This window comes from Musa acuminata, chromosome BXJ1-10 (genome assembly GCF_036884655.1).
Source record: "Musa acuminata AAA Group cultivar baxijiao chromosome BXJ1-10, Cavendish_Baxijiao_AAA, whole genome shotgun sequence".
Classification (NCBI taxonomy): domain Eukaryota; kingdom Viridiplantae; phylum Streptophyta; class Magnoliopsida; order Zingiberales; family Musaceae; genus Musa; species Musa acuminata.
The window spans coordinates 18,925,665-19,037,767 of NC_088336.1; the positions used below are offsets into that span (position 1 = coordinate 18,925,665).

The window sequence follows — 112,103 nt, forward strand, 5'->3', positions numbered from 1 at the left end:
CCTTGGCACAATACCCGCTCTTCTTGGCCCGATGCCCGAGTCCACAGCCCGAAGCCTTCTGTCGATACGTCGACCGATCCACCGGCCCGACGTCCAATCTTCTGACATGTTCCTTCGGCACAACATGATTTTCCTGCTTTAATTGTCTCATCATGATCAAAGCATCCTGCGTCACTCAAAACGCAGATTAAATCATAAACATATATCAAGTAGTTTCATCATCAAAATACGAGATTCAACAATATTTACATGATTTAACTCAAAATAAAGATGCTAGTGAAAGATCGTATTTCTTAATTATCGAGTGTGCTAGGGGGTAATACACCTATCAAATTCGGAGCATAGAGTCATGAGATATCTTAACTAAGAATCATATATCTTAAATTATTATTTTTAATAATTCATAATGATAATTCATTTGATAAAATTTCTCATAAAATAAACTATACTTAACCTAAAAATTTATCTAGATTTCACCATAAATATTTTTAATAATTCATACTATAATCAAAGAAACTAGTTAGTATCAATTAAACCATCATATAATTTTTCTTATTCTAGCTAACTAAACAATCTTGAATTATCATGAAACTTCATAGAAAATTAAGAGACATATAAAACTAAAAACACACCAAATTTTAGCTTAGAACAAAATTATTTGGAGATTAAAGTATTCTCCTAATTCAACTATCAACACCTATTCTAATTCTAAATCTCACAGGAAATATTTTAAAATATATAAAAGAAAAGAGTTTAATCATATCTATTGAATTTTATATTTTGATGATGAAACCACTTGATATATGTATATAATTTAATCTGCGTTTTGAGTGACGTAGGATGCTTCGACCAGGATGAGATAATTAAATCAGGAAAAATCATGTTGGGTCGGAGGAACATGTCAGAAGATTGGACGTCGGGCCGATGGATCGGTCGACGTATCGACAGAAGGCTTCGGGCCGTAGACTCGGGCATCGAGCCAAGAAGAGCGGGTATTGTGCCAAGGATATCGGAGTTGCGGAGTCAACTGGCCGATTGGGCAATAGGCCGCAGGAGAGGACGATGCGCCGAAGAATCAGAATAAGCGTCGAGGGACCAATGACATGCCGGATAACTTGGTTAATTGCTTAGGATTAATTGTCTCGATCGAAGTTTTGTTTTACATATGTATGATTAACTACAATGGAAGTAAGATATGCAGCAGGAGTTACGCCGGAGTCAAGACTATGGTCACGTTGGGGGTTCGAGAGTTCGACGGAAGTTCGTACGGTCGTTAGAGGTTCTACGGGAACAAATCCGAGAAGTCCAAGAGCTTGCCAAAGAAGCTCATCGGAAATTGCCAAGTGGATCATCGCAAGTCCAAGAGTTTGCCGGAAGTCCACTGGAGCATCGCCAAATGTTCGTCGGATGTTCGCCGGAAAAAGCGATTGACGCACCGGAGCAAGTTGTAGTAAATGTCTTAAGAAATATCGTAGTTAGCATGTAAATTAAGTTAAGAATGGGAGTTGATTCCATTAACTTAATATGGGGGCAATTGGGCCCTTGATGGACCCAGATTGGGCCAAATGGATCAGCCCATTCGGACCCAGATTTCTTGGCCAACGGTGGCACCGCCTAGGAGCTCGGTCTCCGAGCTCTTCCAGGTGGTTGAACCGCCCCAGTCAAGCAGTGGCACCGCCTGAGCTCGGTCTCCAAGCTCTTCCAGGAGGTGCAACCGCCCCTGACAAGAGGTGGCACCGCCTAGGAGCTCGGTCTCTGAGCTCTGCCAGGTGGTTGAATCGCCCTAGTTAGGCGGTGGCACTGCTTGAGCTCGATCTCCGAGCTCTGCCAGGAGGTGCAACCGCCCCTGACAAGAGGTGGCACCGCCCAAAGACTCAGTCTTCGAGCTCTGCTAGGCGATGCAACCGCCCCAGTCAGGCAGTGGAACCGCCAGACCCCGAAATTTCGGGAAATGATAGTTTTGAGCTCGGAATTCAAACTGGATTGGGGCCTATAAATACCCCACCCTTTCAGCAATGAAAGGGTACCGAAAATCCAATTTTACTCTGTGATTTTTAGAGCTCAAAAGTATTGTAAAGGCTAGAAGTTCTCCTCCGTCTTTTCTTCCAAGTTTTGATCTTTCAAAAGAGGAGAAAAAAGTTTGTAAGGGTTGTCTCCTAAGCCCATCAAAAGAAGTGAAACTATAAAAGAGTGGTTGGCCTACGCCTATTGAAGGAAGGCATCTAGTGGACGTTAGTGACCTCATCGAAGGAGGAAGCCAAAAGTGGATGTAGTTCAAGATTGACCGAACCACTCTAAATCTCGATTTGTATTTATTTTCTATTCTCTATCTTAACTGCAAACTACCTCCATAGCTTTATTTTAACTGCACTTCGCCTAATATAAGTTAAAGCAACTTCCGAATCGGCTTTCATACCAAAATCACTTTTATCGTACGAACGTCATATTTCGGTTTGTAATTATATTCTGTTTTCTATCTTAACTGTAAACTACCTCTATATCTTTACTTTAACCACATCTCGCTTGATTACAACTTAAAGTGATTTTCCGAATCGACTTTCTTACCGAAATCGTTTTTATCGTACGAACGTCGTTTTAAATCGTCGAAAGTTTTTCGCTGCACTAATTCACCCCCCTCCCCTCTTTTAGTGCTCTTGATCCTAACAATATATATAAGGGATCAATTTAGCTCGAATAGAATCCCTTCTCAAAAAATAAAAAATTTTAAGTACCTTAGATTAGGATAGAAATAACTTTATGTACTAATCTTAGATTAAAGTCATAATAGAGGATTTATAATCATAAAAAATTCATATAAAGCATATCAAAAAATGAAAGATAAATTCAAAGTTTAGGTTAATCAAAAGTAACTAAAAAAAATTTGCCTATAATGTATAAAACTAAAAATCAAGGTATAGTAACAGAAGAATTAAAATTTTTTTACCTCAATCTTTCTTAAGAGCTTAGGTTTCCTTGCTTCATGAGAAAACCTAATAAAATAACTAAAAATAAAGTTGGTAAAGAGAATGATTTTAAAATAAAATATAGGTGCTCAAGAGGTTAAATGTTCAATCTCATGAGGCCTCATTTTAAGTTTTCTTTTTCTTTTAATTTTTTTTCTTCTTTTACTAATATAATTTTAATATTATGAGTTTAATTAAATTTAACAAAAATGATATTTTTAGTCCCATATATCTCAACATTTAGTATAACACTTTTTTTTAATTTATATTTTAATTTAGTTTTTTATTACACCATCCATGCCTAGTTAGCTTATGATCCTTCATATATATATATAATATTTAAAATTCATAGTTTCTTATGTTAATCATGATCAAACTCATTAGATTCACTTGAGGTTGATTAAAATTTAATTGTCACTTCCGGATACTATATGTATATTTATTATCATAACTAAACCTCATATACAAATCCGTTAGTATATTTTAGTCTGTGGTGTTGAAGAACCATACTTTTTATGCATGCTCAACCAATATTTTATAGAACATTTTGGAAAGCATGCATTTCAATCTTAAAGTCTAAAAATATAAATATATCATTTATCATATTTATGATACATAGATATCATAAATTATATCATTAAGAATAACATATATAAATTATTTATACTTCTATTATCGACATGCTAGTTGTCGTTTAAAGCATGTGAGAGTCAAACAGTATAGCTACTTTGAATATTTTATAAATTAGAGATATTATTTAGAGAAAGAAAAAAAAAATATCTTTTAAAAAACAACTAAAATATAAATAAAAAAAATTATCTTAAAAAACTTACTGAGATGTCATGTCATGCTTTTTGAACCATATATCCAAAATGTTAGTGTGGAGAGATGATTATTTTGAGATAGATGGTGACCACTAAAGGAAAATTTAGTATAACATTCACATTGATTGATGTATAAGAGGTAAGTTTGAGAACATCACAAGGAAAAATCCAGACATTTAATCTTAATCCAATAGTGAGAGAAGAAAAGTCAATTCAGAAGAAGATTCATCAGAAGAACAAAAACAAGTAATCATACATAGGATTTGATGAAATCAATCCTTATAATTTGATTCTTATAGCTAATCCTTGCCATGTTTGTTTGTGTACTCATGTCATATCACAAGATAGATCATAGTGACTTCCGTGGCTACATTCTGACTCACCCCTCTATGGTTTGAGACATTATTATCACAAGCGCACAGCATTTACATAAAATAAGAAATAATTTTTCGGAAAAATTATATTTCATTTTAGTATCTATCAAATTAAAGTAATTATCAAAAGACGAAGAGGAAGAAGAGAGAGGAGAGAGGAGAGCGGAAGTGTTCTATTTTTTCTCTTCGCTTCCCTTTTTTTTCTTCCTTTTGCTTTGCCTCCGCCGTGATCGAAAGGAGTCATTCGAACAATCCAATTCGACACCGTCGCGCGAGAGAAGGGAGACGAAGTCGTCAAGAGCCAACGGAGCGAAGAAGAAGAAGAAGAAGAAGAAGAAGAAGAGGAAGAAGAAAGACGAGGATTTCAGGGGAAGACAAAAGGAAGAGGAGGAGGAGGAGGGAGAATTCGAGCACGCTTTGCGCTCGGAATCGCCGCGCTCTCTTTCGCAGCTTGGAGGTCCCGAAGACCGGCTTCGGCGCCTGCCCTTCCTCGCATTCGCGCCCCCAAGGTTCGATCTTTTCTTCGTCCCTCTGCTTCCCTCTCCCCCGTCCCGCCCGCCGGCTGCAACCCGTGATCCGCGGAGCATGCGTTGGCCCTCCGATCGCAGAGCACGGCGTCAATCTCCGGAGTATCTATAGCGAGCAATTCGTATGCAAAAAAATGTGATCTTTCTTGAGCTTCCGGCCGCGGAATTGGTTGTTCCTCTGGTTGGGTTCAGTTCTTCTAGGGTTTTACTCCAGTATGATCGCGATTCTCTTCCGGTGCGAACCCTTTTGAGTTGGTTCGAGCTTGGGATCTTTGCTCGCGAAGTGGATGTTTGTCGTCCATCCTCGCTCTAGGGTTTTGTGCTCCAGAATTGAGAATTTCGTTTGATCGTTCGAAGATGAGGAGGAGGAGATTGATTATAGGTTTCGCAATCCGCTGGAAGTGGATCAAGATTTAGGTTCTTTTTGGTTGAGAGAAGAGAGTGAAGAAACGAACGGGAACAGTAATTTTGTATTGGTCTGGTGAATTATATGGCTACGGTGCACTGAGAATGCCGACGCCACAGCCTCCCCGGATCAACCTCGGTGACCTGAAGTTGCAGATAGATAAAAAGCTCGGCCCCGAACGGTCCCAGCAATATTTTGCTTATTTGACTCTGTTATTGTCACAGAGGTTGAGCAAACCAGATTTCAACAGGTACTGCCTACCGATCCTCGGGCACGAGAACATCCATTTGCACAACCAGCTTATTCGCTCGATCCTCAAGAATGCCTTTCAGGCAAAAACTCCACCTCCACTTGGCCCTGAGAAGGCTACTTTCAAGCCCATTGAAGCTGTTGGAAAGAAATCGTCTCAAGATGAAAGCATGGTTAATCATTTGGCAGCACCGACACCGATGTACAGTGTATGGTCCAATGGGAGTATCTTGTCACCATCTTCTCACAAGGTCAGATCGTGCATTCAAGACCGGAGGATCAAAGACCGGCCTATTCCTCTTGGACAGAATGGAACAGCGGATGCGACTTACCATGAATCCTCGGTGCCCTTGGACAAGAATGTTGCCACAGAGAATGGCACTCTTGGTCCTCGGAATCGGAAGAGACCGATGCAGCATCATCAAGGTGTTCCTTCAGAACAGCCTGCAAAGCGATCACGAGCAGGAGATTTGACACCTCATGCTCAAGCTTTTCTAGAGAGCAAGGATTTGGTTGAGGTTGAAGCCATGAAAGATAGGGAAGAGTTGCGACAAGCTGTTGATTTGTCCTCTGGGAGAGGACCTCTTGAGGCTCCACTTGGCGTTCCTTTCTGTCCTGCAAGTTTGGGTGGGGCACAAAGATCTTTGCCTTTAGGAACTACTTCTAGTAGCGGTAGTCTTACAAGTAACTATTACCATGGAGAATTATGTCATAGCGAGATATTGAAGAAAAGGATGGAGAAAATAGCAGAAGCACATGGCTTGGAGGGAGTCGCATTGGACTGCTCTAACCTATTAAATAATGGCCTAGATGCTTATTTGAAGCGTCTAATTAGGTCATGTGTTGAGTTATTAGGATCAAAGTCAGGTCATGATCATATGAAGCATCCATTCTTCCAGCAGCAAGCTCAGATGACACCAATTAACGGAGTTTGGCCTGGAAATCACATGCATGCGCAGAATAGTTCTGGATCTTTAAACCACATGCAATGGCTGAAAACACACCCAGTATCTGTTCAGGATTTTAGGATTGCAATGGAGCTGAACCCACAGCAACTTGGTGAAGATTGGCCATTGCTACTCGAGAAAATATGCCTCCATTCATATGAAGATTAAGATAGGAAAATTTTGGGGTTTTTTGATCCGTCAAATTCTTGTGTGGTGAATCTTTAAGTACCTCAAGGGTTGGTTTTATTTTCCTTTCTTGGCTTCACTCAAGGAGCATTATCATGGACCAAGGCAAAATTATTTTTCTAATATTCCTGATGTGTTCAAATGAACCAAACGTCAGTGCTGGAAGGAAGTTTAGTTTTTCCCTCTTTGGCTCATTGCTGTAAGCTTTTAATAAGAAAGGGGTTGTTCCACCAGAACCAGAGAGGTCAAGCTTTTCTATGGTTTTCAGCATGCTCAGAGAAAATCAATTTTGCAAAATACTGATGTGTAACTTTTGATATAGGTATATGTAGGTTCTTAGAGGGATTGCTGTGTATGTAACATTACTTTCAGAAGTTGCTTGGGTAGTTATAGTTAGTGGCAGCCTCCTACTGTTTCATGATTGTTCGGAAGAAAACTTTGTGCCATCCAAATATGATACACATCTAAGAAATTGAGTATCTGGAGATGTCCTTTATGTTTTTTCTTACAGAGTTTAATCTAGATATGTTCGAAGCATTATGAGGGATTACAGAGTTGGTCATTTCCCACTCGGTGATGCTCTTTATGTTAAGGTGATCTGGAGGGTTGACGCTTGGTTGAATTTCAAGGAATAAGGTACATCCTCCTAGCGGTCTTCTGGGTCTTACTAAAATTCTGTTCCCTAAATTTTCTTTTGCTGTCTTATGAAATTCTCTTTTCTAAATTTGCTTTGGCTAAGATGTTAGCACCAACTCCTGTAGTGTTGGCATCAAGTTGGTATCTGGTTGCAAAGACTGCTCAAATCTTTGTTAGAACCTTCTTGTCTCGAAGATTTTGTTGCACAATATAACCATTTTAATGGGGAAGGATTTCAACGATTAATGGTAGCATTACTGACCTTGCCATCACTGGAGCTATTAATTTGTATAAAGCAAGAGATCTTTTTTGAAGATTGTGTAAATCTACCAGAGGCTTATAGATTGAGAATTCAAAATTTCATTCACCGTGGTGAACCTCATGTTTTGTTAGAACTGTGATTAAATGATACATGCTGCAGACTGTTTAGGAAGAATCACTGGTGATTCTTTTTTAGTTCAAGATTGAGCTTATATCGTAGAACCAACAAGACCAGGAAGGAAAGTTGCAGACTCTGCTGGTCAGCACTACTTATACGCCAAAATAAATTTATATGCTTATAACAAGATTTTATGTTGATTGAGCATGACATCTTGTTATAACAATTTATATCTTCTATAACAGACCTCTTATCTAAGAAGCAGGGAGATATTTTCTGATCAATTCAATAGATTATGCCGCAGCATCACATCGTGACACTCATGCAGTCCTTGGTACCAAAAATGTAAGGATTTTGCTACTTGAACCCCAACAGTAGTCACAATTTTGATTGGATTAGCTCTGTACCTTAATGCTTCATAACACCAAAAATCATGTACGAAATACTGCAATTGTTGATATGCTACACTTTTAGAATTCAGTATTTAATTCAGTTAAATGTGCCTTTTTTTATGATCTTTATTCAGTATCTGATGCTAAGTTTGAGTTTAATCTGGAACTACACATGATAGTACTTTCTTATCTAAATACAAAATAAAAATTAACAGAAATTTTCTTCTAAATAATAATTAATGCCACTGCAGCATTTGCAAGAAATAACACACTACATTACTTTATGAAATAAATGTTGTTTCTGAATAAGAAAATTACCTCTGTATGTTTCATTTTTTATCAAAAAAAGAAAAAAAAAAAACTCTGTGTTCATTCTATCTTTTTTACTACCAAAAAAGATGCCAACAATTCTACCTTACAATTCTCCTGCAATTCTGATAACTGCAGAAAGCATCAAATATGCAACACTCTGAAATGCCTTTATCTTCCCAGGCAAAGATGCATTGAAATTGCTAAGCCATACGGCTTAAGTTTTGGTCTTTGTGCTCATGTGTTTTTGCATTGAAAATATGTTGCCATTAAATTTCAATTTTTTGTTTCTGTGACAAAGCTAGTCCTCAGAAAATTACATAGAGGACAAGGCTTAGGAAAATTGGAAAATTGCTGGCGGACATATTTCACATCTGAAATCTCCATACTTTGATCTTCCTTAGATTCCACATTAGCAAATGCCTCATGCATTGACCCGTTCCTTTTCAGCTATGCTACTAGATAAATCTACTGTTACGAATGGATTCGGAGAACTTTCTGAGGAAATTATAAACTTTTCTCCAAGAAACTTTACTATTCTTTAATTTTAGGAATATCTCCACTTTTATCTGCAATTGTTTCCTCCCTCTTCCTCTTCTTCCTTTTTCTGTTATATCCCTGAATGCCAAGTGTTTTATCAGCAAATGCTATATCCGAAAGTAGAAAATCCTTCATAGAATTTTCTTTTCTGATTGTCATTGATTTATAGAGGAAGCATAGTCGATGTGTATGAGCTTTCGTTGATTTATATTGTGGCTTTAACAAGTTAGAAAGATGAAGAGAAGCCTAAAATAAGTAATAATTACTACCTGATGAAATATTGGTGTGGAGGATGTGGAGAATCCGTATCCTCTTTTGCACTAGAGGTTGTTGCTTGTGAGGGATCTACATCCGTCAAAATCATGGATGATTGAGATTGGCATGTGGTCTCAATGGGCTCTGTTGAGATTCATGCAACAACCTAATGAGTGGCTTGATTGCTCCTTCTACCTACGCTTTACGAGTGAATCTGAACTAATAGTTAGAAGGTTGAAGAAACAAATGGAGGACAAGTGATTTTTTTTATCACTCTTTTCAGTAACATTTCTGAATCTTTGTTGATCATCAAGGCAGCTGCTTTTATATTGTATTAGGTACATTTCACACTGCTTGGTGAATGATTGTAAGAAATACTTATACACCCTGTCTGTCTATGTATTGTTCCTCCACAGTGCCTCACTGTTCTGATTGACTTTAAGCTGCGATTTTTTTTCTCTTTTTTCCTGCTATGAACTAACAAGCAACAATAGATAAGATGTTCCATATTTCTACCTGAAATGAGTTATCACCTTGAAAAGGATGCAATTATGTGTACTGAATTTTGATATTATGCATAACACTGAATGCAGCTTTTAATTGGGACTTGACTTTTTAACATTATGCATGACACAGAATTCATAACCTGATATTTTAGTGACCTACTTGAGTGTAGGGATGTTCTTTTCTATCCATGTGTTTTCCTCTTTTCTCTTTTTCTTTGGCGGCTAGGATTTGTGAGGTATGTACTGCATTGGCATTTTTGGGTGTTTTTTGTGTTTGGAATAACTTTCTTCTTTACTTTTTCTCTCATTGGCTTTTGGTTGGTGGGATTTGAGTTTATTCATTTGAATTGTAGAATCTGGCAGATGTGGCCAACATACAACTACACCTAATTTCACTGGCCAAATATCAAGGTATTTGTCAATATTTTATTGTCGGTAGGACAGGATATTATTATATGGGACTTCGAAGTCATGTAAGTACTTGATTATATTCTTAGTCATGGGTCAGAAAAACTCAAGGTTTAAGCAAAAGGCAAGGCCATAAATCATGCTGTAACATAGTTTAAAAGTTGTTGCATATATTGTAGAATATTTTGGTGATGCTCATCATAATTAGTCCCACAGGGTTATATATATTCTCTGTCTAGGAGTGATGCCATCAGATAGTTTGTGCCTGTAGAGATGTAGAGCTTTTTATGCAGGAGTTTCCAAAAGGAGGAAATTGGCATAGTCCCAGAGAGCTCTAGGCTTGTGAATTAGACCTCAGAAGTGATGAGGATGAGGATGTATCAATTTTAGTCACTGAATGGAAGTGGAAGAGTGTCACTGTCTGTGCAGTGGGCTCAAATAGATAATGGATGTAAGATGGTGACTTGACCAATGTTAGTGCTCTGAGGCATTTAGACAATGGCATCTTTTTTGGCTCAAATCCTAAACAAATACATAGTGCATACAAGGTTTATGTAGATTATAGCATGAGCATCATTGTGTCAAATCATCAGAACCAAGTGGATCTGATGATGGTTGCAGTGGCAAAGCATTGTATTTTTTCTTTTTTTAATCTTTTTGTGACTGGAATTGATTTGGTTAGCTAATGTTTGTTATTTCTGTCCAAGTCAAGTAGGATCCAGTTGGAATCCTAACATGCATAGATTCAAAACCTAAAGTTGACTCAGTGGTTCCTTTGTAGGTCTAAATCTAATAATGTCAATTAAGAACTGACAATAAAGCTATCAAGCTTCTGTACTGGATCTACTTGAGATCCATTTTTTCCATGGTGCTGGTTTAGATTAGTATATCCTCTTTTATGAGCATGAAGGAAGCAGAGTTTAGTTGTGATGTAACAGTTAATAAGATAGATGAGGAATAACAAAGGCTTGAAGAGATACAATTGACAACAGCTTAAAACCCTTCTTCCACCTCAGTTGATGGGAGAGGTTTGTGATAGATATCATATGTACAGGTACACCTGAGTCTTGCAAGACTCTACAGTCATCTCTACTTGTTATGATCTCATGACATAGCCAAGCTTTGTTTACCTTTCTCATCTACTGTTTCACTGATAGTTTTCCATTGCATCAGGGAGAATCTTGTTCTTCTGCAGCAGGATGACAGTCGCCATATCGATCCCTTCCTCTGCTTCAGCCTCTTTGGTGTCTCCATCTCAGGTTTGGTCAGAATCTCCCACATAACCTGCACATCTTGGTAGCCACACATTTGCACATCATCATAGAGCTTAAGAATCCCTTTCCCTGTGCAAGAGTAAGAACACAGTCACCATCTGTCCATTTGTAGGGGTGCATGGTTTTTACATGATGAATCTGCTGTGTTCATGTTTTACATAGCTTTAGAGAATCGGGAGAAAGAGTTCATAATCTCATTCACTCGTTGTGTCTTCTCTTTGCTTTGGTGGTAATTACAGAAGCAGAGAGAGAGAGAGAGAGAGAGGGAGAGAGAGAGGAGATGAGCTTATGGTTACCGTGCTTCCGAGTCTCTACGCGGGAGGAGACGGCGAGCCAAGCTCGCTTGACGGGGAAGACCACCCCCCTCCGCCACCAGGACACCACGGTCTTGGCCTTCATCCTCTGCCGCCGGTTCGCGCAGTCCGACGCCCGCCTCCTTGCTCCCGCCAGTCCTCCTTCCTCGGTGTACCGTTCCGACGAAGAGCACCACCCCCTCCTTCTACGTCCGGTGACGCAAACGGTTGTCGGTGCACAGTTTCTCGTGTCTGCATCCCTCTCTGTTCTGGTCCTCCTCTTTATTCTCTCCTTTTTCCTTCTTGGCTTCCGCGGTTGATATTGTCACCCTCAGATCCATGAGAAGTTGCCTTACAAAGAGGGCTTGTTTGTTCTACATTAAATTATTCGGGATTAAATCCCGACCCTTCGAGGGGTGAAAATATCAAACTGACGACGTGAACGCATCCAACCATCTCCGCACCCACTCTTCCAACTCTGCTTCGACACGTGTCGGATACAACCTCTCGTCCCGCGTGACGGACAAAAGCAGCCAAAGGTAATTTTACACGTCATCATAGTATGCTGTGCGCTGCTCTGGATCTGCAGCAAAGCGGTAAAAAAAAGTGGAACAGTTTCAGCGCCGCAGGGAGACGCTGGTCGGGTGCTGATTAGCTAACGTGTCGACTTCCAATTGGATGATTCGTTGGAAGTGTAGAAGGACGTCACGAGATACACTACCACCCACACGTGCCTGTCGTATTCTCTCCAGAAATTAGATACACGCGTGGAAAACTTACTCCTAGGTGGCGAGCTGCTATTGGACCACAACTCGAGGCATCGTGAACCATCACACCGCTATATATTGAGGCAGAAGCCGCAGAAGAACCCTAATCTCCGGCCGCCTCTTCCCTCGCTGCGGCGCTCTCTCTCCCTCTCTCCCTCTCCCTCTCTAAGATCTCTCCGGTGAGGTTTTCGTGTTCTCTCTCACTCTCTCTGTTGCTTTTTCGCTTGCCAAACTTTAGACCTGCTTTATCTGAAGAAGGATTCGGCTCTTGACAACGAGTCAAACAGCAGGCGCCTTGTGATCCATGGCGATATACCTGTCTGCCGCATGGAGCCGATATTAGGTCGCCGGACGAAGATTGCTTGGATTTCTTATTCCTTCAATCCAACGCCACAATACCCGGCCACATATCCACACCAAAAACTTAGATCCTCTTCTCCCCCTTTGTTTTCTTTACTCGTTTTTCATGTAGCTTATAGTTCTTCTAATGCTAGTTTTATATTGCATGTTACTGATTTTGATCGATGGATGAATGGCATTTAATTCAGACAACGGGTGCTTTGTTCTCACATAACAAGCCACCTTTTGCACGGTGCCTACAGAGAGATCAAACACCGTGAGGCTGCCACACGATTGTGGGGTGTGCTTACTCTTGTTAGCCCCCTGCAAATTTAAAGCTGCCACATTTCTCTATCTCAAATATCATCCTTGTTTCTCAAATATCTCCGGTTTTAGATTAATTTTCAGCATCATTGTTATTGTTGTTTCGATCTTCATCATCATCCTCATAGAGTTCAATCATCGTTTCTAAAAATCTTGTTATCAGGATTTCACAGTTAGGAATTGAATTGTGCAAACCAGAACTGGTGGTCTTAATGGTCTTATTGATTAAAGGATACTAGTGGACATTCGAACAGAGTTTTGGACACAACAAATTATGGAATATTGGTGAAGATGTTTAAAATTGCTGGCTTTGAGTATATTTATGAATGATTTATTTTTGATCTTCCATCTCAAATCTTTTTTTAAGATAATTCAATTGCATCTCTTTTATTTATAAAGATATCTTAAAAGTTTGATTTAATCTTTTTTTATTTTTTTTGACTCATCAACTTTACCTTTTTTTTAAGATGTTCAATTGTAAAATAAATTCAATACATGTCTTTTACTTTGTGACTCTCCTATTTGAATATTTGAAATATTCATCTTGCATATAAATATTTTTATGAGTTCTGTGCTAAGGAGAAAAATAGGCACATAAAATGTCACAGGGAAATCATCAATCTCTTTAAAGGAGTCCAAATGTCTTGACCATCCATGCTAGTGGAGATCAACAATGCTTAGTTATTGCTACAGTATGGTCATTTTTTTGGATTTATAGTTTTGAGGAAGCAACAATTAAAGCTGCAGCAAAATGGCAGACAAGGCTGGAGATTCTCATTCAGGTGGAATTTGATGTTGTCATCCTGTCTCAATGAAACCTCCTCTTTGATACATTTTTAGTGTACTGAGAGACAAAAAGATTGTTTAATTGGTATGTTAATTTTGTGATTGAAGGGGCTTATTTCTGAGGAAAAAATGGCTTTTTGTGAAGCAGATTGCAAGTATATCCTCTTGAATGTAACTTATTTTTGTATAGCCTGTTGTTAGAACAATTAAGCTAAGCTGATGAACTCGTGAAATCAGAACATTATTATTATGATCAGGTAAATTTTTAGTAGCATCATTAACAGAAATAGCAAGTGTAAAGCATCATTAACGTAAAGGTTAAATTTAACAAAATATATCATTTTCATATTCGATCATCCTACAGTTTGACCCGTTTGAACATTCTTTGACTCATTCCCGAGTTGACTCAGTCAATTGGCTCCCTCGTTCCCACCCTTCCCTTCCTCCGTCGGTTGCTGGGTTGATTGAGCAGCTCTGCCGCGGCCCCTACTGACGCTCCTCATCGTCATCGCCGCCTGCTCCTGTGAACTCGGTTCCGGCATCTGCAACGAGATGACGGACTCGAAGGCCCCCGCGAGTGCCAACACCTTGTTCCGCCGCGCCGCCAGCTTGGTGGCCTTCTCCTCTATCACAGCATTGTAAGCCGGCAGCGGCTCGTTCCTCCCGTTCGCTGGCCCCTTTGGCGGCACCCGCTCTTCCTCACCCTTTTCCTTCTCTTGTGCCACTGTCTTGTCTCCTCCCACCTCGCTCTCCCGCTGCAGTTCCATCTTTCCTTCCGTCTCGTGTGAGACCTCGTCGTCGTCCGTCTTGGCTGCTTTTGGCTCTTCGCTCTCTACCTTGGCCTTGCTCTCGTGTGGCTGTTCTACCTCCACTTGTGTGCCCTTTGCCTGGTCTTGTGTTTGGGTTTCATCGTCGACATGTATCACCTTGTCGTCCTCCGATTTGGCCGCAGTGGTGGAGGTCGTGGCAGCGACGTTGGCCTTCCTGACCGGAACTGCTTTCCCGCTTGTTGGAGTCTTGAATGCCTTCCCCAAGCTTGGTTTCGGAGAGATCGCAGCCATGGAAGATCTCCCATCAGTTCTTCTGGTTCTCTCTTTTAAGCCGATTGCTGTCGTCACTGGAGATTTCTCGATTCCCGTCGTTCTCTTCTTTGAGCTGATTGCTGCTGTCATTGGAGACTTGGCAGCTCTGGTCCTTGCTCTCTCTTTGGAGCTGATCGATGCAGGAGTTCTTTCGGGCACAGAGGTGAGCAAGCGAGCTTTGTTGATGGAGCTTCCAGGCTTGGCAGAGCAGGTAGCCATGGAAGAGGCCTCGGAAGCTTGTTTCTGGCTCCTGGGATACCTGCAGCTGCCGACATGGCAGGAGCTTATGGTGGGCTTCAGATAGTTCGCTATCGTCTTCCCCGGCAGCTTTGAAACGTCCCCTTGGTGGGAGGCTCTGATGCCATTTCCTCCATTGTTGTCCCTCTCTTTCTGATGCACTCCTCTCTTCGCCATCGCCATGAGCTACTCGATACCTGCACGGAAACCACAGAAGGTGGAAGAATGATGAAACAGTTCAAGCTGATCTCGATCAATCAACATCAGACAACAAGTTTCAAGTTAGTGTTACCCGTGCCGGAAGGGGATCAAAGAATTGCTCTCAGGAGATCCACCGAGAGAGAGATGAAGGCTTCTCTTGCTTGCGAGGAAACAGTGGGGAAATAATAGAGAGGGATGAATCGGGTGGTTGGACCGAGTGGGAGTTCGTGGGATAGTTATTGGTCGGTTAACACAGCTACCATGTTCTAATACTGGGGTTGACCAGGTCAAAATCTGGTGTCTGCTTGCTGGAACATGCCATGACAAGCCCAATTTTGGGAAAGAATTAACAGCCAACTTATATGTATATGATATGATTAATTAAAAATACAGGGTTAAAATACAGGGTTAAAAATAAATATTTTGAAAAGATTTATTAATTGGAAGAATATTAATGGGAACTTATGAAGCCTGTTCGATGATGGGCCAAACAATCCGAAGCCCAAACTCGGTCCGATTTAGTTAATGGACCTCGGTTTAAAACTACTTCACGGCCCAACCCATAAAAAATAAATAAATAAATAAATAAATAAATATATATATATATAGAAAGAGCAAGTGGAGAGATGGGGATCGAACGGCTGTCGATCTCCCCTGCAAACCCTAACGCCGAGAGCGAACTCCCCACCGACCCTTTCGATAAAGCTCGCAACCGTCACGCTTTGGTCTCCTCGCTCCCCGAATCCATCGTGAGAGATCCCAAGGAAAGCCCTCTGATGCCAGTTGTGGTTTACTGGTTGATTTCGGTCTAGGGTTTAGGGAGCGATTGACGTTTGGTTTGATCTGTGTTCTTGGCAGAGGAGGTAGATGGCGGCGGAGGGGCCGAAGGCGGTGGTCCCGGAGTCCGTTCTGAAGAAGAGGAAGAGGGAAGAGCAGTGGGCGCTGGCGAAGAAGCAGGAGCTCGACGCCAAGAAGAAGAAGGCGCGCGAGAACCGGAAGTTAATCTTCGGCAGAGCCCAGCAGTACGCCAAGGAGTACGGATCGCAGGTGGTTACCGCTAATATGATTCTTAGTGTTAAAAATTTGATTTTTATCTCATTATTGTATCTGGCTCTAATGGTAGGAGAAGGAGTTGATCCGTTTGAAGAGAGAGGCCAGGTTGAAGGGCGGGTTCTATGTCAGCCCAGAAGCCAAGCTTCTGTTCATCATCCGCATACGAGGGTACGCCTGCTTTCTCTACTCATCTAAATGTATAGTCTATACGTAATGGATGGGTTTGCTTTGATATTTTAGATGACTGTTGCGTCTTATATTCCTTCTTTGCTATTGATTGTGGTAGTATAAATGCCATGCACCCGAAAACCCGAAAGATCTTGCAGCTCCTACGTCTGCGTCAGGTACAGATGTTAAAATTCATCATCACATGTGTAAATTATTGTAGTGTTTCTTTGTGTTTTATTAAAGAAACACAAATTATTGTAGTGTAAATTACATGATGTTAAAATTCATCATCACATGTCTCCTTGCAAACTGCTGTAGATATTCAATGGCGTGTTTCTGAAGGTGAACAAGGCTACGATGAACATGTTGCAGCGTGTTGAGCCATACGTGACATATGGGTACCCAGTGATGTCATTTTTAGACTATTATTGGAGTCTTTGCTAAGGCTTGTTGAGAGTCTGGTGTGGTTGTTATGCTAATTCTGAATTTGATGGCTTAGGTATCCTAATCTCAAGAGTGTTAGGGAGTTAATTTACAAGCGAGGGTATGGGAAGTTGAACAAGCAGAGAATTCCTTTGACCGACAACTCGATCATCGAGCAGGTATGTATTAGGATGCAGGGCCGGTGTGTGTTTCGTGTTCTTCCAACCTTTTATTCTTAAGTTTACATGGGGTTGTTCTTTGGTTGCAGGGCTTGGGGAAACATGGTATCATCTGCATTGAAGATCTTGTTCACGAGGTTATGACCGTTGGACCACACTTTAAGGAGGCAAATAACTTTTTGTGGCCTTTCAAGTTGAAGGCACCATTGGGTGGCCTGAAGAAAAAGAGGAATCACTATGTCGAGGGAGGTGATGCTGGAAACCGTGAGGATTACATCAATGAGCTTATCAGAAGGATGAATTAGTTATCTGAGGTTCACTTTATCTCTTTTATTATGAGAGGAAAAAAGCAGTCGAACTTAGATTTTTATTTTAGTTGGAATCAAGAGAATTAAAATCGTGCAATTTTGTTGTTTCAAGTCTAGTTTTGGTGTGTTTAGTTCTCCTTGATGATGGTAGTATTCATATTTGTTATAGTATTTTCATTACTTCAAATCAGATGTCTATGCCTCGTGTGGTGAATTCTGATGTTTGTCTTTCTCAAATGCTCACGAGTTTGTGGTTTCATTGTATTATTGCATTGATAACAAAGTTGAGCGAACATCTTACAATGTATTCATATTGTTGCACGTAGAATATCTTGTTTTCTGGTTAATTTCTTTTTATGATCCTTCACATTTTCAGACGTGAGCACATTTTATATATCCATGCTTATTTATTCACACGGTAAACTTTCTCTACAATGGGATTATGATTAGTGATGAATGATGATACACAACTTGTGAAGGATAGATAGCCTGCACTTGTGGACATTGCTACAATTAAATGGATGTGAATTTGTTCCTAAGACCAGACATACTTTTGCGTGTGGCTCTTAGTGGTCTAACGCAATCTTTCACTCCGGGCTTTGGATCGACATTAACAATGTAAAATTTCATGTAGCTGAGTCCAAATAGTGTTTGAGTTGTCGTCGTTGAATTTTTATCGGCTATTGATATTTGGAATGCAGACATCCCTCTACCTCTGGGCTGCCTCAAGCAATTGTGGACTGTTGCATAAATATGGTTAATTTCGGTCCGATTCAGGACAGGATGATTGCAGGACAAGTTAATACAGATTCTGATACCCTCTACCCTGTTTCAGTCAGCCCGATCCTTCAGCTGGCTAATGGATCAGGTGGGACTTGTTGCTTTATCCATGACTAGCTAGCTAGCATCTGTGAATGCTGTTTCTGATCGGTGCTGGTGGTATATCTTCTGCCCTTCTTGATGTGGTTTTTTAGTTTATATCTATCTGATGGGGCTCTCTGTTGCCTCTGAAACGTAATGTATTGTGTGTTTGTGCTAGTTTGACTCGTCTTCTTATATTATACATATAATATTGTGTAGCGATATTTGATGCTAAATGATCCATCAAAAACATTATGCTTGCTTGCTTGGGGTTGCATCGGAGTGACTTATGAAGCTATGATAAATCAGAAAGACATTACAGTTTTAAAATATTACAACAGACTAATTTATGGGTTAGGAATTAAACGATGAAGGCATTGATTTGATCGTGGTATATGGTGCATCGTAAATGATTTTGATGATATAAACTAAATTTGGATTATTGATGGCAAAGTCCTAACATCAAATATTTCGTCTTCATCGTTTTAACTTCAAAAAAAAAAAAATCTATCGATCTTGTAAATTATCACAAACATTATCATGCAAAATATTCATCATCATTCCAAGCTCATAATGTAGTTGTTACATGATGGTCGAAGCCGAACACCACATCAACATCTCTACCCTCAAAAACCTAGAAAGGTAAGTGGAGACGCAACATTGGGAACTTACCGCATCTCGAGATTTGGATCAAGTCGGGTTGATCAACTCCCATGAAGACGACCACTGACGTTTGGGCCACAATGAGTACAACCGACGAAAGAAAGCTTAAATAGCCAACACGAACGCCAGTTATTCTTCTGCACAAAGAATCGTTCATACACATTCAACTGGAACAAAGTTGCAGTCGTTTGAAAATAAACCCTAGATGCCAGAAAGACTACGTTCTAAATTCTAAAACTATAGTACATGCACGTCGGATAAACAGCATCACACGTTATCGGAAAAGCCATGCGGGAGCGAGTCTCCCTGTTAGATCACTCGATCTCTTGCACTCCGTGCTTATTCATAAGCACGACACTTCTCATGATGTATCATGGCCATTAACACCCACTGCAATCGGCTGCGATCCGACTGCTTCGGCAGTGTTGTCCTAGAGAAAATGGAATAGTGTGTGTAAGTCAATGGGGGAATCAAAGTTAATTCTAATGTAAATGTAAATTCCATGATTCCACAAAAGAAATGCCAACAACAAACTTACCCCTTCTTTTGGTTCTGACAAGGCATTCGGAGTAGTCGGAGCTGGATTTTTCGAAAGATCCCTCATTGTTCCCTGCAGATCCGGCAACATGAATCAACATTAATCAAAAAGAGAAGTCGAGTTTATTTCACATGTATAAATAAGCAGAAAAACAATATGAATTTGAACTTTTTTTTCTTATCTATTTAACTCTTTTTTTTCAATGTCTGTAGAAAATGGCCAAACAAACCATCATGTTACCTTTATTGGAAAGAAATAGGGCTTATTAGTCATCCTAATATCTTGCAAAGGTATACTGAACTGTTATGTAATTACATACTCGACAAAACCAGCAAAATAAGGAATGCCATAGAAAAAGAGGATGGTGCACTTGATATTTTATCATATGTAACTCAATATGTATTGAACATGCATAATAGACAGAAAATAAGAATTGACTAGGTTGGGATCAATCTTTTCAAAAGTTCAGTACAGTGATCTAAATTAAGGTATAGGTCAGAATGAATTAGATTTGAAATTAAAAAGAATATAAAATAATCATGAAATCATCTAAATCACTTTTCCAGCTAAGGACCCCCCTGCAATATTCTTGAGAAACAAACAGCACTAGTTCATACTATTAAGACAATTAAAGTATCTACCTTGTTTGCCCACACAAGTCCACATGCATTACATAAGGTCCTTGGTCCATCAGGCCCACGGCGCATCATTGGTGTAGACTTTGCACTGATGCCACAGTGATGGCACCTGTTCAAATTCAAAAGACATCTACATCAGGTCTTGAAGCTTCAGAAAATTTCCAATATTGCATGCATCATATATTGTATATAAATGGACTAATTGAGAAACACAGACAATTCATGATGACTGCTGATTACCATTTTTTTCTCTGATGCTAATCATCAAATAGATATTACATAGGCACCAAATTAAAGATATTCAACTGATAATTTGACATAATTAACATTTAATGTACAGAAATACACCTAGCCTGTCGCCTGAACCAAACATATCAAGCTGATGTTTGTATTAGCAACGAGTAATTGCTGACTGGAGTTCTCGAAAAGTGATTTGTATTAGCATCTGGGCTTTGGTGTTAAGTAATTTTCTTCACTTTCAAATTCGACCAACATTTGGACATTTTGACTCTTCTAATTTAAAAATTGGATTCAAAGTACTAAAAACAATTATCTAATTAGAAAATTTCCAGCATATTCTTCTCTCTCTATAACAACTTAAGTTTTTCTTTTAAACAAACTAATTCCACAACTAGCTACCTCCTATATTGTCTCAACTACCAAAATTTCAAACTTGTGAAAAATTCAAGAAAATTGAAATCACTTAAAATAACAAAACAAAATCAATTTGAACTATGAGTATTTAACTAAATGATGTTATAGTGAAACTGGTAGTCGAGTCCAAAACTTACGCAGATGCTCCCGGGGTCTTGTTCTCTGGTGAACCCCAATTTTGGTTTGCATCAGTAGTGGTAGCACCACCAGTGGAATCTTCAGCTTTCGATTTGGATGATGTAAATTGACCCCTGTTTCTTTGCATCCTGTAAGAAGTTCAAAGAGAAATTAAAAATCATGGCAAAACTAACAGCAAGGAACAGAGAGAGAGATACAATTGTCTATAATTGTAAACCACAATCTTGGCAAAACTAATAAGTCACAACAACTGGTACACATCAGTGGTATATGATTGTAACCTACACTACTAGGCAAATAGCTTAACATGCAACACTTGTATATGTCACATTCTTACAGTTATATGCAGCCATTACATACATGTAACAATGGTCATGCACCCAATATGTTTCCCCTTACAATAACAATCAAAAGATATGTTTCTATCAAAAACAAAGTCAAATCTTTTAGTATTATTAACAGAAAAGTGAAAAAACATATCGACTCTTCTAAATACTATAAAAAACAACGTCACCTCTGTTATTATTATTATCAGAAAATTAAAAGCATATCCACTCTCATTATCATTTTTATATTGGGTAGTGAGTAACATAATACATTTGTATAAGAGGGATTTTTATGGTATTCTGTTGATAATTCAATCAAAAAGTTCCCAAACAACTGTCATCTCTCTCGGACAGGACACCACAAACTAATGGAATCCAATTATCATCCTTTATATCCAAGACATAACCAGGGACTTAGATCAAACTTCCTGATTTTTCATCAGCTCCATTAATTACTTCCCTGATCAGGAAGGTTAGATGGAACTGTTCTTTACTTCATTAGGTATCAAATTAAAAGCAAAACCATCCATAGTAAGTACATAATCAGCAAACCTTTGCAAAATCTACTTTCATTTTACTCATGGTTGATTTTTCTGCAAATGAAATTTTCAACAAAGAGTACACTGGCAAAACATGTGAACTTGCCTCAGGCTATTAAGAAACACTTGTAAAACAAAAGCAGTAATGATTTAAGATAATGCGACCTCCTACCTCAGTGCGACCTCCTTCCGAACAGTGTACCGTATTTTCTTTTCAAAATTTCTCTCTTTCCGCTTCTCCCGAAAGCGCATCAAGGATGCAACCCTATGGGGAATATTCACACGCTGTCATGTCACAAAGCAACTCAACTATTAGACACTAAAAATGCCCGCGTCATGAACTAATTGACATGCTGGGAGTCGTAAAAGATACCCTGTTTTGTACAGAAGTTGACGGAAAAGGATTCAGGCCAGTATGCATCTCACGGCCTCCAAGCAACAAGAGCACGGCTTGAACCTACGAAGTTAAACAGACAAGAAACAAAGAGAAACACGAATTTATTCAGCAAGATTCTATCTTTGAGACTGAAGGTAGTCAATCACATACGAGGTAGAAAAAACGTCACCTTTTCTGGCGAGACGGAATCGAAAACATAAACATCGCCTTGGAACGACAGCGTGAGCTGATTCCCGCCCACTTGCGGCGAGATCAGGGTTTGGGCATCACCCAGATGGCTCGGATCAGACGGTCCTTCCGTCTCCATCCCCTCGTGATCCATGGCCCCAACCCCGTCCTCCTCCATACCGTGGCCGACGCTGCCACTGCTGTGATCCGCATCGTGGTACTGCTGCAAGGCCTGCGCGTCGGCGGCAGCGATCAACTCTCCGTTACGGCCACTGGCACCATCGATGTGGGCCGTGAGGGCCGCGGACGGCAGGGCCTGGTGGTCGGCCGCCGTTATATGGATGTGGTGGCCCGGGTGCTCGCTCATCCCTGGATCTCTCTCGCGGGCTCGAATCCTCCCCAGCCTTCCAAATTTTGGTGAAAGAGATCAAGAAGACAACCAAAGGACGAGATTTACTGACAACAAAACCACGGATCCCTCAGTAGATTTGGGATCGATCGACCAGTTGGAGCATCGGGCCAGCAACCCACTACCTCCGGAAATGCCAACCATTCAAAAGCTTTCAGAAGGATAAAGGAAGAATCGATCGAAGAAGAACCCTAACTTGCTTCAACCAATCTGAGACCGAGGAAGCCCTAGAACGAGAGGGAGACGACAAAGTTATGTGCGCATACTAACATAGAATCATATGCGGACGGCAGATCCGACGACTCCAGTCCTTCAATAAATCACACTCGTCCGTTAAGCTGAGGCATCTTGATTCCACCATCCCAAAGAATTTGTATGCGGACAATAAATCCGTCCGTTCATCTCTAAAAATATCAGTTTCAGATCATTATGGACGGTCAATAGCACCCGCGTAGAGATTTATTTGTACCAGCTTGCATACGTCAGTCCGCACGCTAACGAAATCGACGCCGCTCGTACCATACTCCGAGCGTACGTGGCGAACCCCACCGCGGAGATTCCTGTGGGGCGCGAGTTACGTGGACGGAGGGGATGCTTTCGAGGCGAGAACCAACGGTAGATCGAAGCTTTTTATGAGGCTATTTATGCGGAATTGTGACGTCCGTAATACGTCAGTGCCAGCGAGTTGATCTAATCTGAGATAGCGGCCACGTCATGCATTATGATTACCGCGGTAAACTTACGTCGTTGGATTGCTGATCGAGGAGGATCCGGTTATTCAATAAATATTTTAGGGGTAATTCTGTCAAAACGGGGGATCAGATCTGCTGTTTGGATCCGATCCAAAGGATTGTTGGTTCTGGTTTCCCTCTTGCCCTTTGACTTCTTTTCTTCAAATCATTCGTCGGCAAGTCTCCTATTGGCAGAGAGTGCTGGTCCCACTGACATGGGCCACAGTCTGCTCCAACAGTAAGGAAGGTGGGTGTGCGGGTGTTCGTAAGATTTGCCCTTTGACGGCCGCCCACGCTGTGTGCAGTCCAACGCCGCTCCCGCGATTTCTTCTGGGGAAGGACGAGAAGGGTTAGGGTTAGGTCTACGATGGTGGAGGGAGAAAGGTCGGCGGTGACCGACGAGGCGTCAGCGGCAGAGGGGAGGGTGGAGGTGGGGCGGCCCGCGGTGTTGCTCGTGTGCGGGAGCCTGGTGTACTACCACTGCGCGTTCCGCGGGTCGAGTCTTCTATCCCTCGTTTCCGACGTCCTCATCGTTCTCCTCTGCTCCCTCGCCATCCTCGGCATGCTGTTACGCCAGATGAGCATCTCGTAATGCGCCGTCCCCCTCCATCTTTATATCATTTAGTAATTTATTGTCAGTTTATGATCGAAGTTGATTCCATCGATGAAGATTTAGTTTCTCCAAACGTAAAGTTACCAAAAATTAGTTTTTGCGATATACACAGTTAAATTTGAGATTTTATTGGAAACAATTGCAAATAGGAGTTATTGCATATTTGTGCTGATAAGTAATGATTATGTTAGAGCTTCTTGTTTAGCATCTTCCACTGATTTTTTCAATAAAGAATGATTGGTGGAGCAACTCATAACTGTCTAAATCATTTTCTAAGACGGGGAGGAGTTTCCTTATAATCTTAAATTAGAGTTCTGCTATGATCAAAAGGTGGAGAATTGAAGAAAATTTAATCCTCAGTTGTGTTTTTTATTGGTAGTGTGACTTTGGCATGGATGCCAATGTATTGTTCCTTGGCGTTGAAAACCATTGCAGTTGATACACTTGTGATTTAAAAAGGGACATTTTGAGGTTTCTTAATAATTCTCAAATATGTTTATTGAAAAGAATAATAGCTCTAAGTGTCACACTGAAACTTTCTTGCTTGAGTTTTGTCTTCTGATACTGAATGGTTATATCTTATTTCTGAACTTTATGATAAGAGGTTTTTCTTTGCTAATGCATCCATATCTTTCATGAATCTTCTTAGGGTACCTGTGGATCCTCTTGAATGGCAGATATCACAGGACATGGCCAACACCATTGTTGCTTGCTTGGCCAATACAGTTGGAGCAGCAGAGTCTGTGTTAAGGGTTGCCGCAACAGGGCATGACAAGAGGCTGTTCCTTAAGGTAATTATCTCAGAACTGCATGATATTGTGTTGTGGCAATTACTTGTGATTTCTTTATTTTATCATCATGCTAATTTGATGGACACTACTATTTTGTTATTGAAATTATTTGACCAGTTTTTTCCTCTAAAATATTAGCACATTTTTTCTGGTCAGGATTTAAAGATAGGCTGCCTTTCATTCCTCTTAAATGAAGATTCTGTCATTGTTTGAAGATGTTAAATATGTTTTCCATACTTCTCCTTCAGCATGTAATTTTGAAGGTAGATTTTTCACACCGTATATGCATGACTAAAGTAGGATGCTACTTTTTAGTTTAGTTATTGCTATCAATAGGAGTGTAGCGAAAAAGTAGATAATCTTAAAAATACAATTTACTAAACAAAATAATAAGGTTTCTCTTATACATAGTGATTTTGACGTCTATACATAATTATAACCTCTAACCAAAAGAATAACACACACGCATAAAATGTCCAAAATTTATACATATAAAATTGTTGACAGGTCATAGTCTATATGTGCACTAGCATGGGCTCGCACATTCTCACTTCCCTGTCCAATCGCTTGGGTGGAGTACTAGTATCCTTATCTGCAAAATAAGAACTATAGTGAGTAATCACTCAGTGATTATATGTCTTTATAGCTTTATTTAGGTGAGCATGTATTCTATCATGTATACAACATTTTAAAATCATAGGCATAAGATATTTAATAGTTAACACATCATCCTATGGCTTCTTTAGCAAGCATAATCATACAACATAGTATATGCACAATGAAAAGATAAAATTTTACATCGAAATAACTCAAAATGCTTATATGCACATGTAAGAATCATAGCACATTTATGGACTCCTACACCCCATATCATAACCTATACGTGCATTCTCACACTACACATCATCATAATATATACTTGCAATCTCATACCACATATCATCATAATATATACGTGCACTCTCATATCACACATCATAATACATATGTGCACTCTCACATTGCATGTCATAGCATATATATGCATCAGACATCATAACACATCCGTGTATTTTCACATTGCACGTTATAGAAAATATGTGCACTCCCACACCATACATCATCATATATATACATTCATACAATACATTTTCATCGTAATTCATATATTTCTATACTTACATAATATGTATATTAACATTGAGCTCATGCCTAGCTCATGACAATCATATTATTCAAAACATGCTTTCCAAATACATTATGAATATAATAATTTATACGATCGCTATTTTACAGTGAATTAAACTTATACTTACCTGATTTAACCCCAAAATGAAGATGACAGTGAAAGACCACATTCCTTAATGACCACGTATGCTAAGAAGCGGTACACTTATCAAATTAGGAGCATTGGGTCATGAGATACCTTAATTAAGAACCCTACATCTTGAATTGTTGATTTAGAATAATCCATAGCGATAACTCAAATTTTTTTTGATAAAATCCCTTCTTAAATATACTATACTCAACTTGAAGATTTATCTAAATTTGACCATTAATTTTTCAACAATTCACTCTATAATCAATTGAACTAGTTAGTATCAATTAAATCATCGCATAATTTTGTGAAGTAATTTTACTTCACTATTCTAACTGACCAAGTGATCTTAATTTTCATAAAATTTTGCAGAAAACTTGAAGACATATAAAACTAAATACACCTCAAATTTCAGCTTAAAACATAATTATTTGGAGGCTAAACTATTCTCCCAATTCAACTATCAATACTTATTTTGTTCTACTAAAATTGGGTTGAGATTATTTGAACTTATAAACCTCATATCTTGGTGTACAGAGATGATATTCATTAAATTCCAAACCCACAGAACCCTAAGGGAATCTTTTAAAACATATCGAAAGAACAAAGCCTAATTATATCCCTAAGGGGGTTCATTCAACTAAAAAAGAACCCCTTCTCAATAAACAAGAGATTCTGAATGTCTTAGATTGAGATACTCATAAGTCTATGCACTAATCTTAGATTAAAGTTATACCAGAGACCTTAGAACCATAAGAGATTTATACAAAACATATAAAAAAATCAAAGATTAATTCGAAGCCTAGGTTACTCAAAAGCAACTGAAAAGATCAGTTTATAATTTGTAAAATTAAAATCCTAGGTATAGCAAGGGAAGAATTGAGTTTTTTTTACCTCGGTCTTCTTTAGAGTTGGAGTTTCTTTGCCTTCATTAAAACACAGTGAAAGCTGAGAGAATGGCTAAAGAAAGTGAGAAATGATCATAGGTTATCAGGTGGGTAAGAAGGATGAGGCCAAAATAGGGTAAAGGTATTTAAGAGGCTACCTTGAGGTCTAGGGTTCAATCTTATTAAATCTCATTTCAAGTTTTCTTTTTTTTTTTCTTCTTTTGATAATATAATTTTAATATTGCAGCAATTTCAATTGAGTCTTATTTGGTTTGACGAGAATGACATGTTTCGATCTAAATTCATCCTTCAATGACACTTATGGATCTCAACATTTTTAGTGTCACACATTTTAATTTTCATTTTCATTTAATTTTTCATTACTATATCCATGCCTAAGTAATCTATTATTCTCTACGTATATGATGTTTAAAACTCAAAACTTTTTATTTTAATTATGGTCAAATTCATCCAAACCTTAAGATTCACTTAAGGTCGATTATAATTCAATAACCACTTCTAATCACTATATGCATGTTTATTATCATAACTTAACCTCATACTTAAGTCCACTAGCATACTTAGGCTTGTTGCGCCGAACGACCGTGCCTTATTGCTACAAAATATTCTTAAAGTAGACATTTATGCTTATACATGCTTAACCAACATTTTGTAGAATACTGTGAATAATATTTTTGGAAAGTATGTACTTCAATCTTAAAAGTTGAAAACATGAGCATATCATTTATCATATTTATAAAACATAAACATCATAAATCATATTACCAAGTGAGGATAACATATATATATTATTTGTGCTTCTATTAGCATGCTAGTTATAATTCAGTATTTGTAAGACTCGGGCATTACAGTTTTTTTATTTCAATTGGTCTCCAATATGTAAAATATTCTACTATTTTTTGCCTCTTAATATCACCCAGCCTTCTCTAGTTTGTACCATTTCAGTTTCGGGCATCTAAAAACTATTTCTGTGCAGCAAATGGTATGAGTATCATATCCGTGATTGCCTTGCTGAAAGGTTATTATACTGGTCTGTCTCAGTGATGATTTGGAGTCATGAATTAACTCCGACTTTGTATGTTCTTAAGCCAGACAATGAAAGTTCTACTCATCAAGCCAATTACTGAAATTTTCACTTGGTTTTTTTTATTCTAATGGAATGCAATACTGGCCATCCAATATGATCTGAGTTAACCTACCATGAGATAAGCACTATAACCGTTTTTTTCAAGCCAATTTGTTCTTCTCCTCTCCAAAAGCCATTGGTTGAATGAGCTAGAAGGATGGCTGCATGGGACTTCATCATATAGAGGTTTTCTTTAAATGGATCCGGTTCACTTCCCACCGATTGGATTCCTTTTTGTTGGTCCCTCGTTTGGAACCTTTACAGGATGCTAGATCATAAAGAAACCTCCTTTTGACTATTGATAGATTATTTTCACTTTCTTTTTCCTTGATTAAATTATGTGAAACCTAATAATTGAACTTAGTATGCTAGCTTTACACCTTTGAGCAGCTACATGTCTTGATTGCACAACCTTGTTTTCAATTTGGAAATATTAAGATTCTTTATACCTTCCAAGCACTGACTTGGTAGCCCCTCACTTTGCACTTAAGATTTTGATTTTTAGCAGAAACTGATCCAAACCATTAGCACGCAGAAGGAAGATAGTTTTCGTGTGTCTTGGGTGCCTAGTACACCTCTGCATCAAAAGGCGCCATAATATGATTATTCATCTTACTTGCATTTCAATTTTTTATTTTTTGAACTTCTACTGAGCTCTCATCTGAATGAAATTAAGGCAGAACACATGCAACCAACTTTTCTGCATTACCTTGCAGTCTCTTTATTTTGCAGGTGGTTCTCACTCTCTACCTCTTGTCAACTTTGGGACGAGCAGCTTCAGGTGTTACAATTGCTTATGCTGGTAAAGTTCGAACGATGTTGCTCTTTACTCTTCAATTTTGTTAACTTAACGTCTTAACTTCACATGAGGGTTATGGTTTCTATGTGAAATTCAAATTAGCCCTCATAATGACATTGCGAATCATCTATGAGTTGTAACTTTGCTTTCATTATCTTCCACTATGGTAAGCTGATAACCGTATAGATGAACTGATCATTTATCCTTGTGCAACAGGATTGTGCTTGTTATGTCTCTACTTCTTTGCGCGAAGTTTGGAGCTCATATCCAGGTGCACTTCTCAGTTCTCCAAGAGAAGCGACTCTGCGGCTGGAGATCAAGATGTCATGTAACATTAACATTTACACATTTACCTTCAAGACTCTTTCTTCAAAGGTTGATTCCAATTTCTATGGACTGCTTCCAAAAACTCTGGTTAATTCCATTTGGTTCACTGCAATGTGACTGTGTATACACATTTACATTATGAAAGATAACTCCAGAAAATAAATACCATCTCTTATTTTTTTCATGTATTCCACCTTACAGCTCTTAATTTAGGCTATGGTCATGAGTCATTTCTAGTGACTGGGTTTTCTCAGCTCAAAGTTAGATTTTTTCCATCAAGTGAATCTGATAACATCAACTCTTGCATCATTTTAGTGGATAGGTGTAGTGTGCTCAATGTCATACTATAAGAATCTAATATTGCTTGAATGGAAGGAGTAAATTAATTAGAAAATAAATATCAACTACAGCATTTGAGCAGATCATGTGGTTCCACACATCCAATTGATCAATCAAGTCAAGAAAGGAAGATAACTTTTTCTTTCTTATGACTACTTTCACATCATTAATGATCAGGCAATTTAAAGGATAAGTGGATGAACAATTTCAGTCAAGAAATAAAACATTTTTTCTTGTGGTTCCACACATCCAATTGATCAATCAAGTCAAGAAAGGAAGATAACTTTTTCTTTCTTATGACTACTTCCACATCATTAATGATCAGGCAATTTAAAGGATAAGTGGATGAACAATTTCAGTCAAGAAATAAAACATTTTTTCTTGTGGTTCCACACATCCAATTGATCAATCAAGTCAAGAAAGGAAGATAACTTTTTCTTTCTTATGACTACTTCCACATCATTAATGATCAGGCAATTTAAAGGATAAGTGGATGAACAATTTCAGTCAAGAAATAAAACATTTTTTCTTGTGGTTCCACACATCCAATTGATCAATCAAGTCAAGAAAGGAAGATAACTTTTTCTTTCTTATGACTACTTCCACATCATTAATGATCAGGCAATTTAAAGGATAAGTGGATGAACAATTTCAGTCAAGAAATAAAACATTTTTTCTTGTGGTTCCACACATCCAATTGATCAATCAAGTCAAGAAAGGAAGATAACTTTTTCTTTCTTATGACTACCTCCACATCATTACTGATCAGGCAATTTAAAGGATAAGTGGATGAACAATTTCAGTCAATAAATAAAACATACAAGGAACAAATTATTGGGACTATCAACACATACAAGGATCAAGAATGTCATCACTCCTAAATAAAAGCAAAATATTACACTTACCTTGCTCCACTACCTCTTCTTTTCATATTCTTCTGCATTTCCTTCTTCAGAATCATAGAAAAAATATGCATAAGAATCATAGAGAAACAGTACTAACTTTCACAACAAAGCATCCATTTAATTGGTTAGCATAAAAGAGAAACTATCAGTTTGACATGCTAATGCACCGTCTTCCGAAAACAAACTGGTAAAAGAGAATGATATTTTTCACATTGGAACAATGGAGTCAAGCAATAAACTTATACATAGCCACTTTGTTCCAGTTGTTGGTTTAAACATAGCAGTCCCTGAGGAACAAGTGGACGAAAAACAAAAGAAGTAACAAAGTTTAAATGTGGTGAAATATGTGTCGTGTTGTAGTGGTTTTGCGATACCCTACATTGTATGGAACATTCAATATGACATATACAGCTCAAATGAATACTTGTACATAACATGAACCAACTTAAAGTAGGCTGGATCGAATGTGTCTTGATGGCATCGTTGGTGCAGGGAATAAACACAAAGCAATTCCTCAGACACTTTAGTACAAGCCTTGACTAATCCCCGTGATGGATAGGCATCAGTGAAGGACATCATGCAGCATAGACAACAGAGCAAGTGGGTAACTTCAGGCTGGAATTAGAGATCTTGCACGTATTATTTTGTATGTGCTATGGAAAACAACCCACTTCTGACTCTTAATGATGGTGCAGAACTTGTGATCTGCTGCCAGAAAAGGTTAACTACCAAGAAGAAATATCTAGAACGGTTTTGGCACACTTGTAAAATGTATCTATTGAGCAGAAATCAAATGCTTCCTGCGTCACCCATTAAGATTTCAATCCATCATATCATGTGTAAGATCTGGTAGGAGCACCTTCCAAAGGCAACCTGCACTCACAATTCAACCAACATGCAGAAGCATTTTCTTTAACTTTTTGAAGATTAACACAATCAAGGAACTCAGTAAATGACATAATTTAAGCAAAGTCTTCTCCAGGAAACACAAAAAAAATTCATAGGTATTAAAGCAGGGACTAAGGAATCACTCCTTATGGTCACTATAAAAAGCAAGTCTCCATAAAACACGACAAAGTGTTCTTCTTTTTTAACTTCTAATAATCCTATCTTTACTACTAGACATCCTAGCAAGACTAAAATTTAGTGTCATGTAAATTACAGATTTTGGTTTTTCAAGTAAATTCTGCATCTACCTTTTGCCTCTGCTAAATCAGACATTTGATAGGCATCAAGAAATTATTCAAGTTTGTACTAATGCAATGTTGCAGGTCACAACTAGACATATGTCAGTGGACAAAACTGAAATGCTTGGCCCATTTGAAAAATGAAACTATTGACTAGAAATCGATCAAATCTAAGATACTAAAACAAAAGAACCCATATAATTTTTGTTGACAATTTTAGGCATGATGTATTTACTTACTGGTAAACATATGTACTGCCAATATGAAAGTACTTCTGTTTTTGGTACTCTGAAATTAGTAGAATCCCTTGGAAAGAAAATTGATAGAAATATGGTCACAGATTTTGCAATTGGAACATCAGAGGGAGGCAAAAGTTGGTGGTCATCGTTATTGTAAAGACTTTCAAGGCCAAGTGTCTTGCAGGGGCGTAAGGACAGTCATGGAGCTGTAGAGAGTAGAAAATTCATTTTAGAAGACAATCCAAATAGTAATGATCAAACATGTTTTTCACGTAGGTTTTAGGTATATCTTTTTAAGAATAAAAGGTAGAAATAATGCCACACACATGTTATTTCCACATTTTCTCATTCTTCTTCAGTTTAAGCAGCAGTTTTTGCTAAACAAATCATATATGATCTTACCCAACTAAAAAGTGAGAACAAGATGGCTGCAACTAATGCCGCTTCATTTCTCGGAAAATATTAGACACATTTGGGGACAGCCTCGGAAGGAACCTGAATAGCTGCACAGTGGACAAGACAGTCAGTATGGAGAGTAAATATTGATCCTTAAAGGTCAAATTGAGACAAAAGAAATAAAAACTGGTATTTAAAATAAATTAAATAATATTATGTCCCAGAGTCTGGAACAGTGAGTTATTGAAGTGAAACACTTATGCATATTGGGAATTACAATGGTACTCCATATGATGGCATCAAAAGTGACAAAGTCTCAGCATTCCTAGTATTAATAACTAATAGACATGCACTCATTCGTGTCAACATTCATATGACACAAAAATTCCAGAAAATTATCCAGTTACCGACAGAATATTTACCAGAAGTACAAATTTCAATAGGTGTCTGGTTAGTACATATATTTACATGTATCAATGCAGTGATAGCATGCATTTTATTCTGTTGAAAGAGAGTCTGCAAAAGCTACTTAAAGGACCTACCCAAAGCTTCACACAGGCATCAATCACAACTGGAACCGAGCAAATGAAAATGGTTATTGCAGCTTTATCAATTTCAAGCCCATAATGCTCAAGAATAATCTCTATCAAAGCCTGCCAACCAGACTCAGAATGATACCTGCATTTGGGTGCTTTTTCAGTTATTAACTAAATAAAAATGTAATTCTTATTGTAACAAGCATGATCTACATATGAAAGTGTGAATATACAACACATTATAGAATTGTTCATCAATGCAATTCAAGAATTAAGAATAAAGTGATAATTGGTTACAAGGAAAATCTAGTGCACTGTTTGTTGTTTAATTCACCCAAACAAAAAGATGACCTTAAAAAATCATCTTTAGTAGGAAAGAAGGCTTAAAAAGGAATCAAGAAGTTTGGATTAGGACTTAAGTTTCATGTCAGGAATAATATACATGTTTGGTGCTGGTAACCATTGTTGTGTATTTTGATAAGCTTCACAATGTTTCAGCTGATCAACTGAACCTCACAAGGTTGTATATATGAAGCAGATATGTTCTTATTCAACATGATATTTATACAGAAATTGACAGAACTGAAAAAATAAAAATTTTAAAAATAGGACTGATGGTAAAACTTTGCACTTTGCAGAAAAGATTGAAAAATGCTACCTTACAGAATCAAGCTTCAGCTGCTCAATTACTTTGATGAGTAGCATAAAAAGCAAGGAGAACACTCTATAGTAGCACAAGGTTTCATAAGCACACAAGGAACTGGTGGTATTCAAATTAATGAAATAGAAGTATCATGAACAAGCATCACAACATTATCACTTTACAAATTTGTAAGGACTCAAAGATGATATAGCATTAGCAACCCAAGCAATCATTAGTACCCATAATAAAAATATATGAAAAAATAATTGACAACTAATTGGTAAAGGATAACCTTATAAAAATTTAAAAATAGAGAAAATAAAAAATGGTAACTTTTATCAATGTGGACGTTCAATAAACTTTTGTTGTTCCTGGATATAATTATGATAGATGAGATCAGGATCCATTGTGACAAGAACGTCAAGACATGTTTATTATTTAAAGTAAACCAACCAAATATGCTTATACAGATTGTGTTGTATCAACAAAGGGGCTTCATGGTGAAGATCCATGACACATATGGCTTTATTTGACACCATGATGTTTGGTCATATCAGTTCAAATAAACAGCCTTTAGCTTTCAATTGTGAAGGAATTGGAGCAAATAAGTGCATAAATTCAAATACCTTACCCCAAAAAAATATCTGTGATTAAAATAATAAGGAATGCTTTCCCTGTGTCTGAAATGTTATTTAGTAGCTTATATCCTGTAAACTTTAGCAAAGCAACCTGAAGAAACAAACGCAATTAATATGAGAAATCTGTAGATAATTTCCACAGTAACATACACACAGTGAAGCACACAAACAAAAAGGAGAATGCAACCTAAGGAAATATAGCATGCAAGCATTACCATCCCATCTTCTATAATCAATTGACAACAAAAATACCACAATAGAGCAAACATCAAATTACGACTAAAACAAAATAAATTTGTCAAGTAAATTTGAGTATCATGTGAACTAAACCTTAAAAACTGTACCATGTGATATTAAAAAAGTCAAAAAATTTATGTCCGAACTAATAACTACATCCAGAGGGCAATTATCCTCACCTTGACTTCTGCCCATGGTCAACTGCTTGACACTTCAACTGTGTTACCATTTGATAAAGCCTAATGGTAGAGAGCACTCAGAGCAGTACATGTATATTTAAGATCTTGTTATTGATATTCCTAGACATCAATTGGTTATTAACTAGACATTGCACCAAATTGATTTAAAGTATGCAATTTATACTAGATCCAGTCGATCCTGTGCCTCATCCCTCCTTCATGGTTGTTAAAGCCACTTAAATCATATCAAGAAATAATTACACAAATCAATGGCTTAATTTTACCATATAAATACAATTACAGATATAAACCCTTGAACCCAAATAAAAAATGTGTATAGAAACCCTATAAAGATTAATGTGAATTCTCTGAGGCAAGTAGACTTATTGGGTCATGTACTAAGTAGCATACTCACTTTGCTCTTATTGAAGTAGATAAGAATGAATAATGTGATGCTATACACCATGTCTGACCAAATGTTTGCAAATGCTTTTCGGTTCTCTAATCTCCATTCATCTCTTAGATCTATCCTGATAAAACAACAGAAACAAAATCATAGATATCATAACATATTTGAGAAGGATCTAATGTAATAGATAAAGTTCCAACTATCCAATATAGAAGTAATATTTTCCAGCCAGTGGATAATTACGTACAATTATTACAATGTATAAAGTGGAAAACAAACAAGAAAAGCAACCGTAAAAGAGATATATATAGAGAGAAAACCATAATGAAATATATCTATAAAAAGGATGCTTTATTAGACTACACAGGACAATTGGCTTAATCTAAATAAATAATATATCAGTAAATTAGCACATGTTATGGGCCCTCAACAAAGTATCCCCAATGAGTTGATAAATCTTGACTGCAAAAAAGATAACTTGAGCCTTGGTGCAATGATAGAATAATTGGAAGTTTACTTGTCTCCCCAATATGTAGTCCAGTCACCATTGCTCTAACATGCTGCATGGACAGCCTTCTTACTGATTACTTCTAAATGGAACATTATAACAACACTAACAACAACATGATATAATGTCTTAACAACAACAAACTATAATGTCCAATTATTTGCGAGTGGCTATATGGATCTTTTCAGCCTTAAGTTTGGTTTATGACAATTCCATTAATCAATCTAAGAGCAATCAATTTTTTTATTATTCATAATAAAGCTTATTAGGTTTCTCTCTCTCTCTCTCTCTCTTTGCATCACTAATTTTAAAGGGCTCAACTAGTCTAATCGGTGCATCTATAGGTCTTCTTTAGACATGCACATATAATCTTGAAATAGTTTTCTCTCATCCTATCATATGTCAGAATAACAATATGTAATCGTTCATGAATATAAACATACTATGCTAATGTTTATTTTAACCTCACACATATGAATCAATATCTTCATCTCAGAAGTTTACATATTGTTTCCTAACTGCCAAACATGTTAGGCAATAAAGCATAACAGCCTTACTTTCTTGTTGTTTCCCCTTAATCTAAGGGGTACACAACAATCATATAAAACTGTCAATGTCACTCTCTACACTAATCATTCTGCATAAATCTATGAATGATATTAAATTCCCCTTTCTACTGAATAATATGACCAAGATCTTAAAAACTTCTACTTCAAGGAGCTGTTTCATATTGAACTCTCAACTCTTTTCTTGGCATTATTAGGGTTACACTTCAGATATTCAATTTTGGACCTTTAGTCCAAATGGTGGAATGGAAAACAAACATGTGTAAGTCATGATATATGTAACTTCTAAAAAAAATAAACCACTCACTTCCAATGTTATATGTAACTCTATACATTTGCAAAAATATGCAAGCCAGTGCACCTGAATATACTCCTTGGTAAAAGAGATCCAGATGGTTCAGAAATTAGTGAACTTATCCTCAGGTCATCCTGTCACTTGAATGTTCTATTGCCTTCAGAGATGCTTTTTTTTTGGTGCATACTACATATCTTGTTTTGTACTAGTAAAATAACTATAAGCAATCATTGGAAACACAATAAATAAGCTAACTGAAACCAAAAAATTAGATCAGAATGATAAAGATAAACATGGGTATATACTATCTTTACCTGAGAAAAAAGGACTTATGGCTAGAAAAAAATCGATGTAATAGACCCTAAAAACAGTTGGGACATTATGGCTTGTTATTATTGTTGTTGTAGAGGGATTTGAAAAGGAAAATGGAACATAGGTACTGCAAACATTACAAACATGGGTATTCACACACTTAGAGGCCCATGAACAATCCTCATTAACATTATACACAATTACACGTTACCCAAAAAGTATCAGAATTGTTCTACAACTAGTTAAATAGAAGGTGCACTAGATTATATCAATCTTACGCTTTGTGCCGCAACTCCACCCAGACGTCTTCATCTGAAAGAGGAGGAGATTTACCAATCTCTACCTCTAAGCGCAATCTTGCTCTCTCAAGCTTTAAAGTCTTTATCATCTCAAGTTTTTGTTGTCTCCTAACATCAAGCATCTCAGCAGCAAGTGGTACGGTCTTCACATACCTATTATACACAAAAAGGGACTTCAAACATGTTCTCAGTTGATTAAATTTACAGATTTAATGGAAGGAAACCCATACCAAGGAGACTTTCCTTGGTGGTTTAGGCACAAAACTCACAAACAAGCATGAAAGTCATGCTGGATTGCGAAAGGGATACAAGCATTAGTCAAGGGCAAGTCCAAGACCCATGGTTGTGCAAATATAGACACAGGACTGGCCCCAGCCTATATTTGTATGTTTTCCATGTTTGCTAGAGTGGAGCAATAAGTACTCTAATGCCATACCTACCTGGAATAAATGACTCTGAAATTGTAGAACTAAGGTATGATCATGCAAAGAAAAAATTTACAGACAATGAGGCATTTTAAGATTTATTGAACATGTATATGAAATAAAACCACAGGTAACTAGCTTATCATCATGCTCCTCGTAGCTGATGGCTAAATATGTTCTAAGTTCATGAAAATAGACAAAGCTGGTTATTTGTATCTTGTTTGTTCTCCATAATATTTTTGCTGCTTCTCAATATTAAATAAGGTTTTAACACAAATAATAGTATAAGAGCAACAAAAAAATTACAATATAAACAACACCAAATTTGATATACAATAAATTTACAGAAATTACCTGTCTAAGAATGGCATCAGGACAAAGTCATGAACCACAAAGTCCAATGCCCATGGAACGAGAATCAATAAAGCAACAAATTTTGCCTGCAAGCAGTCTATTGCATCAGTAATGGTTGTCACAAAAGACAAATAATATTATGACATGACCTCAACCACAAGTCTAGTAACAATTTACCATAAGCAAAAAGCTAACAAGATCTCAGAGGCTAATTAACCAGAAATATTAAATAAGCTATGTAGACTATGCTTTAAGAAATGATGAAATTCTAAAGAGAATGTAATATGCATATTTATGTTTCTGCCCTTTTCCTAGAAGTGTAGAACAGTGTAGGTTCAATGTGCGAAAACTGTGACAATCTTGCTTTGTATAAATTAGTTGCTAACAAGTAAATATATAAGCATTACAATATGAGATGCACAAATTCTCTGCAGAAATAACTCATAAAACAGTAATTTGCATAGGTCTGTAGGCATGTGATTTTGTGCTGAGGATGACATATAATAAACATGAGTGTACATGAAGATAATCATTAGATGGAGATGATATGTGGACCCATCATCAAATAGAGTACATGATGCTACGTAAACAAGTGTTAGGCAACCAGAAAATAATCGAAGATAGAATACTGGTTAAAGAACATAAAGTAGCCTATAAATCCAAATTTTTTGCTTCATAGAAACAACAATTCACTTAATATGATCATGCATTACTGAGATTTTTTTTTCTAGAGAAACACATCTTTACTATGCAACAAGCTTCTTCTTTGGAATGATTATGCTAAATAATCTTGGATGATTATGCTAATCTTTTCAACTTCATCTAAATCCCCAACCAGTGGCTAGAACCTAATTTTGAGACAAAAGACAGATTCCTGAAAACTCAACCTGTACTGAGTTCAAATTCTACAGTATGCAAAATTGTACATGCCAACCTACGATTAGTTGGTTCCTCTACATACCGAACTAGTCGAAGCATACCGGAAAACTCTATCCTCGAACAACAGTTCTTCATCATTCTCAGCAATCGCATCCTTAATTGCTTCTACAAGACCCTTCTCCCGCGTTATCTCCTCTGGGTCATCGGCCACCTCGCTCGGAGGTCCCGCCGCTTCACCGCCCCAATCCTGATCCGAAGACGAAGAACCCCCGCCAGCAAGTTCATCTCCTCCAAGCCAATCTTCCCACGCTCGGCCCTCCGCATTTCTCGCATTCTCTTGTGCTTCACGGAGCTCAACGATCGCCTCGGCCCTGCTCTTCCAAGCCTCAAATCTCTCATCCTCCGGCCCGTCCTTCTCTCCGTAATCATCGCCTACCCCGTCGACGCCGAGCACATCCTCAGCACTCCAGCCGAACCAGCTCTCGTCGTCTCCGTCCGAGAAGAACTTCTGCCACCAAGATCTCTTCTTGGGGTACCCCTTGTCCTTACAATTTCCAATCATTCGGGAGGCGCTCCGCCGTCGCCGACTCCGCTGAATAACAAAAGCAAGCATGTGGTTCGGCGCGCTACCGCGGGCGGGACGTGCATCGCCGAGAAAGAAAACGAGATTCCCGCGGCAAGCACTAGTCGAAGCGCTCATCAAGGGCATGAACGAGGCGCCGCATGTTTCGCGCTCATGCTACTCGTGCCGGCAACACGATCACACCTGTTCCGGCGGAATCGAGAAACCACAAGACGAAGGAGAAGAGGCGGGGACGCAGGACATCGGAGATGAGGTCGAGCTACGACATGGAATCGTTGGCGTCGCCGATGGAGAGCTAATGGAACAATGGATAACGTAATATATAATAATATATATATATTTTAAAATCATGACTTCCTAAATTGTTGCCCGAAAATTCATTTTTATTATAGATATTCATACAAAACATATATATATATATATATATATATATATGTATATATATATATTTTGTATATATATATATATATAATATTTATATCTATATATATTATTTCAGAGGGAGAGAGAGAGAGAGAGAGAGTCATCCAATTCCCAAACGCGAGCTCGAGAAATCGTCTGCTTGTTGGAGAAATTATCATCCAAATCTCTGGTCGCTTTGCGCATGGATGATTCTTCCGATCAAGAAAAGGGCGTCAATTCCTCGTCGTATCATCAAGAATGGGTTGAGTATGCATCTGTTTCTCGAGTCGCACTCCAAAGTTTGTTTTCTGCCCTTCTTTTTCGTTGTTGATGATCCATGTCGATTTCAGAGGGACGATCTTTTGGCACGCAGAGCGCAGGAATCGCTTAAGAAAAAACTGGTTCTTGAAGATGATTTCGCGTGGGGAGTGCCCTCGCAAGGTTTGGCATCCGGGGATGGGTCAACGAGGGACAAGCTCAAGTACATCGGAGGAGTCGATATAAGCTTCTTAAAGAAGGATCCTTCGGTGTCGTGCGGTGCTCTTGTGGTGCTGGATGCTGATACTCTGGACGTTGTGCACGAAGAGTTTGAGGTTACCCGTCTGCAGGTTCCGTATGTTCCTGGCTTTCTTGCATTCAGAGAGGTATGCGCTTCTTCGGTGCTGTATTCTCATCAGTGATGCGTCATTTGTGTCCAATGTATTCTCTTGGCGTGCTTATTATGCAATTGAGGGGCTGTTCGCTGAGTGTCAGATTACAATGTAGTGAAGTACATGTTGGGAGTTCAAAGATTGCAGAATTATATGATTGTGAGGCTATCAGTTTATAGCATGAATGCACTGTTTTACTTGCTATAAAACCTTTCTTTGATAGCCTTGAAACATATGGAGAATCGCGCAAGAATAATAGCTTCAACATTGTTTGCCATATATTATTTCATCAAAAGGGCATGCAATGATCAATAAATCTCTTTAATTCGTTCTTGGACCTCTTTAATTTGCCAAATACACATTTTCTTAATATGGTTGTCCCTGAAGAAGTGATCCGCTGACCTCTTTGCCCGACTTCTTCTCAGTTGGTTGTTTCCGAATTAGTATGACAGATGCTAACTATGACTGCTATGTTAGTTTCCGAATTAGTGGTCTGCTGACATAGTGAGCCAGATGCTAACTATGTCAAATATCTTTGTCTTGGTCGTTTCTTAATTCTTTCTTTCCATGACTGCTATGTTGTTGGCCCCTACTTGGACTTCAAGTCTGGACCATTCACTGTAAAGGCATTAATGCTTCATGAGAAAAATTGTTTACCCAGTCCTTGCTGGTGGCTTGTTGCATCTGAGATAGAACTCTAGTTGCAACTGTACAAAACATCTCCACCTCTCTTTTAACTGTGGTTGTGCAATTCGAGTCTGATTTTTTCTAATCCCTTTGATACTGGGTAAAGAAAGAGAAAAGAATGGCATGAAAATATTGTCATTTGAAAACTCTACTACTTTTCTTACATAAACTGTTTAATTTAAGCTAAGTTGGCTAAAAACAATTTCAGTTTGATGATTTTGCAACTGTGGTGTATACAATGTTTCCGACTTTGCAAATATCATATATGGGATGTGTCTATCTCTCTGTCATATATGTTGAAATTTACAAATCATTTTTTTGTGGTATTGCAGGCTCCAATGCTTCTGGGGCTTCTGAACAAAATGAAAGCAAATGCTCATCCTTTCTATCCTCAGGTAAACTCTCCAAGCACTGGCTTAGCCAAAAAAGTGATGAAACAATTAGTTGTCTGGATGTTACTGGTAAATAAGTTTGCCAGTTTAGAATTTTATAATGCAGTCTTATTCATGGCAATATGGCAAATAATTTATTATATATTCTTGAAACACCACATTTGAAAGTTGGGTATAATCAAATCATAAAGACCAGGAATACGTATTTATTATAACTGCAAAGATCATATTGGACATTAAATGGGTTTGATAGGTAACCGTGTCATATCTATTGGACTGAAGAAATTTGATGGCTTGTCTCTTGGGAGGTATGGAGTGATAGCTGCAAGAATTACATGTTTTCTGACCCATCCTCCAACCAATGAATGCATGAACAGATAATAGCTTGTATGCAACTTTGATTTAACCAACATTTTGTTTTGGATTAATGATCGATGTATCAAGTGTCAACAACTAAAATCATGCCCTGCCCATCAATTTAATATATTATATGGTGTCCAGAATTCTTTTTTCAAACTAGAATCTTGCAGTTGCATTTCAGACGAGTATGATATCACCTTTTACTCTAGGATTAACTGTTGCATCTGTTGTAAATTAGAATGAAGGTAGCTTATGCTTTTTTGTAAAAGAACCTTTTGAAGCTGATAAGAAAGCATATAGGTAATGAAATCCTTAATGGCCATAATTCCATTGATTCTGATTTTGTCTAGATGCTTATATCTCTGTAGTAATAACAGCACAACTGTTTCATGTGTTTACTATTGCCACTATCTGATTTGTCACCGCAACTGAAACTTTCAAACTATAAGATTCTTGATTCTGTATTGATTTTTGCAGTTACTGATGGTTGATGGCAATGGATTGCTTCATCCTCGAGGTAAGTTTCATTATGCATTACCTTGTCATGCGCTTCACTGCAACTATGATATACACTTAAAAACTCAGTAGTTAAAGGTAGTTCATTTGACGTATGCCAGTATCTCATTCAAATAATTAGCAATCTTGCAGCAACTCTGGCTGTATAAACTAATTCTTATGTGAATATATTCATTCAGCTGCAACGTATGTTATTCTCTGTATTCCTTTTTGTAACTGTCTTTTGTTATAAAAGGTCACATGGGATGCGGAGCTAGAGCTCACAAAGAATGGACTATAATACCCTGATTTGTTTTTTCTTGCTTTAATAAATGGTGCCATGGCACATTAACTTTTTTCTCTTTTGTTTTGGGTGACTGAGTGATTTTGCAGCTTCATTTACTGATTTTGCATATAATAATCCATTACGCATTCTATATACTCTGCACGGAATCCTAAGTTTAGAACACTACTCAGGTCTTGGTCTAGCTTGTCATCTTGGGATCCTGGCTAATCTTCCAACTATTGGAATCGGGAAAAATGTAAGAGAGCTCCTTTCTTAAAACTCCCTTCTTCTTAAATTTTTCCAGAGCATAACTATAATTGCAGGTGATAATAACAGTTTAAGACTTTTTCAGTCACTCACAAAGAGTAATCTATTAGTCATCCATCTTTTAAACATGCAAAGAGATCATAAATGTTATTCCTCATAGTGTTGTTAGGCTGGTTAGAGCATAAGTCATGGTTGAACTTTGGTTCATGGTTTAAGTTTACTTACTAAACTACTCGGTCAACCTATTGATTGGTTGATCCATATCCGGTACCAAATAAATGTCCATGGAAAAAGGTGCAAGATGTTTATTCTATACCATTGTTTGTAATGACATGAAAACATTTTTAAACGAATGGATCTGTTGTTGGCTGGTATTGTACACTTTGATCAGAGCTATCTTCTGCTTACTCATGCTAGTTCCAGACCTTTCTACTAAGGCTGTTGATCACAAAAAATATGCAATTGTTCATGTAAATCATGCGTTTTTTGTTATTTTAATGATTGTGTCTCTTATAGTTGCATCATGTTGACGGACTAACTCAGTCTGCGGTGCGACAAAGTTTAGAAGCAAGAGAAAACTATGACAAGGATCTGATCTTCTTAACTGGAAAGTCTGGGAAAACTTGGGGAGTGGTAAGAACTTTGAGATCATTATAAAACACTAAATGTACTCCAATTGTTTTTCTCTGTTTATCTTTATCTCCTCTAGGTTAGATACCTTAAGCAAACATGCATTTACTGCTTACTAAAGGATTCTTTTGCAGTTTCAGTATTTTGAAAAAGATAAAATTCATAACTGCAAGTTTTCCTACTTTAATTAACACTATGACAAATTATGGAAGCTGACCATGTTAGGTTAACCAACCAAACGTTTTGGTGGGATGCCGGTACACCACTCCTTTCCTACATGCTTCATTGAAATGTAGGACCACTAAGTACCCACTGCAATTTGATCCCTTGGATTAAGGGTGGGACTGGACGAGAAACATAATGGTTAGCTATATTTGTATCTGTGGCACAAAACTCTCCGAAGTCATGATGTCCATTTTCAGATTTTTTTTCTTCAATTTATCACTTTGAATTCATATTAGCATCATGGTATTGATTGCATACCACATGCCTGCATCTTTTGAACACAAACGAGTTATTATAGATGATTAGCATATGAATCAAAATTAATACTTATAATCCATTTGGCATTGCAAAAGAAAAAGGGTAAAAGAAGAGAAATGGGAGGGAAAAACAGAGGAACTGGAAAGACACATACTTGGTAGTGTGCCCTTCACACCTTACCAGATTTTGCTGGTCCATCACTGCATTTGCTTAAGCTTCTAATATTAGGTTATAATAAACCTGTTCACAATAATAAAATATGTAACAACACACAAAAGAAGTGGTAGGTTTTAGTGACAACAATATTTACTAGTGTTTGATTTCTGTACCAGTTTGGGATCTAACCAGTAAGTAGTGCTAGGTATAGTACCAGGCAGTATTCAGCAAGTAATTTTAGGTACCATCAGGACCAGGCAGAATTTAAATCATTGTTTCAATCTTTTGTCTGTTGTTTATATAATCTATCAAGCAATTTTTTTCTGATCAAGTAAACTTTAATGGTCTTTATAACATTTCTATTCTTGTTTGTTATCCCAGTGTGCTATCCAGTAAATTAGTTTGGAAGACATGTTTCTACCATATATGATTTAAACAAGAAGCAGTTTTACCATGCATCTTGTTTTTACAAAGTAAATCTTGATATAGTTCTTATTACTGGGGTGCCATGGGAAATGTTTGGTTCTAGGCTGCATAAACAAATATATTCTGTTGGTGCAATGTCCTGCAATCATAAAAGTTTGGTGCCTAGATCTTTGAGAATTTGTTAGTCTCCTTAATGGACCACTTTTATATTTTTAGGCAATGCGATCCAGTCTTGGGTCATCAAAACCTATTTATGTGTCAATTGGTCATCGGATATCACTTGATTCTGCCATTAGCATCGTCAAAACATGCTGCAAATATCGCATTCCTGAGCCAATTCGACAGGTAAACTTCTGATTTTTGAAATAATGAACATGGTTCCTTACTTTCTTCATTGATCTTCTTCTACACTGTTTAGTTTCAGGATTTGCTGAAGTTGGAATAACTTGATTCATGATCCCAATTGTATCATTCTGAGTGCAGTTTTGTTGTTATAATAATCTTTTACCATGTAGGTGTTATACAAAAATGATTTCCATGACTAGATAGAGGTATTTGTCAGGATGATAAGACAGCCTTCTAATTGGTCTAGATTATTGTAATCTTGGACTGTCAGATTCTGTGCAATCGTTTTTCTCTTTTTTCCATTTTTTGATATTTCATAGATCGGTATGATCTTAGCATGGGCAATATGTCGACTTGTAATTTTGTAGGCTGATATAAGATCCAAGATGTTCCTACAGAAGTTCAAAGGACTGTAGACCTTGGTATGATGATCTTCTCTTCTATTTTGTTTTTTCTTTGTTATCCTTTTCTGAGATTTTCAGATGTGGAAAATAATAAAATTAACACATTTGTGGGGCTTTTATAGATCACCTGTTGTTTAGTTCTGCTCTTTAAAGTTGCTAGCTAGTTGATTAAACTTCCAAACTGTGATATGCATATTATGTTATATCTTCATCCTTCTGTGTTAGTGGTCATCTGTTGATCTTTCTTATTTGTTATTTCATTATGATTAACCAATATCTGTATTGTTCGGTGTTAATTATTACCTTACGACACGTACCACTAAATCAGCCATAAGATAGAGAACTTATTTATGATACACACATATCTGTTCCTGTAACTAAAATAGATAGAATGTCTCTATTCTTGGACTTTTTGAGTGGTTCTCTTTGGGTTTATGATGTAATTAGTATCAACTATCTGGATTCTATAATTCTCCAGCTTGTTACCACTAAATAGGGAAAAGTCTGCTTTTTCTTCTTTGTATGTCCTTACCAGTTTATCAGATTATGCATAGATGCATAAGAAATGTAATTTTACTGATTAAACATGATAATTTGCTTCACCTTTGTACATCGAATAAACAAACCATGAGTGGAACCTGCAAAAGGTGCTTGGAACCCATCTAGAGGATACATATCGCAAATTTATGGATGAATTATTGGATTTAACAGAATAGAACATGTGCAACAGTGCAAGTACATTCTAGATTCTCAACCTTATGCAAATCTTCAGGCTCCTCTCTTATTGCTAAGTCTATTGTACATGATTGACCATAATAAAAACAGATGCTGCTCCTCGGATTCTTGGTCAATCTTTATTTATTTTATCTTTTAGATTTAGTATCTAATCCGATACCCTCCAGCACAAGCATGCTATTTTTATTCTTTTATTGCAGGTCATAAGTTGGACACAAGGCCATCTATCTATCAGAGGTATCAAGAGGGCATGAAGACCTACCTACGCTTAGAAAGAACTCTTTCCAACATGAAGGCTTAGCTCAATTGGACCTTCTCTTGTTTGACAATGACGATGCGATGATTTTTTTGATGTGAAGGCATAGCTCAAAGGTAACTTTTAAGATGAATTTTCAGTTTGGAGGATAAGCTCAAATGAAAATACATGGCAATCAAGGGAAACTCCCATCAATCAAAGCTGAGTCAGTTGCTGCTGTTCATGATCATATTAGCAGGTTGTCAATGTTCTTCTTTAGCACTGTGAGCAGTCATTTTTGTTGTTATTATTAGTATCACCATAAATGCAAAGATGAGGATGACAAAGAGACATTTTTGGTTCAAACAATTAAATATATTTTTCGTATCATGAAACAACATCTTTCTCAAAGGGGCAAAATTTACACTGCAGAATGGGGCAAAGATTATGTCGTTTTCTTTATTCATACATATGTATATAAAGAATATTATGTAGTTTGAATTATTTATGCTTCGAATATTATTCTATCTATTGATATGATAGATAGCATATCAAATTCACTCACCAAATGTTGAAGATTCAAGACCTTGTCAATTGGATCTCCTTCTAAATTGTATCAAAATATCAATATAAAATCTTAGTATCAAAACTCCAAAAAAAATAACTGAACTAACGAGATGATGAACATGTGCTAAAGTTGACGTTGGTGGAAACATCAACATGCACCGATGAACATATTCCAACTAGAAAGATTGGATATAGTTAGTGCATGGAAAGAAATGGGCAAAATAACACAAGCTGCATGTAATCAGCTTCAGGTTTCACTGTTTCACGCAAACACAGATAGCATGACCACAGAGCAAGCATGCTGGGAATCTGAGCTATTGTAATGGCAGATGGGCAAAAAACACAATTCACTACCAACCATAAGGTTTCTCCAGTTCTGATCCAGCAATGTTTCGTCAATAAAATGATCAGATGCAGCATCTTAAAAAGCTAGCTTATTGAAAAAAGTTAAAAAAGGGTCTCATAAAGGCAGTTCCCCGCTGTCGGCAATCACGACTTCGCTTTTAGGTGATCCATTCTGCTTCCCTTCTGCTTCAATCTTGTACACCACATCCATGCCCGATAGAACTTTCCCAAAAACAACGTGTTTACCATCCAACCTGCAGAAGAAAAAAGGCCACATATCAGTAAATACTTACCTATTATAGTCGTTGAATGCGACTGCACTGCATGACAATTACCAGCTAGTTGTCACAGTTGTGATGAAAAACTGAGATCCGTTGGTATCACGGCCAGCATTTGCCATTGACAGGAATCCTACAACAATAAATAAATAAAGCAGTGTCATTTTCTTTCTTTTGGCAATGCACACAAGAATAGGAGCCTAGCAAATGCATTTTTTTAAGTGGATAGATGATATGTTATTCGTGCTACCTGGCCCGGTGTGTTTGAGCTTGAAGTTTTCGTCAGCAAATGTCATGCCATAAATAGATTCTCCACCCCTTCCATCTCCATGTGTGAAGTCACCTCCTTGGATCATAAAGCTGGGTATTATTCTGTGAAAAGTACTCCCCTTGAAGTGAAGAGCTTTCCCGCTCTTGCCAACACCTTTCTCACCTGTGAATAAAAGCATATAAGCGGCATGAGTTGCCATAGACAGAGTATTTTGACGTACAATACAATTTAAACTATGAATTTAAAGTTCTTCAATCAGTACAGATGGCCATTTCAGAATCAATGTTTATCTAGTCTCAAAGGTGCCAAGCATGACTCAGACATCACTTGGTGTATCAGAGAACCTAACTTTTGCTTTATATCATGATAATGGATGTGTAATATCTCTTTTTTCAGAAAGAGATAATTTTTGTTTTGAGACCCAAAAAAGATGTTCGATATTTTCATAAGAGATACAATCTGTTCTCATGGTCATTAATTATCATACATATTGGTTAAATCATTTCATGCATTTTAGAAGTGTCTGTATTTGGACAAAGAGGAAAGCGTCTCTCTGTTCTGTTTCTTCTCACATCCTTTTCATCACTTAGCATTTATAGCAACATCTTTACTATCTTAAAAAGGAAAAAAAACACAGTTTAAATTGTTCTGCAATGATAGGTTATATTCACATACTTTCATTTGATCATTTTGCCAGTGTGGTTGTAGAAAACAGCTTGTTACAGCCTCTATGTTTTTGATAGCATATACTGAGACCAGTTTTCATTATTTTCGGCAAATAAATACCAGAAGAAAGAAAGAATATCACTGTTACTGAAAGAAAACAGTTTCTTTAACAAATCAAACCACAAGCTAGCAGTTAAATCAACTGAGACAAGCTTAAGCATTGTAAAGAAAATACAAGCATACCTGTGCATAGAGCTCGGAAGTTTTCTGTAGGAGCAACAAACCAAAGAAAAAAGAAAAAGAGAAGAGGAACAAAGTTAGATGTTCTTTTTTACATATTAAAATAACATATCAGAAAGTAAAAAGTAAAAAGCAAAAAAGAAAAAACTTAATAGGAAGACACATAATGAACATGAAAAACTATAAATCCAACAAGATCAGAATTTATTTAAAAGACAGTACCTGCTGTCTTAGGCACAGTTTTTCCGAAAAGACCCATAACTATGCGACCTGGTAGAATTAGACATCCATTCAATTAACATTAATGACAACAAACTATCACTTCATAGTCAAATCTCAGCAGCAACATAACAACATAAATGGTATAATGCATATTGTTCATTCAAATACTAATGAAAGAGTATTAGTACAAGAACAAAAAATCATTGAAGAACACCAACACTGAACCTCAGATCTTGCATCCTATCAATCATATGGAGTTAAGTAAGCTCATGAGCAAAGCAACACCATAAAACGACAGTTGGATAAAAGTCACCATCCAAGCAGGTCATTTAAGACGAGATTCAGATAAACATAGCAATGACATCAATATAGTTGCAAGGTGGACAACATAGTCATCAGGAAAGCACTTATATTCATTCTGACAATAAAAATCAAAGCTTTCAACAAAAGACATTAGCTCAACTTCAAAAGTCACCTATTTTTGCTTCAATCAATGTTAAGAATAATCTACAGCTAAGATCATTACCAGCAGGCTTTCCACCGATCTCAACATCAAAGTAGACCTTGTGTGATACTTCCTTTGAACTTCCCTTAGATTCTTTAGCCTGAAATAATGTTCAAAACCAAAAAGAAAAGAAAATTAAGAAAAGAGAACCAACATGGAACTGAGGATCGTCTTCTATAGCAAATAGCACATCTTAAACACAGTAGTAAGAGGACGCAGGCAAGACTTCAATAGACCAACAACTCGTCATCGATTCCTGAGTCGTCACAAGGGACTTGTTCGATTCGAACACTGCGGGCGATGATCCAACAACTAATTCAAGAATGAATGACGGGATGAATGAATGAACGCATATAAGAACCTGGACAAGGACGAGGATGATCGCAACGATGAGTAGTAGGAAGCACCGCATCGACGCCGCCGCGGCCGCTGCCATCTCTGTGGTTTCTCTCTCTCTAGCCTGTGATCCGAGATCTGTCCGTCGAGCCCACCGAACGACCTTTCACTCGTCAGAACCCTAAGTCACGTGGATAGCACATGAAGAAACCACGTGGCGTCGGCCAATGGGAACGCAGTCCGCTATTTGGAATGGGCACGTGTCACAACATCTGACGTCGCTGTTTCGGACTGTGCATAAGAATTGGATTAGATTATAATGTTGGGATTAAAGGAGTTGTTAAGGTGAATTAATAGGTCATTAGGGCTGGTAATGAGTTCGGCTTAAATGGGACCCATTAAGGGAGCCAATGATGGGCCGAGCTCGCCGAGCCTCACAAAACCCTCGACGCTGTTCTTCATCCCTGAGCCGTCGACCTCCTCCCCCTGGTCGACACCGCCGCCGCCGCCGCCAGACCTCCCCTTCCTTGTCCTTGATGCCACCGCCGCTTGCTGCTTCTCCACGAGATCGACGCATCCTGCGGCGGTGGATTTCCCTGCTCCCTATTTGAGATCAACGCTTCTTGAAGCCGCCGTGACCGCCGGAGCCTCCTTCTTCTCCTCATATGCTGCCCGAAGTTGCCGATTCCCAGTCCGATTCGTCCACATTGACAGGTACTCCTCCACCTCTTCTTCCCCTTCCACTATTCGCTCTCCTTTCCTTCTTAAAAATGTTAGATGATCTGTCGATCACCTGTTGGTGATCTGCTTAATATGAGCTTTTGCTGGTTATCGCGTCGTTTTGTCCTTGGAATTTTTGGTGTTTTTATGATTCGAACTTGGTTTAAGGGATGGGGAGATAACCAAGGGAGGTAGAGGAATTGGTTGTGGCGGGGGATGGGGCGAGAGAAGGGCGAGGAGGAGGAAGATGAGGGGAGGAGAGGAGGTAACGAACGTGGGTGTGGTGGTGATGCTGGTGGGCACCAGTTCTTGGATCGAAGCAAAGTTAGGATTCTGCTCTGTGATAATGATCCCAAGAGTTCGCAAGAGGTTCTTCAGCTCCTCTACAAGTGCTCCTACCAAGGTATGGCTCTCTGGTCTCTTCCTTTGCACATACGGCACACACAGGCAGCTTTGCTGCGTCCATGTTTTTCCATTAAAGCCTTTGTTTGGTAGCAATTAAGAATACAAAAAGATAGCTGTTTCTGCAATTGAATCCGTTGTTCAGAAGGAAAAAAAATGTTTTTGTTAGAAATTTGTCTATTTTTTGGGGTAGCTATTTCTGCAATTGAATCTGTTGTTCATGAGGAAAAATATGTGTTTGCTAGAAATTCTGTTTATGTTTTTTCTTCAATTGGTGATCTTTACTCTTCTATTCGACCAATCACGAGGGAATCATTATCATTGCCAACTCACAATCATTCTTTCAAAAAAAATGTGGTCTATGTAGTTACCTGTTATTTGTTTTGTTATTCTGTTTATGTGCTAAGATTTTTTTAAAATCTTTTCTTCAACTTAATGGTTGAGTACTCAAGTCATTATTGGACTCACTTTTGATATGGTAATGTTTCTGATAGTTTGTCTCTTTTTCTTTCATATGGTAATGTTTCTGATAGATTGTCTCTTTTTCTTTCATATGGTAATGTTTCTGATAGAATAGATGGTACCACTTTTTTTCTTTCGCAAGCTCTAGTGAACAACATCTAGCTGATTGAACTTGTCATGCTCCAGTAACCTCTGTGAAATCTGCCAAGCGGGTGATTGATGTGCTTAATGCCCAAGGGTCAGAAATCGACATCATTCTTGCAGAAGTTGAGCTTCCGATGGCCAAAGGTTTGAAGATGATGAAGTATATAGCAAGGAATAAGGAGTTGAGGCACATTCCTATAATAAGTGAGCTTATTGAGATTTAGCTATTGCTTTTGCTCCTTTTGTAGGACATCATTAGATTCTTATTCTTCCTTCTCATTTCTTTTCTAGTGATGTCTGCTCAAGATGAGGTTTCGATTGTTGTGAAGTGTTTGCAACTTGGAGCAGCTGATTATCTTGTGAAACCATTGCGCATGAATGAATTGTTGAATCTTTGGACCCACATGTGGAGAAGAAGGCGCATGGTAGTGCTCGACATGAGCTTCCTTGATTTTTACTACTTAAGACGTGTATGTAATTGTATTTTGTTTTACCAGCTTGGTTTGACAGAGAAGGATGTCTTCAGCCATGATTTAGAAATATCATTGTCAGATCCTAGCGATGTCAACACAAGTAGTACAATTCTTATCTCGGATAACACTGATGACCAACTCGATGTGGTTGCGAATCCAGAATTAAACATGTCAAATCATCCAGAATGTGAGGTAAGATCATTGAGGAGCTTGTTGTTGGTAAGAAACTAGCCTGCAGGCTCTTTTGACATTCTTTGTCTTCATTTCATCAGTGTCACATTCTGTTACAGTGCATCAGGGTTATTTCATTTGCATGATTCTAGATGCTTGCAAAAATACCATGATTTGTCATATTTTTTATTCTATGGATCAAAACAATATAAGTAATGTGGACTAACATTGATCTTTCTTGTATTTTCTAGTCTAATGTCTCTCCTGTAGGGCCTGCCTGCAATAATGATTTGGATGATGCACAATATATTCCAAGGAATAATGATCGTGCAGGTTGCTACTCCTGTGTTTTTACAGTTCTATATCATTTTCTTTCTACACTGCACTCCTGTAGGTATCTTCTCTGATTTTTCTCAAGAAACTATTTTCTTTTGCTAGTAATTGCAAGTGGAATAGTCTCATTACCAAAGAAGATTGAGTTCAAGGTTGGCAGATCTTCTGCGTTTTTGACATATGTTAACTCAAATGCACCAAGCAAAATCCCACATCTTGCTATCGACACAAATTCTGCTCCATCAAAATCCTTGAATTATGAAGGAAGCCCTCTTGCAGGAGGCAATATGGAGGGATACAACAACAAATTGGTGCAGGAAAACTACACTAGTGGAAATGTCTCTGTGACCAGAGAGAATATATGCAATACGAAGGACTTCGAAACACTACCAGAGTGTCCTGTACCATATCCATCTTCTTCCACTGAGCAGAATGAGGGTACTGATGTTTCTGGTGTTCCACCTGTCTTCTCTTTTCCATTTTATTACCCAGGGGTGATGAATCAGAATATAATGTCTTCACCTGGGCAGACGTTTCAAGGTAGCTTGAATGATGTGCAAGCACACCCTGCACCAGCAATGGTACCTCAGTATGCTGTTGTTCCATACATGCCTCTGATGCCATCATTCCCATGCCAGCCATTGGGCACAAATCCGCAATCAAGTCATATGGCTGCACCAAGTATGTGGTCTTCGATGACCAGCTCATCCACACCTGAAGTGAAATCTGGTCGAACAGAAAGAAGGGCGGCGGCACTAGTCAAGTTCAGGCAGAAAAGAAAGGAAAGATGTTTTGATAAGAAAATTAGGTATGCAAAAAGGAAGCGCCTTGCAGAGAAAAGGCCAAGAGTTCGAGGGCAGTTTGTGAAGCAAGTGGACAATGTAGATCTTAGTCACGATATTTCTAGTGGTGATGGTGATTCTGAGGACGATGAAGCTGATGAACCCACATCCAGGGAACTTGAACTTATTTCTTCTCCAGAACAGAATGCTTCCTATTGATAGAGTGAAGCTAGCAATCGTACCATGGACTGCTGGTGCTTACGATATAGGGCAACAGTCTGCATTCAGGCTGCACATTGATCATAGACTACTGGTGCTTACGATATACTATAGGGTAACAGTCTGCATTCGGACGCCACATTGATCATGAACCGTGTGCTGCGGCGGCAAATATGTTCAAAAAATTTATCACAGAAGAAATTTGTGATGTTGATAACTCGAGGCATCGAAGGCATTGAGGCAGTGTTGTTGATTAATCTTTTTGCATAGAAACAAGAAATCATTGGTTGGAAATTATGTTTGATAGAAGTAGGTGTTTCTCATATTACAATCCACCATGTTCAAAAGCTGTAATACTAATATATATGAAAGTTTATTGTGCATTCTTGAACACCATGATGCATTTATATATATTTAATTCCTTAAACTGTGTACATTTAATTCTCAGCAAAGAGTTTTTAGGAGGCAATTCATGCGTCTCAATTTTAACAGAGTATTACTCTTTGTTCCAAAGTCGATCCTATGTGACAGTACACTCATTCACATGGTAATCACATTGAAGCAAAAATGTTCATCAAAATAGATTGGAGAACATTTTTTATAGTATTATTTTTCCATACAAAGAGGAACAAATTTAACATGGACCAATTTGATAGAGAACATTAATGCAACATTTATTTGGTCCTACGAAATTAATTGAAAAAGCCCCCTATCAGTCCAAGAAATCATTCTAAATTTTTGAACTTACACCTATAAATTGATTTCGGATGACAGCCAGTAGGCGTACAAATTGCTAATGGAAAGTTCTGCCAGCGCGCAAGAAACCTTTGGATCTGTTAATGTCTAAAACAATGATCATAAGATTATTATATACACGACAATAGAGCATGCCAATGATACAGACTATCATCTGATTCTGAAGCAACACTACTAGTTGCCAATGTTACAACACAGCAAGGGATAAGGCTTTCAGTCTGTGAAACCAAAAAAGCCTAATTCAAGCCAGACTAGTACTGCACACGAAACTGCATCCGGCTACCAGGTTGAGACATCGGTAAGCCATAAATCTGGTTCTTCAGCTGCGGCAAACTTGAAGAATGAATGTTAACCTTGATATTGAATTGCTCATTGATTTGGACTATAGCGAAGATGTTGCTCATAGAAGCTGATCAGCTGTCACATTAAAAAGCTCAATTGAAATATTTGCCTAACGACAGCAAATGTATACCGAAGAGGTAAGTAGACTGCATCATACCAACAATGGGTTATTAGCTTTTAGTTCCTTGTCATCCACAAGCACTTCTTTTCCATCAGACCTATACATCAATATAGAACAAGGGTTAGAAAGTTTGCATATGGCACCATAAGTGTTATCACTATCATTTGACATTTCCACCTGTACATAATGCTATTGCTCAATGAAACCAAGTTTCCTAATTCCTTCAAGAAAACAGACCAAATAGTAACATTAAAATTTGTTTGTGTTGACCTAATGAGCCTGTAAAATGACAACTAAAGCATAAAAGAATATAAGAATTTCAATGTAGTACAGACCCAAATTACCACCAACCTGGATCAGATTGATTATATCTTCTGGGACTAATTCTTTTACTTCGTTCGTACTTCCATGTACAGAGAATATGAGTGATGATACAAACACCAAAAGACACACATGGCAAACTCTTTTGCATGTCAGGAAACATAATACGATTGAAAATCAAACAGGCCAGTCTAGAAGAATTTATCTGCATATTTAATGTTGGTTCAACCGAAAGAGCAAGTTTCTGGGTAGATCAAAACTGGCACCACTATTTCTTTCACATTGTCCACATTAACTTCTAAAAGAATTCAGAAAATATGATATGACGACATGGGAACAAGAAGATAAATGCAGAAAAATTGTATGCATGTCAATATTAATATTACAGTGTGGATAATAGTGTCTATTAAAGATAGATCACAGGGGAAATTTTGTTAAACATATCGACCAGTGTGGATAACCACACTGCAGTACCTTGCAGCAGCTCATTTACTATTAAATGGACACAATAATTGTTGGTATCCCTGCACAGATTTTCACATGGAATATTGCATCCTTCCAACATAACCTTTTTTGCTTCACATGCGATGGTGACTGTTTCTTGGGATCTTAATAGAACCCATGTTAGACCAAAAGCTATATTGCAACTTGCACTAGGATGCAACATCATCGACCAGTGTAGATAACAATACTACAGTACCTTGCAGCAGCTCATTTACTATTAAATGGACACAATAATTGTTGGTATCCCCACACATATTTTCACATGGAGTATTGCATCCTTCCAACATAACCTTTTTTGCTTCACAGGAGATGGTGACTGTTTCTTGGGATCTTAATAGAACCCATGTAGACCAAAAGCTATATTGCAACTTGCACTAGGATGCAACATTATTGACCAGTGTAGATAACAATACTGCAGTACCTTGCAGCGGCTCATTTACTATTAAATGGACACAATAACTGTTGGTATCCCCACACATATTTTCACATGGAGTATTGCATCCTTCCAACATAACCTTTTTTGCTTCACATGAGATGGTGACTGTTTCTTGGGATCTTAATAGAACCCATGCTAGACCAAAAGCTATATTGCAACTTGCACTAGGATGCAACATCAGGGATGATGAGCTTAAGCCAATTTAATCAAAAGAAAACCATTTAAGCCTGACCGACAGACAAGTACAATGGTGTGTTTGTTGGTCTTGGATACCAACCATAGTATGCAAGAGCAAGCTAGAGCTTTTATGACCTCACCCTGCCCAAATATGCACTTAATTGTTTTCACAATATCAACTAGGTGTAGCAGTTCAAAACCCTACCTAGTGCATCAAACAGGGGTGATGCCATGCAAGGGCCCAATGGGAACATGGGCCCCCTGGTCCACATAGTTTTCCATATATGGTTTTTTGTGTCAAACTTTTCTTCAAAAATGTTATTACCCTTTGTGGATTTTTAAGATTACGTTAACCCCCACTGGTGGCACATGTGAGAGAGCCATACAGAACTAGTTGAGCTGTTTGGAAGGTCTTTTCTACTTTTACCAGAATTGTTCCATATTCTTAAATACTCCACCCATGAACTATTCCAAAAACATGACACCTACTTCTAGTTTCAGTTATGAGGTATTTTCACTTGACAAAGTAACAAAATTGCTATATCAACTAAATTAGTTATCACTAAAAGTAAAAATAATATAAGAGACAAATGAAACCTATTGAATATGTCACTGTTCTTTTAAGTGCAAACATGATTTGCTAGGACTTCTTTTATTAGGAAAAGATTGCTGCCTAACGGATCACTTTTAGGGCTTGAATCAGACATATTTTGCAACATGAAAAATACACAAACATTTCTAAGAACAGAAGATACATCTCTGAAGAACATTAACTAAACTCAAATCAAACTTAAATTAAGACCCAGACAGATTTGCTCCTGGATGAAACTCATCTGTGCTGCAATGATTATGCTTCCATTGCATGAAACTCATCTGTGCTGCAATGATTTACACCAAAATCATTCAATTTGTTGGAACTGCAAACAACTGATGAAACATCAAAGCTTGATGATGAAGCCTTAAATTGGGATTCTTCTCCATGGAAAATTCTTAAATCATTTGATCTTTCCTTGTTTTAACTGCTCATTAGAACCTTCAATTCACCTTTAGTTGAATCTTGGAAAGGTCAGAAGAAAGAATCTTGAAATCTGAACTTTTGCTTCAAACTTATCTGACCATTAGGAAATGGAAATGTCATGAGTCTCCATGTTCTGTGAATCTTCATTCATGATCAAACTTTGGATGTCATCTCCCTTGTCTCCTTTGGATGTTCAAGAATTATTTGTGATATCACAAGAGGTGGTTTTCAAGTAACAAGCTTGTAGCATAGGCTACATGATCTTGTCTTCCCAGTGCTTTTTTTAATTCATCTCATTAATGATCTTGATCGTGCAATGTACAATTATTCAAGCATTGTCCTCCTACAATTAAATCATTCAACTGACAGTTCCAATCTTCCTGTCTTTTGCATCATAATGTAGCATGAACATAAGTAGAATCCAAGATAGTTGATGCGTATCATGCCAACACAGGATTAAGTTGAATAAGAGCCTATGCATATCTATGAGCATAAGCATGATACATGCCAACACACTATGAGATGCCTCCAGTGCCACAAAGCTTTGGTCGGGAAAACATTCCTCTGATCACTGTGGCTGTATCAAATACAACAGATATTTTTTTGGTGGCCTGACTTTGGGATCAAACTCGTATCACTTCAAGGTCAGGCCAAAAGTCATTCTGAACTCAACATGTTGCAGGTAAAGAGACATGAAACAATGAAGGGTGCATCTATTCCTACGAGAAAATAGCAGCAAGAGAAAATGAACAGGTTGATGGTTGATCAGACTTAAACCACCATGGCAAGGGGCTCCTAATCAGCTTGAATATGATACCAACTTGAAAAAAAAAAAGAACCAACACCAGAGAATATGGTTATAGAATCAGATTTGACAGGAGGAAAGAAGTTATCATTGTGCAAGATAACTACAGGAATAATGGAAGAAAATCAATCCAGAGGAAATAAATGCTATAGCTAATAAGGATTGTCGTGCTTCTAGGTATGAGTATGTTGAATCTTGGATTTTGATGATAAAACCAATTGATAGAGTTTATGATCTAATCTGCGTTTTGAGTGACGCAAGACTAGCTTCGATCATGAAGAGACAATTAAAGCAGAAAGAATCAATGTTGAGCCGGAGTGGAACATGTCAAAAGATTGGATGTCGAGCAGGAGGATCGGTTGACGTGTCGGCAGAAGGCTTCGTGCCATGAGTTCAGGCATCGGGCCTAGAAGAGCAGACATTGCGCCAAGGAGATTAGAGTTGCGGAGGTCAACATACCGATTGGACAAAAGGCCACAAAAGAGGACGATGCGCCGAAGGATTGAACGAAGCGCCGATGAACCAATGACATGCCGGACAACATGTGATTAATGCTTTGTAATAATTGTTTAGATCGAATTAGTTTTAGTTGTAATTGGGTTGGTTTAGAATGTAACCATGCCAACTCAATTAAAGACCAACTGGGCTCGAATTGGGGTTGTTTTGGGCCAAGAGAAAGGCCCATTCAGTGACCCAAAAGTTGGGTCAGGCGGTGGCACCACCAAAGGCTCAGTTTCCAAGACACGGTCTCCAAAACTGTGTCAAGCGGTAGTACCGCCAGACTAGCGATGGTACCGCCTAGTGTCAAGAGGTGGTACTGCTAGACTAGGTGATGGTACCGCCCAGTGTCAGTGCTGCAGGCGGTAGTACCACCAGCACAAGTGGTGGTACTGCCAGGACCCGGGATGAGACCTTTTTTGGCTCCATTTTTTAAGCCATTTGGGATCTATAAATACCCCAGCTATTCCTGCATGGAAGAACACGAATTTGAGCAAAAGAGGGGGAAAGAATACTTGAGTAGAAATTGTAATCTCTCTAAGTTTAGTGAGTCTCTTCCTCCTAGAGTTAGAAGGTTTCTAAGGGAGGAGTGAGGTCTAAAAAGAAAAAGAGGTGTAAAAGTTCTCTCTTGAACTTGTGAAAAGGAAAAAAGGGTGTAAAAGGGTAGTTGATCTTTATCCATTGAAAGAAGATCAGGTAGTGGAAGCCGATTGATTGAGTCACTTACCTCGTCGTCGAAAGCCACCAAAGCATAGTTCGCAACCTTGTCTTCGGATGCACTCGTTTCATCCTCCACTATCGCCTTGATTGCATTCTTCTTCTTTTGTGCAAGCACCTTCTTCTTTAGTTGCGGACATTCGCTTTTAAAGTGCCCTGGCTGATTGCATTCATGGCATGTTGTTTTATCCTTTTTAAGTTCGTTTTTATTCTTTAATTGTTATTTTATAAACTTTTTAAATTTTATAGTGAGAAGTTCAAAGTCATCATCATCATCACTTGAGTTATCACTCAAGTGGTATTCTATTGTTTGAAGTGTCAAATCCTTCCTGTTCTTTGAAAGGTAGTTCTCATGTTCATCATATTTAATACAAGTCATTTCATAGGTCATCAAAGACCAATAAGTTCTTCGAGCGAAAAATTATTCAAGTCCTTCGCTTCTTGTATTGCGGTTACTTTCGGATCCCAAATTTTAGGAAGAGAACATAAAATTTTATTAATAAGTTCAAGATTCGAAAAACTTTTACCAAGTGCTTTTAAACAATTGATGACATCCGTAAAATGGGTGTACATGTCTCCAATGGTTTCGCTTAGTTTCATATGAAACAACTCAAAATCATGCATAAAAAGATTTATCTTAGAATCCTTAACTCTACTAGTGCTTTCGTGTGTGATTTCAATAGTGTGCCAAATGTCATACGTAATTTCACAAATAGAAACCGACAATTGCATGTTCTATGATAAAGGAACAAAATGTTAGATTTAAATCTAATGCTTGTAAACCTAATAAGATTAATTATATGTATGTTTTAAGAAGCAATAATGTGTATCTTGATGATTTCTATATTGCTTTTTGATTTTAAATAATGATGCATGACTTTTGTATAGAAGACTTGAGTATGAAATATCTTATAAAATTTGGAACTAAAAGAACTTTAGCTACTGTTAATCTTATAGGAATCAATCAATGCTACTTTCAATAAATTTCCCGAATGAAAGAAATTTGATTTTGATGATGATTTTGGATTTGACAATTTGTTTTCATATTTATCCAAACACTTGATTTATTCGTGTTTATGACATGAGATGTATTTTATATGAATCATTTTGTTCTCGTATTATTTTATCGTCTAAGAGAAGATTTATCCAAATGAATCTTGATTCTTGATATTAATGATTTGAGATTTATTTTATGTGAATCAAGATATCTTATTTGATCTCCTATGATTTTATTCGTCATTTACTAAAAAGGAAATTTGTCCAGATGAATCATTCACGAATTGATCTTTCAAATTAATATCTTTCATGTCATGATTTTAATATTACTCCTTTGTAATTATGATTTGTATATCTCATGATATAATTGAATCATTGATGAAAAAAAAAAAAGAGATTAATGAACCTATTTATATCTTTTTTATGAACCTCTTGAAAATGATTTTGATGATTGGACGATTTGAATTGAAATGAATCTTATCTATAACATGATCTTGAATTCTCGGAATTATAACTTGAGATTTTTATACATGAATTGAGATCAGGGCCTGGTCTACCTCGGCGTCCAACTCAGCCGGCAGAAGACTCCCGACATCGACCCGTGGATCGAGCTATACTGACTCACCAGCCACGGCACATTTGTTCATCAACAGTCGACAAACGGGTCCAACTCCAGTTCTAGGTCCGGGTACCTTGCTCGAAAGCGAGCATAGGCCACCCGATACTCGAACTCATATGTGACCCACCCCGACCTCACCAGGCCGCGCTCGAACCCAACGGATGCCTTGTACTCGGCGATCGCCCCCTAGATCTTCTGTGGTAGCGCCAGTCGCTCCTCCTTCAGGACCTCTCTTCAGCGGCCCAAGCCAAAGACCTGACGGACTCGACATCGTGGAAGAGGGTTAGCAGCTCATCATCCAGCGTCCGCATTCGACGAGTCAATCCAACTTTCCCTCATAAGCAACCAATGCCTCCCCAGCGTTCCGACCTAGGCATCCCTCTCATCCCCTCAGGGACCCCACGACACGCCTTGATGGGGGGGGGGGGGGGGGGAAGAAGTGATAAGGTATATTTTGGGTCCAAGACACGTCACGACTGATGCCACGCCGCGCTACAGCCAGGTCAGCAAGGGGAGCATCCCCACACGCTAAGTCAGAGTCTGTACCGAGGCACTGTTTGGCATGTTCCATCCCGGAAGCTTGGGGCAGTGTCGTCTGACACCGTCCTATGCGTCTCGGGACAGCGGCCGCACAGTACCATCTCGTCCCCCGAGGATAAGCCACCACGTCGAGCCCGCATGCGACCGACCCTCGTACAATAATATAAAAGCCCTTAGCCGGCATCCGGCTAGAGGGGGTGAGAACACAAAAGAGAAGAGAAAAACAACTACTGACTTGCTCGTCGGAAGGGCCAAAGTCGGGAATCACCCGACGAAGGCCATTTTTGCAAGCAAGCGGCCACCCCCGAGCCACGAGCGTCTCGACCTGGGAATCGCTATCCAGCGAACGAAGGCAAGCTGCCAACCAGCCCGGGAACGGAGAGACGCTGCTCAACACAAGCGACGCCCGGACTGAGAAACGCTGACCAACACCCCGTCACTTCTCCCCCTTTGTCATCAACAAAAAGAAGTACAACTAGCAAGTTATTGAGATATAATTTCGAATCATTGCATTATAAACATAATTTCAAGTTTTTGAAACATCATTGCATATATCATCATACAAGCTAGCAAGTTTTTTAGATATGAAAGTTAACAAAACTTTTACATCTTTTAAGATGTGCAAGATAACATGTTTTCTTTTCTTTGCGATGTTCAAGCTAGCAAATTTTTTGAAAAAGAATGCAAGATTTACATCATTTTAGAACATGCAAGCTAGCAAGTTTGTTTTTCTTTGCGATGTGCAAGCTAACGTGATTTGTTTTTTCTTGAATTGTGAAAGCTAGCAAATTTTGGTTCTCTTTTGAGATGTGCACACTAGCAATTCTTTTTCCCCCTTTGTCATTAGCAAAAAGAGGGGAATAACACAAATGTGCATTTCATTTCTCTTTATATCAATTCTCTAAGCATCACATAAGGTATGCAACCATAAATACAAAAGAATTATACACTTACATTCAAGTTTTCCAATACGTGTAGTCTGTCCCATTGAACATAGGAGGACGAATGATAGAATGACCTCTTGAAAGCCGAAAAAATTTATTTTTCTTGGGTGTTAAACCAAATGAGAAAAACATGGCTCTAATACCAACTGTTAGGATCAATACGACACTAAGAGAGGGGGGTGAATTAGTGCTTATGATAAAAATGTCGGTTTTAAAATTCTCGTTTGATGAAAACCGATATCGGAAAAGAGTGCTTGACTAAGAGTAAGTGAACTAAGTAATTAACTTACAAAGTAATAGCCATGATAATGAAAAGCAGAATAGAAATTGCACATCGAGTTTATAGTGGTTCGGTCGTCGTGACCCACATCCACTCCCAATTCCTCTTCAATGATATGAAATGATACATGAAATACTCATAGTATTATGATGAAGCATACAATTAGAAGTTATGATGATCATACATGGTAGGATGTAATATACTTTGATATTTTGATACCATGATGATTTGAAATACTTATGATAATGATGAATGCAATACAATGATATGTATATAATGTGTTGCATATGATCATGATTATAATTGCTTTGACTTGAATTCAAGGTCCTATCAATAAAACTTATTGATAGGTGGAGTTTGGTTTAAATTTTGTCATCAATTGGTTGTCATTATCAAAAAGGGGGAGATAGTTAAATCTCGGATTTTAATGATAAACCAACTGATAGAGTTTATGATCTAATATGCGTTTTGAGTGACGCAGGACTAGCTTCGATCATGAAGAGAGAATTAAAACAAAAAGAATCAATGTTGAGCCGGAGTGGAACATGTCAGAAGATTAGACATCGAGCCAGACGATCGGTCAACGAATCAGCAGAAGACTTTGTGCCATGAGTTCGGGCATCAGGCCTAGAAGAGCGGACATTGCACCAAGGAGATCGGAGTTACAGAGGTCAACATACCGATTGGGCAAAAGGCAGCAAAAGAGGACGATGCGCCGAAGGATTAGACGAAGCGCCGATGAACCAATGGCATACCGGACAACATGTGATTAATGCTTTGTAATAATTATCTAGATCGAAGTAGCTTTAGTTATAATTGAGTTGGTTTAGAATGTAACCATGCCAACTCAATTATGGGCCAATTGGGCCCAAATTGGGACTGTTTTGGGCCAAGAAAAAGGCTCATTCAGTGACCCAAAAGTTGGGTTAGGCGGTGGCACCGCCAGAGGCTCAGTCTCCAAGACACAATCTCCGAGACTATGTCAGGCAGTAGTACTGTCAGACTGGGTGATCGTACCGCCCAATGTTAAGCGATAGTACTGCCAGATTGGGTGATCGTACCGCCCAATGTCAAGCGGTGATACCGCCCAATGTTAAGTGGTGGTACCGCCAGGACTCGGGATGAGACCTTTTTTGGCTCTATTTTTAAAGCAATTTGGGGTCTATAAATACCCCAGCTATTCCTGCATGTAAGAGCATGAATTTGAGCAAAAGAGGGGGAAAGAATACTTGAGTAAAAATTGTAATCTCTCTAAGTTTAGCGAGTCTCTTCCTCCTAGAGTTAGAAGGTTTCTAAGGGAGGAGCGATGTCTAAAAAAAAAGAGAGGTGTAAAGGTTCTCCCTTGAGCATGTGAAAAGGAAAAAAGAGTGTAAAAGGGTGATTGATTTTCGTCCATTGAAAGAAGATCGGGTAGTGGAAACCAGTGGTCTCGAGTGAAGAGGAATCAGGACTGGACGTAGGTCATGATGACCGAACCACTACAAACTCGTTGTGCAATTTCTATTCTACTTTTCATTATCATTGTTATTACTTTATGAGTTAATTACTTAGTTCACTTACTCTTAGTCAATCACTCTTTTCCGATATCAGTTTTTATCGAACGAGAATTTTAAAACCGACGTTTTTATCGTAAGCACTAATTCACCAATATATGACTATGTTGCTTTAGGCTTGTGCTGAACAACAAAGGGCCATTCTATGACAGGTATAGGCTCACTCATGCCACCCAAATGACAAGCTTTGCAAGGTAAGATTTAAAGAGAAACAAAGAGTAATAAATGAAGAAAGGGATGCAAGTTATACCTAAAAGCCAGCTACAAAAAATTTTCAATCATGCATTAACATTATCACCATAAATGAGGATATAGTTTTCAAGTAAATCAAAAAAATTCAAAAGCAATTAAAAGGAAAAGGCAACCATTTATTTGCAAACCATGACAGCCTAAACACAGCCTTGTTTCCCACAAGTTGTTGTGATTCCTAATATCAGTTCTATATTTCCAACAAAATACAAGATAAGTTATAAAGATAGAAAATACAACTCAAAATCAATCATAAACTTAACTATAACATTAGGACTCGACCCTTAGCACAACCTTAGTGGCATGGCATTGTTACTTTTTCAGACCCAATCGACCAGAGTTCACCTCACAAAACTAGCCTCTTTGCTTGACCCTCCCCAGTCCCTGTATTAGGGAGAGTTCTATGCTGGTCCTGAGTGATCGTTGTTACATAAACAATTTAAACACTGCTAATATTGATGCTAATCTACAGCACATTGTAAACTTCAAATCGGTGTGTTTCAGCTCAACCTTTTAGAAAGTGAAGAGACAGATTCGTGTGGTTCAAATCTCTTTAAAGAATTTCAGCACAAACCCAGCATTAACCAGTGAAACTAGATTAACGACTTTAAAAGAAGTAAAGTAGCCACTTCTACAAATTCTCACCTCAGAGCCTTGAATGTTATGGACACTTGCTGCACATTGTTTGTCACGGAAGCATAGAAGCGAACTGGCTTCAGTAGCTTTGTGATTGAAGGCAGTTCTCCAGTATCATCCAACTTATTCTTGTCCTCTAATTCAGAATTAACATTTTTATTTCCTGATTTCTCACCCTTGCCGCAAGATCCAGTTTGCCTTCTCATAGATGTCTTCTGCTGCTCATCCTGATGACCCATAGCAGAACCCTGCTGGAACCTTCTCACACACCCAGATTTCCTTCTCTTCGCACCTGTGACGACATTGCCCTGCGAAGCCCGAGTGCTTTCGACCTTAGAGAACCCATCCGTGGAGCCATCCTCCTCCCGTGCCTCAGGGGGATTCACAGAGACATGTCCATTGGTTCCTATCTGCTCTGCAGAATTAAGAACCTCCAAGTTCTGGTCATCACCCATTCTATCTAACGAAGTGGTCAAGTTAACCTCCTCTGCCCTGCTCTTCTTCAAGTCTCCTATCTCTTCCTCCACTACCAGTTTCTTTCCAACTAGCCCCATGCTTTTATCGCCATCTGCACCAGCCACCGCCGTGCCCGTGGCGTCATTCTGATTCAACGAGGTTGGATTCGGTGCCGTCTTTGATTCCTCAGTCTGGAGAGATCGCTTCTTGTGGGCCGCGATGCCGTACGGACCGCCATGCTTCCGCTTTCGTCTCCGTGCCCGCGGCGACCTCGATCTGCCCACACATCGGAAGAGCTCAAAATCGACAAAAGAAAAAGAAGACAAAAAGTAGGAGAAACCCTCCCCAGCAAAGAACTGACATTTAGAGTAGCGAAGAGAACAGGCTGACCTCTCTTCGAATGCTTCGATGATATCAGCACAGGACTGGATGTTCTCGAAGGGTTCCCAGGTGTTGGCCGTCTCCGGCCATCCTCGCCTTGGGTCCAACAAGAACAAGGCTTAAGAAATCGGCGGAAAAGGAATCCCTAAAGCGAAAAGCAACAAGCGGAATTGAATTAGGAGGAGGAGGAGGAGATCTACCACTTGATTAGGTATTGGATTTGACCCTTGCGGACTCGTTTCTTCCTGATGTCTTCGATCTCGTAGAAACCGTCCTCTAATCTCGGGACCTCGCCTGCTTCCGCCTCCCCGACCTCCTCCCCTTCTTCCTCTTCTTCTTCTTCTTCATCTTCTTCTTCTTCCTTCTCCTCGTCTCCGACATCGCCGCTGCCATCCTCAACTCTACCGTCTTCCCCCGCAGCCTCCGCCGCCGCCGCCGCCGCCTCGGGTTTCTTCTTTCCGACCTTCATAGTGTCTCCCTCTCTCTCTCTCTCTCTCTCTCTCTCTCTTTGTCCGCGCAGGCGCCGGTCAGCTGTCCACTGTCGATTTCGATGTCAGGCGTTGGCGATCGCAAGCGTTTTTAATATTTGTAAAAAAAAAATTAAATTTCCAACTCAATTATTATGATATTATTATAAGATTGATTTCTTATGAACAACTTTGGCTTTTGAACCATATTCTCCCTATCACACTTATGAACAACTCAATTATTAGGATTATTTTTGCATTGTTCAAAATAAGGAATTCTGACTTATCGTTTATTTTTACTTAATCTCATATATATGTTTTTTTTATTTTTTTATTTTAAATTTCTGAACTTTTATATTTTTGTTTGTAAAGAACTCGCTTCTAAGATGTTTAAAATGCTCTTGTTGTAATAACTAACTAAATAAATAAATGATTACTGATAGGAGAAATATTCATACTTTTTGTATGGAGAATATATCTTTAATAGCTTTTGGCTAAGAAGTGAACAAAATCAACATTCTAATATATATATTGAACTTATTATTTTATTACTATTTTTCTATGGTATCCATATATATATATATATATATATATATATATATATATATATATATATATATATATATATATATATATATATATATATATTCTAAGAGTACTTCAAAATTTTAAGTTTAATTAATATATGGCCTCATTTGAGTAATTTTTAAGCTTTATCCTTTCTGCTAAGTGGGAAGCCACGTGTTACGTTCTCATTCGTAACACCGCACTTCGATCGGGCGATGGAGGGTTTGATTTCGTGTTGGAGGTTCAGGTGTGCTCTGCTCCCATCTGCCACTGCCGACGTAGCCGCCGCGGGTTGACGGTCGCCGCTGCCTCTGATTCGCTTGGTTCCGCCGGATCCCTTCTCGCGCGAAATGAATAGGAAGCGGAGAGCGAGGTTCTCGACCTTCCGCTGCCCTGTCTGCTCGTTGTCCTTCGAACCGACGAATCTAGTTTTGGAGCGTTTAGAGTTCGTCTTTCTGTCTCTTCTCTTGTTTTCCAACGTCAGATCAGATTATCTTCCGATCAGCAGCATAGTGGTTTAGTTCATTCAGTTAATCGATATATTGTCTCCAAGTGCTTCTTTGAATTCTGTTTGTTGCTGAAAAAGTTACCGCAATTCCTTCTCTGTTAGCTAACCTACTTCAAGCTTTCTTAAATATTTGCAAGTCTTTTTCTTTTTGTTCTAAAAGATCTGAATGTTCACTACCATTTGGGTTTGGGGATATTGTTCGTATAAAGATTTTATCCGAAGATTAGGGAAGATTTTATGCTCAGAATGATATTTTGCAAACTGTAAAAATCAGATGTGTAGGTGTGAGACTCAAATATCAATTTTGTGTTAATATATTTAAGGTAAGCAACACAGTATATGATTACCTAATAAATAAAACGATTTATATAGGAAATTTGGTAATTTATTGAACAGTGAGTTGGAACTCAGAAGTTCAAATTGGAAGTCTAAGATTCCGCTCATGTATCATTGCCCCGACTTGCCTACACTGTTGCAGAAATGGGCAGCCGAGCCTCACCAGGTGAGCGTGAAAGATTTTGAAGCACCCCGCTTGCAAAACCACCAAATTGGAACCCAGGCATCGCCATACCCTTGCGAAGCCCGGACTAATTGATTTTATCAAATAACAGAGCAGAATAGAGGAGAAAAAAAAGGAAGGACCCAACAGGAATTGAATTCCAGTGATGGAAATCAAAGCAAGGCAAAAAGGAAAGGCAATATGATTTTTGTTTGGGTTCTTACAGATGCTTCTTTTGGGGAGAAGGTGTCTTGTTTTCCTGGCAAAGAGAACAAAAAAGATGATATGAGTGCTGCACAGGTGAGCTAGGCTTTGCTACCTAAAATGTCTTTTATGAGATGATTTGTGTGCAAATGAGCTGGAAGGAAATAATTTTCTGGCCCATGGCATCTGAGATTGACATAATGATTCAGCCAAACTGGGCACCTTCCATTTTAATGTATTCAGTATCTCTAGTTCAATTTTGAGGATAATGTGGTGCTAATGTTGAAGAAGTCCATGTTTTCTGCGACAATCTGAGGTGTTAATAAGAATGATGAAGATACCATTACTAAGAAATGCAATATAAAATCAGCAGAGATGAGGTATGGCAAGAGTGCTTACAGCAGCAAGGTTGGGTTTTTAAATAAGTGAAATCTAAACTAGAAATGAGGAATGAATAATTTCAATAGTAGTAGAGGATAAATACAAATTTTGCTAGCACTTGTGATTTTATTCCTGTTAAGTACTGACCTTGATTGTGCTAAAATGTTGAACCAGTTGCCGGAAATAGGCCAAATTGATCGTTTGCAGCAGAATCCTGCTGGTGAACATTTCAGGGAAATGAGGAAACGAGGAGAGGAAGAAAAAAAAAGATGAGAGTAGGTGAAAAAGAGGAACAGATATCTTTTTATTTGGGAAAGAGGCCATTTCCATGCTTGCAGCTGTTGCCACTCATAGGATGTCTAACTAGAGAGAGAGAACTTAGTGGAGAAGTGACTCATGTGAGTCTTTCCTCCTTAAATTTGTGCTATATTTGAAAGTCAGTCTTCCTATTATTTTCTTGATTATATGTTTCTTTATTTTTTTGGTTCAGATTGCTTTTAATTGTTCCCAATATGTGAATCCACCCTCGGTCCTAATCCCAAACGCCAACACCATTCCTCATCGGAACTGTGCATTCTTTGTTAGTCTTTGTCCCACTTGTTGCTAATCTGCCTTTATTGTGTTTTGCATGTTTGAGTTATGTGTATGTATGAATACACAGTTCTTGGAAGCCACATTCTTTGTATGAATTCAGTGCTTATTATAGTGAAGTTGGTTCTTCATTTAACTGAGGGCTTCTTTTGTGGTCTTTGTTTTTCCTCTCAATTACATTCCTTTGTAGTTTCTCTTGCTTAATATTCACCCTTCTCACAATTAGCTGTTGAACTTTGCATGAGACAAAGCCATAAAGTTTGGAACTGCTTCATGTTCTTTTTCACCATATTACCATTTTAGTAGAGTTTTATTTCCATCTATTACTTTGATATTGCCCAGTTATGCCTGAACCAAGCATTAAGGCTTTCTCAACAGCAAACAAAGTGGTGCCATTGATCATAATTGTTTCATCAACAACAGTGACACTCTCCTTTCTTCATTTCCTGTCTCTTAAGTTATACATTTTTTGAATGTCATATTAAATGAAAGGTCATTTCATGAAAAAATAGCAACTAATCAGTAACTTAGGAAAGTTGCTAGAGAATGACTCTTGCTTTTATTGGAGTTTCTTGAAGAATAGTTTCTGCCTTCAGTATCTCATTCTGGTTCTCATTTGTGCAGGCCCAGTTCATATTGCCAATTAGTTTTGCTTGAAAGATGAGATGAAACAAATGGGACCATACATAGAGGTCAACAACTGAATCATTTTTTGGGAGAGGGACCAAATTGATTTCTTATTGCCTTGCTGACTACAGTTCCAATTAGCCTGGATCAAGCTTAAACATGCCTTTATGACAAAGCAGCCAGGTAAGGCCAATAATGGTGCAACACATACCTATGTTTAATTTGACTTATTATTCCTCTATTCTATATTCAATGTCAACTATGTATCTCAGGAAATGGAAAACATGGATCTAATAGGTCAGATGCATATCAGTTATTAAATTTAATCTCATTTTAATCAGGATTAAAATACCTGTTATCACTGCTTCGACTAATTTTCTTCTAAGCTTGGCACTGAAGAGCAGAAGAATGGACTTTTTTGGCAGTCTCAAATCATCTTCTAATTGTTGACAGGTAATTAAAACATTGTTCTTAACTTAAAATTGTTTGCACAGGCACCAGAGTTGCCGTGTTGTTTTAATCGATTGTTTTCTGGTACAGGGAAATCAGGAGGTGAAGAAGATACCAAGCAATCTAAGAATCCAGTATCAAAAAAAGTATCGATCACATGGATTCCTGTATCCATCTGCCGACTCCGCCGACATCCGTAGCGATCGGTCAACATGACAGGCAACGCGGTCTCCGCCTAACGGTCTAAGCTTGCTTCCCTCCCTGCTTTCTTAACGGTAAAGTCTTCTTCCGCCTATATAACTCCTTCCCGCTCCCCCCGTCTTGTTCCCAGGTTAAATAAAGATGGCCAATGGCGAGATCATCGTCGTCCCCTTCCACGACTCCAGCCACATCTTCCCGACCACCGAGCTTGCCAGCCGGCTCGCCTCCCGTGGTTACCGTGTCACCCTCCTCCTGCCGTCGGCTTCGTCCTCCTCCAGCGCCCTCCACCCTCTGATCCGAATCATGGAGTACTCCATGCCCCGACCTTCTGGTCCTCCTCCTCTTTTGCCATCGTCGTCATTGTCCTTGTCTTGCGCTTCCCCGAGGCCACACTCCCGGAATGACTGCTCTGCCTTCCGTGATCTTCTTGCCGAGCGATTTAATGGCAGCGGCGACGATATGTCTCCCCCGGTGTGCGTCATCGTTGACGTGATGATGAGCCAGCTGCTGGATGTCTGTGGGGAATTCGGGGTCCTCGCGGTTCTTTTATTCACTTCCAGTGCGTGCTCGACCGCCATGGATCACGCCGCGTCAAAGCTATCGACGGCGGACCTCGGCCCGGGTGGAATGGTGAGTGTTCCCGGCTTGCCAGAGGAGATGGTTCTGACGGCCACCGATCTGATGAGTCAGGGCCCGCCACCCCTGCCTTTTGGATCGGGGGATCTTGCTTTCGAAGAGGTTGCGACTGGGGCGCATGATGCTGGGCCACCGCCTCCACTGGTTTGGCCGTCGCCACCGTTGCCCGGCCTCCATGGACGTCCGCCACCGCCACCACCGGATTTTGGACTTCAGTATGTGCCGCTGCTTCCGCGTGGATGGGGGCACCAAGATGGTCCTCCACCGCCACCACCGTTCCAACCGGGGCATCAAGCTCGCCTTCCGCCGACTCAAAGCCGAGGGGTTTCAGTTGTCCCGCCACCGTTTCTGCCAGGAGGCGGTTTTGCTTCACCAAAGCTTCCATTCGGTGGAGGCTCTCCGCCTCAAGCTAAGCCAGCAACCCCGAGTGGCCCGCCGCTGTTCCGGCTAGGAGAAGGCGGCGGTCCAACCCCACCACCAGGGCCATGGCGCGGAGGAGGCCCGCAACATGACCTCGCAGAAACCAAGGCAGTCGCGCTTCTGTTCAACACCTGTGATGCTCTGGAGCGGCCGTTCCTGGACTACGTCGCCGACGAAGCCAAGAAGCCGGTCTGGGGCATCGGCCCTCTCCTCCCTTCCCAGTATTGGTCCGCCACCGGCTCCGTCATCCACGACAATGCCATCAGGCCCAAGGGCCGCGGAGACGGAGACGCCGCCATCGCCTCCGAGACCGACGTCCTCGAGTTCCTCGACTCCAAGCCCCGTGGCTCGGTGATTTACATCTCCTTCGGGTCCCTGGTCGTCCCCAGCGACGCGGAGCTTGCAGCACTGGCGTCAGCCCTGGAGGAGTCGAGTCGGCCGTTCATCTGGGCCATCCAACCACGGGCCATGAGGCACGACGCGGATGGGCGGCCTGTGGAGGTAGGCGGCGGGGTGGGTTACTTCCCGGAAGGGTTGGCGGAACGGGCGGCGGGGAGGGGGCTGGTGATCCACGGGTGGGCGCCGCAGCTCCTGATACTAAGCCACCCAGCCACCGGGGGGTTCGTGACGCACTGCGGGTGGAACTCGACGGTGGAGGTGCTCGGCCGCGGGGTCCCCGTGCTGACCTGGCCGGTGCACGGGGACCAGGTCTGGAACGCTAAGCTCGTGGCGAGGAGGCTGAGGACGGGGCTGGCGATCAAGGACGAGCGCGGGGCGGTGACGAAGGCGAAGGTGGCAGAGGCGATCGAGCGGTTGATGTCGGACGTAGGGACGAGGGAGCGGGCAGCGGCGCTGGCAGCAGGGCTGTTCTCGGGAGGCTTCCCTGCGAGCTCCGAGGCCGCTTTGGATGCTCTGCTGGATTTCGTGGCGGCGAAGTGCCAGAGAAAATGAACCAGGATGACCGTTGAGATCTCCATGACGGCATGATCACAGCCGTCGATTATACTTACGCTGTAAAATGATTACTATAGCAATCTATATTATGCGTCTGTCTATAACTATATTTATTGTTAGTTACTTCTCTACCAAGCATTCGATCAATATCAATCAGCCGAGCAATTCAAGATAAAGCCAAACGATCCTTACGCTGTTATCTCTATCAGACTCAGCAAACGATCAACTCTCTGAATGTTATCTCGTAGACAAATGAATCTGATTCCATAACAACCTAACCTCATCCAGGCAAATGGGGAATCTTGAGACCAAATCAACGGTGGAAGATGAGGAGGAGGATCATCGCCGATCGGTTTCTCTACCTGCTCGAGCACGCGACGTAGCCACGGAGGGAAGAGAGGAACGTCCGCATACGAATACTCGTGCGGGCCTCCGTCTGCCGTCCATGCGATTTCCCACGAACGGCGACGATTCGTCCCGTTCGGGCCACGCGATTCCCTCTTTTGGGCCTTCTCTTAGTGGGCCGGAAAGAAAGCGTTTCGGCTGCATCAAAAGCCACTCGATGGACTCAACCACCGCGGACTCTACAACTCTCTCTCTCTCTCTCTCTCCCTCCCCCCACCCCCTCGTTGTCTCCGAGATCTCGCCATGGCCATGAGGAACCGGACGCCCATCTACAGGAAGTACCGCGATGCCCTACGCAACGTTCGGGTCCCTTCCCCCTCCTCCCACTCAGGACCGTCGACCTCCTCCTCCTACTCCGGCAGCGGGGGCGGGCCGGTGATCGAGCTTGTGAACGCCTCGCTTCTCCGCCCCGATCGGTCCTACGCTCCTCTCAGCACGGAAGACCCTGGTGGCTCGAGGTCCGATCTACGTTTTCCTCTCTTTATTAGGTTTTCACGTATCTTTGATTAAAACTCTTCTCTCTTTCTGTCGAAACCCTATAGCTGATATCGTCAATTTGTTAAGGGTTAATTGGACTCAGATTGCACCTAGAATTCCTTCGGGGATCACATTTTAGGGATGATACCCCCTTTTTTTTTGGGAATTTGGAGTAGTTACCATTGAGGATGAGAAATGATGTGTGCGAAATTGGTGGTGGATCGTTTCAATTGTTGTAATTGACATTATTGTTCTATCAAAAAGTGAGTATGAAGTCAATTCGTAGCTCACTTGGGTGGGACTAAAACCTAAGAGCTAATGCTAAATTACATGCTAGAAATGGATCTGAAATTGATAAGAGAGTTTCTGTTTTGAAAGTTGACAATTTTGATGGAGAAGACCCATCTGATTGCTGTGAATCTGTAAGAGATAGTAGTCCTGAATACACTTTGCTTATTTATCAAACTTTTAAGTGTTAATCGTACCTTGCCTATGTAATTTTGAAAATATTGCTTTTAAGGAAGATTATGATGTAGGATTTTCTCGTCCAGTCACCCAAAAGAGGAATGTGGGAAGAAAAGACATTTCTAGTGATGACAGCAGATTTTAGGCATTACGAAATGGACTGAAACATTGTATGCTAATAACAATGTAAGGAGGCACTGATTTGACGTTCGTGTTACAGGAACAAGCCATTTGCTTCTTTCTAAAAGCAAAGAGCAGTGGAGCTTTTACTAGATTTGCAAGTTCAGTTTGGTAAAAGCGGAACTGTACAAAGCACATTAAATCTAGTTATACTTTATAGTTCATATCATAAATTATTAATTTATATAATTTATAATCTCTCTTACGAGCACACAGGACTGTGCTATGATTGGTAAATTAACAGTTCCCTTCTGTTTCTATTTGTTCCAATAATTTTATGGAACAAAATTGGATTATGTAAGCAATTGTGGTTTTACAATTGTTTCTGTATGCCTTTATTTTCTTGTGCTACATATGTTGTATGTAAAGCTTGAAATGGCCGTTATGGTAAATCTGAATAAAGGGGTAAAGACACATGCATTAGTAAATACTCATCCCTCTTTACTTCCAACTGACGGTATGTCATTCCCCTGTAAATGTGTTTTTTTTGGAAATTATCACATTTATGCTTTATATATTGCTTTCCAATATGGGTCCTTTCAAGGTTTAAGCTAATATATTTTTTAATTTATTTGGAGTCTTTTGAGCATTAAACTAAAGCAGTTGCATGCCATTCCTTTTCATTACTTTGCATTTCTTGTGCTTTTTATCTTGACAAACTTGTTGTAGAATTGTTTCTTAAAAGCTGGAATTGAAGCAGTGATATTTGGCAATATTCACTCAACACTTCTGGTGATACTCAAAACACAATAGCTTATTGCAGTACAGGTGCAGCTGTGGTTGGTTTACCTCCAGCTTGGGTGGATGTTTCTGAGGAAATAGCTGCAGACATGCAGCGTGCTCGGACAAAAATGTCAGAGTTGGTCAAGGCCCATGCAAAAGCCTTAATGCCTTCGTTTGGAGATGACAAGGAGGATCAACATGCCATCAAGCTTCTTACATATGAAATAACAGATGTATTGAAGAGGTCTGAAAAGAGACTGCAGAAGCTATCTTCCAGTGATCCTTCTGAAGATTCAAATGTTCGGAAGAATGTTCAGGTGTAGTATAGCTTGACTTTTAGTTTCTTTTTATGATTATTGCCAACCATCACCGGTCTTCCTCATTTGCATGTGATGGTAGGAACAAAATTCTTATGTTAAGTGCTAGTCTGTTTACACAATCACCATCTCTTGGTCAAGAAACCATGTAGATGGATATGGGTGGATGAGACTTCAATGTCAAATCATACTGAAGCACTTCATTGACTACATTCGTACTGTATTTATTGTCCTCTTGCTGGCCACTTTTTGGATATTTATTATTTTGGGTGTTGATTGTGCAGCGGTCTCTTGCAACTGACCTTCAAAACCTTTCGATGGAGTTCCGGAAGAAACAGTCTTCTTATTTAAAGCGCCTTCAGCAGCAACAAGAAGTCTGTTGATCTCTGATCATGCTTATGCATGTCATTAATTGGGCTTCTTATCTGTGAAGAAGTTTTGAATGCTATCTTTGATGTCTTTAGGGGCAAGATGGTGTTGATTTGGAAATGAATCACAATGGGATCAGACATGAGATAGAAGAAGATGACTTTCGTGATGTGGTACTTTTTTCTCTTTTTCATATTTCATTTGACAGTCCTAACAGGATATGGTAATGAATGTTTATTGTGGGATTGTGAACCCTTTTTTAGATCAAATCTTCATATGATTTTTAGAGAATATCTTACAGCATACATGAAAAGAAATTTTCTTTGTCTGCGACTGAGCATGAAACTATTTTAGCTAATCTATCAACATCCAGTCATTTCTAATTCTTGATCCTTTTTCCTGGTCTTTACTCCTTTTATTCATGGCAGGGTTTTAATGATATTCAGATGTCTGCGCTAAAGAGAAGTGAGGTATTCACAAGAGAGAGGGAGAGGGAAATTGTACAGGTAACACTTGGAATTTTTAGTTTGTCTATGCCCATGATGTTTGTGTGCTCTATTTATGGCTTCATCTTGTGAAATCTGTAACAATATGAAGTTTCATGTATGTTTTTCATGACTTATCAAAAATTCTTGTTCGTAGGTTGTAGAATCAGTTAATGAACTTGCTCAGATCATGAAGGATCTCTCAGTCCTTGTGATAGATCAGGTGCTCTTTTAACCTTAAGAGAATTCTTGATTTCCTATTTTCCTGCTGCTGCTAAGTGGCTATTTTCTGATGCATGTGATGCAAGCAGGGAACGATAGTTGATCGGATAGATTACAATGTACAAAATGTTGCAAGTTCAGTAGAAGAGGGCTATAAACAGTTAGAGAAGGTGCCTCTCTTCTCCTTTTTTTTTTTTTCTGCTTGTATTTGTTCAACTAGGCTCTTTAGTTATCTAGAATGTGCAAGTTGATCATGCTGAAACTACCTGTCATCTGCTAGTTGTAAAATGTTAAACTAATTAGGCAATTTTTTGGATGTATGGCCAATAGCCAGATGGAGACAAATACATTATGTTTTTCACTATTGCTGGTAGCTGCAGTCTCATGGATAACCAACTTATGCAACATGTAGTTGTTGCAGACTTGGTATAACTGTGATATTTCAATGTTTATGGTATTTTACTTGGCTAATTTGAACTTCAGCCAATGGTAGTTAGGTTAGCTTGTGACATGGTCAAAAATTTCATTGACACTGTGAGCATGTTCTTTTAGCTGGGCCCAAATAGTTGGAATTTGAAGCGCTCCCTTTGTCAGGCACTTGGCTCTCTGGTCATTTCTCTTCGTCTTTCTCATTGGCTCTCTTTTGATTCTTGACCTGATAAATACCTAACAGTTTGGTTCAACACTTGTGGAACACCCTTTTTTTTCTTGCAATAGAAAAAGATTTATGTTATCTCTGAAGTAATATTATGAAGAACCATTTATCAAAATCTTTTCTATATGAAACCTTCTCCATTGTGACACCATGTTTAAGACATTGCTGGTTAGGGATCTTAATTATAACATGTGATATATCTTGATAATTCTGTGGGATATATTTATATCTTTTTCTTGAGGTCTATGTTTCGGTTCGCTAACGATAGATATCTTTGTTGGAACTTGCCATACATGCTCAGTTAAACAAGGATGTTTGAATTCCACTTCTCTATTTGTATTGCTTTAAACTTGATGAAATCTTACTGCAAACTAATGCATATTTGAATGTGGCAAGGGTTTCTTGTTGCGCCCTACTGTATTGGATTTCACTGGAACTCCATATGAACGCTGACGTCTTATCTGGTTGTACATTTGCAGGCAGAGCGAACACAGAGGAAAGGGGGCATGGTCATGTGTGCCACTGTGCTTGTGATATTAATTTTCATCATGCTTGTCCTCCTGATATTGAAGACCATATTATTCTAGTTCTGATTAACCAACACATGAAGTCACATGATCTCTTGTGAAGCTTGAGCCACATGGCTTCACCTGTTTGAACATTTCCATGGCTCTTGCCCACAGGATCTTATCATAGGTTCTCATTCAACCAGTTTGCACGTAACTTAATTGAGCTGAATCTTGCTTCATGATATAGGATTGGCCATGGATCGAGAGCACAATCGTCTGACGAGTATTTCTTCTGATAATCAAAGGCCCAGGTTGGTGCGTCGTGTTAGCTGGTTGTTCCAATTGTTTGAGATCTTGTATAAGAAAACTCTGTAAAGATTCAAGTAATGTTTGAAACACAATATTTTTTCCCCGCAGGGACACAATGTTTTGCCCAAAAGTTCATAGTATGTTAATCAAGCTCTTTTCTCAAGTAGATTTATTGTGAAAGCTGGAACATGTTGTATGGTTATTTCTGCATGAAAGAGATATCCTGCCTATGTGGAGCTGTTGTTGAGGACAGCATTTTAACCTCTTATTTGGAGATAACTCCTTGGATGGTATCCTCTCCAGGTCAGAATGAATATTTCTCCAAAAGTTCATGGTATGTTGTTGGGCTATATTATCTCAAATATATTTTTTGTGAAACCTGAAGCATGTTACATGGTTATGTCTGCACGAAAGAGATATATTGGCCATGTATTTTTATCCTCTTATCTGGAGATAATTCCTTAGATGATATCCTCTCCTTGTGAGAATCAAGTCCACACATGAGTGGAAACAGATGCAATCACTGTGATGCTACTACTACACTAGTTGGTTGGTTGCTAAATGTTTATGTGGATGATCATCCTGGCTCTTGTGAGTGGATTGTGCCCTTCATCACTCTCCCAGACATCCACCAGAGTAGGACATCAGTAACAGTAAATTTGATTGGGGATCCAATGCTGCAAACTCTCCATTAAACCAATACAACTTGTAGCAGATGATTGTTGCCAAGAAGAAAGTACCAAGGACCACATCTAAGGCTCTCTTGATCAAAGACCTTCATCCCTCAATTCTTAGCTTTCTAATCTCATCTCTATACATTTATATTATTTGAATTCTGATTTTTCATTATATTAAAAAAAAATCTTTCATTCAAACATTATATGCTATTAGATGTTTACAATTGGAACTCATATCCACTTAACTGATCATGTTAAGTCTTAATCACTAAGATTAAGATATAGATAAAAGAAAAAGGAACAAGCAAACATGGACAAAGGGATGGGACCTAAACATCTTGCTGGCTAAGTTATGGTTTGCGGAATGATTGCCATTGTTGTCACCATGGATCCCACCCCAAAAGATGCGAATGGGGAGAGCTATTCCTCTCCCAACACTGTAGCTACTACAGTAGCTAAGGATAGAAAAGAAAGGAAGGAAGAGAAAAGTCACCAACTTACCTTGAGGTGGAGGTGGTGGTGCTCAAGCAAAAGAGATGTGGGACGCCTAAAGTGATAAATCACCCACTTGCTACCCATACAAGGGTGCCTTAGTTATTTGAGACAAAGTTGGCACCCACTTGGTTTGAACTTTAGGGTTCCTTATTCCATTTCCCTATGGATGGATCATTGGTCTCCCACCCTCTATCATGGAATTGAAGTTAGATTGCACTTTGCATTAGTTCCCAAGAAGTATGTACATATAATATAGTGGATCGTCTAATATTTTTTTTCAAAACAATTTAATTTATTTACTTTGGAAAAATATAATTTTTAGGTGATTACACTTCAGTGAAAAAAGTATCTTACTAAACATAGAATTCAAACTCATGTAACTTTAGGTGTTTTTGCTATTGCTGGATTCAAGGAGTTAAATAAATGCACAAATCTTGGAACCCACAAATAAAAAAAATATTATGTGATGTTCACAGATGAATTTGAGCCAACTTTTTACTGCAGACTGTAAGGATTGATGTGAAGCAAAATGGAGTCTTTTACCCTCATTTACTACAATCACTGGATTGTTGCATGGTTTATAAGCAAGAAATAAAGAGTTGGGTTGCCAGTGAGTAGTTCTCTTTCCTTTCCTGCTCATAAACAGATACTGTCTCCCTTCCCAACACACACTGAGAAATCCAAAGTTCCAGATAGAGACACAGTCCACCCCCACCCCTTCCCTCATCCCAATGCTTTTATCCCACCTACACTTCCTTTTCCTCTCCACTTCCCCTTCTTCTAGTTGTAGAACCCCCCCAACCCCCCCCACTTCCCCTTCCTCCTTCTCTATAAGACTTGACCTCAGTCTCTTCCGTTGATCCCCATCCTCGCTCTCTTTCGTCCTTTCTCCTCCGCCCATTTTGTTTCGTTCACAAAAAATGGCGAAACTTTGTGCTTCTCGCTCGCAGGCGGAGGACTCGACCGCCCGCCTCGCCTTCGTCTATGACTGAGCTCAAAGGTGCCTCCTTTACTCTACTGCTGCTGCTTGTTTGTTCTTATCGGCGTCGCCTCGCTTTCGGCTCCTCGGGGGGCGGATGAACAGCACCACGGCGGCGGCGGGGATGGGGATGGGGGGCCGGGCGCCGTTCACGGCGGCGCAGTGGCAGGAGCTGGAGCACCAGGCATTGATCTATAAGTACCTGATGGCGGGGGTGCCCGTGCCGCCGGAGCTCGTGATTCCCATCCAGAGGAGCTTTGAGGCCTTGGCTGGGCGATACTACCACCACCCTGCGCGTACGTAGTTCCTACCTCTTCTTTTCTTCCATCGCTGGCTTGGTCGTCTCCCTCTTCTGGGCTATTGTTTCAGTGATGGTGTTGATGTCAAGATCGGTTTTTCCTTCTTTTTTTTTTGTTGGGTTTTAGAGCTGAAACCGGTTAGCTTTTGGGTCCCTGCTGTGATATGCTGCATCTATTTGTGTGTTCTTAGTGTCATCTTCACTTGTTTCTGTAATGTGATCGAAAGATGCGGACTTTTTACATGTTCGTCCGTTTCTTCTTTCTTGTTTGATGGATTTAAAGCTTAGATTTGGTAGTTTCTCCGGAGCTAACGCCTCGCTATCTTATCGGGATGCCGGAAGTTGGGAACTTTATACTATCATGATGTTCTTTATAGGCGCTCTGAGTTGTACCTTTTCTTTTCTTTTGTTTGAATGCCAAGGACATGAATACATAAACTTTTCTCCCTTTACTTGATTTGATTCTAAGTTTTTCCCATTTATGTATCAAAATATTCAATATTTTCTTCTTTTTTTACCCATTTCTTTTGGTAACAGAGTGTATCTGCAAGCATTGCTTATCAGCTTTATTACTGTTTTAAGGTTTCTTTTGGTTTCCACAATAATATAATTTCGGTTTTGCTGCTGCCCCACGCTAATTTTTACTATCTTTTGATGGATGCAACAGAAGAAGACTTCTGAAATATTGGTTTATGTTTTCTGTGCTTGTTTTCATTGTCGTGGCCTATATTGTAAACCTTTTGGATGATATAAGCTGTTTTAATGGGGAAATGGTGGTTCTTCTCGAAGATGATTGTAGCCATCAAAAGTGTAGCCATCCATCATTCAAAGAAATCTAATATGTTTGGATGTTCTTTGAGTTCAGTAGCTTACTGTTCCTACTATGGAAAGAAGCTAGACCCTGAACCAGGGCGGTGCCGCCGAACCGATGGGAAGAAGTGGCGGTGCTCCAAGGATGCGCACCCCGACTCCAAGTATTGCGAGCGCCACATGCATCGTGGCCGCAACCGTTCAAGAAAGCCTGTGGAATCACAATCCGCCTCCCAAATGCAGTCATCCTCATCTACTGTGACCTCCATCGCTCCTGCCGGTAGTGGTGGCGGTGGTAATGGTGGGGGAAGCTTCCAGAGCATTCCCCAGCTCTTGGTTGCAGGTCATAGCAATACACAACAAAGCTTATGCCTGGGGACCTCCAGCTCCTCTCAGCTGCCATTGGGCCCTGGTCCTTTTGGCAACAGGTATCTTTTCTTCCCTCACTGTGAAATGGCAGTACAATTATCATCATTAGGATTTTGTCTATGTGATCATCCATTATTGAGATGGTTATTCCGGACTAAAGTTGGATGTTTGGATAATAAATAGGCCCAGCTGCTCAGATTTACATTATTTGGAAACGTTCATTTGTGTTGATTTATGGATTAAATATAATAGTCTGGTACTCTGCCAGCGCGGTAGCCACCTTTGGAGAAATCTATTATCTTGTCACCCATTTGGAGCAGTCTGGATCGGAGTCGTGAGTGCACAGTATAATGGCTGAAACAGGAAGTCTTTAGTTGTTAATTTTTGGAGAAGTGCTAAATTTTCTGTGAACTTCCTCTTTTCTGAATATAGATGATAGCAAGAGGTTTTCAGCTTGTTAGACTCTTGTTTCTAGCTTTTCTTGAAACAGTTTTAGCAATCTGGTCTCTCACAGGCTGTAGAGAAATTTATGCTGTTATAAAGCAGGCTTTGTATGCAAAACCTGAGGCTATTGATTCAATTCTGTGCTGTCATTTGTCATGTGACAGTGACAACCAGGTATTGGGCATACCATCATGCTCATCTCCATTTTCCCCGGTCATTTTTACCTTCATAGGCTGTGGAGGAAGCTGGATGCAACGTGATCACCATGTCACAGCTACAAATTTCTCCATCTTTGCACTATGGTGACAGGATGTCACTTATTGAATATCTTCGATAAAAGACAAGACCTGTCCTTCCAGCTGTAACTTATGACTTCTAAGCAGTATTAACATAGCAAACCGGTAGTTGTTTGCATCGCATGGTTCCTGTGCCAGTTCATCAGTTGACCGTCTCATTTTTACATGTTCTCTAGAGACCCTTTTAGAAACTTGTCCTCATGAAACAAAGTTGTGCTGCTTGTGCCTTTTTCCTATTAGGTGATGCAGTTATCACTGTCATAGTTGTCCCCACAGAGCTATATTGGAAGGAAAAGGTCATCCACAATCAGACAATTCTAACTTAGGAAATGGACCTTGTTATCTTCATTTTATATTAAAAAACTAATGGTCCACTCTGGAAACATTCCATGTTATTGGACACTCAAAGAAACCATCAAATATATTAGTTCTTGGGTATTCTTATAGTGATCAGTGAAAATGGTTGTGTCATTTTGGGAAATTTAGTCCCTTTTTTCTTGCTTAGCAATAATGGCTTATGAGTTAGTGAATGCAACATCTTTGTAGGAATAAAAGTCACATGCAATAAGGACGCAATTATTGGATTTAGCCAAAGAAGGCAAATGATAGACTCAAGTTGATGGATGAATGACTATGTCCTAGGTAGATGAAGTGCAGAAAAATGTGATCCATATTTCAAGTTCTTCATGTTGGCATCAAGGGCTTGCAAAAGCATCCTTGATCTTGTGCACTTTTTGGTTCTTATATCCTAGTTCTGACTATACAACCTAGATACCCGAAGAATGAATAGGAGTGGGTACATGTAGGAAGCGAAGCAGCAGCTGCACGGTGGATTTCGTAATGAGTTTCAGTAGTTTCTGGAGCGAGTTCAGTAGGTCGAAGTTTTGCTTTCTATGTCCAAAAATAAAATGGCTCTCCGTGTTATCAGCATAAATTCATTCTTCTGCATATTGCAGGTACTTCTGTGGTGTTAAACCTGGGGTGGACGAGCACAATTTCTTCTCAGAAACTTCTGGAAGTACAAGGCATCTTGGAATGGATTCAATTGACGGCTCATGGCGCTTGATGCCATCCCAAGTGTCTTCATTTCCACCATCAGAAGCTCGAGGTCCTTCTCTTCTGCAGAGTGCTTGCCCTCCACCTCAGTCAGTTCAAGATCTTGGGCAGGTCTCATTCAGCTCAATATCAAAACAACAGCAGCAGCATTCCTTTGTCGGGAGCAAGTTTGGTTCACCACAGCCCGCGAAGCATGAAAGCCAATTCCTCCGGCCTTTCTTCGACGAGTGGCCTAAGACGAGAGACTCTTGGTCTGATCTAGAAGAAGATCGATCCAACCGAGCATCATATTCCACAACCCAGCTCTCGATTTCCTTTCCCATGGCCTCCTCGGACTTCTCTACCTCCTCTTCCAGGTCACCCAAACGTAAGTTCATTAACTTCTTCCGATATATAATTTATCTATTCCTTATTATAAATTTGCAGCTCTTTCTTATTGTAACGAGTTCTCTCGCTGATCCTTGTCTCTGCAGATGATTGAAAGAAAAGCACTTCGATCGTTGGGTGCTGACTCCAAATGGCATTCAATGTTCTTGCTTCTTAGTGCATTTTTAGGAGATTGTCTCAAGTTTGCCATCATCTCTCTTCCTTGATGTGGTAGAACCTTTTCAATTCCCTGATGTTGCTGATTTCTTGTATTGAAACTGTATATGGAAGATGTATGCAAAAGTTGTTGTCATTTTGGTCATCTACCACATACCTTGATGCTTGATGTCATCTTTTAATCATTCCAAATAAATCTTGTGGATACTTTTGTGGCTCAAAACTTTAAAGTAGACGATCAAAATTTATCATCTAAAAAGCTTATTTTTCATGGTATTAGTTTATAATGAGAACAATCGATGGTTTAGTTCTTAATGAGTAGATTTGTTCACTGTTTAGTCAACAACTTCAAGAACACTTTTTTTTGTCTCTCACACAAAATGTGAGAGCTGGCAATTTATTGTTGTTGTGTAATTATCACTGTTTCTTAAGCCTTATTTCTTGGTGGTATTGACATAAAAACAGAACAAGATGGCTTTTTTCTTGAGCAAAAATTTAGGCATTTTGCTAAATTTGACCAACTTAAACCAAATCCAAATCATGTCTTGGACTTCATTTTTCTTGGTAGTCCAAAAGTAATGCAAATGATCTTATTAGTTGGTTTTGATTGATTTTACCTGATTTAAACTCATTTTAAATACATGCTTCAGAATTAGTAGTTTTACCTTAAATAAGTTTTCATGAAATGTTTAAAAGTATTTATGATAAAATTAGAATATAAAATCTTAAAGTAGTGTATAGTAAATTAGCATATGTGTGAAAAATAAATATCGATGATATGAATTTCAAATTAATACAAAAATAAGGACCCTATGACGAGAATAAATATTACTTGTATAAGTACGAGATAAAAAAAGAAATATAAAATATGATATAATATTTATATTTTTTAAAAACAAAAAAAAATCATTACAACAATACCTTAACCAATCAAAACGTATATCGAAGACTAATAATAATACCCTATATTTGTTTTAATAAAGTAATACAAATAAAGTTTGTTAAATAAATATATCAATAATGTGACTTCAATATCAGAATATTAAAGGACTAAATAAATAAAAAGGTCAACAATTGTGGCTTGACATTTATGATTGCATGATGAGTACACATATCTGTCTTCTCATTTTTCATGACCTCAATCCAATCATCAATTCCAAAATTTTTCTTTAAGGAATTGAAAATATTAATGCATAAAATTGATTGTATTTCTCCAGCTTTGATGCTTACACAATCAATCATGTGTACATCTTAAAGCAAAAACAATATTTTCCTTATATATAACGTGGAAAGATATATATATATATATATATATATATATATATATATATATATATATAAAGGGCATTTTTAGTGAATTTTGTAAAGCCCAAAATCAACATACGATTGACGGCACAGATTGATCCTTGGAAATAGGACGGACGGCTCACAACCAACTGGACTTGAAGCAACCGGCAATGACGGGTACATGATGGGGTTGGTGAGTAGCCTAACCGGTTGATTTCCGATATTGGAGGTGGAGAAGGGGCGAGGGAAGGGAAGCGTACTCTCGCCTTGTGCCTTCCACACGATTCTTCGGCCTCGAGTTCTCCGTCGTTCCCAAGGGAAGGTGAGATTTTGCGGTGTGATTCTTCTTGGATCTTCCTCCGTCGGTGTATCCCACTGTTATCCCCCAATTTTTGGCGATTGAACTTGATTGATCGCACTTCTTTTTTGCCCTCTTCACCTTTGGTTCTGATCTGCGCCGTGAATTTGTCAGCATCGCCGAACCTTTTCTGAGATTTTTTGGGGAGTATTTGTTGCTTAATGTTTCTTCTTCTTTTTCTCGAGATCTGATGGTTGGGGTGGATTGGGATCTAAAGGAAAGGGTGGACCTTTTGCTAGGTTTAGGAATTCAAAGTATTAGTGCAGAGGGCAGCTGAAAACCTCTGATCCATTGGATCGTGCTCTTGTTGATGCATATTTGTGGCTTTGCTATTTGTTTGAAATTTTTTTGTATTGAATCTGTCGGAAAGTGTTTATGCGGAATTCTATAGAGGTGATGTCTTTTGGTTTTAGTTGATTGACTGAAAGTTATTGTGATGTGGATTTTGGTTGAGTTGTTTCAAGTCTTTTGCGTGGGAGGAGATCAAGAAGTAATGTTAGATCCAACTCTTTGTATCTTATCTTGGGCTGGTCATAGGACAACTGGTTAAAGTTCTTCACTTCTAGCAGTGTTGTGGGAGGACTTAATATTGCCTAGTTGAAATCAATTGAACTGTGGAAATCGTAATCTGGATTAGATTAAATGTCTAGATTTTTAGCATATTTGTATCATGTTACTATGATGAATGTCCTCGCATCAAAAGGAATTCTAACAACAAAGTGCAATTTCGAGAAATGAGTGGGTAATTGGGTGTTGGTCTGACTACTATTTTGCTTTTATATATGCAGATTGTAATTTTTGTCTCCTTTCGGTTCCGATGATTGTTTTGATCTCAAGTTTTAGTTTGCAGTTATGCAAACACATAACTTGCTGAAATGGGCATGTATAATAACTTTGTCAAGGATTGTAACATCAAGAAATCCTTTTTAAGTACATCACAGTGAGTATAATTTGTGTGTCACAATAATGTGCTGTTATGCTTTAACAACTCTTTCAGATGAAACAATCTGAAAAAGGATATTGATCATGCTGATTAAATGTTTTGCTGAATGTTTAAGCTGTGCTATTATAAAAAAGGAGCATTGTGCCACAACTTCTACTTGTTTCATGATTTTTTGTCTCATTGACGGTTGAGTTTTTCTCGAATATTATTGTTCTTGCCTATATGGATGTACATATGCCACATGACTTAATTCCCTGTGCAATTCTAACTTTATGGAAATAAACTTCAATCTGATTTTATTTACGGTTCAATACTTAAAATAGTATATAACATTTTGCATTTTTATAAAAAATAGGTCCACTGTAAGATGGAGTTTATGATGCAGTCATGGCATGCTTAAAAGAAATCAGGTTATTGATTGAACTGGATATTGATCATTGTTTACTGTGGGATTGATGGATCAGATTGGGGAGATTTTCCCTTTTAGGATTTTGATTGACCTCAGCCCACTCTGTTTGCAGCCATGTCATGGGCCTTGATGCTTGTATACTTGGTTTTATATAGGTGGCAGACACCTCTTTCCTTATATATGCTAAATCATCACTCTGATTCTAGATTGACTTGATGTGGTCCTCAGTTCACTTCGCCAACTTAAACATTGAATTAAATTGGGTAGAACTATGTGTTCCTTTAGCTATGACAGACTGTGCCTGATTCCTTTTTTTTATACTCGTAGTATACGATCTCCATGATTCATGTGCTTTTATACAGGAGGTAATTCTGGAGAGGATGTTGGTTGACATTTTCTATAAGTTTCACAATTTTGTCAACTCATAAACAGTTGAATTATAGTCGAGGGGACAATTTTTTGATGCAGTATGCTTTTTTCGCATGTAGCTTACAAGAACATGTCATGAGGGCCAGTTTGCACATAAGTTGATATCTAGCATCAACTTTTGTGCCAAGCGTTTTATGTATAACAGATTTTATTCTTTCTAAGCACACGGATGTCTAAATATTAGTGTTAATTGTTAGTTATAACTATGATTCACCACTTGCTCTGCCCTAAACCAAATATATTGCATATATCATAGTGCAGCAAGATCTCTTTTCATCTTATTTTTGTCTGAACATGTAGTATCTATAGATGTTCAAAGCTGATGCCATCTGGTGGTTTATTATTATTATTTTCGTTTGTCCAAGATCATTGGTTTATTATTATTATTTTTGTCTGTCCAAGATCATTGATAGTACAGAATCTGTAACCAAATGGTTGTTTTGGTCTCATGACAGTGTTGAATATGGAGTTCTTCACTGGCTTTCTGTGCGAATCAACACCGTCTGAGAACCTGTTTTCTCATCCGGATGCTCAGAGGTGTCCATTTTTGAGGAACATCAATGAACCAACAAACTTTTCCTTCTCATCATCTCTCGGTTCTCCTTTCCCAGTAAGTCAACACTATGTCTTTCTCATGCTTCAATATAGACTACATGGATGAATTGTCCCTTTTACCCTACTGTGCCCGTTACTGTTGTCTTTTAGTTAAGAGGAGCGAAGGGTCCAATCTTCGAAGATGGACCCAGTTTTGATATGGCATTCAAGATTTTCCATGGGCGCAACGGAGTCGTCCCACTTTCAGGGAAATCCTATATATGTGAGGACAATGTGGAACCTGAGCCTGCAATGCAGTTTAACCCTTTGGCAGGCAAAGCAGCCTCTATCAGCCTCTCAGCTTTTGGGCCAGGAGGACCTTTCAGTTTTGATTTCTTCTCAAAAAAGTGGAAAAGGGAGAAATCCTCCAAGAAAGATCACTCTCGACAGGTCAGGTCTCCTGTAACATTCATACCTCATCTCAAACTTTTATTGTGTTTCTAGTTCATTAGTTACGTTGGTTCTTCGACACTCCAAAAACTTGATTATGTACACATGATCATTGGAACTGTTGAATTCATAAATTGGTGCATTAAATATCACTGATGAAAGAAACAAGAATAGTGGTTTTTCCCATCTAGCTTTGAACCTTAAAAGAAGAAGAATTATTGTGATGTGCATTATTATCATTAACATCCGATATCATATATTGTCTTATGTCCAAATTCTTGCTTGTATTTGTTTGTTTCAGAATGGAAATGGTGCATCACATGAAGCATCAAGCAACGAGTGGCTCAAAACAGGGCAGTGTCCAATTGCAAAGTCTTATAGGGCAGTGAGCGGTGTCCTGCCTCTCGTAGCAAAGATCCTACAGCCACCACCAGGCATGAAACTGAAGTGCCCCCCCGCTGTGGTGGCTGCTCGAGCAGCACTAGCCCGCACTGCCCTTGTGAAGACCCTCCGTCCCCAGCCGCTGCCTGCAAAAATGTTAGCAATAGCTTTGCTAGGCATGGCTGCAAACGTTCCCCTTGGGGTTTGGCGAGAACATACTGAAAAGTTCTCTCCTCAGTGGTTTGCCGCAGTCCATGCTGCTGTGCCATTCATTGGCATGCTCAGGAAGTCTGTGGTCATGCCCAAGACAGCTATGGCACTAACCATAGCAGCCTCAATTTTAGGTCAGACTATTGGTTCGAGGGCTGAGCGGCTCCGGCTCAAGGCAGAAGCAGCAGCAGGGAGCTCAAGCAACTCGATAAACCAGGCAGCTATAGCTGTCAAATCAAGCGGACACTGCAGTGAGGGTGAGGGGAGAGTCTGGGAGCCTCTTCCACTGAAGGTGGCTGGTCGAGGTTCATCGCCAACCGCAAGTGTGTGTTTCTGAAAATTATTGCACTTATGTTGCAGCATATATCAAACCTCTAAAACCCATTTTATGCTTTAAAAGACTATTATCTCGTGTGCCAAGACCAGTAACATTGCCTTATATGCAGAAGCTGTAAGATGAATAAAGAGCTTTTAAGCTTGTTTTATTCTGTTGGTGATATTATATGCTGTATATACCCAGGGTTTCTGGGTAATCTTCTTCAAACTTAGGTACTATGTTGGAATGTAACAAAAGCATTATACATGTGGATTAAGCATGAATGAGAACTACCAGTGTGCTTTGGTTGGACAAATCTGTGCTGGTGGTTGAATGATATTGTAGCAGGTATGACTTAAGGTTATTGGTGGGTCTTCTGTCTTCTAATTTTCCCTTACCTTTCTTTTGATATTAGCTACCATAGAAATCTGTCTATTTTTGATAAATAATTAAATGATTAAGAAATTAAATTGGAATCTATCAATCATATCTATTGTATGTTTGAAAGAGTGAGAAATAAACTAAAACAAGCCAAAGAATATTTTTAGATTCCAACTAAAAATTTGTTAGATTTTATGAACACGAATCTTAATATAAATTTTCATGATATTATTTTATAGTTCTTATGCATAATAAACAAACATAACTAAAACTATGTGTCGCGGAAGGTGTAAACTTATTAGACGTCTATTTGGCATATTCTTTCTACATCGTCAAGTCAATCCAACGATCATAATTAGTCTACCGGGAAAAGGTTGAAAATTTACCTTCCCGCCGTCCCCTCGCGCCTTCACTTGGATTTCTTCGGTTCATCCCGCCAAGAGAGTGGCGCCAATCATTCCCGCCATCTCCCCTTCCTGCCTATATAATACGCTTAGGCTCTCCTTATCTTGCATCTCTCTCTCTCTCTCTCTCTCTCTCGCTGTAAATGGTGGTGGCGTTGGGTCCGGGGAGGTTCTATGGGAGTAGCCTCCCGCGGCCTCGCTTCTACGCTGATGTGAAGTTCAACGACGAGCGGGTGGACCCACCGGTGCCCGTCATGGACCCCTTCCTCTCCTGGGCGAAGGAGGCGCACTGGTCCATGGGCGGCCTCAATTTCAACCGCCACCGCCTCCAGGGCCGCATCGAGGGCTCCATCAAGAAGCTCCGCGCACAGCAAGAGAAGATGCAACGAGGAACGCCGGTGCTCTCCGTCAGACCCAAGTCGATGATTTCGAAGCCCAGAGTCGCCGGCCGGAAGCCTCTCCATCTTGCGTCCCCCGATTCGGTCTCGTCTGCTGGCGATGATGATGAGGTGGTGGTAGCGTCGGAGCAAGGGAAGAGTGAGTTTAAGGTTTCTTTCTCTCCAAGTAGATCTGGTGATGGCAAGAGGAAAAGGGTGAGGAGGCTCGGGGAGGAATTCGATAGGATCGCGGCGGAGCAGCTGAACGGGCCGAGGGAGGATGCTGGTGGCGTGGCATCAAGGACCCGGCGGCGGAGGTCAGTTACAGAGGAAGTCGAGGTTGATGAAGGGGACGCTACTTCTTCTCCTAACAGGAAACGCAGCAACCAGGTCGAGGGAAAGAAGATGAAGGAGGTCGATTGTGCGGTGCCGAGGAGGACTTCGCCTAGGAAGAAGCAATCAAGTTGATTACCATGTTCGTCGATCACATGCATGTGCCCTTGGTGGTGCCACTAACTGTCGTCCTTAAGTTGTATGCAACATGTTTGTGATATTGACTGTGATGAGGAACAAAAGAAAAGTTTGCCATTGTGCAGTTCTGGCTTTTCAGTGTAGTTCTTTGTGGCATAAAAATATGTGTTAACATAATATTTATGATTTCGTCTAAATATTTTTAGTGATTATAATTTGTTTTATGTAAAATAATCATAATGATCATTTGAAAAGATAATTAATCTATTAACATGAAGGGTGTGAAGCAATAAATAAATAACTTGCTTACCTGCCTGTAGGCCCTGCGAAGGAACGAGGTCGAAAGGCAATGCCCAAGCCATGAGCTTCGTAGTAGTTGGCGCAGCACGCAGGTGTGACGTCTCCCTATAATCAATCCTTGCCTGCACACATCCTCCGCCATCAGCCAAGCAAGAAGGCTTACGGTACCCAAAGGAAACGATCTTTCGTCCATGACGACTCACCTTCTCCCCATCGCTCTGCTCTCCTTGCTCGCCGCGGCCTCGTCCCACCACCCGATTGCAGCTTCGCCGCACGGCAGGGACGTCGTAGTGGCGGTCCGGGAGATGCAGCGCGCCAGCTACTTCTCCTTCGCCATGCTCATCCAGATGGTGCAGGACAAGCTCCCCGACAACTCCACCTTCCTGATGCCCAGCGACAGGATGCTGTCCAAGATCCTCATCCCCGAGAACGAGGTGGTGGCGTTCCTGGGCAGGCATTCGATCCCCTCCCTGCTGCTGTTCGACGACCTGCGGCGTCTCCCCTCGGGGACTCTGGTTCCCACGTACCAACCTGATTCCATGATCACAGTGAACAACAGCGGGAGGAGGAACCTGTACCTCAACGGCGCGCTGCTGGTGCGCCCTAATGTTTGCACCGCTGGCTCGTCGTTCAGGTGTCACGGAATCTACGGAGAGATGACAGCGGTCGCCGTGAACAGAGCTGCGCCACCCAACTGCGCCGGAGCAGCCCCGCTGCCACCAGCGGCGGCAGTCCCTCTCCTGGCACCGCCACCTCAGCCGACTTCGGTCGCTCCCCCTAGTGTGAACGCCGCCGTCAGTCCTTCCCCTGCAGGATTTGACAACAGTGCGAGGAGGTCGGGTTCTCCCGCGATCAGTTTTAGCATGGCCTGCTCTGCTGCCATAGTACAGTTCCTAATATTATCAATGGTGAACAATCCAAGTTAGATCACTACCACTTCAGGTTTCATATAGATCTTTAGTCTACTTCAAAGAAAGCCAATGATGTCAATTCAAGAGAAAGCAATTGTTCCAAACTACAAAAAAAAAGAAAAAAGCATAGTTTTAGTAAATCAAAGAAAATTGTAATGAAATTGCAAGGCATCAAATCCGGTGGTCTCAGTAGAATAACATTCTTCTGTTGATTCTAAATTTACATGACAAATTTAGTTCAAAAAGGAGTGATAAAAATATCTGTGGCTTTCTTGATGAACACCTGTGGACATGTGAGGAGGAGAAACCCTAAACCATTAATATAATGTACATCAATATGAATCAACATCTATTGGTGTATACAATTAAATGATTACATATCAAAATCAAGCTTCCTTTTAAAACAATTAGCACTCACCAATCAAATATCACCAAAAGCCGAATGATGGAGAACCTATTCACAGGGGCTGTTACCTCATCTGATCTCTTCATAGTATTTCACCTTCATAAAAATAATGCTCGAGTGAAGATATACTGTATTTGATTTTTGCCCAAAATAAGCACATATGACTAACTCTCAAGTCAAAGAAGTATGCCCAAAATAAGCACATACAAGTTCCATAGTTTATGAAATCATTTTCTTTTAGGAGAAAGAAAGCCATGAACGAGATGTATAAAACTTACAGTGTCAACAATGCTTCTTTGGGCATCATAAGATCAATAGTTAGCAAGTCATGATGGAGGATGACTTGCTAATAATTAGGATCAATAATCTGCAGATATGTATATACATGGAGAAAGAAGACAATATGCAGCATCAACCTCCATTACTTACTCGAAAACGAAATCAAATTGCCTCAACTAGAACATAAAGTGGCAATTCTACAAGTGCAGACCAAAAGAAGTACTCTGAGATTTGTTGGTGTGGCAGCATAAGCTGAATGCAGAGAACGAATAAGGGCTCGGGCATCACTTATTGTCACATCCTGATTTTTTTTTTTTTTTTTTTTTTCATATATTTTCACACAGGCCAAATAAATAAACATCACTTTATTCATCATCTATAACCATTTATTACAATTCATTTATTCATCAAATTACAAATAGAAAAGTTAACTTCAAGAGTCATCCAAGTGGCTCTACCTAGCGGTAGAGGAATGTTCGCTCTCCACTGGAATCCGATTTAGTACTAGAGGGAGGCTGCTCTGAAAATCAAAAACAAAGAAAATTCAGCAACGCTGAGTAGGAACCCCAAAAGTCAAATCAAGATAAATACATGATCAAAATTCAATCAATCATCCCATTGGCGTATATCAAGTACCCGAAGGAGCACTCCCCCAACAGCGGATGGAGAGGCTTTATCCTACGGGATGAGTTTGTGTTCTCCCAACAGCGGATGGAGGCAAACTCATATCACACTCCCAACAGCGGATGGAGTGGTGTCCCACACCCGCCAAAGTGGGGACACGTTCCTCCCAACAGCGGATGGAGGAACCGTCCAGCCGCCACGTCTGACGGCCCGCTAATCCCCGAAGGGAATCGCCCTACCTGCTCTCGGCAGGAATATAATCTCACACTGGTCATATCCATTTCGGGATGAAATAACATATTTAAAACATCTTTTTCAAAAATCATCAATATCAAATAATATAAATTAACCCTCAATTGACTTGAACTCTAGTTTAATCGATTCAACTGAACTCGATTTACTAGAGCCTAACTGAACTGATCTCTAATCCTTATTTAACTGGTCTGGAACCACCCTAGACTAGTATAATTTAGACTAGATTAAGTTCAATTTAGGTTAAACTAACTTGAATAAGTCAATCAATTCGGAATCATCCTGAATTGATCTAGACTAATCAAGTCTAGTTTAATTCAATCAATATTTGGGCTCAAGTTCAACAATAATATTGGGCTAGATTGAGCCAGTCCATCTACTGGTCATGTGCATTATACATGATTGAGCATGCATTACATAAAACTGGCCCAACCCTGGCCCATGGACTAGTCATAGCATATACCCATTAACAACATAAATGAAAACATAATAATGCATTAAAAGATAGATGAGGAGAAAAGATTTAATACAAAGAAATAACATTTTTAATTTGATTAGAAATCATAAGACATTAAAAGAGGGCCTAGGAGATAAGTTTTAACACAAGGAAATAGCTTTCTAAATTCAAATAAAAATCATGTTTTCAACACATAAAATTTTAACATATTCTAATCATATTTTAAATCATTCAGAATAATATATTTTAAATTTCAAATCAAAGGATATCAAAAAGGGATTTTAGATAACATATTCTAGTCTAACAAGATTTTAATCCAGATAAGATTAAAGATAAACTGTAATACAGAAAATATATCATATAAAACATATACCTTTTTAACATATTTAATTCTACAATAAAAAAACCTTAATCATGGGTCAAAGAATATTTTGAAAACTTTAACTGATTACTTTAATACAAAAAAATTTGACATTTAAAGAATTGATACATATTTTTCAAACTATAAAACTTTCAACATTTAAAGAATCAAAATAAAAGCTAAAACTTTTAAGAAAGGTAGGGAAACCTACCTCTTGTCAATAGGGTGTAACTCCTCGTTCTCTTGTCAACAGGGTGAAACTCCTCGTTCCTCCCGCTGCCAGGCTCGACTATGTAAGGAACGAAGGAGAGAAATCCCTCCCCTTTAAATAGGAGGAGGTGAGCCTCTATTAAGGGAAATAAATTTTAATTTTCGTATTTATTTAATATAAATTATTTCCATTTAATATACTACCAAATATGATATCATCATATTTGGAATACTTACTAGTTATTTCCTTAATTCATATCAACAAACAAGGAAGTAGATTAGGATTTCCCAAGGAAGTAGATTAGGATTTCCTTAAATTATAATAACAAGTAAGGAAAGAAAATCAATTCTTAACTTAAATATTTGATGTGATTACATTTCTCCCCTCCTATAGGAAATTTGGTCCCCAAATTTAGCTTACCTTAATAGAATAGATGAGGATACTGCTCTCGCATATCTTCTTCTCTTTCCCATGTTGCCTCTTGGTCTGAATGGTGTTGCCAACAAATCTTTACCAAAGGTATAATTTTGTTCCTTAGAACATGTTCTTTTCTTTCCAAGATCTGGGTTGGTTGTTCTCTAAAAGTGGCATCATCTCGTAATTGTAGAGGTTGGTAAGATATGACATGTGATGGATCCCTGATATATCTTCGAAGCATTGACACGTGGAATACATCATGGATGCTAGCCAAAGTCGGGGGCAATGCCAATCTGTATGCTACAGGCCCAACCTTTTGTAAGATCTCAAATGGGCCAATAAATCTTGGGGCTAACTTTCCCCTTTGACCAAACCTCATAACTCCCTTGGTTGGCGACACCTTTAAGAAGACGTGCTCACCAATTTCGAACTCTAGATCTCTTCGCCTTCGATCTGCATAACTTTTCTGACGACTTTGAGCTGTTAATAATCTTTGGCGTATAATTCGAATATTATCAGCATCTTTTTGAATTAACTGAGGCCCCAAAAGCTTCCGTTCTCCCACCTCATCCCAATATACAGGTGATCTGCACTTTCTTCCATAAAGAGCTTCAAATGGAGCCATCTGTATGCTAGAGTGGTAGCTATTATTATAAGAAAACTCAATTAGATGTAAGTGCATATCCCAACTCCCACCAAAGTCTAAAGCACATGCTCTTAAGAGATCTTCAAGAGTTTGTATTGTCCTTTCAGATTGGCCATCAGTTTGGGGGTGGAAAGCTGTACTAAATTTTAACTGCGTGCCCAAAGATTTTTGTAGACTTCCCCAAAATTTAGAGGTGAATCTTGGATCTCTATCTGAGATAATGCTAACTGGCACCCCATGATATCGAATGATTTCCTTAATATATAAGCTTGCTAGTTTATCCAATGAATACTTCTTGTTAATAGGAAGGAAGTGAGCAGATTTAGTAAGTCTGTCTACTATTACCCAAATTCCGTCATATCCTTTCACAGTCTTGGGTAATCCTGTCACAAAATCCATAGTGACTTGTTCCCACTTCCATTCAGGAATCGAAATCCTCTGCAACTTTCCCGCAGGTACTCGATGTTCTATCTTCACCTGTTGACATATCAGACATTTAGAAACAAACTCTGCTATATCTCTCTTCATACCATGCCACCAATAGTTTTGGCGTAAATCTCGATACATCTTAGTAGTCCCGGGATGCATGTTAAATTTTGATCTATGTGCCTCATCCAATAATTGCATCTTTACTGGATGGCTTTCGGGAACACAAAGTCGATTATGGAATGTAATAGAACCATCTTCGGCTTGGAGGAATTCAGATCTAGAACCTTGAGCTATTTCCTTAACTATCATTTGAAGATATGTATCTTCCTTTTGACCTTCTTTAACCTTTTCCACCAAAAATGATTGTGCTATCAAACACACAAGAAAACCTTTATTTGTCTCCGATAAAAGCTTAAGTTTTAAGTCTGCTAACTTCGTCATCATAGAATTCCTTTGAATATTCATATAGGCTACAAGACTATAGGTATTTCTGCTTAAGGCATCAGCAACTACATTAGCTTTCCCAGGATGGTAGTTGATATTAAAATCATAATCCTTTAAAAAGTCCAACCACCTTCTTGGTCTCATATTTAAATCTTTCTGTGTGAAAATATATTTGAGACTCTTATGATCTGTGAAGATTTTGAAAGTCTGTCCATATAGATAATGCCTCCAAATTTTCAGTGCAAAAATGATAGCTGCTAGTTCTAAGTCATGAGTAGGATAGTTCTTTTCATGAGGCTTTAATTGCCTCGATGCATAAGCAACTACCCTCTCGTTTTGCATTAGAACGCAACCAAGCCCTTGTAGTGAGGCATCACTATACACTACAAAACCTTCTCCTCCTGAAGGAATCACCAAGATAGGAGCACTGGTTAATTTCTTCTTCAATTCTTGAAAACTTTGTTGACATTTATCATCCCACATGAATTTTATGTTCTTTTGTGTCAACTTGGTCAATGGTGCTGCTATTTTTGAAAAGCCTTCTACGAATCTTCTATAGTATCCAGCCAAACCCAAGAAGCTTCTAATCTCTGAAACATTAGAAGGCTGCTTCCATTTTATCACAGCTTCAATCTTGTGAGGGTCAACAGATATGCCAGCGCTCGAAATTACATGACCGAGAAACATAATTTCATTGAGCCAAAAGTTACACTTACTTAACTTGGCATATAGTTTCTCTCGCCTCAGGACTTCCAGAACTGTCTTAAGATGGTGTTCATGCTCTGCTATGCTTTTGGAGTAGATCAAGATATCATCAATAAACACAATTACAAATTTATCGAGATAAGGGTGGAACACTCTATTCATGAGATCCATGAAGGCAGCTGGTGCATTTGTGAGTCCAAAAGGCATTACTAAGAATTCATAATGACCATATCTTGTTCTAAAGGCAGTTTTCTGTATGTCTCCTTCCCTTATCTTTAGTTGATGATACCCGGATCTCAAATCAATCTTTGAGTATACCTGAGTACCTTGAAGTTGATCAAACAGGTCATCTATTCGAGGAAGAGGATATTTATTCTTTATGGTCACTTGGTTGAGTTGTCTATAATCGATGCATAGTCGCATAGATCCATCTTTCTTCTTCACAAATAGGACAGGGGCACCCCAAGGTGATACACTAGGTCGAATAAAACCCTTGTCCAAAAGCTCTTGGATCTGTTTCTTTAACTCCTCCAACTCAATTGGTGCCATTCTATATGGAGGTTTAGAAATAGGTGCAGTACCAGGTAGAAGATCAATTGTAAATTCAATTTGTCTATTTGGTGGCAGTGCAAGTAGATCTTCAGGAAAAACATCTGGAAAATCCCGTACAATGGGGATGTCCTTTAATACTGTCTTCTTAGATTCTTCTCCAGAAATAAAGGCCAAGTATCCCTGACATCCCTTCAGTAATAGTTGGGTAGCACTCAAGGCTGAAATAATAGAAGGGAACTTTTCTTGAATCCCAATGAACTTGAAAGGTGGTTGATCTAGAGGTGAGAAAGTAACAGTCTTCCGAAAACAATCGACACTTGCATGGTATGCGGAAAGCCAGTCCATACCCAAGATAGCGTCGAAATCTTGAAATTCTAGTAGAATAAGATCTACTAGCAAATCGTGACTTTCAATAGTAATAACACAGTTTCTATATATCTGATCAACTATCAAAGAGTTTCCAACCGGTGTTACTACCATTAATGCATTATTCATTGTCTCACGATTCTTATGCAGTTTCATAGCAAAACAAGGTGATATAAAAGAATGCGTAGAACCAGAATCAATAAGCACAGATGCTGGCATACCACAGAGTGTGATGATACCTTTAATAATAGATCCCGAGGCTTCAGCATCTTGGTGAGTCAGTGCGTAGACTCTTGCATGTCCTTCCTCTCTCGGTCGTAGCTGTTGTTGTCCAGTTGTTTGGGGTGGAGCTCGGCGTTGATGTTGCTTCCGTGGGCAATCCTTCGACATGTGCCCGGGTTGTTGACAATAAAAACATACGCGTTGTCCCATGGGGCATGAGGTGGAAACATGATCTGTCTTCCCACAGAAATAACATCTTATAACAACTTGATTGCTAGGAGCTCCTGCTTGTTGATGCCCGAACTGTTTGCCTTTTCCTTTCTTTGAGGGTCCAGAATGTGATCCCCAATACGTAAATGGTGCAGCACTAAAAGGTCGCTTTCGATCCTTTGCTTGTTGTAATTCATTATCTAATTTCTCTACCACCAAAGCTCGATTTAACACTTCAGTATATGTTGGTAAAATCAGTACTGCAACAGACTTTCTAATTGATGATCGAAGTCCTCTCTCAAAATGACGAGCTCTTTGACTTTCATTAAAAGCAATATGTGGAGAGAACTGAGCCAACTCAGTGAAATGATGATCATATTCCAATACAGTTCTATTTCCTTGGTGGATGCTAAGGAATTCTTGTTGTTTCTCAAAGCGAACTGAATCAGGAAAGAATTGCTCATAAAATGCATCTTTAAACTGCTCCCAAGTTACCACATTACCTCCAGCCTCTAACATCCTCCTTTTTGAGGTCCACCAAGTGTCTGCCTTCCCTTCCAAAATGAAAGAAGCAAAAGGCACTTTCTGATTTTCCCTACATTCGATAGCTTCGAATGTCTTTTCCACTTGACGAATCCAACGTTCAGCAAAGATTGGATCTGGCTTGCCTTCAAAAACCGGTGGTCCCAATCTTTTAAAGTGATCTAAAGTATTATTCCTACCCCGTGGAATTTCATCTCGTTCCTCTTGACGCTCAAAGTATCCTCTAATAGCATTGAGGACTCCGTGTACGTCACTTTGAGCATTGACGGGTGCTGGGGCATGAGGGGCATTCTGCGAAGTCGGAGAAGCTGGCCCATAATTAGTGACAGGTGTACGGGAGGACTGGGTTTGCTCTACGATGCGTGGAGCTTCCAAGTTATTGTTTGTTTGAACACCTCTCCGAGTGCGTACACCGGTAGCATTACGACCATGAGCACCCCGAGTGACATGACCACTAATCTCTGGAATTGGCTCCATTACTCCTATAATAAGTTAAAGACAATCATTGGTTAAAGTCAATCAAGGGACCTAATACACCTACAGGCCCTAGACCATGCTCTGATACCATAAAAATTGTCACATCCTGATTTTTTTTTTTTTTTTTTTTTTTCATATATTTTCACACAGGCCAAATAAATAAACATCACTTTATTCATCATCTATAACCATTTATTACAATTCATTTATTCATCAAATTACAAATAGAAAAGTTAACTTCAAGAGTCATCCAAGTGGCTCTACCTAGCGGTAGAGGAATGTTCGCTCTCCACTGGAATCCGATTTAGTACTAGAGGGAGGCTGCTCTGAAAATCAAAAACAAAGAAAATTCAGCAACGCTGAGTAGGAACCCCAAAAGTCAAATCAAGATAAATACATGATCAAAATTCAATCAATCATCCCATTGGCGTATATCAAGTACCCGAAGGAGCACTCCCCCAACAGCGGATGGAGAGGCTTTATCCTACGGGATGAGTTTGTGTTCTCCCAACAGCGGATGGAGGCAAACTCATATCACACTCCCAACAGCGGATGGAGTGGTGTCCCACACCCGCCAAAGTGGGGACACGTTCCTCCCAACAGCGGATGGAGGAACCGTCCAGCCGCCACGTCTGACGGCCCGCTAATCCCCGAAGGGAATCGCCCTACCTGCTCTCGGCAGGAATATAATCTCACACTGGTCATATCCATTTCGGGATGAAATAACATATTTAAAACATCTTTTTCAAAAATCATCAATATCAAATAATATAAATTAACCCTCAATTGACTTGAACTCTAGTTTAATCGATTCAACTGAACTCGATTTACTAGAGCCTAACTGAACTGATCTCTAATCCTTATTTAACTGGTCTGGAACCACCCTAGACTAGTATAATTTAGACTAGATTAAGTTCAATTTAGGTTAAACTAACTTGAATAAGTCAATCAATTCGGAATCATCCTGAATTGATCTAGACTAATCAAGTCTAGTTTAATTCAATCAATATTTGGGCTCAAGTTCAACAATAATATTGGGCTAGATTGAGCCAGTCCATCTACTGGTCATGTGCATTATACATGATTGAGCATGCATTACATAAAACTGGCCCAACCCTGGCCCATGGACTAGTCATAGCATATACCCATTAACAACATAAATGAAAACATAATAATGCATTAAAAGATAGATGAGGAGAAAAGATTTAATACAAAGAAATAACATTTTTAATTTGATTAGAAATCATAAGACATTAAAAGAGGGCCTAGGAGATAAGTTTTAACACAAGGAAATAGCTTTCTAAATTCAAATAAAAATCATGTTTTCAACACATAAAATTTTAACATATTCTAATCATATTTTAAATCATTCAGAATAATATATTTTAAATTTCAAATCAAAGGATATCAAAAAGGGATTTTAGATAACATATTCTAGTCTAACAAGATTTTAATCCAGATAAGATTAAAGATAAACTGTAATACAGAAAATATATCATATAAAACATATACCTTTTTAACATATTTAATTCTACAATAAAAAAACCTTAATCATGGGTCAAAGAATATTTTGAAAACTTTAACTGATTACTTTAATACAAAAAAATTTGACATTTAAAGAATTGATACATATTTTTCAAACTATAAAACTTTCAACATTTAAAGAATCAAAATAAAAGCTAAAACTTTTAAGAAAGGTAGGGAAACCTACCTCTTGTCAATAGGGTGTAACTCCTCGTTCTCTTGTCAACAGGGTGAAACTCCTCGTTCCTCCCGCTGCCAGGCTCGACTATGTAAGGAACGAAGGAGAGAAATCCCTCCCCTTTAAATAGGAGGAGGTGAGCCTCTATTAAGGGAAATAAATTTTAATTTTCGTATTTATTTAATATAAATTATTTCCATTTAATATACTACCAAATATGATATCATCATATTTGGAATACTTACTAGTTATTTCCTTAATTCATATCAACAAACAAGGAAGTAGATTAGGATTTCCCAAGGAAGTAGATTAGGATTTCCTTAAATTATAATAACAAGTAAGGAAAGAAAATCAATTCTTAACTTAAATATTTGATGTGATTACACTTATATTTGATTTCACCATCCTCAACTCTAGGTTTCCTGAAATTGAAAACAAAAGAAACAAGACATATTGGTAGTTTTTCATCAAACACAACAACAATGCCACAGAAAAAAAATCTGAAAAAATGCATTAGCAATAAAGAAGTTCACAAGCACTTAGCTTCATAAGAAACATCTATGTTTCGAAAGGAAAATTGGTGGATCAGCTGAACTGATGTGATAATCATAGAGGTCTCGTTAACAGATGGCGCAGAGGTACCAGTAAGATGCTTCATTGAGTACAATGAACAACGAAACTGTGTAATAATAGAGTCTGAGACACGTAATAGAGCAATAAGCCATATGTTCTGACGACTATTTGGGGTTGGCTACATGGTCTTTTCGCATCGCTGAGCCCAATTGAGGGCAATCTCACAGATCAAATTGAAATCCATCAAAGCCTTTCTTATTGTTTCTAATTAGGCCTTCTTTAATTGACGCCACTACTTTTCTTATTAGAATAACATCAGTTGTGGACCTTCGAAGAAGCACTTATTTATAGCAAATTTAAGCGTTCTCAGAATGTATTCTAGGCAAGCCCTAGGTTCCATTAACATCAAGCCAAATGAAGATTGATCAATCTCTCCAACAATTTAGCAAGACAAATGAGAGAAAAAAATCTTTCTAGCCAAACTCATTCATCCAACAAATTTGGCAAATCCTCACTCGTTCATTCAAAACCTAAGCCAACAAATACCCCAAATCCTAAGTTATTTCGTGCGCCTATACACAGACGGATACAGATTCTCCTTACTCTTTTGGCGTCACCATGTCTCGTCATCTCCGCAAAGAGGGCGTGCGCGACGGCCAAAATCGAAGCTTTTCTAAAGCTGGTGCAACAACAACGAACAGCAACCAGAGAAGTTCAATCATAGCTAGAGATCACATCGAGTCATGAAGATCCAAACAGAAAAGCCGGACGACATGCGAAGATCAAATCCCAAACTTCAAAGAGAAATACAAAGATGAAAGGGAAGGGAGGATATGGAGAGACGAACCCGAGACGAGAGAGCCGATCGAGACGGCCACGCCTTCGCTCTCTGTTCCAGTTGCGCGGTCGACCGGGAACGAAAACAAAGTGGTTTTTCAGCTTATAGCGGGGGTCAGAGGAAATGCGCCTTCTTTCTCTGCTCGAAGTACCTGCTTGCTGGTTGGGTAATAAAGTGGGACCCGCCATAATATGTGGCGTCTAAAACAGTAGGCGCTGAAAACCTGTGTTCGTTTATTTTGTGAAAGAAAGACTCGATGCCACGTGTGGTGCGTGTGACCGAAAGGCGAGCTACTCGAACTTGGATGCATTTGGTTGATTATATATATATATAAAAGATTGCTATGTCTTTTGGAAGACAACTTAAAAGAGACATATATTTGCTCGCAGGTCTCCTCATTGGAGCAATGCAGAAACACACGTGATTAAGGTTCAAGTCAGGAAAATAATATCTCTATTTATAAAGATAAGAATTAACAAGATTCCACATTCGTAATAATCTTACGCACTTAGCCACATTTTCATTTCATGTTTCTCGGTTCATATGTGTTTAGTCAGTTTTTTCTTTTATTCAATTAGGGCATAACATATCAAATTCCCTAATTTAAACATAATTATTTTTAATTTTTATTAATAAAATATAAAAATAAATATTTAATATTTTAAGTTGGATGATATTATTTTTATCAATAAATTAAAAAAATAAGATTAATTAAATATAATAACTAAAAAAATTATTATGAGACGAACAAGGTGTTGCAGAGATAGATTCTTTTGTATTTTCTTAAAAAATAAATATTTTTTTATTCCTTCAAATGTTTAGAATTTTATTTTATATTAAAGCATGTTGTAATTATTTATGCTATGTACAGTTTTTTAAAATTTTTATCTTTCATGCATGATACTAGTTGTAATATTTTATTTTTATTAGATTTTACATAATATATGATTGAAAATATTATTTCCTCTATTATATAATTTTATCTTTTAATCTATTTTTTTTATTATATTTAATGACTTAATACTAATGATTAGATATTTTAATTATAATTTCATAATATTATAATTAAAAATTAAGAAAATTAATTAGAATTCGATTTGAAATCAACTAGTGGGCAAGACCTAACTCATAGATTAAGCCCAGCTAATAGGTCAAGTCTCCTTGTAAGCTAGCTTAGCCCAGCCTAACATGTGCAATTATATGTAGTGCAATGGGTTATGGGCTAGCTAAACCAAGTATGGTGCATGTATAATCATGTGTGCACATGACCAATGTTTATGTTGGCCCAACCTAATCTAATGCTATGCAATGTTAGGGCTCAAACATTGATTGAACTAAATCAATTGATTAATATGGATCAACTTAGGGTGATTTCGATCTAGTTTGACTTATTCAAGTTGACTTAACTTAAATTGGATCAAATCTAATCTAAATAATACTAGTTTAGGTAATTTCAGATCAATTAAATAAGGATTAGAGATGCTTCAATTAGGTTATAATTAAATCAAGCTTAGTTGGACCGATTAGGTTAGGATTTAAATTAATTGAGAGCTAATTAATATTATTTGATATTAATAATATTTAAAAAAATAAATTAAGATGTTTCAATATATTATTTTATCCCGATATAGACATGACTAATATGAGATGATTCTATTTTTCAATTGAGAGTAGGTATAGAGATTTTCTTCGAGGATTAACTGATTCTCAAACATGATAGTTGGACGGTTCCTCCATTCGTTATTGGAAGGAATGTGCTCTCTCTTTGACGAGTGAAGGTTATCACTCCATCCCTTTTTGGGAGTGTGATATGGGTTTGTCTATTTCACATTGTTGGGAGAATACTCATTCGGGTATTTGATATATGCCAATAGAATAATTGATTTTTTGGATATGTATAATTGACTTATAAGATTCCTACTCAGCTTTATTAAAAATTTTTTATTTTACTTTTCATTTTCTTAGCAGTCTCTTAATAGCATTAGACTAGATTTCAATGGAGAGTAGAACTTTCTCTATAACTAGATAGAACTAATTAGATTTTATTTTTGAGTTAATATCACTATATTTCTCATTAAGGCCTATGACTTCTTTTGACTTTTATTTTGATGAATAAATATATTATAATAAATATTAATAATTTATATATATTAATAAAAATAATATTTATTTATTTGGCTCTTGATAGAGTATGATCATTATTTCACTAAGTTGGCCTAGTTCTCTCCATATATTACTTTCAATGAATATTAAAGAACTTATCACTTTGTCAATTAAAAAAATTTATTGTTATATTGATTATATTAATATATGTTGAAGCCCCCATTCAAACTCTAATTATAAAAAAATTGGATAATGAATTGCAACAAACAAAGGACTGAAAGTGACTTTTAAGTGCTGCACCGTCTCCGTATGAGGAATTATATTTTGGACTTTTAAAGAAGGCAAGAGTAGACAATCTAAACATCAATAAACAAGAGCTTTTAGTAACCAATTTGTTATAAGATGTTATTTTTATGGAAAGATTCATATGCTTCCACCTCATTCTCTATAGGATAGTCTTTTATTTGCAATCGAGGCACATGTCAAAGGATTACTTATGGAAACATTATCAATGTTGAACTATATAGTAAATAGCTAGACAATAGCAATGGGGACCTAGAGGAAAGAGGTCAAGCGAGGTTTATGCACTCACCCATCAAGATGTTGAAGCCTTTAAATCTATCGTTCAAGATATAATCACATTCTATGATATGTATGCTACTATGCTTATAGATTTAGGTTTAATCTTTTTTTTTTTATATCACACTATTTTATTATGAGACTATATATGAATCCTGAGATAATAAATACTATATTAATAGTAGTAACACTAATTGAAAACTCCTTGAGAGTTGATCAAATATTTAGAAATTGAGTTATTACTATTGAAAGTTATGAATTACTAGTAGACCTTATTCTACTAGAGTTTTGAGACTTCGATAGTATCTTAAGGTATAGGCTAGCTTTCAATGTTCCATACTAGCTTTCAATGTACCATGCAAATGTTGACTATTTTTAGAAAACTATTACTTTCTCACCCTTCAATTAACAACCATTTCAGTTTATTAGGATTCAAGAAGGCTTCATCTTATTTTTTTAGTCTTGAGTGCTATTCAATTATTATTGAAAGGATGTTAACGATATTTGGTCTTCTTTTATGGAGAAAAACATAAGACACTAGTATTAAAAGATATTCCTATTATATGAGATTTTTTAAATATTTTTTCCTAAAGATATACTTGGATTATCACCTGACATATATATTGAATTTATAATTGATCTTCTACTTGGTATTGTACCTATTTCTAAATCTCCTTATAGAATAACATCAATTAAGTTAAATGAGTTAAAGAAACATATTTATGATTTTTCGGATAAGGGCTTCATTTGACATAATGTATCACCTTAGGGTACCCCTATCTGAAGAATAATGATATATCTATGCGGCTATGCATCGATTATACATCTCTTTCCCCGAATAGATGACCTATCTAATCAAGTATGTTGGAAGATTGATTTGTAATTTATGTATCATCAATTGAATATAAGGGAAGGAGATATGCAAAAAATTACTTTCAAAATAAGATATGATCATTATGAATTCTTAATAATACCTTTCAGACTCACAAATATACTAATTGCTTTCATGGTTCTCATGAATAGAGTATTCCATCATTATCTTAATAAAAATTATAATCATATTTATTGATGGCATCTTGATTTACTTTAAAAGTATGGTAGAATATGAACACCATCTCATGATAGTTTTAGAAGTCCTAAGACAAGAATATATATATATATATATATATATATATATATATATATATATATATATATATATAATTAAGCAAGTATAATTTTTGCCTCAATGAAGTTATGTTTCTCGATCATAATTTCTGATGGAATAATTAAGCAAGTATAATTTCTGATGCTAGTATATTTTTTGGCCCCCAAAAGATTGAAGATGTGATGAATAGGAAGTGGTGTTCTAATGTTTCATAGATCAAAAGCTTCTTAGGTTTGATTAGATATTATAGAATATTTATAGAAGATTTTTAAAAAATAGTAACACCCTTGACCATAGAAAATAATGTAAAGTTCTTTTATGACAAAAGCGTCAACGAAGTTTTCAAGAACTAAAGGAGAAATTAACTAGTACTCCGATAATGACGATTCTTTCTAGAGATGAAGGTTTTGTGGTGTACAATGCTACCTCATTTCAAAAACTTGGTTATGTTCTAATGTAAAATGAGAGGGTAGTTTATTATGTATCTAGAGAGTTAAAGCTTTATGAGAAGAACTATCTTATTCATAACTTATAGTTAGTAACTATTATTTTTGGACTAAAAATTTAGAGATATTCTATCTATGCATAGACTTTTGAAATCTTCAGAGTTAAGTATATCTTCACTCAAATTTAAATATGAGATATATAAAATGATTGAACTTTCTAAAAGACTATGATTTTAATATTAATTACCATCCGGGGAAAGTTGATATAGTTGTTAATGTCATGAATCAAAAGGTTTCAAGTCTTATAGCATATATAAATTTTTAAAAAAATTTATGTTAATAGATTTGGTAGATATGAAGCTTAAACTTTTATCTAAGACAAATAAAAATTTTCTAGCGTGCTTGGTAACATAATCATTTTAGTAAAGATAATTAAATAAAATTAAAGGGAAGATGTAAATCTTAGATGATAGCTAAAAAGATTACTCAAGGATATAGATTATTAGATTCTATAATTGATTTTATATTTTCAAAAGTTATCCAATAAAGGTATAACCGTTGAAGATGGCTCGTAGATTAAAATTTAATATTTATCTTAAGGCTATTAAGATATATCAAAATCTATATCAAAACTATTAGTGGTGTGGTAGGAAGAGAGACATAATATAGTTTGTCTCTAAAAATCTGGTTTATTGGCAGGTGAAGATAGATATAGGAAGGTTTAAAAGTTAAATGTTTGCAATTATATCAAGCACAATATCAGCCTTTCAGGGAGGAGAGACGTTGGAGGTTGGGAGAAGAGAAGAAAAAATAGAGAAGATGCTTTCTCTTGTTTGACAAGAATAATTAGATAAGTGTGGATAGAAACAACTTCTCTCGTTTGGTTACAAACATTAGAAGTATAGGAAGTTCTCTCCCAACCTGTCTTTTCTGTAGTTCTATGTAAAACTTCTTTTTCTCTCCCCAAAAGTGGAGAGACCATAATAAATAATTTAAAGGTATACCATCGACTTTTGCCTCTTTTCTTCTCTTCTCTCGTTGCTTAATCTACTTTTACCTACCCTTATTTTCTTCTCAATTTTGTTCTTACCATTCTTTTAAATCTTTTCAAGTAAACAAGCATAAATTTTTCATATGAATGTAGACTATAACAGCTCACCTGATGAAAACAATAGAATATAACTAAGAATAATTACTGAAAAAGCTTGATTGAAGAAATGAAAAATGCTTCAATGCATTAACATGTTCTTCTCCTATTTATACAAATGATGAGAAAGGATTTTCCTCAACAGAATAGAGGAATTTTCTCAACAGAATGGTTTATAAGTGAGAGACTTCGTGAGGGCTTTTCTCAAAGCTCTGATACCTTCCCTCTCCTATTTATACAAATTAGGAGAAAGGATTTCATAGGAGAAATCTTATCTTCTATCATCACCAACCATTAAGAATCAATAAAATCTATAATTCCGTATTCATCATTAGTAAACTGAGAGAAGCCTTCATAATCTCTATTATCTGGTTCAAATATTATCAGTATCTCTTTGAATCAATTGAGACCTTAAAAACTTCTGTTTTCTTATCTCATCCTAGTACATAGGTGACATATACTTTCTTGTATAAAGAGCTATAAATAGGATCGTATGTATATTAGAGTGGTTATTATTATTGCAAGCAAACTCAATTATGTACAAATATATATCCCAACTTCTACTAAGGTCCAAGGCATAAGCTCTTAAGAGGTCTCCAGGAGTTTATATTATTTTATCAGATTGACTATATGTTTCGGGGTGAAAGCTGTATTAACCCAAAGTCACTAGATAAGTTATGCAAATGAAAGACAAAAAGACTAGGAGTTTAAAATTGATGATCACATCTTCTCAAAAGTGTTGCCAACTAGAGAAGTCATGAGATTTGACGAAAGAGGAAAGCTATTCTCTAGATTTATTGGTCATTTAAGATCTTACAAAAGGTTGTACATACGAAGGGATTCCTCTCTCTTGTTCCTCACCAAACCAAGCCCAATAATAGGAGAAATGAGACATTACATCTTGCTAAAAGAGAGATAGGTTCTTATGCCTTCATGTGTTTAAAATTTTATTTTAAATAAAAATATATTATAATTATTCATGATATATATATATATATATTAAAATTTTACCTTAATGCTAGTTGTAATGCTTAATTTCTATTTAGATTTGCACGGTAGTTGATTAAAAAAATATTTCCTCTTTTATACGATTTCATATTTTTAATATATCATTATTTATTATGTTTTAATGACTTAATATTACTGATTAGATGTTTTATTTATAATTTCATGATGATATAATTTAAAATTAAAAAAATTGATAGATTAGACATAGCTAACAAGCTAAGCTCACCCAACAAGTTAACCCTTAGCTCGTAGGCTAGCTCGACTCAGCCTAACATGAGTAGTTATGTACAATGCATATAACCAGTCCATGGGTTGTGGACTAGCCTAACCTGGTATAGTGTATGTATAGTCATATATAGTGTACATGTCTAGAACATTAAGTAGCCTAACCTATCCAATGCTATGCAATCTAACCCATTGCCTTTACTTTATTTGATTTAGACCTAAATATTAATTGAACTAAATCAAATTTGATTAGTTTAGATCGATTTAGGAGGATTATGAACCGATTTGACTTATATAAGTTTATATAACCTAAATTGGATCCAATATAAGTTAAATTATATCAATTTAGAATAATTCTAGATCGATTAAATGAGAATTAGATATAAGTTCAGTTATATTCTAGTTAAGCCGAGATCAATTAGATTGATTGAACTAGGATTTAAGTCAACTAAGGGTTAATTGATATTATATGATATTAATAATATTTAAAAGATAAACTGAGATGTTTTAATATATTATTTCATTCCAACATGGACATGATCAGCATAACATAATTTTGTTTCCCACTTGAAAGCATGTCATGTAATTTTTCTCGGGAATTAGCAGGCCATTAAACGAGACGATTAGATGGTTTCTTCATTTGTTATTGGGAGGAACATGTCCCCACTTTGGCGAGCGAGGGACATTACTCAATATACTATTGAGAGTACGACATAAGCTTATCTTCTAGTTAAGCCAAGCTCAATTTGATTGATTGAGCTAGGGTTCAAGTCAATTATGAGCTAATTGATATTATATGATATTAATGATATTTAAAAGATAGATTGAGATATTTTAATTACTAGTTATAGGTACCCTACAAGCCAATCATGTCAGTGATGGCACGTGTGACTTGACACAGTCTTTTTGCTTATTATTATTATTTGATATTTTATCACAATGGGAATCAGATTATGATGAGATCACGATAATGTGACAGATTCGCCTTTAAACACAGGTTCTAAATAATCTTGGACATAGGTTACTTGAGAGTGACTGGTGTACTATATACTCATACATATGATGGAGGCAGTTGGTCTCATAGCTGCTTATGTGGAGACACTAGGGATATATTACAGGTGCTCATTGGAGAATGAGTTTATTTATTGATCCGCTCACAGAATGCTTGATGGTTAATTATGTCTCATTGTCAGATGGTGATTCTGTTGGCCTAGTTGTGTACCTAGTTCTTAGACTTAAAATACCAAGGATGTCTTGTATGAGTACTCCATTCTTCGATATCAGACTTATAGGTTTAAAAGTTTCAGATCTAGCACAACCGGTCATCGGGAGTGGTAGCAAACCTTACGAGGACTATTGAGTATCGATAGAGGATCATCAACTCTCGGTGTCATGAGCGGAATATCTCATGTATTCTTGCTTAAATAAATCCTTGACTATGGTTATTCATATTGAGAGAGAAAGTGTTCTCTAGGAGAATCCGATTAGAGCAAGATTCAAGTAAAAACTGTATGGGTCTGATAGCACCATGCTCGGTAAATGGTCTCTGGGATATTAGATGGATGAGGGACTATAGGTACACGGTAATTGAGGACAGACAAGTCTAATGAATTGAATTCCCTTGTATCGTCTAGGGACTACGACATAGTAGCATAGTACATTTATAGTCGATGAGTCAAGTAAATTATTATGAAGATAATAATTCACTGAGCCAGAAGGAGTTCTGACAGGTATGACTCATGACCAGCTCGATATTGGGCCTAGAGGACATATATGGTAGACATTACGATGAGTAAAGGTTTAGATATGAGATATCCGCTAGAGCCCCTATCTTATTGGATATCTAATAAGCCCCTAAATTATTGGATCCTATGGATGAGATCCAATAAAAGCTAATGAGAGATTATTGAGTATAAATCAATTAATTTAAGAGACTTGGGTAGTTGGACGGAGATCTAGTACCCAATAGGGTAGGATCTATTAGGGTTAAGTTGACAAGAGACCTCTCTAAATAGGAGGGAACTAAATGTTTCTAGAGCTTCTCTTGGTTGTCATCTCCTATTCTTCTCTCTCCTTCTCCTCCTTAGATAGCAAGCTTAGAGATTTGAGGAGCATCGTCACAGCCATACTGTGTTGATCACCGCTAGAGAGGAGGAGGCTTGACTTCCTTCATCTTCTCCTATAGATATGTAGGGATTCAAGGATATACGATCTCTCTAGGTAAAATATAATCTTTCATATATACAGTTTTCGGTTTTGCAGATTTTGTGCACTAATATTTGTATGACGACGAACACATCATTGGAAAATTTGAGGATTTATATTTTTTATTTTTTCATTATGCATATGATGTCGCCCATAGATTTCCCAACATTAATGTATTATTTCATTCCAAAATGACCAGCATGAGATGATTTTGTTTTCCAATTGAGAGCATGTCGTGTACCGTTGGGGGATTAGCAAGACATTAAATGAGTCGATTAGATAGTTCTTCTATTTGTTATTGGGAGGAACATGTCCCCACTTTGGCGAGTAAGGGACACTACACCATGAGAGTGCTACATGAACTTATCTTCTAATTAAGTCGAGCTCAATTGGATTGATTGAGCTAAGGTTTAAGTCAATTAAGGGATAATTGATCTTATATGATATTAATAATATTTAAAAGATAAATTAAGATGTTTTAATATATTATTTCATTCCTACATAGATTTGACCAATATGAGATAATTTTGTTTCCTACTTGAGAGCATATCGTAATTCTCCTTGGGGATAAGTGGGTCATTAAGTGAGACAATTAGATGGTTCCTCCATTTGTTATTGGGAGGGATGTGTTTCCACTTTGGCAGGTGAGGGACACCACTCCATCTGCTATTGATAGTGCTATATGAGCTTATCTTCTAGTTAAGCTAAGCTCAATTGTATTGATTGAGCTACGATTTAAGTCAATTAAGGACTAATTGATATTATTTGATATTAATAATATTTAAAAGATAAATTAAGATATTTTAATGTGTTATTTTATTCAGACATGGACATGACTAGTATGAGATGATTTTGTTTTCCACTTGAGAGCATGTCATATAATTCCCCTCGAGGATTAGTGGGCCATGAAATGAGATGATTAGATGGTTCCTCCATTTGTTATTAGGAGGAACGTGTCCCCATTTTGGTAAGTGAGAGACACCACTTCATCTGCTATTGAGAGTGCGACATGAGCTTGTCTCAATCTGTTATTGGGAGAATATATACTCATCCCCAAGGATAAAATATCTCCATCTGTTATTGGAAAAGTGTTCCTTCGGGTATTTGATATATACGAGTTGAATAATTAAAATTTGGATATATATTTGTTTAACA

General features: G+C 38.3%; 16 protein-coding genes across 36 annotated transcripts; 11 read left to right on the plus strand and 5 right to left on the minus strand.

Annotated features, from left to right (window-relative positions):
- The first annotated feature begins 4,306 nt into the window (after positions 1 to 4,306).
- Positions 4,307 to 13,831, plus strand: LOC104000156 (uncharacterized). 2 transcript variants are annotated; one of them, XM_065086099.1, is made up of 3 exons: positions 4,307 to 7,836; positions 11,075 to 11,160; positions 11,415 to 13,831. In XM_065086099.1, the coding sequence occupies exon 1, from the start codon at positions 5,199 to 5,201 to the stop codon at positions 6,456 to 6,458; it is 1,260 nt and encodes a 419-aa protein (XP_064942171.1). In that variant the 5' UTR covers positions 4,307 to 5,198; the 3' UTR covers positions 6,459 to 7,836; positions 11,075 to 11,160; positions 11,415 to 13,831. The 2 variants fall into 2 exon arrangements, 1 of the variants encoding a protein (XP_064942171.1); XR_001975785.2 differs by lacking the exon at positions 4,307 to 7,836 and adding an exon at positions 10,856 to 10,955.
- A 263-nt stretch (positions 13,832 to 14,094) lies between these two features.
- Positions 14,095 to 15,180, minus strand: LOC135594745 (uncharacterized). The gene has a single exon (XM_065085254.1). The coding sequence runs from the start codon at positions 15,178 to 15,180 to the stop codon at positions 14,095 to 14,097; it is 1,086 nt and encodes a 361-aa protein (XP_064941326.1).
- A 654-nt stretch (positions 15,181 to 15,834) lies between these two features.
- On the plus strand, positions 15,835 to 18,373 carry LOC104000158 (large ribosomal subunit protein uL30y). Of its 3 annotated transcripts, none has more exons than XM_065086101.1 (8): positions 15,835 to 15,966; positions 16,061 to 16,251; positions 16,328 to 16,425; positions 16,544 to 16,601; positions 16,744 to 16,823; positions 16,925 to 17,027; positions 17,117 to 17,341; positions 18,171 to 18,373. In XM_065086101.1, exons 2-7 carry the CDS (start codon positions 16,072 to 16,074, stop codon positions 17,330 to 17,332), a joined length of 735 nt encoding a protein of 244 aa, XP_064942173.1. In that variant the 5' UTR covers positions 15,835 to 15,966; positions 16,061 to 16,071; the 3' UTR covers positions 17,333 to 17,341; positions 18,171 to 18,373. The 3 variants fall into 3 exon arrangements, with proteins under 3 accessions (XP_064942173.1, XP_064942174.1, XP_064942172.1); XM_065086102.1 differs by lacking the exon at positions 18,171 to 18,373 and adding an exon at positions 18,037 to 18,152; XM_065086100.1 differs by lacking the exon at positions 18,171 to 18,373 and having other exon boundaries at positions 17,117 to 17,642.
- Positions 18,374 to 18,964: 591 nt separating this feature from the next.
- On the minus strand, positions 18,965 to 22,883 carry LOC135595327 (GATA transcription factor 20-like). Its single transcript, XM_065086103.1, has 7 exons — positions 22,259 to 22,883; positions 22,066 to 22,149; positions 21,865 to 21,977; positions 20,827 to 20,955; positions 20,039 to 20,144; positions 19,398 to 19,469; positions 18,965 to 19,289 (listed from the first exon to the last, which is right to left on the minus strand). The coding sequence occupies exons 1-7, from the start codon at positions 22,622 to 22,624 to the stop codon at positions 19,221 to 19,223; spliced, it is 939 nt and encodes a 312-aa protein (XP_064942175.1). The 5' UTR covers positions 22,625 to 22,883; the 3' UTR covers positions 18,965 to 19,220.
- A 776-nt stretch (positions 22,884 to 23,659) lies between these two features.
- Positions 23,660 to 29,442, plus strand: LOC135586737 (reticulon-like protein B23). The gene is made up of 4 exons (XM_065086104.1): positions 23,660 to 23,985; positions 24,660 to 24,801; positions 28,865 to 28,934; positions 29,148 to 29,442. The coding sequence occupies exons 1-4, from the start codon at positions 23,765 to 23,767 to the stop codon at positions 29,261 to 29,263; spliced, it is 549 nt and encodes a 182-aa protein (XP_064942176.1). The 5' UTR covers positions 23,660 to 23,764; the 3' UTR covers positions 29,264 to 29,442.
- Positions 29,443 to 30,678: 1,236 nt separating this feature from the next.
- Positions 30,679 to 39,504, minus strand: LOC135582069 (protein DAY-LENGTH-DEPENDENT DELAYED-GREENING 1, chloroplastic-like). 3 transcript variants are annotated; one of them, XR_010480352.1, is made up of 9 exons: positions 38,687 to 39,504; positions 37,726 to 37,811; positions 36,926 to 37,099; positions 34,973 to 35,087; positions 34,135 to 34,232; positions 32,867 to 33,002; positions 32,331 to 32,431; positions 31,929 to 32,134; positions 30,679 to 31,375 (listed from the first exon to the last, which is right to left on the minus strand). XR_010480352.1 is itself a non-coding variant. In XM_065086106.1 (8 exons), the coding sequence occupies exons 1-7, from the start codon at positions 39,311 to 39,313 to the stop codon at positions 32,363 to 32,365; spliced, it is 1,305 nt and encodes a 434-aa protein (XP_064942178.1). In that variant the 5' UTR covers positions 39,314 to 39,503; the 3' UTR covers positions 30,679 to 31,375; positions 32,331 to 32,362. The 3 variants fall into 3 exon arrangements, 2 of the variants coding, with proteins under 2 accessions (XP_064942178.1, XP_064942179.1); XM_065086106.1 differs by lacking the exon at positions 31,929 to 32,134 and having other exon boundaries at positions 38,687 to 39,503; XM_065086107.1 differs by lacking the exons at positions 30,679 to 31,375; positions 31,929 to 32,134; positions 32,331 to 32,431 and having other exon boundaries at positions 32,879 to 33,002; positions 34,130 to 34,232; positions 38,687 to 39,502.
- A 168-nt stretch (positions 39,505 to 39,672) lies between these two features.
- LOC104000162 (uncharacterized) lies at positions 39,673 to 46,538 on the plus strand. 6 transcript variants are annotated; one of them, XM_065086109.1, is made up of 9 exons: positions 39,674 to 39,851; positions 39,940 to 40,233; positions 41,259 to 41,321; positions 42,156 to 42,195; positions 42,651 to 42,715; positions 43,243 to 43,359; positions 44,638 to 44,766; positions 45,135 to 45,188; positions 46,106 to 46,538. In XM_065086109.1, exons 1-8 carry the CDS (start codon positions 39,792 to 39,794, stop codon positions 45,180 to 45,182), a joined length of 816 nt encoding a protein of 271 aa, XP_064942181.1. In that variant the 5' UTR covers positions 39,674 to 39,791; the 3' UTR covers positions 45,183 to 45,188; positions 46,106 to 46,538. The 6 variants fall into 6 exon arrangements, with proteins under 6 accessions (XP_064942180.1, XP_064942183.1, XP_064942181.1 ...); XM_065086108.1 differs by lacking the exon at positions 45,135 to 45,188 and having other exon boundaries at positions 39,673 to 39,851; XM_065086111.1 differs by lacking the exons at positions 45,135 to 45,188; positions 46,106 to 46,538 and adding an exon at positions 44,840 to 45,127 and having other exon boundaries at positions 39,673 to 39,851.
- A 499-nt stretch (positions 46,539 to 47,037) lies between these two features.
- Positions 47,038 to 49,750, minus strand: LOC135595328 (peptidyl-prolyl cis-trans isomerase CYP20-1-like). The gene is made up of 7 exons (XM_065086113.1): positions 49,596 to 49,750; positions 49,256 to 49,334; positions 48,730 to 48,777; positions 48,511 to 48,534; positions 47,581 to 47,763; positions 47,388 to 47,463; positions 47,038 to 47,306 (listed from the first exon to the last, which is right to left on the minus strand). The coding sequence occupies exons 1-7, from the start codon at positions 49,668 to 49,670 to the stop codon at positions 47,168 to 47,170; spliced, it is 624 nt and encodes a 207-aa protein (XP_064942185.1). The 5' UTR covers positions 49,671 to 49,750; the 3' UTR covers positions 47,038 to 47,167.
- Positions 49,751 to 49,982: 232 nt separating this feature from the next.
- LOC104000164 (two-component response regulator-like PRR1) lies at positions 49,983 to 53,703 on the plus strand. 2 transcript variants are annotated; one of them, XM_009422142.3, is made up of 7 exons: positions 49,983 to 50,284; positions 50,459 to 50,693; positions 51,341 to 51,502; positions 51,590 to 51,723; positions 51,796 to 51,963; positions 52,194 to 52,275; positions 52,381 to 53,703. In XM_009422142.3, exons 2-7 carry the CDS (start codon positions 50,507 to 50,509, stop codon positions 53,274 to 53,276), a joined length of 1,629 nt encoding a protein of 542 aa, XP_009420417.1. In that variant the 5' UTR covers positions 49,983 to 50,284; positions 50,459 to 50,506; the 3' UTR covers positions 53,277 to 53,703. The 2 variants fall into 2 exon arrangements, with proteins under 2 accessions (XP_009420417.1, XP_009420418.2); XM_009422143.3 differs by lacking the exon at positions 50,459 to 50,693.
- A 405-nt stretch (positions 53,704 to 54,108) lies between these two features.
- LOC104000165 (probable chromo domain-containing protein LHP1) lies at positions 54,109 to 66,178 on the minus strand. Its single transcript, XM_009422144.3, has 5 exons — positions 65,826 to 66,178; positions 65,635 to 65,721; positions 64,798 to 65,520; positions 54,532 to 54,592; positions 54,109 to 54,449 (listed from the first exon to the last, which is right to left on the minus strand). The coding sequence occupies exons 1-5, from the start codon at positions 66,092 to 66,094 to the stop codon at positions 54,402 to 54,404; spliced, it is 1,188 nt and encodes a 395-aa protein (XP_009420419.1). The 5' UTR covers positions 66,095 to 66,178; the 3' UTR covers positions 54,109 to 54,401.
- A 703-nt stretch (positions 66,179 to 66,881) lies between these two features.
- LOC135582083 (uncharacterized) lies at positions 66,882 to 72,249 on the plus strand. 9 transcript variants are annotated; one of them, XM_018819896.2, is made up of 6 exons: positions 66,883 to 67,104; positions 67,646 to 67,966; positions 69,467 to 69,652; positions 69,742 to 69,922; positions 70,010 to 70,160; positions 70,251 to 72,249. In XM_018819896.2, exon 6 carries the CDS (start codon positions 70,262 to 70,264, stop codon positions 72,125 to 72,127), a length of 1,866 nt encoding a protein of 621 aa, XP_018675441.2. In that variant the 5' UTR covers positions 66,883 to 67,104; positions 67,646 to 67,966; positions 69,467 to 69,652; positions 69,742 to 69,922; positions 70,010 to 70,160; positions 70,251 to 70,261; the 3' UTR covers positions 72,128 to 72,249. The 9 variants fall into 9 exon arrangements, with proteins under 9 accessions (XP_064942193.1, XP_018675441.2, XP_018675439.2 ...); XM_065086121.1 differs by lacking the exon at positions 67,646 to 67,966 and having other exon boundaries at positions 66,882 to 67,104; positions 70,010 to 70,146; XM_018819894.2 differs by lacking the exon at positions 67,646 to 67,966.
- Positions 72,250 to 72,713: 464 nt separating this feature from the next.
- On the plus strand, positions 72,714 to 77,412 carry LOC135595330 (syntaxin-43-like). 2 transcript variants are annotated; one of them, XM_065086123.1, is made up of 8 exons: positions 72,714 to 72,993; positions 74,421 to 74,697; positions 74,982 to 75,071; positions 75,162 to 75,239; positions 75,495 to 75,572; positions 75,709 to 75,774; positions 75,863 to 75,943; positions 76,908 to 77,412. In XM_065086123.1, exons 1-8 carry the CDS (start codon positions 72,779 to 72,781, stop codon positions 77,013 to 77,015), a joined length of 993 nt encoding a protein of 330 aa, XP_064942195.1. In that variant the 5' UTR covers positions 72,714 to 72,778; the 3' UTR covers positions 77,016 to 77,412. The 2 variants fall into 2 exon arrangements, with proteins under 2 accessions (XP_064942195.1, XP_064942196.1); XM_065086124.1 differs by having other exon boundaries at positions 75,513 to 75,572.
- A 147-nt stretch (positions 77,413 to 77,559) lies between these two features.
- Positions 77,560 to 83,424, plus strand: LOC104000169 (growth-regulating factor 5-like). Its single transcript, XM_065086122.1, has 4 exons — positions 77,560 to 79,693; positions 80,561 to 80,933; positions 82,571 to 83,037; positions 83,144 to 83,424. Exons 1-4 carry the CDS (start codon positions 79,495 to 79,497, stop codon positions 83,149 to 83,151), a joined length of 1,047 nt encoding a protein of 348 aa, XP_064942194.1. The 5' UTR covers positions 77,560 to 79,494; the 3' UTR covers positions 83,152 to 83,424.
- A 1,245-nt stretch (positions 83,425 to 84,669) lies between these two features.
- Positions 84,670 to 88,699, plus strand: LOC104000170 (uncharacterized). The gene is made up of 4 exons (XM_009422152.3): positions 84,670 to 84,822; positions 87,095 to 87,249; positions 87,345 to 87,623; positions 87,925 to 88,699. The coding sequence occupies exons 2-4, from the start codon at positions 87,103 to 87,105 to the stop codon at positions 88,549 to 88,551; spliced, it is 1,053 nt and encodes a 350-aa protein (XP_009420427.2). The 5' UTR covers positions 84,670 to 84,822; positions 87,095 to 87,102; the 3' UTR covers positions 88,552 to 88,699.
- A 587-nt stretch (positions 88,700 to 89,286) lies between these two features.
- Positions 89,287 to 90,346, plus strand: LOC104000171 (uncharacterized). The gene has a single exon (XM_009422153.3). The coding sequence runs from the start codon at positions 89,459 to 89,461 to the stop codon at positions 90,158 to 90,160; it is 702 nt and encodes a 233-aa protein (XP_009420428.2). The 5' UTR covers positions 89,287 to 89,458; the 3' UTR covers positions 90,161 to 90,346.
- A 308-nt stretch (positions 90,347 to 90,654) lies between these two features.
- On the plus strand, positions 90,655 to 91,389 carry LOC104000202 (FAS1 domain-containing protein SELMODRAFT_448915-like). Its single transcript, XM_009422190.3, has one exon. The coding sequence runs from the start codon at positions 90,655 to 90,657 to the stop codon at positions 91,387 to 91,389; it is 735 nt and encodes a 244-aa protein (XP_009420465.3).
- Positions 91,390 to 112,103: the final 20,714 nt, after the last annotated feature.

Coding starts and splice junctions, on each gene's coding strand:
- LOC104000156 (XM_065086099.1), top strand. CDS start 5,199: ATGCCGACGCCACAGCCTCCCCGGATCAACCTCGGTGACCTGAAGTTG.
- LOC135594745 (XM_065085254.1), bottom strand. CDS start 15,180: ATGGCGAAGAGAGGAGTGCATCAGAAAGAGAGGGACAACAATGGAGGA.
- LOC104000158 (XM_065086101.1), top strand. CDS start 16,072: ATGGCGGCGGAGGGGCCGAAGGCGGTGGTCCCGGAGTCCGTTCTGAAG. Junction 16,426..16,543: donor TTCATCATCCGCATACGAGG/GTACGCCTGCTT, acceptor TGATTGTGGTAG/TATAAATGCCATGCACCCGA. Junction 16,824..16,924: donor GAGCCATACGTGACATATGG/GTACCCAGTGAT, acceptor TTGATGGCTTAG/GTATCCTAATCTCAAGAGTG.
- LOC135595327 (XM_065086103.1), bottom strand. CDS start 22,624: ATGAGCGAGCACCCGGGCCACCACATCCATATAACGGCGGCCGACCAC. Junction 21,978..22,065: donor CAACTTCTGTACAAAACAGG/GTATCTTTTACG, acceptor GTGACATGACAG/CGTGTGAATATTCCCCATAG. Junction 20,956..21,864: donor CGGAAGGAGGTCGCACTGAG/GTAGGAGGTCGC, acceptor AACTTCTTACAG/GATGCAAAGAAACAGGGGTC.
- LOC135586737 (XM_065086104.1), top strand. CDS start 23,765: ATGGTGGAGGGAGAAAGGTCGGCGGTGACCGACGAGGCGTCAGCGGCA. Junction 24,802..28,864: donor ACAAGAGGCTGTTCCTTAAG/GTAATTATCTCA, acceptor TTTATTTTGCAG/GTGGTTCTCACTCTCTACCT. Junction 28,935..29,147: donor TGTTACAATTGCTTATGCTG/GTAAAGTTCGAA, acceptor CTTGTGCAACAG/GATTGTGCTTGTTATGTCTC.
- LOC135582069 (XM_065086106.1), bottom strand. CDS start 39,313: ATGCCCTTGATGAGCGCTTCGACTAGTGCTTGCCGCGGGAATCTCGTT. Junction 37,812..38,686: donor GGTATGCTTCGACTAGTTCG/GTATGTAGAGGA, acceptor GACTGCTTGCAG/GCAAAATTTGTTGCTTTATT. Junction 35,088..36,925: donor GTGGAGTTGCGGCACAAAGC/GTAAGATTGATA, acceptor TTGTTTTATCAG/GATAGATCTAAGAGATGAAT.
- LOC104000162 (XM_065086108.1), top strand. CDS start 39,792: ATGGATGATTCTTCCGATCAAGAAAAGGGCGTCAATTCCTCGTCGTAT. Junction 39,852..39,939: donor CGTCGTATCATCAAGAATGG/GTTGAGTATGCA, acceptor TGTCGATTTCAG/AGGGACGATCTTTTGGCACG. Junction 40,234..41,258: donor GCTTTCTTGCATTCAGAGAG/GTATGCGCTTCT, acceptor GTGGTATTGCAG/GCTCCAATGCTTCTGGGGCT.
- LOC135595328 (XM_065086113.1), bottom strand. CDS start 49,670: ATGGCAGCGGCCGCGGCGGCGTCGATGCGGTGCTTCCTACTACTCATC. Junction 49,335..49,595: donor TCATCCTCGTCCTTGTCCAG/GTTCTTATATGC, acceptor ACATTATTTCAG/GCTAAAGAATCTAAGGGAAG. Junction 47,464..47,580: donor GCTCAAACACACCGGGCCAG/GTAGCACGAATA, acceptor TTATTGTTGTAG/GATTCCTGTCAATGGCAAAT.
- LOC104000164 (XM_009422142.3), top strand. CDS start 50,507: ATGGGGCGAGAGAAGGGCGAGGAGGAGGAAGATGAGGGGAGGAGAGGA. Junction 51,503..51,589: donor GAGGCACATTCCTATAATAA/GTGAGCTTATTG, acceptor TTTCTTTTCTAG/TGATGTCTGCTCAAGATGAG. Junction 51,964..52,193: donor CAAATCATCCAGAATGTGAG/GTAAGATCATTG, acceptor TGTATTTTCTAG/TCTAATGTCTCTCCTGTAGG.
- LOC104000165 (XM_009422144.3), bottom strand. CDS start 66,094: ATGAAGGTCGGAAAGAAGAAACCCGAGGCGGCGGCGGCGGCGGCGGAG. Junction 65,722..65,825: donor ATCCAATACCTAATCAAGTG/GTAGATCTCCTC, acceptor GTTGGACCCAAG/GCGAGGATGGCCGGAGACGG. Junction 54,450..54,531: donor AAGCTAATAACCCATTGTTG/GTATGATGCAGT, acceptor TTAATGTGACAG/CTGATCAGCTTCTATGAGCA.
- LOC135582083 (XM_065086121.1), top strand. CDS start 70,262: ATGGCCAATGGCGAGATCATCGTCGTCCCCTTCCACGACTCCAGCCAC.
- LOC135595330 (XM_065086123.1), top strand. CDS start 72,779: ATGGCCATGAGGAACCGGACGCCCATCTACAGGAAGTACCGCGATGCC. Junction 74,698..74,981: donor ATGTTCGGAAGAATGTTCAG/GTGTAGTATAGC, acceptor TTGATTGTGCAG/CGGTCTCTTGCAACTGACCT. Junction 75,072..75,161: donor GCCTTCAGCAGCAACAAGAA/GTCTGTTGATCT, acceptor TGATGTCTTTAG/GGGCAAGATGGTGTTGATTT.
- LOC104000169 (XM_065086122.1), top strand. CDS start 79,495: ATGAACAGCACCACGGCGGCGGCGGGGATGGGGATGGGGGGCCGGGCG. Junction 79,694..80,560: donor ATACTACCACCACCCTGCGC/GTACGTAGTTCC, acceptor CTTTGAGTTCAG/TAGCTTACTGTTCCTACTAT. Junction 80,934..82,570: donor CCTGGTCCTTTTGGCAACAG/GTATCTTTTCTT, acceptor TGCATATTGCAG/GTACTTCTGTGGTGTTAAAC.
- LOC104000170 (XM_009422152.3), top strand. CDS start 87,103: ATGGAGTTCTTCACTGGCTTTCTGTGCGAATCAACACCGTCTGAGAAC. Junction 87,250..87,344: donor CTCTCGGTTCTCCTTTCCCA/GTAAGTCAACAC, acceptor GTTGTCTTTTAG/TTAAGAGGAGCGAAGGGTCC. Junction 87,624..87,924: donor AGAAAGATCACTCTCGACAG/GTCAGGTCTCCT, acceptor TGTTTGTTTCAG/AATGGAAATGGTGCATCACA.
- LOC104000171 (XM_009422153.3), top strand. CDS start 89,459: ATGGTGGTGGCGTTGGGTCCGGGGAGGTTCTATGGGAGTAGCCTCCCG.
- LOC104000202 (XM_009422190.3), top strand. CDS start 90,655: ATGACGACTCACCTTCTCCCCATCGCTCTGCTCTCCTTGCTCGCCGCG.